The 144,179-nt window shown below is 39.4% G+C and overlaps 1 protein-coding gene across 2 annotated transcripts; it reads right to left on the reverse strand.

Moving 5' to 3' along the window:
* Nucleotides 1–1,506: 1,506 nt before the first annotated feature.
* Nucleotides 1,507–112,352, reverse strand: MBP (myelin basic protein). 2 transcript variants are annotated; one of them, XM_061364731.1, is made up of 9 exons: nt 112,188–112,346; nt 85,005–85,079; nt 55,911–56,001; nt 19,921–20,351; nt 6,850–6,957; nt 6,314–6,349; nt 5,711–5,743; nt 4,613–4,738; nt 1,507–3,283 (listed from the first exon to the last, which is right to left on the reverse strand). In XM_061364731.1, exons 2-9 carry the CDS (start codon nt 85,053–85,055, stop codon nt 3,227–3,229), a joined length of 933 nt encoding a protein of 310 aa, XP_061220715.1. In that variant the 5' UTR covers nt 85,056–85,079; nt 112,188–112,346; the 3' UTR covers nt 1,507–3,226. The 2 variants fall into 2 exon arrangements, with proteins under 2 accessions (XP_061220715.1, XP_061220716.1); XM_061364732.1 differs by lacking the exon at nt 5,711–5,743 and having other exon boundaries at nt 112,188–112,352.
* Between the last annotated feature and the right edge of the window lie 31,827 nt (nt 112,353–144,179).

Below are 144,179 nucleotides of genomic sequence, written 5' to 3' on the forward strand. Positions count from 1 at the left end.
TTCCAACTGGTCATATGCAGATGGAAGTCTGTCCTTTGTAATGGGAATGTGATTCCTGAGTCCTTGAAAGCACTCAGTCTGTTCTAGCAGCAATTGTTTTGCCAGCAGGTAAAAGCTGGCAGTGGCTGACTATGTGCTAAAAGCAGATCTCATGATTAAAAAGATGCTGTTTTCAAATGGTCTCTTCTCAAAGTACTATGTCTTGGTTGGAGGCAACAAGTGTGTGGTTTAGGTCTTGGAAGTAAGGATCATGAGTAATGGAGTCAGCTAACATGTTTCTCTCGTTCAGTTTGATTCTCCAGCACTTGGGCATCCTGTCAGTTACAGTAAATAGACTTACTTAAAAACTTCTTTGTAACATGGTGTTTGATTTGCCTACCCCATGAACATCAGTAATTCACTCTTGAGAATCCTGACATAGAGACTTCAGTCTTGGTAAGATTGAGTCGGAGTTATTCAAAGCAGTTATTAATCTGTCGATGGTTCAGTACAAATACAGACATTGTAACCAATACGTTGATATTTTCAAAAGCAGTGTTGAAGTAAGTGCAGAAAGACCTATTCTAAGGCATGTTTGAAGAGTCATGTGGTATAGTGGGTAAGTGAATCGTGCATAGGAATGCCTCTTCTTTCTGGTTTGATGCAGCAGTAGACTTACTCTAGCCTCAGGCATTTTGGCTTGTGTCTGCTCAAGCATTTCTTTTGGTTTATGTCTGTTCCTTCACAAGAAATGGCATACTCCCAGTAAGGGTTGTGCATTCAGGAAAGATCCTTTGCTTACAAATCCAGTAGCCATTTAAACTGCTGCTTTTCAGCAGCTTTTCAGTGAAACTACTGGTGAGTAATTATAAGTTTTAATCTCTTTTAAGACACACATGTTGGTAAAATCATGCTTTAAAGTACCATACCTTTTCTTCTATAGGAAGTAAATCCTAAAAAGCCAAGTCCAGCCTCTGGAAATGACAACTGAGGGAAAGCAGAATGACAAAGGCATGGAAAAGCCTTGGATAAGTTCTGTACTTCTACAGTGTGGTATTTAGAAAAGATGTATTTCTCAATATTTTCATCTTAAATATTCTTTCCTATTTTTGATGGCTGCTTTTAAAGACAACTTGATTTTCACATACCCTGTTTGAAGAAGATTCTTCATGCTATACTTGTTTATAAAGGGTGGGATTGGTATACCATAGGCATTTTATGCCTTGCTTGGTGTTTAGCTGCTACTTCACAGACACTGGCCTCCCATAAATCTTGTGTCAGTTGTCAGTCTTGTGGGCCGTGCTAAGTCATCAGTAATGTCACTAGAAGCCTGTGTGCAGGCAACTGGGTTGTGGGTCCCAAAGTGTTATTTTCTAGTATCTGAAAATCATTCATAAATTGAGAAAAAAAAAAACACCACAAACAAACAACTACAGAACTTCATCAATTGAGGATAAAAAAAAAACAAACACTGCAGAGTTTCATGTATGTGATCTCCTCAGTTACAAAAGACAGAACTGGTCCAAGTTTCATTTCAAGTTGATTACTTTATTTCAATAATGAACATTTTTAAAAGCTGTGTTCCTATAAGAACAATACGTATTCAAATTTAATCAACTATTACGTTGTAGAGTATACATCTGGATGAAGCTACAATAGAAAAATACACATAGCAACCAATGTAGGTAATAGAAGATGTAATAAGTCTGTGTATGCTTAATAATTTTGGTGGTTTTGTTTTCTTTAGTCTCTATGTATTTTCTATCCTCTTGTCTTCCATTGCTTCATATTAATGGACACTGATTTAAACCTACAATAGATTTAGATGTGAAATGTAATTAATGTACGTATTCATAGGTAACTTTTACTGGGCACTTACTAGGAATGCAGTTTCAACCTGGGAAGCATTAACTGTAGTCTACAATGCATAGGCTAAAACTAAAAAAATAAAATAATTAATCAGACACTTAGATGACAGCTTGAAGAAATGGTAAGTTTAAGTAATAAAACAGTGCAATTCAGAAGAGCCTTTTATTTCCCTAAGTGTGGTTGGAAATACCATTGCCACACATTCATTTTAGTAAGTTGTGAACAAGTAATATCTAAATCTAACTCAGCTATAATTTATTTCTATGAGGCAACTACAGTACCACAGTTAAATGTTCACAGTAGTTTACTATGAGTTTGCTTTGGTGCACTGCCCTTAACAGGCATCCAGATGTTCACAGGCAAAAGGTAAGCTGAGCAAACGTGGCACTGCTGAGAAAGATACGAAATTCTAACGTGAGATGTGCAGGACTATCTGAGATACCAATACTGAAGGGCTCTCTTTCAGAAATTAGACCTACTTGTTTATATGTTTACTTATTTATTGTGCTGCAAAGTTTATGCTGTTACAGCAGCGTTTGTCTGAAGCACCAGCGACTTCCAGTGGTCACTTGCGCAATCTTAGATGTTTCTTTGGGAATATCCCTTGTTTCTTAACATTAGTCTAACTCAAATTTGAAATCCTCTTTCTCTCCCTCATCTGCTCTTAATTCTAATGGTTTGGATGCGATGAGCAATTCATGGTATGGAAAGAATTCCTTATTACTGTTGCTCCGCATCTTATTGATTCTGCAACATCTGCCCCCTCCCACACTTCACATACCTTGAACTCCCTATGTTTAATAAACCTTTCCATGACTGCCTAATCCTGTTATAAAAATAAATTATTCTGTGAGTGAGAGAAGGAAGATTAAAACACAACAAAAACCAAATCAAAAAAAGTGTTTGGATAAACAGTCCTTACAGCTTCTGCACATGGTGGATTTTTGGTTTTAACAGCAGTGTCTCAGAAATTCATTAACAGCAGTGCTCAATATTCAAGACATTAACTCTTTATTTGTAATTCTGATGTTCACTAAAACGAAATCAGAAGACTTGAGCTCAAATTAGGTGCTTGGGAGAAATAATGAAGTCCAACATACAGTTAGGGCATCCTGGAGAAGAATGAGTAGTCAGAGATCTTGTTACTTCACATAAAATAAGGAAAACATCTAGTAAAGCTACTCTTTGTGTTCCTTTCATTCAACTGTTGGTCAGGGATTGCCAATAGAAGTTTGTATAATCATCTACTACATGCAGAACCTAATTGGCATTAAGTAACGGATTGCGTCTATCTAGGTAATTGTTGCAGTTGTTGTTAATTTTAAGGCAGTTACATTATGAAGCAAAGTACATGATCCTTGGATGGCATCTTAGAGCTTCAGCGCCTAGCAACTGGTGAACCAGACCGGGATCCAGGTCGGGACCCAGAGCCTCCCTGTGGAGGGAATAACAGAGTTAATTGAAAAGTATTGTGTATTTGGGACTGCAAGTTAAAAACACCCATGAATCTGTAGTAGGACAAAATACTGAAGATTATCTAATGAAAATGGCTTGCAGTGGCCTCTGGTATGTTGCTAAATATTGTTGGGATTTTCACTTCAAAGAGATAATTGGGTTTGGCATATTTTCACTTAGGATTAATTTCCTAAATGTCTCATACAGGGCTGGACAGTCTCTCACGAGTTATTTGTAGGTGCATGTTCTTATTCAGGCCTTCCTAATGAAAGCAACTTACTTGCTTAGGCAGCTTGGAAGTTTTAGTTTTTTTAAGGGTACCCATAAACTGTGTGTATACTTGATAAAAAAACCCACCAAAACCAAACCCTCCAGACCCTTCATATGAGTTATGAGAGTCTCACATCTGAAAGAATTGAAAGGTAATAATTTTATTCTGTGATATTTATTAGGGTAAATTGTTAAAGTGATTATATCAGCGTGAGTCTTGTATGGAAAGCTTGGATGCAAATACAGGAAAACTAGAAAAGATAGCTGAAACCTGGCCTATTTTTACAAGCACTAAGAAAGCATCAAACTAGAAAAAAAACCTCAAACTTGTGACAATTCATGTATCTGCAACTGAGAAAAGCCCTAGAGCAGTTTTACAGCAAAGATGGTCCAAGCTGAAATGACTGAATTCCCTGGTCTCTTTTGATTTATTAGCTGTGCTGGTGGGGCTGTGCCATGACTCAAAATGATGAACTGAACCAGATTAAAGCTCATCTGGCCAAATGCTTATTTTTTGCATGACAGTTTTCTAACTTGCATATGTGGTGTCAAAGCTCATTGTAACGACGTATTACAGGAGTTCTCCCAACTGGGGTGGGAACAACCAGGGACTGTTCAAGTTGAAACTGCATCTCAACCAAATACGTGTCCAACATACTACCATTCTGCAGCTTATCAGTTTGCTTTCATTTTCACTATTCTAAATAACCTAGCAGCAGCAGCAAGCTGTGTCACTTCATTCATCTGTGTTCCAGGTCATCTGGGAGTTGAGTAACAAAGCAGATCCTTGCACCGGTCTTTGTGGGACTTTGTGGACTTACCTTCTTTCCTGATGGTAACTGATTTTGTACTTTTACCTCTTTTTCCTATCATGTAAGTAGTTACTAGACCCATGAGATAACCTTCTGTTTTATCCAAGCAAATCTAGTTCTCTCAGAAGCTTTAAGGACATGTGGTAGTTTCAAACATGTCAGGTTCTGGAAAGGTTTGGCCTGGACTCAGTTTTTTGTATTTCAGTGTAAGTTCAATTGTACTTTACCAGTTTAAAGATTCTGGAAAGAGTGCCCTGGCCCTCATGATAGGATCCCTTATGTCCCTTGTGAGCAGACTTATGCTCATAGAATTTTCCGCTTCCTCCATATCCTGGCTTGTGTCCTTCACCACCCTGCAAAGAAAGATTTTCATGTATATTGCAAATTACTGCATTCCGGTTACCCTATGCACATGGTAATTTTTTTGATCACTGAAATGTAATAATTAAACAAGAAATCTAATGCTGGATCAAAGTAATCTTCAATATAATGAGCAAGGATGAAGGAAAATGTTAGGAAATTTGAATATACTCAAATCTGAGGGAAGCAGCGATCTGTAAAAGACAATAATCAAAAAAGGATACTCAGAGGGTTACCATGCATGACAAAACTTTAAATGTTTCGGTTTCACAAGTTCTAAGGTAATAAACACTTCAACTAATTTGTGCACTTCTGGTAATGAAAGGAATGCTTAATGGCTTGAAGGCTTTAATGTTTTGTCTGAAAATGCAGGTAATTTATATGTCCATCCCATATAAAATCAAACCTGTGGTAGAGAAGTAGAATGTCATTAGCTGTGAGATAACTGTGGGAAGAACTTGTCTAGTAACTGTTCAGGCAGATCCTTTCTTACTGCAAGGGGTTGCAAGGAAAGGTGGAACAAAATACTTGAATTAGTGACAGTGTTAGTTTTGCAGACATTACTGTCTAAGAGCAGTTCCATCTGTGGAATAAGCGCCCATCTCATCCTAACCTCCCCTCCCATTTTATCCTTCCCAGGAAAATCAAAATGCAGCAGATAAGTCTTCCAGGAGTCTTTAAGGGAGGAGAGCTTTGCCATGCAGTGGATTTTGATCCCTTTGTGCTAAAGCAAAAGAAATTATCGCTGCAAGGCTGTCAAGTTGCTGGGTAAGAGCAAGCAACAAAATTACCATCATAAAAGTGCTGTGGGAGGAGGAAGGAAAGTGGAACAGGAAGAAGCAAAATAGCAAAACTGAGACAAAACAAAATTATCACGTTGCTGCAGCAGCTTGAGGCAATGGAGCAAGGTATGCTTTGGCCTGGTAAATAAAATGGCTGTTATTGAAAGCATGTTTGTCACCTACCCAGCTAAATCTGGTGAGGGATAATCCTCTTCCCTGCACATGCAAGAAATAGAAACAATGACATGATGATCACTATGGAGCATACCATCTGGGTGTACCATACACAGATGATGAAAATGCAGTAAAAATAATGAAGTACTGGCCATACAGAGGCAAGAGCTGAAAACAACAATCTGTACAGTCATTCCATGAAACACAAAAGGTAATACTCCTTGTTGCAGTTACAAGAACTGACTAACCATGGTTTGTCAGTGTTAGGTACTTCAGAGGCCAGCTGAGCTTAGTAAATAGAGGGACAGTTCCTGGTGGGTGAGGCTTGTTTGAAAGCATTACCTATTACTAGTTTATTATAAAGCAACCACAGTATAAACAAAACAAAACTCACTGAGAGTGACTTTAATTTGTCTTGTAGCAAGTCAGGAAGCACATGAGGAAGAGAACCATGGCTTTTCTGTCCTAGTCCCTTGCTTTAAATATTCCCAATAATAACTTCAGATTTTTACTTAGTACCATCAAAGAAAACGAATTAGGCTAGCAGCTGAATTGGTATACATTAGCCCACTAAAGACCTTGGACATTGCATGAGCCCCTTAAAATGCTTACCTTTGCTTGCATTGGGGGAGGTGTACGGGGTGAGACCTAAAAGCCAACACAGAGATGTTGTAAAACCAAGGAAAAATAAATGCAGGGAATCATTGAGCCTTTTGAATTATTACCTGTGAGTTAGCAGGAGTAAGTGCTATCTATCTAAGTAATTGCACTGAGAAGCTCCTCTGCTGTCCTAGGCTTTGCTTAGAATACACTGCATTTTTGCCTATTTTTAAACAGAAAGCATTTCTTAATGCAGCCAGTGTTGAAGGCAAAGGGACAAAAACCTGTTAATGGTGAAGCTGTATAATGGTAATGGTGGTTGAAATTGAATTATGCTGGGGAGTGTTCACGCACTGCCTTGTAGCTTCTCAGTATTGCTTGTGTTTCCAGGTAAAAAATATTTTTTTGTGTTAGAACAGCCTGATGAGCTTAAAGGCACAATTCACAAGGCTAAAAATAATGGTTAATGACTGGGGAGTATTTGGTTAGTGATGGAGCCTAAAGAATATAGTTCATTTTAGTGCATACCAAGAAGAGAGAAGACTTACAATGTTCTTGAAGAAGTGGACTACAGGGTTGTCATCACCAGGCCGGCCATGCTGAGATCTCTGGGGGATGGACCCTACGTGGTGGCTGGCCCTGGCTGCATGTATATCCTGAAAAGCACAATAGGCGTGTTGCCAGGTCAGCTAGGAAGGAGGAATAATCAGTGACTATATAAAAAGAAGAGTCACTTTCACCAGGAATGAAGAGAAAAATGCTTTGGAAAGCTACAGAGATTGCAACTTAGAATTGTCAGTGCTCAGTATTTTAATGCAATGGTAAATGCATATGGACATATGTTGTGCATATATATATACATATGTATATGTATGAGGGTGTACATGTTTTTCATGTTACAGCCCTGTGTGGAATGAAACCTGTTACTGGAAAGTTCTGCTAGCAGAAACCTTGTAGTTTTCCTCCTTTCATAAGTAGGATCGTAGAATGTAATTTTAGAAATGAAACCTGAAATGGAGAAAAAATGACATTGGGTCATTCTCCATGTAAGAGCAGGAATGGATTGTGTATCATTTCTCCGTTCCCAAGGACTACAGAACACTGATGAACTGCAAGAGCAACGTAATTTTTAGAATGAGGGAATCAAATAAGGCTGACAATACTGTTTTCAGTAGGGCTTCCTGAGCACTACAGAAAGAAGTCCATTCAGTGAAGGTAAAATAAATAACAAAAATAACACATTATAAGGATTGAATACCTTGACTGGTACTTAGAGCATGATGTATCTGTTGCAGTGAAAAGAGTGTCAAAAATTCTGGGTAGTTACTGCTCTCTGGATGCTGTATGACAAAGTTCTTTTTAAAACTGTTAGGTGTGACTGACCCAGTTACAGACATCTGCCCATCATTATGAATGCAGAGGCACAAGGCTTCGTGTTCACTGCCCATCATTATGAATGTAGAGGCACAAGGCTTCGTGTTCACTGCCACGTTTTTGAAGTACTCAGTGCAGAAGAGAGAATGTAGAAGAGAATGGCAGTAACAAAAGTGCTGCAGTGGTTCTCCTAGTGTAATGAACTCCCTGAGAGTACAGTGATGTTATCAGCATTATATAGATACTAAATTAATTGGCCTCTAAAGATGAGATGGAAATCCATAGCGAGACAGGAGCTCACATAAGCACTTTCCTTATAGTACAAACTGAATGAACGTTTGACTGTAGAGCAGGATGAATAGTTATCTAAAACGTACTTCACTTTCATCACATACAGAAAAACATTGATCGACTTGCCAGGGAAAAAGCTTGGTCTTATTGCTGGACTCCTGAGTAGTTTGGTGATTTTTGACAAGTTAATGTCTATAGCACAGACTTTCAAAGGTTTGAAGAGTCTTTTTGCACTCCAGTCTCGTGACAGCAATAGCTTTCAAAATGACCTTGATGGCCTCCAGCTATTACTACTGAAAATGGCTGTACAGAGATCTACATGGTTTAAGTCTCTCAAATAAAAGCTCGTATGAAACAATCTAGTGTTAGCTGCTCCAAGCTGCTTCATAGAAGCTTTATTTTCAAGTGCGTGATGTCAGGTCTTGTGATTTTATACGAATTAATTTATATTATATTGAATCCAAAATGAGTCAGAAGTACCCATCTTCATGAGTGGCCTTGTAAGTTACATGATCCTGAATAGAAATGAAGTTCAGAGATATTGTTTACAAGATCTGTTTCCTTAGGAAAAAAAATGAGCCAATTATTTATCAGCATCGGTATTTTGCATTCTGCTGATACATAAAGATTTACCACTTAAAAAGCAGGAGTTTATGAATGTTATTGGGTCTGTGAAATTCCCATAGTGTCAGGCAGCCAGTCCTGCTTATACCTCTGCAGCAGTTTCTGCTTTGTCACTAGTTCCAGTGTTGACAAAGTCATCTCTGCTGCTGTTGTTAAGACAGAGCCAGGAAGGTATTTGCACATGTTCAGAGCAAGTTACTTCAGCCATGCCTTTGTCTTTTAATCTTCGAATGAAGCATTGCTTTGCCTCTGAAAGCAGTGGACTGCCTTGTCTTTAGCATAAATAACATGATAAATACCATGGTGTTGCAGATCTGAATGTCTGTTACTAGCAGCAGGAACTGGGTCACCATGTAATTGTAAAACTGTTAATGGGTGCAAAACAGAAAGCTTCACAATCAGATTTGACTGCAGGTGGGCTGCAGCTCCATGGTGGGCTGTGGATTGCCAGCAGGCACAGGGAAAAGCTGTGGTAACTTGTTTACCCTCTAGGGTTAGGGTTAGGGTTAGGATTTCCTGAATCAAGCATTCTGATCGATTACTAGTGCTACTAATTTTGCTTATCAAAAAGATTAGCATGCAGTGAAGACAAAGTTTCTTCTGTCTCTGGTGCCAAATGTCAGCATAGTCTCTTAGTGGGTCCCCATTGGAAGCATTTGAGGCAGCAGCAAGTCTGAAGCCATTTTTAATGATGATGCTGTGTGAGTTCAATCGTGTGTGTTTCCTGGTGTTACAAATAAAGCGTTTTCCTTTCATATTATCATCAGCAAATTTTATCTGTGATCAGAATCTTCAGTGTTATTCTCAATTTGTGGCATTGACAGGCTTCCCTTCAATTTATCGTCGGAATCACTCTCACCTGTAATGTGTTCTTTCAATTCTTTGATTCCTAGGGGCAAGGAGCAAAATCCCCTGGGGTTTTTCTGAGAGTGCTCATATGCATGATTTCTGAGAATCACTTCCCTCAGAAGGGTAATAACTGATAGCTGTAAGTGTTATAAGTCAAATCATGGAATCACAGAATGGTTTGGGTTGGAAAGGACCTTAAGATCATCTAGTTCCAACCCCCTGCCTTGGGCCAGGGACACCTCACACTGAACCATGCCACCCAAGGCCTCGAGTCAGGCAATTCTTTGTTGAATGAAAGAGAGAACAAATCTCATTTATCCTGCTGGGATGGGCTACTGGGGTGGTGTTTTGTAATAGAACTTTTTTGGTTAAGCTCATCTAGTTATCATTACATGCTTCATTAATACAGTCAGAAGTTCACCATTTATCCTTAAACATGCTTTAAATGCTTGGTCTTCAATAATATCCTTATTAAAACTTAATAGAAATACAGCAGAGCAGGCATGTTTTAGGAACAGGGAGATTTACTTCTTGCGTCTTCGGGTTCCTGGTCCCTGCTGCCCAGCAGCTGCAGCGAGCTTTCCCTACACCTCTTGCAACCTTGTCATGAATTTCAGTTGTGAGAGCATTGCCAATAAAAAGCAGCCTTGCTTTCAATAGCTGTGTATTATGAGATGTACTCGTGGAGTAGAATCCTGAATTTAGAGCTGTTGGGTGCTGTTTGTGAAGTTCAAAACAGCGGTGCCCCTGTTTGTGCCCTTAAAAAAGTAATTTTAGAGTAAGTGAATAAACACCAGAGAGCACTTGCTGTTCCCAGTTAACTGCATGTCTGAGGTTCCCTACTAAGTCATCTCTACTGTACATTCAGAAAAGCCAATAAATGAAAGATCCCTCCAGCTGAATAATGGTTATTATTAGGAAATGTTTGCCAATGCTGGAACTTTAAGCAGTATCTGTGAGATCTGATGACAGAGATGTAGTTTGCAACTTCACTTATAGTTTTAAGGATTAATAATGGAAATAAGAACACTGTTAATAACGGATGTAAAACACCCACAGTTATCCTGTAATGGGGACTGATTCAATACTGGGATCCTGGGAGGTTGCATTATTTACTGTGCCACCTGCCTTATTGATTGAGACAAAAGAAAAAGAAGAGAGTAACTGTCAATGTAGTACAAAACACCGGTATTTTATCATAGATACACATTAACAGTGCATTCCCTGTGTTTGCCACATGCTCTCACATTAAACTAATTCAATTTACTGGCACAACCTGTATTAATAACTTGAAAGAACTGTTCAGAAAAATAAGATGCTGCTTCTCTAACACGGTAACAAGAATGCATGCGTGACTTTGGATATGTGCTCCATTTTAGGGTTTGTGCAAGATTATTATTACATCTCCAGTCGAGGTGAAGATACCTGAATGTGTGCTCCCCAGTGTCCCACCACAGCAGCCCTGACCATGTCTCCTGGTTGGTTCTGTGGCCCTGAACCACAGTAAAGGGTCATTACTGTCTGCACTGCAACTGCCCAGGAGGCTGGAGAAGAGGATCCTGTGGGCTTTCGTAAGTGGAGCAGGCACATCTGGGTTGTACATTTGGATACCAGGTTTGATAATCCAGGTTTGTGATCATCCACGTATGTGACTTGAGATGTGGTTGGATTTGGGGGATTAAATTCATATTCGTGTAAACGCAATTGCAGTTACATATTCTTCATGTCCCACTTGACTTTGTTTTCTGATGAAAAATGTGTGCTTAAGCAGTAATAGACACTTTTAATGACCTTTCTTACATAATGGCAAAATCCAAATACACATGGAATCTGGAAATCACTGATTTAAAATGCAGTCAAACCAAGTAAGGGGTTTTGATATTTGTAAGAACAAAAACCACTGCTGTTTTCTTGGGCTCACTGGGTTTCATGGCCTCCACTGGGTTGTTGTCACAGGATACCTAATGAGGCGCTATGTGTGAATTTAGAAAACCTACAAACCCCACAAATTTCGGATTCATACGGATATGGACAGTATCCATATTTAGATACTGCCTTAGAAAACCCAACTGTTCCCCAACCTACAGGATGTGATGCTTAACCCCCACTAAAAAATTTGCAGGCGTACTGGTAGACTAAAATTAGCCTTAATGCTAATTGAGCATAACGAATAAGTGATGAATGCTGTTCATGCTGGTTTGTAGGAAGAGGGAATGAAAGAGCACCAAGCAATTCTAAGCCACTTACTTAGGTAATTTTGTGTTAGCCCTTGAAATGGACTCTTACCCATAAGAAAATTCCTACTTGGCTTTGAATTTCTGTAGTTAGCACCGTTTCAAAGCAGTATTCCAAACAGGAATGAAGACTTATCCCTTCAGTGAATATATAAGCTTATTTTTTGTTAAACAAGAGGAAATTTACTCTGTACCGTTTGCCTAAAGCACTTGCAGGAAATCTGCCAGGTGCTTATATACAGAAATTGCTTCCTCTTGGGTTTCAAAGGTGCTTTGTACGCAGGGCTTTTTGTTCCCGGGCATAGCTGATGCTGCGTTAAAGCCTCCCAGTGCCATTACCTGATGTCTTATCAGGAGGTGATAGAATATAGAGCACGTGTAACGTGAGGATATATTTTTTCCATGCTTATTCTAGCAGTAAAATACCCACTGTGAACATGCACTGCTAAACTAGGCTGCATTATCCTGGTGTCATTGCTTCCATCCTCATTCACATACAACCGAAGTACCAATTCACTTTTCGTGATGGTGTTTGTTCCAGGCTGTCCACAACTTCCTGATCTGTTACAAAAAGCGATAGGAATGCTGATATCCTGCCCACATGCCAGTCTGATGGTGACATTGCAATTAATTAGCTAATTCAGCAGGCTTTTCTAATCACTTTAGAAAGTGAAGCGAACCACGCATCCTTGTAATGGCATCATTAATTTTTACTAATGTGGAAATTAAGACAGAAATTAAATTACTTGCTCAGTTACAGCGAATTGGTTGGGAGATGAATTGTCCAGGGGATTCTGCCTTTCCATGTTGTGCTGAGATCGTTAATATAATCTTTGTCTAGAAATAGGTGATGAACAGAAAGAGGAAGGAATCTTAGCAGAAAGATGGGAATAAAAAGCATTGGGGAAAGACTACAGATGACTGAGAAGTGAGAAACACAGTGTAGATGAGCAAACAGATGGCTTGATGAAGGAAACAGTGGAGAACACTGGCCATCAAGAGAGGGAGGTGCTAATTGATATCCAGAACCACATTCCTCCATCCTCCTCTGACTCCTTAGTGCCTCAGTGATTATGGTTCACAAATTCCAAGGTGGGAAGAAAGAATTACAGGGGAAAAAAGAAGAATCAGGACAGTGGTTCAGGATAATAGTTCTATGATGGGTCCTGAGTGAGAGACTAGTGGCATCATACCATCTTAGTGTTTTTCTACATGTCCGATTTATTCCACCGTTGTGACCCTCGATAAATGGTTTCAGAAACAAAACCTGATGCTTTCATTTACCTTTACTTTTCTGAAGCTTTTTTTTTTTTTTGCCTAGCATTAGTCATTTTATTCAAATATTCTTCATGATAAGATGTTCTTTATCTGTCTGCTTGGACATAGTCTTTGATGCATATCCAGTATAGTCCTGTGTGCTGGTTTATCAAATCAGTGTCAGTGACATGGATTAAACCTTGTTGAAGTGATCCCACCATAGAAACCCCGTGAAAGGTTTTGGGTTTTGAGGGCTGGTTTTTTAATTTGTTTTGCCAGTGATCACTCCCACAAAAAGATTTTAGCTAGCAAGTATTTCACAGGAGCTTCCAGGGTCGCTTCTGCTACCAAAGGACTTCACAGCCTTTAGGAACTTTACATGGCCAAGATAGGGAAGGCATCAGAGATCAGTATTGACAATGATGAATGTCTACTGGTAAGACTGGATTTGGTGGAGATGCACCTGTTGGTGCTGCTACAGCAAAAGAACATCATATTGTGGGTATGGCTATTGGTAAGGAAGCAGAACCTTGTCGAAATTTTAACAAGGACTGCTGCCTAGTATTTTTTGTATACCGAAGAAGCTCACAGAGTAAGAAAGATGATCATTATTTGGAGAACAGATCTATAAATACCAGGGATACGCTGGCTTTACAGCTGCTGACCAGAAACAGGAGAAGAATGTTACTACATCCTTAATTTCTTGAAATACACTTTTCTTCTCTCTGGTTGCAAAAAACAACTATTTTATGAAGGGACTGGCCTGATTCTGTTCTTTTCTGCCCTTAATAGGTAAAAAAATTACAGGCTAACCTCTTATACAGGTGTTAAAATGACTATTGCCTACATCAGCACAACTTACTTAAGTGGCAAGTGTAATAGAGTTTACTATTATGAAAGTTAGACATGGCATGGTTTAATAGCTTATTTCTTTGAAATGAATACTCAAAGGTGAAATTATTATTTCAAATAATATAGCCAGTGTAAAAGTTGAAGGGAGATGAACCAAGGTGATGGCAAAGGGTGAAACAGAGCTAAGGCTCATCTTGGGTCTGCAGCAGTAATTCACTGTTTTACCAACACTTTTAAAATGGCTTTGTAAGAAATCCAGTAAAAACACCTGAAAATGGCAGCAGATACTGTTTCCATGTAGCTGAGAAATGAAACCAAGTGATTTTAGAGTGAACTGGGTAACTGAACATGTCTGTTCAAGTAGACACCATTTCGGGACCAAAGTGAAAGCTTTTGCACCAGTACACAAACTGAAATACAACGTTTGCTAATGGAACATGATGATGAAGGTACAAAAGCAAGGGGGAGGAGAGCTATTCACAGTTGCCTCAATTTTCTCTTGGGCAGTGTTTGCCATTGTTCTGCAGATGGTTAGAGGTTGCACAAAGTCATTCATTTTGGCATTGTAGGATGGAAAGTGCTAAGGATAACGCATTTCATTTGAAAGATGAATTTACCCCATTGTAACAGATTTTAATATGAAGCAATTTCTGATTTATAAACTTGGTTCATTTGCAGAGAAGTAAACATGATGAAAAAAATTTAATGTTAGGTAAGAAAAACTCCCAAGCTCCATGTTGAGTACCTCCATTTGGCCTTCTGCATGTGAGGTCTGGGATTCCTGCCTGCCCCTCCCACTTGTTTAAACAAACACCCCTGGGTCTATCACAGTAAAATTAGACCCAGACCTTAACCTCAACCAGGCTGTGGGGCTGTGCACTTGAAAGAAACCAGGAATCACTGCAGAACGACCAAGACCCATTCCCCCCAGAAGACCTCAAAGCTGCCACCATGGCTACTTCCACAGCTATGGCTCCCCCCCTGCCCTGCTATGCTGGGGCCCAAGCAAAGTGTAGAAGCAAGCCTGGACTCTCCCTAAGCACTTGGAAGAATCCTTGGAGCAATTCTTCAGAGCAACACACAATCAGCTCCCTCTTATGCAGAGTATTATTATTACTCTATCTTACTGGTAGATAGAAGGATCTAGAAACAGTCTAGCAAAGACTGAACTGGAAGATACTTAGAAGTGTAATGAAAAGGGGAAATATTTTCTTAGACTGGTTACCATGATCTCTGAATTACTTCAGTTGATTAGTCAGTCGATTACTTTCCTAGGTCATTCATCATTCATTATTACCTGCTGCAAAAGAGGGAGGCAAGATTCAGTTCCCATTATCATAAAGCAAGAACACTGGATTTAGCAGCTTCAGTTCTTTAGAACCTAGTCCTGTCGTTATGGAAGGCAAGCTTTAGCTTTCCTCCCTTCTGCCCAACACACTGTTTTAACTGCATCTTTGTAGAAGGACATACAGCCCCTTTCAGTCAACTGCAAAGTTTGTTGCCGCTTCTGTTAATGGATTAAAAAAACAACTTAAAACAAATTAAAACATTAGTACACCAGTTTTGTGATGTAAACAGTTTAATGAATACATGAAGCACACATAAAGCAGAAGATTAAAACAGAATTATTGTTACAACCACCATGAACTCTATAAAAACCTTTTTACAAGCATTTGCTTGCACAGCACGTTTTACAGAACAGTAGATCTTGAGCACTGCCACTCCCTGAAACTAAGACTTGGAAATAAGAATCACAGTTACTTACTTAGATCGCATCACACACTAGTTGGACTAGCGCTGATTTAACTACATTGCGGTCTCCATGGTACTGCAGTAGACATGAGAGCTCCACAATAAATGTTAATAGAGTGGGAGTGCAAAAGATAAAATATGCCTGGATATGCTGATGAATGTGTCTGTCCATGTCATTATTTAAAACCATGGTTCTAAACTCTTTGCCTGTGCATGTTTATCTCAGTCCTTTTTGTGGATCCCTGTTACAACTGCTTAATTCTGGGGCAGGTTTGGAACTGCCATTTCCCAGATGCTGATCCTAAACCTTGGTTCTGCTCAACTCAAGAAGAACATCAGCCCAGTACCCCTTGTACCGCCTATCTGTCTTTACAGAGGGGAAGCCCCATGTCTGCCTTCTGTGTTCCTTGCCCCCGCACACATATAGGGCTAGGGTTGGAAACAACCTTAAGATCATCTAGTTCTAACATCCCTGCCATGGGCAGGGACACCCTCCACTAGACCACGTTGCTCGAAGCCCCATCCAACTTGGCCTTGAACACTGCTATGGATGGGGAATTCACCACTTTGGGCAACCCATTCCAGTGCCTCGCCACCATCACAGTGAAGAACTTCTTCCTTATATTTAATCTCATCTCCCCTGTTTAAGTTTGAACCCATTACCCCTTGTCCTGTCGTTACAGTCCCTGATGAAGGTGTATGTATCAGGAAGGAAACATGGGAGCAAGGCTTCATACAGGCAACAGGAGAACATTACAAGATTGCATACAAAACCAAAGCAAAATGTAAAAGAAAAAAATGATTTATTTTTTCAGCTAAGTCCGTCCTGAGCCTGTGTTTTACTGTCACAATATTTTGGTTTGTTGCAAGGGGGCCACAAATGGAGTTTAAAGTTTAGTATGTTAATGCACAATGTTAAACCAGGACAGAAAAGTTCTTGTTTCACAATCCAAACTTTAGTAGGGAAAAAACCCAAGAAATAAATCATAAACAATTCCAAAAGCATAAATAACTGTGTCAAAGAACCAAACCAGCGCTCTGTACATACTCAAGTTGAATACAGGCTAATATTGAAGAGGCACAAGAAGGATTCAATCATTTTAAACCACTTGCTTATATGCTTTACACACGTTTAGATAAATACTCTGTAAAGATCAGAAAGGTAATAATTTATAGTCACATGACTGTCTCACATGCTTGCCGAGATGTCTGCATCACAGTTTCTTTCTGTCACCTGTTTAAGTTCTTTAATACAAATACATTTAGGCTGTGCACAACAGAAGTTTCGTTTGGAATATTCTACCTTAAAAACTTTCTTACAAGTAACAAAATTCAATCTGTTTTTGATTGAGTTTGCTATCTAACATCTTGCTGGGGTTGGGGGAACAATGGTGAATGTATCTGCTGCCCCTTAAAGGAGAAGGAGTATTTCTGTACATTCCAGTTTTTCTATTTTTATTTGCTCCCATGCACTCAACTTCAGAATTCCAGGGTAAGGGAGAACCTGCTCCACGGGAGAAAAGGAGGCCATGAAACAGTCCCCGCTTTGTTCCTACCCCACCTTTCCATACACAACAGTGAGTATTATTCATTACTGTGCTTTTCAGCTATGGATGCAAGATGAAAATGCCTCCACAAAGAATTTATAATGTGTTTTGCTTGAATGTCAGCCCTAAATCTGTACAAAGAGCAAGTGTTGTCTTTGCATTCCAGTGCTTGCTGGTGTGGGTAGTTGAGCTACACGCTCCCACTGGGGCATGGGCTGGCTGGGAAAGGGGGATTGCAAGAAAGGCAGCTGCAAAACTGCTTTGAAAAGCTTCAAAAATTAATCAGGAGCAAGTGCAAGCAAATAAACAGTGCAGCTCTATCAACTTCTCAATGTCTAGCCTTTGAAATTCATTCTTTAAGGTGCTTTTCGTGGTACCTTATTTACCAAAGACATGTTTACCTAGTGGAGTCTGAAAAGCTGCCAAGAGACTTGATTCTATTTCAGCTCATCCAAGCACACCTTCATCATTTGTTGGTGCTCTGACACTACAAAATTCAGCAAGTGACAACTACTTAAGCTTGAAGCACAAATAAAGACTATAAGCCATCTACATTTCCTCTGTGTACACACACGCATAAATAAATGACACCACGAGCCTTCCTTGATACAAGAAACCAAAAGGCATCGATTCAAAGGCTGAATAAATAAGCATCGAAACAACCATCCATGCCACTTGCTCAATATTTTCTGCACTGAAACCTCCTACAGCTGAGCTTTCTTGGGCATGGTTTTATCAATATTATCACTGTGTGAATAGTGCCAGAGATGCTTTGGCACTGGTCCAAAGGGGACTGACTTTTGCCAAGGTAATAGAATTCTGTGCTTCCAGCTGAGATCTGCAAGTTAGGACTTTAACACTGCATGCAGCTGTCCTTACAAAAAGCCCCCAACATTAGAAATACATCTGCTAGGCACAAAATGTTGGAACTGTCCATAATTCTGTCCTGTTTTGCAGACATTTAACTGCTTCAAAACGGCAGTTTACTGAACAGCAACAGAGATATGAGACATGATATCCTGTGCTCCCATCCGTAACTACACAGAGATCTGCAGAGAATCACAGCAATCGTGTTCATCTCAAAGGATAAAATATAGAATCTGTACAACTTGCAGCCGTTTCCTTGTCCTCACTACTAAAAAGGGAGTTGGTTGGTTTGTTTTATTGCTAAGTAAGAATGTACATACTTCTGTATAGTCTGTATGCAGAATCTAAGATTTTGGTATTGTTCCCCTTTTGTTCTACATTGCAGGTACTATTTCTCATCTAGTAACACAGTGTATGAATAAAAGAGCAAGAGTTGAGCTAGCCAAGCAGGTTTCAGAAAAAAGCAGTGCTGGGAGCAGTCTCTGGTATCTGTAGTATAGTAAGAAAAGTGGTTTTCTTCCTTCTCACAGCAGCTGCTTGCTGCACGTAGGCACATTACATACCTACAGAAACAACTGCCCAACTGCTAACTCTTTGTCATGAGTCTGTAAATGTGAGGAAACAACAAAAAAAAAAAACAAAATACACATCTTGCTTAGTGCTGGCTGCCCACGTGAGAGGCTTCTGGTTTTAAGTTTCTGGGGTACTTTTCATTCAGTGGTCTATACATTACACCAGCTCTTTGGGGAAGGGCTATTATACATGGTGCTTCCAAGTGCAGAGCTGTGAAGTAACACTGACAGCCTGCAGCTGTTGTATGATCACAAGTCAGTTTTAAATCACGGAGTAGTATGTACCATGTCCCTGTGCAACACTCAGCCAGCCAGTGTGGGAAAGCTGCATGGGCTTGCCCATCCCAGCAGGTACTGCATGTTACAACTATTGAGCGGACAGCAAAGGTTGTCAAATTGGGCCCAGCCATCAACTATGAGCATTGCTTTTTTCAACACACAACTTGAGCAACTGCATCAAACAATATATTCATCTAAAATAAAGGTTTTACAGCCCAACAGTAGCTCCATTCAAATAACACACTGTAGTGTGTCAGCACACAAACACAAGACTCCACATACTTATCATTTATATGGCAAAGGGTGCAGTGAAAATATCTTAGAACTTTGCCACTCAAACACCAGTGAACTAACACAACATCTACATAATGGATCAGAGGAGGCATGTAATCCTGGAAATGGGAAGAATTCAGGAATTAGCCTTTCATCAGCTTCTAATGAAGGAATGGTTTGTTGCACAATTTCTAATCTGAAATGCTTGGAATATAAACCTTCCCTTCTCACCAGAACAGAGCTGAACAGCTGCTCAATAGTCCAGCAGCATAGCTGGAGTGTTTTGTACACCCAGGATTCGGGATAGTTACCCGCCAAGACACCTCCTCAGCAGTGCTATCATCTGACCTTAAAACATGATCTTGAGCAAGCAGGCTGAGAATCTGGCCACAGTTCTTGTTGGTTTTCTAACATCTATTTCCAAGTCTGTCCCTCAGTTAGTGCCAAGCTATCTAGAGATTGTCTAGTTGCATTTAGTGCTCTCACCCAGCAAATATATAAGAACACATAAAAGCAGATTGAAGTTTCTCTAAATGGCACAGCATACAAATGTATACAATGCACCACATTAAGTGTTCATTAAAGTGCCCCTCAATAATGTTTCTAGAGCCACCTGGATTTCTAATACTCCTCGTTCTACACAGAATAGCTTCTCTTATTTCCCAGATCTATGCTTTTTTGTTGTTGTTTCCAGTTTAAAGCCAAGCATTACATTACACATCTGCAAGTATCATCTTGCTGGCTAACTCAACTCTTGCATTATAGCAGTTACACCTTCCTGTAGTCCCACCCTTCCTGTTTAACTGTATTTTGCTGTAGCTGTGAGTTCTCTATTCCTCAGAGCTCACCTTGCCCGAGCCCCGCCGGGGAACGTGTCTTTCACCTCCAAAGAATCTGCCCAGCGAGTCAAGTAGACCCGAGTCTCTGTGCCTTGGAGATCCATGTCTAGCATGGTCTGTAAAGCTCGCAGATGCCATTTTTGATCCGTGTCGGAAAGAGGAGCGTTTTTGTGAAGCCATCAAATCCGAATTCTCTGAAGCTGCTGCACTGTCCTCTTGGATGGTCTGTAGCTCGTCTGACTCCGAGGGCCGATCTTTGAAGGTGTTGTCTTCTCTTCCTGGGGCATCTCGGGAAAAGAGGCGGATCAAATGGGGGCGACCAGTCGTGTCAGCTGGGTTGGCCTCAGGCCAGGCATTCTTCGGGTCTGCTGTGCCTTTGGAGTCTGTCACCGCTGGGCTCTTCGTGGAGGTCCCATTGTTCTGGTTCACATCTGCCTCTCCTGCAAACAACAAGGATGAGATATGAATACAGGCCTGTGAAAAACAGCCCTGGAACAATGCTGCTTTCTTTGCCTTGCCTTGAGATGCTCATTTCATACAAAACCCTTAATATGTGTGGTTGTAATGAAACTATGTTCTCTACCAGCCTTTTAGAACATTAAGCTATCTTGGAACTGAAACCAGGATGATGTTCTCACACAAAATTTGCCGTACTTCTAGGTGGTTTTTCTTATAATGCAACACATCCTGTTAAATAGATCCATAGGTTATTCAAAGCACAGCTGAAACTGACTTTATTTATGTGGAAGGCTCACCAAGGAGGAGGCTTTAGTGAATAAGAATTCCCGTACTTTCCCTTGAGGGCTGCAGCTCTAAAAGGTGCTGGTTTCCTCTGAACAGGAAACAGTAACATTTCAAGTGACATGGATGGCCTATGCCTTCTCACGTGCACATTCCTTCTCCATGATGTCTGAGCTTTTGTACCCAAAGGCTTTTTCCCCATTTAGAATCCCTCCCTGTAACTTCAATACTGATGACACAAGCGTAATGAAGGGAGGTTTTTTCCCCCTGTTTAAACTGTCCTTGCTTCAAAAACGCAGAGAACATGAAGCTGCGATTTCTGCTTGGCCTCCCATTCCAGGTTTTCTCCATGTATGACCCTAGCACTCAGCACACAATTTTCTCGTGCTGATGCTGACGGCCTAGAGCAAATCTGTCCAATTTGCATCCCGTGCTCTTGAGAGGTGACAGAAACGTTCAGCAGAAACGGGTGAGCTTTTGGCCAAGGAAGTGCCGGGACAGACCCCATGGCGTATGTGAAAACCCTGCTGCCTTCTCCACAGCTGCGTTCTGATGCACGCAGTAAAGTATCTAAAAAGAATCAGCTGAGGAACATTTAACCCTTAACCTGTGGTAGCTGCTTCTATCAGTGACAGAAAGATTGATGGAGGGTTTTATAGCCTATGCCATTATTCCTACAGGGACCTCTGCCCACTGAGGAGTATGTCTGATCTCCAAGGAACACCAACAGAAAATTAGTAGGTCACTGCTTGAGAAGCAACCTTCACAGCACAGACCTCCCACACACTCACTCTGTCAAAAGGGCTTTTGGGCTTAACGGGGCTCAATATCTGATAAAGAAGTTACAGTTAGTCAGATGTTACCTTTATGGTCTTCTAATTACCTCAGTCCATCCCCATTTGATTTGGTCCTTGTTGCCTTGCCATAGGAGGGTCAGGATCTGTCAGATACTGTTAGGTTTTCAAAGTCCTCTGGGCTCAAGTACTTTGCTGATTCACCAGAGCAATTTTAGACTTGACACAGTCATTCCATAGCATTTCACCCACCCACAGGGCACTAAAGAAACCTTTTCTCAGGCTGAGAATAATTCTGAAATAACTTCATGGATAATGACACAAGCCAGTAATGCTGGAGGTACTGGTACTTACAATTAGGTTACAATTAGTTGTGATCACTCTGCTATAGTTTTTCATACACAAATGTAATGTGCAGTTTTGCTGTGCAACTTTTTGTGTCTTCTGTGAAAACTACATAGAAAATGTTGGGGAACTTCAGGAAAATTTTCTTTGGTTAAAACATCTTATTTATCAGGAATACAATTTTTAAGCAATGCTAATTATCACTGAATACCTCATTGGGGGGGAGGGGGGGGGGAAATATATTTGCTGGCAACTTTGGGATTTGGGTTTTCCTGAAAAGATATTTTTAAACCTATTAGAAAGTACTGAAAGTCCGCAAATGATTTTCTTAACTGAATGAAAGAGAAAGCAGCTAACATGGATACATGACACATCCTAAAACTACAAAACCTTTTAAACAGCTCTAAGCCTAGATTCTATACCATAACACAAATCCATTCAAGGACAGAAAAAGAAAAGCAAACAAAAGAGCTATTGTATTTAATTAAATGCATTAACAAAACACCAGAGCATCTGCATACTAATATTTTTTACAACAGTTGGTCTTTGTGTAACTGAATACAGGGTATTGGTAAGCAACAAAGAAGGGTATTTGTTCCACAAAAGTAGCTTCTCCCAGTGCATAACGCAGTGAGCTATAAAGTATAAATCTTTCTGTATCCCTCATTTCAGTAGTGAAAGCACACATTTAAGTTCTCCTATAGATTTTCTGCCTGCTTAAGTTTTCTCCAATATTTAAAAATGTGTAACAGAAGTATTGTTAATGTTTGAGCTAACTAATCAAAGTCTTCCAAGTGCATGTGGAAAGACAGATCACCTTAAGAACGTCTTAAGGATATCCAGGATTCATGCAGCATGTAAACATATGTTTATTTATTCATTTATAACCAAGTATTATATATATATATGTATATATATATACACATATACATACACACACAGAGATTTCTTTACTGTAAGAGTGGTGAGGCACTGGCACAGGCTGCTCAGAGAAGTTGTGACTACTCCATCCCTGGCAGTGTTCAAGGACAGGTTGGATGGGGCATTGAACAACCTGGCCTTGTGGAAGGTGTCCCTGCCCATGGCAGGGGGTAGAACTAGATGATCTTTAAGGTCCCTGCCAACCCAAACCATTCTGTGGTTCTATGATTCTTCTACTAGAATTCATTATAAATGCTGTGCATATGATACTGATACTCTTTGTTTTGTTACTCCCTGCAAGATGAAGCTCTCATTAAAACAGAGTGCCCTTCCTGTGCCCTATCACTTGTACAAGAGAAAGCTGCCCAGAGAGAAAGATGTCTTCAGGATATAAATCATCGTCAAATGGGTTAAAGACCAAGTATAGCAGAATGCACTGCCACAGGCTTTACCAGAAGGCTATTAAAGTGTTGACTATTTATATTTCATTGAATAAAGTCATTGAGAGCTGTGCAAGTGAGCGCATGAGAAAAGCACATCCTCCCATTAGCCCAAAAGCAGCAGGAGGGAGTCAGATGCCAGGCAGGGATTTGACGCTTCAGGAGCAGCCAAGGTGCACTCTGGAAAGTGTTGCCACCTTTCTACTGCACCTTGCTCTGTGCAGCTCTGGAGCCTGCTGCTAGCATGATTTTCCCTGTTACATGTTGGTCAGAGTGAACAAAGCCATTTGTTCCTTGTACACACAGTGACTCCCAAAATGAAGGGATACAGATGGACCAAAAAATTCGGAACAATCTGTAAATGGAACAAAATTGAAATTCCAAAGGTGCCTTTAATGAAACTATATTAAATTCAACCCCCCTTTGCCTTCTAACATGAGTTAGGCCACATACAAGTATTTTCAAACCCACTGTGCTGTAATGCTTGGTTTGACATTAACAGTTTAGCCCATTTCTTGAGAATTAAACTCACACTTTTGCATAAGCCTTTAATCAGCTGAGGCCTCTCAACCCTGTGGTTCAAACAGCACCTACTGTCAAGAACATGGAAACCTGTTTTATGCAAAGAACAATCTCTGAAGTATTGGGCACAAATACCCTTCTCGAGGGTCACTTGGTAGAGCTGCTGTATGACAGTCCCTTCTTGTGTATATAGAGGTCTGTAGCCTTATTCCATACAGAGAACAACCTGGAAAGAGGTTGTTAAGCAAACAGTTTTAATGTGTTAAGTTTAAAAAAAGAATTACAAGTTTTTCATCTCCTCCCACTCCTTTCCAGTCATGCTTTCTTGCAAATACTTGTAATTCCTCTCACATTCTTACTGCTGCTCCCTCTGCAAATGCTGTAAAATAAATGAATAAAATGAAGCTGATAAAAGCTGAACCATATTCCCCTACTTTGGCTTCCCAAGAGAGACTTAGTTCAACAGCCACAGCATATTGCAAATATTGATTGCAATAACACATGACAGCAGCTGAAGTATTTGTAAGAAATCTTAATGATTAAGTATTATTTACTCGTTACAAACACGAGAAAGTACATTACTCACATTTATAACACCAAATATTTAATATATTTTATCATAACTACACATTTCTGTGACTGATTACTAACTTCCTTTCTCCCAGCCTTCTTTTCTCAGGATATGAAGATGGAAATTATCTCACTTAAGCTAAAATGAGAAGTTGATTCAAAGGTCCCTAAAGCTAAGTCATGTATATTCATAAAGCAGTGCTCTTCAGTATATGAAATAAAATGTGTATTTGTCCGTTGCTACTTTTTTGTCCTACCTCTTCTGTAAGACAACAACCGTGTAGTTAAATATAATGCAGTACAGTTCTTAATTCTGAGTCAATGATATTTCAGTGTATTTACTGCAATGTTGGTAATAAAATATGAAGTAAGACATCTGGAATTTTGTGCTGACTTACCTGGTTTTCGTCACTTGATCAACAAAAAGTTACACCGAAAAATTTCTCAGCTTTGCAACAGCTAAGATTTCAAGATCTTCAGTAAGCCATAGCAGAACGGCAGATGTGTAATGTATTAGTAATAGTCTGGTTGCATTATTTAAGAGGCTGAAAACCACTGTTCTGGCACACATGGCTTTCAGTAACATTTGTGGTAATATCAGGACATTTGAAAGAATGAAAAAGACAGAAAAAGCACGTCCATCATCATTACACATGAGCTGCATTTGAGGATGTCTGTGTTCCAACTGTGTGATAACTGCTTCCCAACATTTTGATTTCCTTTGATTTCCAGTTAAGTTCTCTAGAAAAAGGACCTTAAGGAATTGTCTTGTAGGAAGTATTCACAAACCAACGTGTTAAAAAAACATGCAGATGAGGCCTTTAGTGACATGGCATAGTGGTGGACTTGGCAGTTCTGCGATAACAGTTGGACCTGATGATCTTAGAGGCCTTTTCCAACCAAGTTGATTCTGTAAGTCTATGAAGTATACCATAAGGCACTGCTGGAAGCCCTAATTCAACTGTCTTTGGATGCTGTCATGAAGTCACACTCATAATTTTTCCTGCACTACCACACCTTGCTTCCAACAAATATTCTTCAGTAGATGGGGACAATGGAGCTTTGGATGTGCATGTAGATGGGAAGCCTGAACACGCAGCAGTAATTACACACTGTGACCTCTTATAGGAGCCAGGATCAAATGAAAATCAGGCCAATTTTACACTTTATTTCCTTGGAAAAAGGATCTCACTATTTGGTGCTCAGTTGTATCAAGTATCAAAGGAGAGTGTGGCAAAACCTGTTCATCTGGCAGACCAGTGCAGGTCATCTGTCAGAAGCAGCAAGGCCAGTCCAGCCTGCCAGCCACAGCACTATTGCTGCATGGCTCAACATACAGCAGAAGCACTAACTGATCATAATGAAAGGAGAAGAGGGGGTAAGAATGGGTGCAAACCAGTGAACTGACATGGAGAAACGTTCAGCAAACAAGACTAACGATCTCCTGGTCATTTGCTGAGCGGCTTTAGAAAGTACAGGGGCTACCAACCAAAATGCTTCAGGTGGTTTCCACTCTCCCTTGGGCACCAATGAGAGGGTATGCCCCAGCTCCTGGTTTGGACTTTTACTGCAGCACAGCTTGCAGTAGAAAGGGGTTTTTACAGCCATTAGGCTTTGCTACAGAAATATCTGGGGAGAGAAAGGAAAGAACTGTGTTTGCATTGTTAAACCTGAACTGCAAAGCTTGATTTTATTACCTCATTATGCTAAGACGCTGCAGACAAAAAATGGCTCTCAGCCTAACTTCACTAATCTGCTTAGAAGGCAGTACGCCATCAGACATTTCACTTCACAAATCTAATTACTGGGTTTGTCTGATGCTTGTCAAACTGTTGGAAATCAATTTTGAACAAATATTTCTGTTTGCAATGGATAGCATGCAGCGTAATTGTGAAACAAACAGTTGGTCATAGCTCTGAACACAGCTAGAACTATCTGCCGGTACACTTAGCCTTTACCCAAACATTTTTCCCATTTGCTAGCAGAATGAGTGCAGACAGAAAGGCCACTGTGTCTCGTAACACAGATTCACGTGCATTTTTAACACTCCTGCTGCAGTTATCAGAGATCACTTCCACTACAGCTCACTCTCCTCCCTCCCTCCTTACCAAAGCTCATCATTTTCAAGGAAATAAATCCACCCAAACACAGATCTTTTTTATGCTTTCAAAATAACTGAAGGAAAAATATTTTTCTGCACAAGAAATTCATTTTTTCCTATGGGTTAATGAAGCTGTAGACCAAACCTGCACAAAAATGAGAAGCTATCTGCTAAGCATAACATGAGCTCCTTTGACTCTCCCTCCCTCACTGCATACATTTGACATTATGGAGCATACACGGCTCTTACCAGACAAGAATGAAAGGTTGTGAGAGTGCTTCCATTCCACTGATGAGCTCAGTGCACTTCTACTCTGAGCTGAAGCAGTAAGAATACGATTTTCTTTTAAATAAATCTTAACACTAAATACTGGAAAACCCCACCTGGCCCAGTATAGTCTCATAAATACCTTTTTCTACCAAGTTGTATTTATTTCTATTGAACTAAGTTGAATAAAAGAGCAGTTTTAGTTCTGTACTACTTGGGTTGGTAATGATCACTGGCTAAGCCCGCTGAAATGGCCTGTTGGTAATGGCACAGCAGGTTTTTAGACCTGACACTAAGACTGCATTGCTGTGGCCAGGTGAATGAAAATTCTGCTTAAAATTGTACAAAACCAGCCCAACAAATGCTGCTTTCCCTTGATCCCAGATGCCTTGTGGAACACCACCAGCTCTTAGATGCAGGCAGCATTTTCCCCCTGAGAGCTATTGCTGGACTGAAAACCAATAGGTCAAATAGTATCTATGAATGGCCAGACTTTGGCTAATGCCGAAGTCTTGGCACAATTCCATTCAGACTCATGAAAGATGTCATCTCTCCAAGCCCTCCCTGGCCCTCTCCCACTGAGGAAGCAGAGCCTGGCCTTGCAGCAGAGCTGTCATGAAAACACAAGGTTTTGATGGAGAGAAGGGAAGTGCCAGTTTGCATCCTCCTACAGAAATACCTGTCTTTGCAGGTTTAGCAGGAGTGACACATCTGCATTATTTACACTCGTATTTTCAAGTAAATAAATACTGCATTCACTCAGGTAGAATAGGTATATGTACTTTATAGCATACAACTATGCTGTAGGAAAAAATGAAAATTGCATAGGAGAACGACAATTCATTCAGATACTAATTACTACAGTGCAACTCTTCTCAATTTCTGATACTAAGCTAAAATGTATTCCAGATCTGCTGGACAAAACCCCTCATATCTCACATACTTTGGCATCAATTTACACATAGCTGTTTTACTAGGTAAGAGACACAGTAAAATCTCTCACAATTACTAGCACCCTACTTGCCAAGGTACCAGTCAATGAAAAACTTGCTGCCTGCCAAAGGTGTCTGTAACACTAGTGCTGTTCCTCTGACACTGGGATAAACAAACCTTCCAGGCCAACTTAATAGTTTCTTTGCTGTTCCCCCAGCGTACCAGACTTGATGCTGAAGCTTAAAACCAGAGGTCCAACAGACCTTTTTCTTAAGCCTACTCTGAAAGACACCCCAGACTCAACACGCAAGAAATTTACCGGGAGGCCCAAGTAACACATTGACTGTCACTGCACCAAGTTTAAATTTCCTCCTTTTCCTCTGCTCTAATGGGGTTTTATAGCACAGACTCTATATGTACTTGTGCAGTTTAGTGATGCATCTTTATAAGAAATTAACAGTTCCTCCTAACTTCTGAGCTCTTGCAGAAAAGTTTTCTAGTGAGCCATCTGCTGCCTTTGCGTTGACCAGCTACATGTAAAGAAAGCCACCTATTTGGGAATACACGGCCCAAACCATAGCAAAAAGAAGACAGCTCTGGACTTTGTTATTTGATCCACGGGTGTGTGTGACGGTGCTGTATGCTTACAAGCATGCTGAGATAAAGAAATATGCAAGTAAAAAGAGGCTGCAGAAAAGTTAAAAATATCCCCTTGTGGGAAAACAATTTTCACTCTCAAGATTGTAACTGCAACCATTCCACCTGATTGCACAAACTGCCCTGCATTCTGCATGGTTTTACAGAGCTGGCCACTTGGTTATCGTGCTACTGATTCACAATGAAGAGCTGAAACAAAGCCCACACGGTGGCCTACCATTGCAGAGGAATGCAGCAGTGTAGGCCTGGCTCACAACCTCTCTCTCTTGTTTTCCAGAACTTCTGGCATTGCCTCCATTTGCTGAGGGTTACAAAGAAGAGTACAGAAAACAAAAAAGCCTGTGGTTAAAACCAGTGGGACTTGCTATGGCAGAAATTTGGAATGTATGAGAAGCATGTGGCAACTCTCCATACAGCCCGCAGAGAGTTTTTTAAGAACTCAACCAAAGAATTTTATCCACCCACCAGTTTCAAAGAAAAACGTTCTTTTGTGTGACTAGAACATACAGGTTTGTTTTAATCTGGAGTATCTCACGAGGGATCCACCCACAGCAAAGTGAGCTGGGGCATCGTTTGTAACGAACAATTTCATGTACTTAAAGAGGAAAATTTGTATCACCTGGTTGATCCATCAGCATTTGCCTTTAAAAACAGTGCAACTGACTGTTATTAAACAAACAGTGCCTGATTATTCATCTTTCCTCCCAAATTTAAGCCCAAATTATCATCAGGTTGCAAAACCAGTACATATCCTGCCCCCTCCCAAAGCGACAGCACAACAGAGTGACTAGTGCTTACAGCAGATTTCACCACTTCCACTATCTTGTATTTTCCACATCAGTTAGGTTTTTCTGAAAAATAATCTATTCCTGTCCATGCAACCTAATATGCCATATTACAGTTAAGATTTCTTTCACAACACCATAGAGAAACGGGGCCTTAAAATCAGCAGAAAAAGAACTGATGGTGAAATAACTGCGCTGAAGACAGTGAGTGAACCAAAGGCAGTTGCTAAGAGCATGATAAGGAGCACAAAACCCCCAACTGTAGGGTATTTTCTGTTAAAACCCATCACTTAGCCTCTCCAAAAGGGTTCTTGAGAACACTGCTGTTTTTTCTTGACCAGAGTTTAAGTGTCTGATGGTAGTTTATTATTTACAAAGTATAAGCTGCGGAGTAAAATACAGCTAACCAAATACACTAACCTTAAGAAACATACATTGTGACAGCAAGGAAGCTACATTACAGCAAACACCCATTTATGTGAACCTCATTTTAGTCTTACAAAATACTGTTCATGTGTGTTAAGCTTTTCCCAAAATAACTACTTACACCTAACCCCAACAAAACACTTCAGCGTAATGAATGCAGACTGAAGTATTGTATATGACTCCATATGTTAAAAGAAGAGAGACTATGAATGCCTGTAACTCCCCCAAAATAATGGACTGATTCAACGCTTTGGGGACATCAAAGTTTGATTTCCAAGATAGCTGTGATAGATCAGGGAAAAAGTAAATTCCACAAATGTAGCAGGCCTAGAGAGAACAGCACACAGTGCAGGCTAGGTATTTGGTAGCTGTTAATTACCTGAGGATGCTGTAATCGATACACTTGAAATTCTCATGCGTCCTTAAGCTGTACACCGCTGTATCTCTGGCTTTCCCTGTTAGTATGTCCTGAACTTAAGTTTTAATAGCCCACTTGATCTCAGGGAGTCACTGTCATTACAAAATTTGTGACGAAGGAGTTACTCTGATAGCTTTTCAGCAGAACTTTTCTTCCCAGAAAATTCCAAGATCCACTACAGTCCTAGAAACAACTCATCTGGAGTACAAAGTACGTATGTGCTAACATCTCTGAAAATACCTGGGCACAAATAAACCATTTGTAGACCATTTGCCATTGTGTTGCACTCTTCTACATGTTTTACAAAGCTGAAGATCTGGCTCTACAGAAGTTTACAAAAAATACTCAAAAAAAGCTAAGAAGGGGCTGTAAGGATGCTCAAGGCTGCCTGAACTGCAGATCTCTGCAGTCAGTTCAAGTCCACAACTGTTAGACACTGCATCTGTCTGACATTGTCTTCACTTCAGAATTAATTTTCACCTTACATCTGTGGTGCAAGTCAGAGGAGCAGACAGTTGTTTGATCAGTGTCTGCCAACAGACAGATTCTTACCCTCTTATCCAGCCTTACGTGTCTCCACAGGTTGATCCAGTTTTGGAAGTTTGTTCTTTCTGCAAAAAGTAGTTCATTTCTCATCCTTCCCAGGGGAATTTAAATGGCTGTGCTATCACAAAGATCATAGGTTGCTGTCTCCTCCATGTCCTAATTACAAATAGGTTTCTCCCCATTTCATTTTACAAGTTTACAGGTAGTTCATGACAGGAAAACAAAACATTTCTTTGATATAAGCTAAAGGAGGGGGCAAAATCACAAGATTTCCAAAGTAGCCTTGGCCGCTGGTACCATCTGAACAGCACGAAATCTCACATTTTTAAAAGACTTATTGCATGGTGTTTGCTAGACTGAGAGCAAATGTGTTCTGCCTGTACATCAATTCAAAGTCATCTTGTTTGCCATGCACCTGAGCCCAGCTGAAAGTTGTGCAGCTTCTGTAAGGCACAAGGAATAATCAGTTCAACCAGATGAGACCCTGACAACTAGCTGAAGCTTAGCACAGTGCTAACGTGGCTTCCCTTTGGCAGCAAAATACAGGGCAGTCAAGCTCCAAGTCCCACAGCATGCCTAAACTGGGCAGAAGTGTGGTGCATAGTTATTGCAGGTTCTTTCCATGAATTAATTTCCAGCACACAGCATGGGCAATCACTAGCTCCTCAGTATTCTTCTGCTATCAGATTAAAAGAAAAAGATGACCTTACCACAGAGGTGGTCATCTTTCACTATTCTTACACCTTTAAGCGCAGCTCAGGTACTGTTCTGTGATAGAATTGTTTGTAAATCTAGTGCATGACTGAATTTTACACTAAAGTCTATCAGTAGTACAGCATACTTGTATACAACATACTATTTGCATCCAAATTTTACAACATTTTTTTTCCATACTAACTCAAACCAGAAGAATTATAATTCCCTACTCCTTTTGCCTTCCCATATTCATTTCTGCTTATTTCAAGGTCTGGGTAGTAGATACTTTTTAAGGAAGTCTTCAGTTCTCAACTCTGCTTGCAGAAATGGTACCCACTTTTCACCTTACCACAATACCTTGTCCCAATATCAAACATCCTTCCATATATACAGAGACAAGCTTCAATCTCTTCTCTCTCATGCCAATATACTCCAGACCAGCATGATGAATATAAAGGTCACAGGCTGTCAAAGACTAATCCTTCTACTAAGCATTCAACAGTCTTCAGGACCACAGTTGATTTAATTTACCTCACTTCTTCTGCCTTACCTTATTGTTTTGCCTAAAACTTGTAGAATACAATCTTTAAAACCAGTTTCCTATTGCTGAATACCCACATATAAACACACACAAAATTTCCTTTAGTAAATTAAACCTCTCCAACCTGCAACAAGTGCTAAAGGTTTCAACTGTCAGCTTCAGAGTCTTAGTCCTCTATTTCCCCACCCCACATTATAGCAAAGCACGTTATAGCAATGATTGTACAGAGACCAGTTTATATACACACATTACAACAGACTGATGCAAGCTTAGCATCGAAAAAGTGTTTATTGTGCTTACCACCATGTTTACTGTGGTAAGTGGCAGTGATGGTACTGTTAATCAGCATTCCCATCAATGCAGCCATAAGAATCTGCCAAATGGAAACAAAACTCCTGGTGGGATTACTAAAACACATTCATAGGGAACCAGTTTGTTTAAATCAATGTGGTATTATAAGAAACAAACCTCAAGAAAAAAGATCTGAATCTTGTAGTAGACACAGGACTTTTGGTCAGCAAAAGCACAAGGTAACGGGTCCTAACAACGCATCCAGGGAGCACAACAAACCCTGTGGCACTGTAGAAATACCAGCCTCTATGAAGAACTAAGAAAACTTACGCAATTCATCTCCTTAGTTAAAGACATAAATATCTAGTCGTTCCACTGGATTCTATCTGAGAAACAGTATGCTCTTAGAAAAAAAAAAAATAATCCAGGAAGTAATTAGGAAACCCTAAAGCTGTTAAAGTAAAATTAAACATAAAACAAAGGTCTATTTCTGCCTCTGAGCTAACCATCTGTCAGAACAGCCTTGTAGATTCCTGCTTTTAGTACCTAACCTCAGCTATTCTAGGTCTTGAGAAATTCCATCCCACTCTCCATCATGACAAACCACGTTATATAGTTCTAAATACATAATAAACCTGCTCTCATCTAGACTAGGCCACATTAGACATATTTTCTGTGCACCAACAAATCACTGAGATTAGATTATAAATAATAAGACACTTGTGAGCTGTACCATAGTTCTAAATGTGACTCAATGCTATACGAAGAACAATGGTGACAAACTGTATAAAACCGCGGCAGTGATCGATGGTACTTTACACAATATCTGCTTTTCAGTAGCAGCAATCTAAGAGTGAAAAACTGCTTGCACAGTACCAAGCCTTGTACCAGTTCGTGGGAGTTACTGCTATTAAAAAGAGAAGAAAGAAAAATGAATTCACAAACTTTATTTTGCTGTTCAAGTATGTATAAAGTCACTTCTTATGCGATGAAGAAAAACCACTCAGTAAAAAGAGCTATTAGTTCTGAACACTAAAATGATAGCACGGTCTAACCACACATGACCTGAAATCTTTTAACAGGCAAGAAATGCTATAAGCATGATTTTCCAAGTGCAATTTGGATATGTTTCAATCCACCCAGCAAATAGGAGAATGAGTAAACCCACCACTTCTAGAATAATTTACGAAGAGCCTGAGAGCAATTCAATAGGCGGCACCAGAAGGAATATCACAGGACAGAACTTGTAGAGAAAAGTCATTCCTGGCTATCCCAACTGAAGACACAACCCCAGGAAGGCAGGCAATACCATGCCTGCCTTTTGCTGGCACAGACTGCTCCACTTGCACCCCATGCCAGCAGAAGCCATGTCACAGCCCCCAGCACCATGCTCATCCCAGCCAATAAACCTAGCTGATGCCTGGACTGGGCTTGGTGCTGCACTAACCTGGGATTCGCAACCTCCAGCAGGAAATTCCTCAGGTGCAGCAGACCTGCACCCACCTGCAATGGGCTGAACAATCGGTAGCTCTAAACCATGTGCCATTTGAACTCCCACAAGAAAGATATCAGAGTTCATGCCTATGTGTGCAGCAGCGCTATGAGAATGCCATGTGCCTTGCTGAAATAAACACAGACAACAACTCTGCCTTGACTTGCGTGGAGACCTCATAGCAGCCTTCCAGTATCTGAAGGGGGGCTATAGGGATGCTGGGGATGGACTATTCATTAAGGACTGTAGTGACAGGACAAGGGGTAATGGGTGAAAACTTAAACAGGGGAAGTTTAGATTGGATGTAAGGAAGAAGTTCTTTCCAGTTAGGGTGGTGAGGCACTGGAATGGGTTGCCCAGGGAGGTTGTGAATGCTCCATCCCTGGCAGTGTTCCAGGCCAGGTTGGACAGAGCCTTGGGTGACATGGTTTAGTGTGAGGTGTCCCTGCCCATGGCAGGGGGGTTGGAACTAGGCGATCTTAAGGTTCTTTCCAAGCCTAACTATTCTACGATTCTATGACTTTCTGAGCAGGAAGTTTTGTTTTTCTACCTCCTAGGAAGCTGTGCAGACAACTCACAAAAGGTAAACAATGCTCCGTAGACAGAAACTATCTGTGTTAATCTTATCTCTGAAAATAAAAGGTCATTCATTTCCCAGGTAAATGCTTTAACAACATCTCTGTAGCCACAAATTATGACTGTTTGGCAAAATACGAACTCTTTCCTACTCACAGTCTGCACTATCCCAAAAAGTCATTTAGCATCCTTTTGAAATATATAAAATATGCAATCTATTTATAACTTTAAATCTATTTATAACCTTTGCAATCTCATTCAGTTCTCAGTTTAGGATGTAGTCCATCGTAGGGAACCACAGACTCTGGTTATCCTGAAAAAACCAGGATGACCAGTGCAGCCTGCCAAGGGCTAGACTACAGTGTGTAGAAGCCAAATGTGCTGAAGGATGCAGCAGGATATCTCTAGATTTGTGTTCATGGCTTACTGAGGGTCTCTTCCCCGCTCCCCCCCCCCCAGACCCTGAACTACTGGAATCAACAATGGTATAATAAGAGGCAATTAAAAAAAATAATTTTAAGAAATTAGAAGAAGAACTGCCCCTGGTTCTGCTCTGCTCCCCTTGTTTGGGTACCTGAGGTGCCTGCCCTGCCTGCCTTGCTGTCACCCCGGGCGTTGGGCAGACTTCTCACACTGCTCCCTAACACCCTGAAAGCATCAAAATGCAAAAGGCAGATGCATTCGAGTCCTTAGTTATTCTCCCTGGCCTTCAAAAAACGCTTGAAAGAAAATTAATCCACGCTCAATCTGATGAGTGTAAGAAAACCATGAGGTTTCGCCTTGTTTCCATCTGCAATGTCAATGTGCAAATTGCCTCCAGTATACACTTAATTATCCTACCTACCTCAGTAAAATGAATGCTGAGAGGAGGAGTTAAAACTCAAGGATATCCTTTCCAGCAGCAAAGCCCACTGAGGATAAGTATTGTCTGAGAAACAAAAAGCAACAACCCAAGACACATTTTATAGTAAAAAGAAAAAAAAAAAGAGGAAAATAAGTAATTCATAATTAGGACAAAACCTTGCACTTGTAAAAGCCTCCAGCTCTGCTTCCTTGCCTTTCAGAAAGTGACATAAAGAGGTAATCACTGAAAAAAAACAAATGCCCTCCTCCCTACCTGCATCTCCTCCTGACAGTTCTATGATGTTCAATAAGACAGGTCTATCAAGCAACAAAGAGAACAGGCGAGTAGTAGTATTTGGAACAGAACATCCACCCCATTTCTGAATTCCCTATTTTCTATTCCAAAAAGGGAAATATTTTCTTACACCTGAAAGCAATAAAATTAAGGCCCTTGTTCTTTGCAGTTGGTTGACACAATTTGGTTGAAATCTACTTATAGTACAAGAAGTGTGTTGTAATCCATACAGAAAATGAGAAAAACCAGGATAAACTGATTTGGGGCTGTATAAATGCCATTATAAATTTGGAGCTGGATAAAAGCCATTATCTGGGCATTTATTCTGTTTCATATAAATATTTTATGAGTTGCTGCAGGTTGACTAGAGGATTGCAGGTTGAAGTCATGCTGGTTACATCTTTTTTCATTGCCAGGTCTGCCAGACGTTATGAAAGGCTTCAAGCTTCCTGAATACAGTAAAAGTGAACTGAAAGGGTAGTTCCCATTTACCAAGTGCACACTTTGTGCAGTCCTCGGAATTTTATGGGGTTAGCAAAGTGCCATCTACCATCACCACCACTAACCAGAATAAAAACTGCATCACCTTCAGCTGCTCTGCTGCTTGCACTGCAGTAGAGGTCTGCTAATTTTCCTTTAGTTTATTTTGTCTGGTATTTAAGTCACCAAGAGCCACTTGTGCTCATGTGAGTGGCAGGATCCACAACATCCAGCCTGGTTCACAGGCACTTTAACATCACTGGATAGATGTAAAACCTTGTACATCCAAGATGTATCATGGATACAACCATGAATCTCAACTCTCCTGAGCCATGCTGTGAAAAACACATTTGCACCTGTAGAGCTGTAAGTCAGCATAGAGATGAGACCTATTTTATGTTACAAAAGTATTAAGTTTTGTAAGCAGAAGCCTTTTGCCACCATTATCCTGCATACACACATACACAAATTTGATGTAATTAGCAAGTGCCAGCCTACCTGCTGTCTGAATAAAGGCAATTCCCTTAATAAACATAAACCCCAATCAAACAGATAAATGTCAGCAAAAGGAAAGGGTGAATGTCATCCAGCGCAGACACACCACATCCTTGAGGAACGCATCAGGTTACCTTCTGCAGTGAAGCTTCTCACAGTGGGCATACACAGCAGCATTTACGTAAACATGAGCATTAATAACTGAGGAGTACCAGCAGCATTAAGCCTCCAGAAGGGTTAACTAACTTAGTTCAAATATACCTTGGATGAGGAAAATGAATCAAAATGAGTAAATATATATATATATATATTTTAAAGGGTGATTGCAAGAAGAAATTTATTCAAAGAGACTGTCCTTTTATGATCTGTAACACCAACTGAAATACAGCAAGAGGCTCTGCTTCTGAGAACCATTAACACTCAATGAATAGGACTGCACTTGAATGCTGACTGGACAGATGCCAGTGATGCCAACGATACCCCAGAGGCAGCTACAGTAACATCTTTTCCTCCTTTACAAAAGACTGTTTGCCCTACAGGATCTGTAAAAAGTCTGAGTGAAACTTTTTTACCTGTGACCCCAGCATACATATCACAGACTATGTGCTTCACCTCTCTTACAGTAACTACACGGTATCATGATTCAGAACTAAGCTGATCTGTGCTTGGGAAGCATTCATGTTGTTGTCCAAGCGTTCCAAAGTCTTTCCTACGTCTATTTCATACAAATTAAAAAATGACCAAGGCTAGTAATTACTGCAAATCACTAAAGAATTAGGAGGCCAATGGCCTGGCTGTAGAATAACAGTCCGTCCTTTTGTTTGTTCACACAGAGTGTATTCGGGTTACATGGCTGTACCCGTGCTATGCGGCAGGGAGTGAAATCTGACATTCTATGTCACTCAGCCTGCACATTAAGGTTTCCTTGATGTGGGAACATGGACACAGAGGTGTGGAACAGGGGAATGAAGGGACTGCGTGCAGGCAAATACAAATAAGGAGAAGCAAGACCCAGCCCCAAGAGAGAACTGGAAAATGTTCCTGGGGTTCTGCAGTTTAGAGAGATCCGTTTGTATCTCGTTATTCCTCAACTTCAAAGGGAAGGAGAAACACTTCTTTGTTTTAATGGTGCACGTATAAAATAAATCATTCACTGAGAAAGAATTTCGAAGTACAGAAAGAAATCTTTAGATTCCAGGATCAGTTATGTGCTTGATCAGCCAACTTTTCTATCCTACTTAGGACTGTGAACACACTGGTATTGTATCTGTCCAAAGCAGAGAAATGAGCCAAGTACTCAAAGCTTTCCACCCATGACCGTGGCCAGTATGAGACACATGCCTTGAGTTTCAGACCAAGACCCAGCTGTAGAAGAAGGAAACATCCCATTCTCCTATCAGCTGAAATCTTCTCTCCATATCTGTAAGAATTCTTCTGCTTCCCTTCTCTTCTTGCCCCATGCAGGCATAATAAATCAACCACTGTGTCTCTTCTTTTAGCATACAATAGGATATATTCACCCAGAGCAATTTAAAAATGAGTGGTCTCCAAAAGTGAAATTAAGTATTTGTACTGTGTAGTTACTGCCTTAAAACAACTCCCTCTTTGGAGGAGGGTTTTTCATGTCTCTCATCAAATTGCTTTTACAGGCAAACACTGATAACTGTTAGCAAGCAAACTTTCAGCCTTGTGACTAGTACGGCCAGGTTGTTTTGGCAGTGAAATCTAATGAAAATCAAAACCACTCTACCCTGGAAATAGGCTTTGTTTGAAATGGGTTGTGTACGGAGGAGCTGGCAATAAAGCAGCAGCTGTCAAGTTCTGCTGTTGAATTATTACTGCTAACTTAACCAACCATTCCAAACAGACTGGAAAGTGCTCAAGGAAAAATAAGAAAAAAACCCCACATAGTGGCAAAAGATCAAATGAGCCCTTAGCCAAGTGAAATTGCATGTTACAGACAGCGGCTGTTTAAGGGTCTATGTCCATTTAACCATCTCACTTGGCTGTCTCCAATATCTTTCTTAAGACACACAGAGCTAGGGGCTCTACTACCAGCAAAACTGGAACCGTTTTGTCAGCATTTCACCTGTCAGATTAGAGCTCATAAGCAGTCTGGCACCAGTTATTTTGACCTTCAATTTTTCCAAAGAAAACCCTGTACAAACTCTCAAATGTCAACAGTTATTTCACATCTCCAGCTTTCCAGAACATGGTATTGACATAGTGATCATTACTAACACTTGCATGGTCTGGATTTTTCTAGTCCTTCCCTTCCATTTACAATTTTCTCCTTTGAGACCAACCTGTGAATATGAAAATGCTTTAGGATATACTGAAGAGCTCACCTCTGTGCTCAGTTGTCTTTGTTATTTACAACACCGACAGGTCATGATCTTTCTGATATTTTTCACCCAGAGTATTTAAAAATTCCCTTTGGGTATTTAAGAAAATCCATCCACAACACAGAAAATGCCTGCTTAACAATTTTACATCTGCTTTTTATTTTGTACAAGTTTCATTCTCTAGCACATAGGGTAATGTGCTGTTGATTTATCACACATTTTCATATGCTTTTGGGTTTTTTTCAACGTTTTAAATCTAAAGCAAGATACTAACACACAGGACTCAAAATGATTAAGGAAAAAAAAGGTAGATTCACACAATAAAGCTTCTTGTCTATGTCCTAAAAAATTCTCGCAGCAGGACACCAAGAAAACTGGCTGTGGTACATACCCTCTGCAAGGTAAAATAAAATCAAAACAATTTTCCCCTCTCTTCCTTGGGACCACAGTTATGCAGCATTTTGTTGCTAATTAAACAACCACTTGTCTTTGGATTTACTGTAAGATGTGTTTGCTCCATCAGGAGAAAATAAGATTAAGAAGGGAGAAATGTGTGTGGCTTTTACTCGGCAAGGATCATAAAGCACAGCTTGTAATAGGGTGTTCAGCATGTGATTAGTAAACCCATTAACAGTGGTGCAAAACTTACTTTGTGGTCTCTAACATTTCTGAGTCAAAATCTGAAAATTCAGGTTCCAAGGCACCTACAGGAATAGGCCTGTAAGTTGAATAAATACAACATTGATAGAAAGAAAAGAATATGTGACAATGCATAAAGAATATCAAATCAAGTATCAAATTTACACACTCCCATTGCCAGCCTCTGGCACTCTAACAGTGCAAACTCTAAAAAATGATGTGTTTCCCAAAGCTTGCAGCCAACGATCATCATTTATTCTACTGAGATGAGCTTGAAGAAGGAGAATATTACCAGGCTGTCCTACAGCATCAAAGGTACTGTCTGTATGAATGGTCCCTGTTAAAGACAACTTTGTTAGTGACCTGCTTTAAAGTAAACCAGAGTTTTATGTCAAAACTTTAAAGTTGGGCAGAGTAATTCATCCCAAAGAGAGCACAGTAAAATCTTGAATTCTCTGAAATGGTGCCTCAAACTGAGAGTGCAGAGAGCATAATTATTTGCAAGGAAAAAACAAGCGTAAAAATATCTTAAGCTCAAAGCCACTCCTACCTACTTGACATCATGTACTTCTAACGTAAAAATTGGTTTAGCCTTCATTGTAACCCATAATAAACTACTAAACTTCCACTCCAAGAGACTCCGCTTTGATAAAACCTAGACTTCAGTTTTCTTTTTAAGCAAAGTAACACAGGAAATTCACAGTAATTACTTTTCTATGAAGAAATGTTTAACCTTTATGCAGTTGAGCAAAGCTCTTGTTAAATGAAGTGGCTCTTTAGAGTGTAGGCTACAAATGTCTCCATCTATTTCATACAAATCAAGCTGGAAGCACCTGTCAGCCTGATTTGGCTGGATTTAACAGGACTAAGGGACTCTGAAGTGGAGCAGGACATAATACAGAATAAAGCAGACAGCAGATGATACTGGGGTTTTCTGACCTAGTAAGGGCAAAAGGATAGGTGACAAACAAGATGCTTTACAACTACTATCAGAGCAAAAATGTCTCTCAAAGTAGCAGCATCAGTAGGAAGAGCTAGTGAGGACAGATTCCAGACACAACAACAGGTCATATTTGTAATCTGGCACTAAGACTGAAATTTATTCCCTTTCCTAAAAAAGGTCAGATAAACCTGAAGTATAGATAAAACGCATAAATACAAAAGTAAAAATGTGTTTCTTGGTCTGAAGATGGTAAACTGGCAGCATCAATCTAATTAGCAGGGAGAAAGGGGGAGGCAGCAAAACTCTAACAAAAGGAGTACCAATATGAAGTTGAGGCCCATTTCAGTGGCTGGGAATTAACAGTTTTGTTAAGGTTATACTCTTCTTTTAAAAAAGATTTTAATAGGGTGTGGACAGTGGACAAAAAAAAACCCCAAAACAACATAAGCACCTGATCTAAATTTTAAATGAATGCAATTTACCATCTTCTACTTTTATTATTGAGAAAGAAAAGATTAGGCAACATGAACATTCTACTACAGAATAGTAGTGGAATACTACTACCTAACTGTGCAACACTTGTGCGTCACAGAAATAAATGTTTGTACACACATACACAACATCAGAAAATCTTGGCATCTTTCTTAGTTTTCAGATTTAAAAAAAAAGGAAAGAAATAAAAAAATTCAAAACCAGTGTGAACTGATGCCCTTAACATTTTTAGAAATTCTTAGGTTAGCCAATTCCTTTGCCTTTCAAATACATACATTCAACGAGTGTATATTCGCTAAAAGGTTTATTGCATGCTTAGGAGACTGATAGCAAGGCAGTACAACTTTCTTAAAGCTTCAGCTTTTCACGGATGCCATGTGTTTGCTAAAACCATTTAATAACAGTTCTGTTAATAACCACAAAACCAAAATAACTTTTATTAGCAGTGACCACAGTGGCCCAATCACTGTAAATTAAAATCTGTGCACTGCAATGTACCAGGGGCTTTTTGTTTATGAAATGTACTTCAGGATGCAAACTCTTCAGTGGCATTTTTATAGAAGTATCGTTTTTTCCCACTGGCATAATTTTACTTAAAAATTGCTGCTATTTAAGCAACTACAAATAAAGCCCATCTGTATAGTAAGCAGATTAGAGATTTAGTCCTCTACTATTGGTAAAACAAATGAACCATTCAGTGATGACAGTATTTTAAGGTCTGGAAAGTGTGACCAATGTGTAACAGCATTTACCTGGAGTCATCGTTTATTTTGCTCTTTGGAAAGATAGTATACTTCTGTTGATTCTGACTCAGTGTTGATTCTGACTTAGGCCTCAAATCTGGTTAAAGACTCCCTGACTACAATGATTTTCATCAGAAGAACAGTATAATCTGCTAGAAGAAACTCTTCAGAGGAACTTTCTTTTTCAAGGACATCCTGTTGCAGATGTCTCAAATCTTGACTTGAATTTGTTATTACAGCAGAAGGGCCACAACAGCCTCAATCAGTGCTATTAACCCATGTCATCTCACCAATAGTTACCTGTGCAAGGTTGGAATATTCATTAGCACATGCCTTGCAGTGTCTCACATACTGCATATATCCTGTCAGTTTACTACAAATAAGGAAGGCATTTGTCTTTTTAAAAAAGAAAAAAATCTAAGTAAGTTTTCATTTGACATTTAACATATGAACTTTTTTTTTTTCCTTTTTCTGATGTTAGGGATACAAGAAGAGAGATGGACTAGGTAATACTCTGTAGTATGGCTGTAGTAACAACCAGATTAATAATCAAGAAGCTTGTCAGAAGGAGAACTTGGAGTGTTTGTGGGTAGAATAGCTGCTAGAAAGCAGCTGAGGTAGATTAGACTCCTGTCAGTAAAGGAGGATCATCAGGAGGAGAAAGTAATGAAGGAAGGAACCAACCAGATGGACGGATGCAAATGAAACTAAAGAAGGGAAGAAGAGCACAGGGGAAAGTCTGGTGGTAAGCCAAAAGTAGACAATAGCAGTAAAACAGCATAGTCACACACTGCTAATAAGTCACAGTAAACAGGAAAAGCACTAAGCCGGAGAAATGACCCAGAGCATAAGAGAAACACAGTCAGTGGTAGTACAGGTTCTTTTTACACCAGGAGGATTTTTAAACTGATTAATGCAAAGCAGTCAGGCCAGAAAAGGGATTGAAAAAACCCAAGCACCATGCAGGTAACCTTATTTACAAAAATCTATGTGAGAATACACAAATAATCTTGAACACTTGTATTTATATGCAACAGCCTATTCCACTAATAGCAGAGACCTGGCAAGAGATCACGCTGCATTCCTTGACTGAAGTGTTTTAATTTGGGATGTAACAACAAGGTAACATAGAAACTCTGACTTTCCTCCTCAGAAAGCATGGCAACCAGAGATCCTATTGTGCTTTGTTGCCGCATAATTGTTAAAGAAATGCTTTCCGATGCCCTGTGAGAGGGGGTACTATCTCGAAAGCTCAAAGGGATTGTTCATTTGATCACTAAGCACAGTATTATTCTAACCACTCATGCACGCAGAGAATGCCTCTATTCTTATGTTCCCCTGAGAGTTGAGATCATCTGAGATATGTTGGCTATCACATATAAAGGCTGAGGTAGAACTGCTGGCAGGACATTTCAAGGGAACGATTTTCACAAACGTGTAATTTCTCCTCCACGTTTTTGGACAACAGTTGAATTTGCTGACCCCTGGGCTAATTTAGAACATGCAAGTATAAAAGCAAATCTTTACAAGCTTTACAAATCTTTACAAGCAATTTTAAGAATGGTAAAAGATACAGAAGTATTTCTAATTCCAGACTCATGTCTCTTCCGCAAGGCTGGAAGTGAATTTGATCCAAGGCTCTAAGCACAAGCAAACACTAACACAAAATCAGAAAAAAAAAACCCAAACAAAACCCAATCAAACACCCCCCCCCAAGTAACAAACAAACTCATCAAAGCAGACCCACTCCAACACACAAGGAAAACCCCTACACTCACCCCCCATCAAAGACAATGTAATTAGCAAAGAACAAGGTTACTCGATGGTGTCCTGTCCTACCATCTCCTTCGAGTATATATGAGTTTTTATTTCTGACCTCGTTTTACAGTATTCGAGTCACTCAGATATTCTTGTGATGCACTTCAATGATTCTTCAGTTGCTTTGTTGAGAACATTAATTTGCCTACTAGTGATCTCAAAAATGAAATGCCGAGCCTCTTACCCATACATATATTAATTAAAACCAAAAAATAACCTCTAATTCATGCCACTTTAGCACAAGTAGCATATAGGCAATAATTCAAATCAGTATTACGTTCTAATCTACATACTAGTGCACTTTTCCAATTTATGCTTGAGAGAGACAAGGAAATTGTCTATGCATCTCTACAGTGTGCACATTAGTATTCTCTGAATTAACACAATAATCACACAGACCTTACTATGAATTAAAGATGCATGTACAGCCCACAAAAGGGCATAAATAAGCCATATCAAATTCCTCCCCTTAATCTGAGGTCTACAGTTTTTCTTCCCTTCTGTAGAAAAGACGGCTTATTAGCATGACACCTTATTTCTGTGTGTGAATAATATCCTTAAAATAAATGCACAATTGTAATCACAATTTTTTTAAGGAGGTCTGAAGGATTCTAAAACCCTACATTTCATGCAAATAAAATGCAATTTTCAGAAAGATGTGACCTCATTAAAAGTTCCACCACCAAGAAATGTTAGGATATTTCAGTCAGCTGAAAATGTCATTACTTTGCCCAGATATTTTTAATTCTAACATTGTAAGTAAAAAAAAATAAATAAAAAAAATGACACCTTCACACATTCTGACTGAGAACCTCGAAATCAACCCCCTTTTTAGTCTCTACTTAAAAAAGGAAAACCACCTAAGTGAAATTATTATAAGGGATCAAATATTTCTGTACTTCCCTAGTGAAATCTGTTAAATTAAAAGGGTTATATTTTTATTTAAATCAGACCATTTGAGTTATGAATCTGGCCCTTAAGATACAAGTCTTTATGCTGCAGTGCTGCATCACAACGATGTCAACATAAGCAGACTACTATAGGTGGTGGAGAAAATGCTCTAATTTCTAAATAGGGAGCTATTTCCAGGTAGCTTATATTCAGCCTTTTCCCACATTTTATTCCTGATAAACAACATAATTATTATAATCCAAATAACGCAATGAGTGGACTAGAAAAGTCAGGTATTAGTGTATTGTCAGCAGTGCTTTATTACAAAGAGGTCGGGAGTCATGATGACTAACCAAAGCACTGTGTAATTTTGAGTAACATGCTGATTTTAAGACATTCAATTCCGTCTTCTTGTGAAGGCAGCAATTTTTCTTATTTTCTTTTTATTGGAATCTTGAAAATAACTTGGAAGAACATTAAGACTCAGGAATCCTGTAACAGTTACCGTAACTTCAAGTAGAGCTAAAAAGGGTCCTTTTTTTACATGAGAACTGAGAAAAATGCACTAGAAAAGATCTCATATTTTCACTTCAGGAGACATTTGTATCCAGCACATATGTTAAACAAAAAAAACAACCAAATATGGGTGGGAGGAGTGTAACTCAGAAACCAGGATGACATTTGTCACCCCTCATAATTATTTAGGGGTGAAAGAAAATTTACAGGTCCATATAAAAAGATTGTTGATGAGAAGAGATAGAAAAACTTTAAATGCTTGCCTTCATGGAGCAGTCACTGGCAGAGCTATATTGGTACAGGTATGACATTTCAGCTCTCTGTCCAGAACAGAAATGGTATGCAGAGAGGGTGGCAATGAAGCACCCATCTACATAAAGTAATTGTGGTATTGTGATTCTGAGTTTTCCAAAGCAGAACAGGCTTTAACATAAAAATGCCGTTTATCTGCAAAAACTAGAGCAATTTGGCTCTTGTTAGAGAGCAACAAAATGCCTGGTGCAAAAGTAGTCTGACTGGAAGTACTTACTTTGAGAAACAGGAATGAGATGTAATGGGTGTAGAGCAACTTTGTTACAGTATTCCCGTTCTGTTTATAGGTCAATAGTCCTCAATCAGGTGCTTCTGCAGTATGAGTAGTAACTGAAATAATGCTAGAAATGAGTCTGTATTTGGATTATGGTACTTCAGTAATAGAGGAAAAACTCATATGCTCCATGAAAAATACTTAGAGGAGTTAAAAAGGAAGAATAAAATCCCAAGCACATAAGCATTTAAAAGTCTCACCTCCTGGACTTCTCAATTCCAGAAAATCCTGTTAATTAGATTCAATCCCACTTATCACTTCAACTCACATACTGAAATCAGGCCACATAATATAAGTTACTACAATCAGGTGAGCACTCATTCTGGAACAGAAGACAGATTTATTGTTGCTGGCATATGGAAGCAGAGGTTAACAGTTCTCTGCTGGAGCCCAGAACAGAATTCATTATGGAAAAAGGGAAAACCAGTTATTGTTCCAAATCTTCTGATTCTCACCTTAAACCCAGACCCATCAAAATATCTATGTCAAAATCTGGATAGTGTTTCAAAGTGTAAAAGCACATCACTAATTCTGCTGAAACCCTAAGGAAGTTCCTCTATTAGTTCCATTATCATTGTCACTTTGCAGGCTGTACTGTTCATGCTGATGTTGCCCAGCCACTTATCCCTTACAGCAAGGGCAGAGTAATTTGGTGGACAAAGAAGAATAAAGCTTTACTTTTTCAGGGGTCTTGACATTTTTTGGTTGAGGGTTTTCTTTCAGCATGGATCTTGAAACAAATCTGCCTTCAGGTCTTTGTAACAGAATTATGTATTTTGAAACAGAACAGTAAAATTATTTCAAGAAATTTTGGCAAATAAACTGAAATAAGTAAACTTTCAGAATTTATATTTAATGCCAAGTAAGAGATTCAGACTGAAATTAGGCTTCTTGTATAATAGGCATCCACACAGCTTCAGTTTTCCATTTCATCCTATTTTGTAATAGATTTCCTGTGCTGACAAATGCAGAGGATACTACAGCCATAAAATCTGGAGATCAAACAAGAGCTTCTTGTGGTCATTTTAAAGGATACCCAGTTTATATACAAGACTGAAGGTAACACACAAAACACGGGACAAGAAAGAAAGAAGTTCAGAGAACACCACCACCTATCTGGCAAAGTCCTGTTCATGCCATAACCTTACCTTACAAAAATGAAATATTGCAACATTTTAGACATGATCAATAGGTGGAGCAAAAGGAGGCAAAACCGTATGTCTAGAACTAATCCTGCCTTAAAAGGCTTTGCAAATAGTTCGCTCTGCTCATGACAGTGAATGCCAGAACTGCATTTTGCATTTAAAACTTAGCCCTTCAGCTCAAGGATAAAATTCTCTACCTCTCCATTTGATTCTGCATTTCAAGACATCTACAGACAAGAAAATGGAAATGCTTCAGTTTCTGCCTGAAGCCGCCTCAGTGGCGTGTGGGATGCCTGATGCAAAAGATAGCTTCCTCGAGCCTGTGAGCTGAGCCAAGGACTTCCTGTACCACAGACCTAAGATCAGCATCTTTCTTGATGGGAAACTTGGGCATCACATAGCTCTGTTGAAATCAGTAGAGCTACCGTGCTGAAAAAGTAGGAGGTCCTGTGTAGATAAATTGAGGCAAGTAGAGTCACCACATCCTGATAAACATTCAGGGAAGGCCACTTATTTCAAGGAAGGAATACTTAAGTGTTACGTATATATTTTAGAGGCATTAATATTTTCATCTTGTCTCCACTGAGTTTAGTGAAACCCAGTCTATTTATGGTAATGTTGCGTGGAGGCTTAGTTAAGTGTCTAAAACCCACCACTTTTGTTTCAAGAGTGTAGTCAATCACTTTTCCACAAGAAAAGGTTCAAAAGAAAAACCTATTACAGATCTTTCAGAACAGAAATCAGAACTTGTGAATTTCTTTTACCTGTAGCCCATTTCTATTGAAATCACTTGAGAGAAACAGAGATTTGGAAGTAGTTTTGCAACAGCATCCATAGATATGTTTGTTTAAACACCGAGTTAAGCCTTTAAAATAATTTCTGCTGCAATCCTCCTTGTCAGCACTACCAGGGACACTGATAGCTTCCCATGGTTAATATTGCACAGAGCAGAAATTTTAAGTTGCTACAGCAAGGATCAAAAAAGGAAAAAAGAAAAAAGACATCACAGTGAATGACTGCTAATGGAAATCACTGAGACTAATTTAAAATTCCTGTTTTGATTGAGATATTTTACATCCAGTAGAAAAATGGTTCCTTCTAATTAAGTGGGAATATTAAAAGGCCTAGACAAAGCCAAGCTTTTCATTGGCAACAGGGAAGGGAACCATAGGGAAGGCTCTAAAGAGGGAGCCTGCTCTGAACAGCACTGAAAATAAAGAGCAGCATTATCATGGCTGTTCTCTGCTCGTTGCAAGGCTTGTAAGCGACTGCAGTCTTGTCACCACCAGGATGTTTTTGTACAAGTACCAGTGCGTGCGCACCAGTAAATACTAGTCCTTTTCACTTCTATTTTCCTCATCAAAAATAGATACCTCAGATGTGAATTTCTGCTCTGTGCCTCCTTTATAGCACTTAAAGGGACACTGAGACACCCATAAAACTGAACTATTGCACAAGCTATGTATTTGAAGGAGCTAAGCCAAACCACCGTCGGCCTTCTTGAACAAATGTGTAACAGAAAGCCATAGCTTCAAGAGTGGCTTGGATTTGCTGCATGACATGGTACTGAAGCCCTGGAGTTTCAGAGAGCTCCAGGGTGCGGAAATGGGAGTGCCAAGGGGAAGCTGACGGATGCCAAGTCCTGCAAATTTTTATTCACTCATTCAAAAGCTCTGCATTCCTTCTTGCACCACCATTAGATTAATTTTCAGTCTTCAGGACACAGTTGTAAAAGTAATTTGTGCTGAAGCACAATTCAGATTAACTCAGCATAGAAATAAAAATACTTTGTCAGGGTCACCATCAGAACAGTGTGTGTGGTGTCTGTCATATGCTGACATTCTCTACTTTCATAATCCTTTCACGGTGCAGTTAGTGCTTGGCTCTCTGCTTCCAGAGATACACCCATCACATATCAAGTCTGGTATTTTTGCAGAAGAACTGCTGCTGGACAAGAGAATGCAGTTACAATGACTTTCTTGGCACCTTTTCACACTCTTCAGACAACTGGAACACAGCTCTTTTCATACTCCAGCCCAGCCATTTAATGCTGAAAGACAGGCTGATGGATTTTTGATTTTTAAGCTCTTCATAGTTCTGCCAAAGTAAACAGAACTACTTAGAATACTGCTGATGAATGAGGCTAAAATGGGGGCATAAGTGGGAAATACAAACAAGAAATTCAAGCCAGAATTTCTTAAGCCAATCTGATTCTGACAAGGAATTAAAATTTCACCTGATTGGTAGCATACTGGATGGTAAGCACCAACTTAATACTGACTCACTGTGTTTATGAGGGCAAGGCTTTGACCTCTCTATCCCCTTTTCTTCCTGGTTTCTGTCTTCTGCATTCAGGTAAGTAAACATCTGGGGTAGAATCTCTCTCTTACAATGTGTGCTATAAGCAACCGAATGGAGACCGATCAAACAATCAGAGGTAAATACACGGGTTAAACCATCAGCAAAGGGCTTCTTTTTAACCAGGATACTTGAACAGTGAGGAGAATCCATTGGGTTTATACAGTTCTTTCAATAGGACATTATTGCAGGTGAAATCATGCATTCTGGATTTGGTCCAGGAATTACCCAAATTCCATAATTCTGATTATGCAGAAAGCCAAAGTAGGTGACTTTCACTTTTTTTTTTTATAATGCCACAAAGGGCTTAGCAATCTCAGCTGGCATTTCCGTATTCTTCTAATAGCTTGCACTAAATCTCATTCTGGTTCTTTTCTAGCCAATGCATTAAGGAGTGAGTCACATCCTAATAAAACTTTAATGACAACATCTGTTTCAGCAAACACAACAGAAGAGTCATTGGCCCATGGAGGACTATTCTGCTTCTTCACTCAAACCAGAGTTGAGCATTTATTCAGTCTTGGCAAAACTGGAAACAGGGCAACAGCAACAGATACTTTCCCCAAAATAAAGACCTTTCAGAAGTACTTCTAACTAATTTACAGATAAAATCCTGCCTTAGCCAAACTGGGTGGTACATAAAAATCAGCGACAACAGTACGGACTCTGTTTCTTCTGTGCAAACAGAGTATTTCCTTGGGCTGCAGCCTGCTAACAGCACAAAATAAGCTGGGAAAGGAGTAACTTGTTTTCATGGCTACCTAATTAGCCAAAGGCTAGTATCACCACCCAGCAACATGTGACATTAGACCACCCTTAGCCATCCTCACTTTTAGGATCAGCTACAATGTGTGCTTTGGATAACAATAGGATGGCAAATGCCTATTGTGTTTCCCCCCATCTCCAACACTGACTGACTCTTACTGATTAAACAAGGCGAAAAAAATCATCAGATCCTGTACACTGTATAGCAAGCATTAAAATAATGAATGTCATTTCTTATACTGCCACTGTGCCGATTAACTACAGCAAGCACAGGCCCCCAGCCCTGCCCTGCCCTGCTAAAAATGCAGCAGACAGTACATGGTCAGGTTCACGTCTATGCTAACAAATCTAGTAACAACTGCAGTCCCTATGGAAGAAGGAAAACCCAAACCTCTGTTACGCACACAGCTTGCATGTGGTACAGACAAGGAAAAAAGAAAAATTATACCACATCAGACTTGTTAAAATGCTCTGAAGTGCCTGTGCACTGATTTTGTGGCAAATATTAGTGGCATGATAAAAAAAAAAAAAAAGCTGACATGCTACGGTAGAACAAGACACTAAATATAATGGCATATAAGGAAGATGAAAGGAATATATAAGGAAGATTTAAATTCTTTACTGTAAGGGTGGTGAGGCACTGGAATGGGTTGCCCATGGAAGTTGTGAATGCTCCATCCCTGGCTGTGCTCAAGGCCAGGTTGGACAGGGTTTTGGGTGAGATGGTTTAGTGTGAGTTGTCCCTGCCCATGGCATGGGTGGGTTGGAACTTGATGATCTTAAGGTCCTTTCCAACCCTAACATGATTCTGTATCAACTAGGTAGACCTCCAAGAACTACTGTTACTGTTTAAAGCACCAGAAACCTGCCAGGGAAAAGAAAAAAAAAATTGCTATTGTTAAAGAATTGCTAATATCTCTATGTTAGAAAAAGCTTCAGACCCTAAAATAACAAAAAATCCCACCAGTTGGCCAACTGCTGCCTCTGAAATCCTGTGGGTCTCAGTTCTCCAGACTTCAGCTTATCTTGTCCTATGTAAACTACATATTGTTTGGAAAAAGCACTTTATGATAAAATACATGAAAAAAACAAAAGCTGTGAGCAGTACATCTGAGCTCCAACAACTGCACAAAAAATGCCAAGCATTTTTTAATTAAAATGTAAATCTATTCTTTCCAACTCAAAAAACTAATCCGGTCTTCTTGTTGTCATTTTGATAAACCAGTGGTCTCTGGCTAGAAGCAGACAGGCCAAGTCTTGCAGGAAATTGGGAAAAGGAGGAGATGGTGAAGGAAAGTGGAAATATGTTAACAGTTAGAAAAACAGAATCATTACTTAGCTTATCATGAAAAATTACAGGAGGCTAAATTCCCCCATTTACCTCTCATGCAAGAGGGAATAACTACACTGCGGTAATAACATTCATTTTAGGACAATTTGCTGTCTCACCAGATTCATTATTTTGTGTAAATTTGCCATTCTTTTGCATTAAAGTAATAGCTTGTGTTCCACAGTCGATTGTGTTTACAAGGAGAGAAGCCTCCCAGTAAGGTCACTGAACTGCAGTAACCCTCAGCTTTTAGCAAGATCCTGACTGGACCCCATCACCTCCTGATAAAGGCATTGCGCAGCCAAAAGCTGCTAAATGCCTTCCAGCTCCTTCTTTCGTATTCTGCCTCCACCCTTTTTTAAACACAAATCAAAAAGAAAAAACTGATGAAGAGTGAAATCCATACAGATGTAATACACAGTGACACATATTCCTATGTTAACTCGTGAGAGATCAACACTGCTTATTATTTCAGGAGAATGGGTTCATGTATCATCATTAAATCCCCAACTGAACAAAAAAACCCAAGAACTGGTATCCAATACACAGCATCCAAAAATTCCTAGGTGTGGACAAGGGATTGCAGCAACTGCAGCTACCCTTTCCTTACCATGTCAAGGGAGGCCATCAGTAAGCATGATTACATTTGTCAAACTATTACAGATGGAAACCTCTGGGAGACAGTTCTTCAACCTGTGTGGGTTTATACAACTATCCACAGGACATTCTGCATAGCACACAGCAGCAGGCGTCAGCATAAGCAATGAATCAGGGTGAGGCAGGGCTGCTGTCAAATTGTGCTGAATATACAGTTCCTAGTTACATCTCTGAGCTCTGCACACAAAAAGATATCTCCTGATGTACCAAGTGCTGCAATTAGAAACAGCAGAATGATGGACTGATGGATGGTGCTGCGTTGTGTCACTTTGCCATACATAGCTTACCTCTTGCTCAAGTGAAAGAAAAATCTCCACAATTCTGATATTTTTTTCTTTCCTCTGCAAGAAAGATTCACTTTCCTTTTTATACAAAAAAACCCCAAAACAACAAAAAAAAAACAAACCACCCCAAAAAACCCAAAACACAAACACAAACAAAAAACACCAAACCCAAAAAACAACAAAACTCAATGCCCCACAGTACAGCTACAGCCACACAGCACGTATCACTGGAAAGCATTAAGCCACGAAGAACCGCAGCCACATGCACTGGTACAATTCAGACCTGATCTACTAAATAGCTCTTCCTGCTTGAGAAGATCATAACTTACTGTATCTTGAAAAGTTAGTACACTTTGATTTTGAATGTTTGTTCAACCCTATGGGGGTGGGAAGTATCAATAAAAATCTGCATTTATCCTTTTTCCAAGTTAATGCAATATGGGACCAAACGAAGGTACAATCCTCCCAGCAGTAATAATGACAGTAATTTTGCCGCCTTCCTTGTGCCTCACAGATGTAGAGCAGCGATGGATCTAGTAAGCTTCTGGAAATAATCTCTGGAAGTAACAGCAGCAGCCACCTACTGATCCATTTCTTTAAACACACAGCACTTTACTCAGCAATTGTCTTCTCTCACTTGGACTGAGATGTCATTCATGAGCCTTTTCTGACTACATACTGGTTGCAAGAGACCACGTTGACTACGTGCAAGCTCAACAGAAGTTTGTAGCAAGCAAGACATTCTAGTTCCACATCACAGATGCATATTCAGTATATATCAGACAACAGAACTCTGTTGGGTGTCACAAGAAAATCCTTTCAAAAGACAAACAAAACTAACTCTTGTTAATTCAGAAATTCATACTTATAAATACCATTACTGTGCAGACTAGATTTCTCTCTCATATTGTTACCGTTCTGCTCCATTTATCCACTCTATCCTCTTGTATAGAAAGTTCATGACCTTTGAGAATTAAGTCTCTGAAACCCCAGGCATACCTGATTTGTTTGTTTCATAAAGCCACTGATACAACTTGGCTTCGCTGTTCATAAGGACATTTCAGCTATACTATATTTACTATTCAGTGTGAAAATAAACACAAATGCAAAAAGACCCTCCAGAATAGTAATTCTCAAATCCAAATCATATGAAGAAGAAAAGCAAGACATTAATGTTCACTCACCAGTGGCCCTCCACAGCAGTGGATCAGTCTTTGCTTCTATATACAAAGAATATTGTTGGGTCTATCAGACTTGAAAGAGATATCCATACTTGGCTTCTTAGCACAGTAACGTTTTCTATCAATAAGAACATGCTTGCCTCCAAAACTGTACCCAACTGACAGGGTAGTGTGCAGACACCACACTTACTCTGGGAGCAAGTATGTCTAAAATAAAAAATTATGCTGCATTCAGATAGCACGGCTTCCTCAGATATCTTCTGTATAACACCCTTGGATACCTTCTGTGTAACAATCTCCAACAATTGCACCTATTCCATTCTGTTCACAGTACAGGAAGTTTCCTTGTCCTAAAGGATCATACTGTCACCTGATCCAAGACACCACACTAACCTTAGAGAGGGGGGGGAAACCAGAGCAAAAGAAGAGATTTCTGTCTCCTCTGCTGAAGAGCCTTTGCCCTGGCAGTCCAGGCACTCCAGTGGCTGTAGGGACTGGCAGTTGCTGCCACCGGGTGGCTCAGGAAAGAGGGACAGCCAAGGCTGTCAGGGGGACCGGACCTCCCTAAGCACCCACTGCACACCCATGCACCACGAGAGAAGGGCAGGCAGCAATCAAGGGGTGCTGCCGCCTGCTCTGAAGGGGGCTCAGTGGCTACATCAGGCAGTAATTAACTTCTCTGCTGCCTGTGCTAACCTTTCTGTAGGGGGTGGCATTGTCCAGAGAAAGCTGGGGAGAGTGATCTCTGTGGAAGAGTAGACAAGAGCTCTGTGTGACCAGGGGAGAAGGCTGTGCTGCACCAGCTCAGAGACTGAAGGCTATTTAAAATTCTTCAGAAGAGGGATCTGACTTGAAGCTGAAGCTATAAATTAACCAAGTGCTGGTGCATTCTTGATGCTCGTTATAATTAGCATCAATGTGGAAAAGAAAGCAAAAAGAAATGACGGACAGCTTGACATAGATCAAGCCAGAGGAAGAATAACTGAGCAGGGTCTGCAACCTAGTTATTTAAGTCACAGAAGAAAAAATAACTTGCCTATGGAAAACTGATTTCTCCCCTGAGACGGACTTAAACATCTTAAGAAATTGCCCACAACTGCAGGGAAAGGTAGGTATTTACAACAGTGTAATTCTTAGACCTATAAAAGTTGTGTCTGCCAACATTTTCTCCCTCTCAGGGAGTCTCATGCTGAAGTAGTTTCATTTGCATGTTCAATCCACTTTGATGTCCTCACTTGAGCAGGGTGAAGATCACAGACTCCATCTGAGTTGTATTCCCCCCCCCCATTTTGATATAATCTTAAAAACAAACTTTCATTTGTAACATCGTAAAGGGTTGATATAAGCTTGGTTTTGGAATTGGAAAGACATTTTCCTCCTTGTGGTGCCAAGTTATCAAATGTTGATCATTGGCTTATCTTGGATACAAAGTACAGTTCATAGCTCTGGAACACGGAAATACTTAGCAATCTGTTAGTAAATCATTAGCTTTAAAGAACAGATAGTACACTGTATGTCGACCTTAAATTGTAAAAGAATTCGTAGTGAGGATACGGATCACTGGATGGTGAGTTTAAGCCTGCCAACAGTTAACTTCATGGTGTATGATTTCCATTTTTAAGTTCACAGTCCCCATATGAACCACAGGATTGACTAACCAGTGTTTTAGCTCACTGAGAGATGGGGCTAGTGATCAGAATACAGAAGGTTTAAAAGCCTTCTCTGGCCTCCACTGTGCTGTGAGAGAGGCAGATGAAGATCTCTTTGCTTTGCTGTCTCCATCCTTCCCACAGAAAGGAAACCAGAAATCTGAGTTGAGAAAGATTAGTTTGAGACGCATATTGCACAGTGCCACAGGGCTCTATAACCAGTAACACTGGATCTACTGTGAGTAGCTGGCGGAGCAGATATAGAGGAAATGAGGTAATAGCTTCACCACTGAATTAATAAAGTTGAAAACGAGTTCTTAAGTCCACTTATGATTTCTTCAGACACTGGCATTCTATGATCAGCTTTGGAAGCATTCATACCAGGAACAGAGACTCATATGCCAATCACACTACATTATCTCATCGAGGAAAGCTGACTTTAAACAAAACCATTTTAAATGGTCACAGAATTGTTTCCATGTAGAGTAAGGAAGACTTAAACTAGTCATGCTCCATTCTTTTGGTACCTCTAAAGAAAAAATTCCTTATGATATTAAAAAATATTTGACTCATCCGAAAGTTTTCAAGCTAGTCAGACTTAATAAAATCCACATGACTTCTGCAGATCTTCAGTTTCCACACCAGAACATAATGGAGCTAAATATTACACCCACTGATAATCTTCCAGCCTTGCCTTCACCTCTTCTGCATTAATGCTAGACTAATGCTTTTTTTACTGAAGTCCTATTAGCATAAAATCAACATAAAGTTGGAATAATAAGGTTTCCCTGTCTCTTTTCCAAATCTTAATGCAGAAGAAAAGGCAAACCAGTTTTGAGATCAAGTAATAAATCTACCAGCAAAACCTACAGGGGGAGCAGAGAGGGATTCACTGAGAGCTACCAAGAGGAGCTCATCTAAAAATCTAGGCCTCGAAGTATCCTCAAAGGTCACCTAGTCTATACTTCTGCCACAAGCTGGACTACATTACATCAGTTTAGCCAGTTACTTGTCTAACCTGTTTTTAAAGGCCTACAATAATAAATCTCCACACTTTCCAGACGATCCCATTGTTTGTATATTTCTTTTTGTATTTCCTTTCCCAGCATTTACTCAAATCTTTTCTTTGTACAAGTGAATTGAAAGAACTCACTGCTTGTTCTATCCATCATGGACAAAGAAAAGTTCATTTTCCCTCTTTCTTCATACATCTTTAATTTTGTTGAACACCTTGATTCAGCCTTTCTTCTCTGTGGTAATGAATGGCAAAACTTTCTACAGATATTATCAGTTTCAGATCTTTGGTCCCTCTGTATTTTCTACTTAGTCCTTTCCCCCATCTTTTCAGGTCTCTTTGGAACTGTATAGCCCACCCTCAAATGCTATACACAAACATTAAGTAGATCACAAGGATTCTGTGGGAATTCTCTTTTCTCAGCTTACAGATCAGGTAACATTTTGCAGCTCTCTGAGTTAACTCACCAAACACTTCGTTATCCTCTGAAGACTGCTGCGTTAGTCTGGCTGCTTTCGGACTCTCTTTAGCTGATTCCTCCACCTTGGTTTCAGCATTCTGTAAAGCAAACGTTGCTTCAGATTAGGTCTTTTATAGTTATCAACCAGAAATATTCTTCAAACTTCTTAAATATGCACAAATTGCATTCTTCATGAATGCAAACTCATTAACACATAGGGTCTTGGTATCTTTACTACATATATGTAGTTTTACAAAATATTGAGGGAAAATACTTTCAGAGACACAGTTGTGAGGGTTTGGTTTTTGGTTTTGTGGTTTGTTTTTTTTTAGTTTGTTTAACTAGAGGGCATAAAATTGAGGGTTAGAGAAGACATCTAAGTAAGAGACAGATCTTAAAAACCATGACAGACTTGTAAGTTTCCACCCTTCCTCCTCATATTTCATTTTCTTTCTATTGACATCTTCCATTGTTGACTTAGTGAACCAAGAGATCAGGAGATACTGCACAAATATTTCTCCTTGCAGAGCAAAGGTGAGCTAGAGAGAGCTTAGGAGCAGCCATCTTCAAGTCTTTAACACCAACTCATGCACTTAACTGTTTAAAGCACAATTACTTATCTATTTCTGAAACAAATCTTTCAGTTAGCTACCTGATGTTAGACTGGGCCAAAAGATAATGCAACAGTTTCAGCACTTAAATTGACAAAAGTCAAAGCATTTCCTTCTTTAGCTAGAAAAGACTGAAGAAAATATAAACTGTGAAACACTGAATTTTTAATATTTATATCGCTAATAAAGAAAAAATAACTCATGTTTTACTTTGGTACTCAAGAGAAATGTATATGAAAGCTTTCAGCAATGCAGACAGTAAACTGCATATGCAGTCAACTACTGAGCAATGGATATGAAGTGGCTGATGCATTAAATATTATTGGAAAGAACTGACTACAAGTTGAGGAAGGAAAAAAGACAAACATAGTTAGTATGCCTATGTCTTTTAGAGGACAAATACTGCTCTATTCAAGTACACAGTCCTTCAGACGACTTTGTGTGGAATTTTGGAGAAATCACTTTTGTACAATTTAAAACTTCTGACTTGGTTTAGAAAATGCTGCTATACAGTATGTCCATCAAAACTACTGGTTCTGCTCTCAGAAACATAGCAGTATACTTCCAAACCATAAGCTGTCTCTTATTTCCCCTTACTAATAAGCATATATAAGAAGGTAGGTAGATTAAGTCTGTCAACCTCCCTATAGAACACAGGAGTACAAACTTAGGGCATGTAAACTCAAGAGACTTTTAAGCAAGACAGCAAGCTTTGCCAGGAAAAAATGAAACAAAAACCTAGGAAGCCTACTGGTGTCACACAGCAGCAAACAAGAATTAGAGAAAGCAAACAGAACAGGAAAGAAGGACAAACTGCTTCAGAGGAAGAAACACCTGCATAAGAGAAAGGATTCTGCTGTTCCTCATGCGTTTGAGTAAAAGCTGAAAATCTGTGAACTGCTGCAAGGCATCAAGAGCAGTAGCAACAAAACACTACCCATCAGATACTTGGTGGTGTCTATGAAGCGAGTTGTCACTCCAAGTTCTTACTAGAGAGATGTCTGCATTTCTTACTTTAAAAATACAGTTTTGGCAGTGTCAAGGAAATTAGAAAGACTGAACCATAAGAGATTTCGGTTTGAGTTAAATTGCTGGGAAGAACTACACAGCAGCTATGCTGCCTGCTCCCTGGATAAGACACAATGTTAGTGTTGACAGGTACCAGCTCCAAGACATTGACAGGAAAGTTGTGCGATATATCAACCTAAAACAAGACAGCACATGGCTGGATGTAAATCCACTTGGCATGGCTTCTCACGAAATACAAACTTTAAAAAGATTTCTTTTGCTTTATTATTTGCACTAAAAAATTTACACAACACATTGTAACTGGTATCCCTAATATTCGTGTTACCAAAAACAATACAAGAAAAATCACTGCAAAGGAACAATCGATGGTCCAGATGTTCTAAAAATAATGCTAATAATACAAATCAGCATTTTAAAAGACAAGATTTAGCCTGTTGCTTAATTATTTTTTCCAGTGCCCTAAAATTCCTTATGTGTGCCTATCCTTCCAATAAATTAACAGAAAATGTGAAAACACATTACCCTTTCACTGCCTGAGCTGTGCCAGGAGGGATTCTTCACCTACAGTTATAAAGTGCTTATGGTTGGTTATAAAATAAAAGTGGCTTGTACACAACACAGTAAAAAAAACCACAGTAATTCTGTCTAGCTCTTACTTTCAGGCTGTGCACTCAGAGCAATTTTGGAAGTGATGGGCAAAACAGGTTTATTTTATAGTATCAGTTCCCCAGAACTACAAATTACACCTGATTTTAGCAGGAAATATGTATTACTTAGGCCTAAATTCAAAAACATCTCTCTCTCTCCAGAAAGCATCTCCTCAACCACCACAAAAATAAGCATTAAGCTGGAACTCAAGCAGCTATGTCGACAAGAAAATACAAGACTTGGAAATGGAAAGTTGTACTCTGGGGTATCCAAGCCAGCTTTTTAACTGTCTATCTTGCCATTTTTGCACACTAGTAAGGAAGAGCTTGTTTCTTTTCCTTTAACCACAAAGCTGTTACTCAATGACTTCAGAAAAGTTAAAACTGCTCTTCAGAAAACCATTATTCAGAAGTGTTATATCTAAAAAGAGAATTAAAGAAATCCAGTGTGAAGCAGAGATTTGTATTGTCTGTGCTCTCATTCCTGCCCTTTACAATCTACTCTGTTTTCTTATTATGTAACTAGAATGTTTAGCTCCATCAAAATGGCACAAATGAAAACAGACTGCAATTGCCTTTCACCCCACCCCCATAGCACAGCCATTTCTCCAGCTCCTTCTCATTCACTCCTGTTCATTGCACATTACCTTCCCTGCACTTAAGTCCTCAACATCTAGCAGAAATGGAGGGGACAGAGGTTGACAGACACACACGTGGTAAAATACTTTATTCTTCCCCTATGCTACATCGAGGAAATTAATATAAAAACAACAGACACCACCTCAAAAGACAGACAAGAGTTTCTAGTGGATAAAATCAGATTTGACTGGCAATAAATGTCCATTTTGGAATAACAGGAAAAGGGTAAATTGCTGCAGGCAATAGCAATCTTGATAATCTAAACTGTATCCATAGCAGTAGATCATGCAACACCAGACCTGGCTGAAGAACTCTGCAAAACATTCCTCACCTTCCACTTCTGCACTGATACTCGCCTAAATTCTATCATGCAAGGCTACCTTTTATCTAATATTCACAAAATGTGTGTATGATGTTCAAGTTACAGTATGCCTTCAGCACATTGTATGTTATCTCTTCTCAGATCTGACTGATCTTCCACAAGGTTCCGGGCGTGGGGGGGGAAATAAGAAAAATCTTTAAATCATGGATATGCACTCCTTCAAAAATGTGACAGTAGCATGATTGAGAGCCATCAGTAAGTCTGCCAAATGCATAAACGTTTCTCTAAATACCAAATACTCCTTCAATTGGCAGGACAGGCTGCAAGTTATTCTTAACAATGGCCATTTTCTTTGTCACTTCCATATTCTGCATCCGCAAATTAAGCACCTACAATGTTGTTTTCATGAAAACTGGAGATGTTCCTTGCTATTTTCTTCTCCTAGACCTCCATCAGCTTCAAAGTTTTTATCTCTTGTTCACTGTAAGGAATTTTACACACACAGCTTAACTCAATCAAACAGATGATATGATGTGAATAACCCTTATTAGCAGCAAGAATTCATGGAATGGCAGTCGATCCTCTTCAGACGAGCAGATACCTCTCGTACCTGCATTACTATGTTCAAACATCTTTCTAAACTCACTCGTTAATTAATCTTAACTGGAGATTTTCCAAGCCTATTAATACAGAAACCCATACACATACTAGCAAGCACCAAACTTCTTGCACAGAACACGAATGGCAAATTTTAACAATGTCATACCGGCTAATTCCTACTCCCAGGCAAGACTATTACCATCATTCAGAATAGGGTTATGCCAGACTGAAGCTGGGCTCATGTTACCTCTACAGCTTCAAGCTCTTGAAAATGCTACGTTAGTTCATTCTTTCGTTCCCATCAGTTATGAAAAGGATTCAATTTTTCCCATCAATTTTCAGACAAATAAAATAACTTTCAAATAGCAAGCTAATCGCAATCATTATATCTGTTTTTCAGGTATACTTCACATTCCCAGTTTAATTTTCACTTATACAGATTCAGGTTCTAAAATGCACCATTCAAAATATTCTCCACTCCATAACTTCTATACAGAGTAATTATTCTTATGTTCCTGTGCATGTGTCAAAATTTTACTTAAGGCAAAAGAATGGCTACAAAAAATAAATGATAGAGTGATGGAAAGAGAGAGGCCTGAAGTTTTCCAAGGACAGTTTTCTGCTCCTCTCAGCTTCAATGGTACAGTTGCTGCCAATGTCACTGACAGAATTTCAAAAGAAGCTTCAAACAAAAGGATCTCATCACTAACTCCCAAGGAAGGCAAAGGTCCTTTGAAAAATGGTTGCGATGCCTTAAACATAATATCCAGGTCTTTGAAGAAAAGCATTCAATCTATTTTAAAACCTTAAGATACTGCGGAATTGCAGTAAAAAAACACTGAATTCCAACTAAAAAATTTGCTACATTCCCCATTATCAGTTCCATGCTATTTTGTTACGTGCTTCCCTCCATTTATGAAGGGCATTTTAAAACTGCTTTTGTTTGTGGAGAAGTTCTTACATACTGGGTTAATACACGGGACATCTTCCCTTTATAGCAATTGTGTTTAATTTTGAGAAAAGATTTCTGACCACAGTGGGGTTTACGTGTTTTATAACTGAACTAAAATCTCTTCAGCTCACAACATAACACAAAGGCAAGCAATGGTTCCACCATATGCCACTAATTAGCTTTTACTAGTCTGTAAGGTACTTTCACAGTGCTGAGAAGGGAGGTTCAAGCATACAACAGGTAAGAAAAAAAGTGATTATATTACTGTGTCCATACCACTGGCAGAGGTTAACTGCATTTGGGAGCAAGGTGCCAAAATGACAGAGTTCATCTGGGAAACAAAACAAAATAAAAACCAGGACAGACAACCATGTGTAAGAATCAAGAATCATGAACTGAAAAAACCCCCAAACAAATCAACAAACCCAAACTCATGCACCCTATACGCAGGGGCAGAGGGAGAGGAAGAGCCATGTGAGTCAGCAGTTACTCTGCAGGTACTGTTAGGACACTGCCAGAATCCTGAATTCTCATAAAACAGCAAGGAATTTGCAAAACAAGACAAGACACAAAAATATGTTGCAGGTCACTGTTTTCAACTTGAAGCTATAATCCTGTCACATGTTGTTCACTCTGTTCACGTGACATTCTGAAAGGTTAATCCTGAAACTGTACACAAGAAACCTGAATATGAATCACATAAAATTCAGACAAGTATGGACAGAGTCATGACTTGCTATTTCCTCTACCAATCCCACCCTATAGAGCACAGTAACCACCGTATCAGCTGTACAAAGCAGGGCAGCGGCACACACAGTACAAATCTGTGAAGATCAATGTAAGGATCTAAAAATCACACTTGGGAACACAGTGAGTTTTGACAGCCTCCAGAACACTTGACCTAAAACTAATGTTATTAAAGCACATGTGCTCCCTCCTTTAAACCCAGACAGTTCTTCTATAGTGTCACTGCAAACAGCATCTGGCAGGCACATTGTTGGATGCAACTCTTGTCCTCATGAATCAAACAGGAACCATGACAACACTTGTTGGGCAAAACTAAATATAGGCACTTTGGACATCAACATCAAATCTCTTTTACAAAAGGTGTGGAAGTAGATTTTCAGCATAGGCTGAAGACTGATAGCTATCAATAGTCATGCTTTCACAGTCTGCTCATTGCCTTTATCCTATCTAGACTGTTTGCTAATTTACTTTCCTTTGAGCACTCATTTAGCCACATGCTGAACAAGTATAAACATTTCACTCTTTTTTTTTTTTTTTTAAGAAAAGGATGTGGTTTAAGTCATAAAAACAACACTGATGCTGCAGCCTCAACTCTCAGGGCATTTCCTTAAGGGCTTCATAAATAGACTGAACAACAGCAGTATCCTACCCCAACAGACTAGCAATTTTCAAATGCATCACCTGAGGTCTTTCTGAAGGGTAATGAGCGTATAAAAGCAATACTGCTTCCTTCTGCTAATGAAACCATGCTATATTCTAGCATAGTGATAAAATCTGAAAAGAATTCATATAGATATCTGATACACCAGAAACAGATAAAAAAGGTCATCTAAACATCCAAATACTTGATCTATGCTAAGACACAGCAGAGATGCAAGAACTAGCAACTAGTTACAGAGTAATGGAAAAAAAAGGGGAAAATGGGGAAAAAAAAACCCCAAAACTGTGACCATTTAAAAAAGTGAAAAATAATCCACTGGTCAGGGAGAGAGCATTGCAAGTATCTTGGACTTCTTTTAGGCAAAAATCCCTTTTCAACCTTGTACACTGAGCTTCTAATATCACAGGTTTGAGTTTGTTTTGAATTAATTTAAATGATAAAATGCAAAACACTTGCCACTGCTCAAATAACTAGAGATCCTCAGCCTTGAATCCTCCTGGGGGGCCTATACAGGACTGTCTGTAGCAGTTAACCTGTTGATTTGCCCCTTGTTGATTTTAACCATAAGAAGAGAGATAAATGAGATGGCAGCTCTCTATCGGGAGCACAATGCAATGGTACAGCATGGCACTCAGCAGCACTACAAACATGCCTCAAAGCAACACAGTGAGGATTTCTGCAGAGTGCACAGCCCCATATGTGCACTTCTACAAAGCAGCACTGAACAGCAAAAGAAGCAGAGGCACTGAGAGAGCACTTCAAACACTTCCCTGTGGGCAACATAGAATAGCTGGCCACAAAGGAGCATGTTTTGGTGACTTCACCATTCCAAACCATGACCCAGTGCAGAAGTTACTTGATGTAGTGATACTCAGAGGAGAGACTATAGCCCTTTCCCAGACTCCCACCAACCACTGGCTGTATGACGTTGCATCTGCCTGCTGCTTATGGAAGCTGACAAAGAAAATCACACAGACCCACACTCCCCTAATCCCCCCCACAAAACCCAACCAAAAAAAAAATCCCACCACACAATGTCTAAATCTGCTTCATCACACCAAAGGATGCCTGCAGTGGCCAAGGAACAAAAAGATATTTAGTGTCTTAGAGTAAACCCCCTAAATATTCAGTTAAATATTATTTTCTTCATTCCATTACCTAGAATGTAATGAGTGAAATATGTTATAAAATGAAAGTTACTACAGAGCACCTCAGAAATATTCACTGGAAAAATGTCATGCCTAAGAATGATACAATACCATTAGGAATAAACCAGTCTGCCACCTTATCAGCAACAAGACATCGTTTCTGGGCTCCCTGCTGTGAAAACCTTCTGGCTTTTGCAGTACTCCAAGGGACAGTGGACAGGTATTTTTGACACAAACCCAACACAGCTGACATCCTGCTTCTGCAGCCAGCATTACCTTTGTTAAGAGAAAACAGGTAAGGTTTCCCTTCTCAATACAAATGGTTGAGCCTGCAGGCCTGTAGAAGCAAAGTGGAACTCACGTGACTGTGTGGGCTACAAAGAGCTGAAGCACAAGTGGGACAACAAAACATAGAGAGAAGAGACGCAGGACCTGACGTGACAGCTCTGCCCAGTTCGCCCACAGCAAACCAGACTGCGGGGAAGGCAGAATTTCACTTCTGGTATTTTATTCTTAATTCCATCACATGCAAAAATGAGTCCTGCAGCATGTAAAATAAATACACCAGTATATATATCTGGGTTGTTTCTACAGGTGGCTGAAAACTGACTTCTTTTAACAACAGAAGAATTTTTAGTGCTTGCTCTATTTTAAAAGAGTACCAAAAAAAAAAAAAAAAGAAGGCTAAAAAGGGTAGACAACTTTAAGGGACTTTCTCACCATTCTACTCCCAGTCATGCATTAGGCTAATCCTAATTCCCTTTTTGTTTAATGAGTAGGAAACACACCCTGAACAGACTGCCACTGCGCACCAAGAATGGACTTTCAACTTCCTGCATTTAATTTTCACTTCCAAACTTCTAGCTCATGAAGAAACAAAGCTCAAAAGCTGCAATGTAAAAGCACTTTATTTCCAAAATTACATCCCTGCAACTCCCTAAAATCTACCAAAATACTTAAAGCACTTAAAAAGTAAAATTCACACTTACTTGCCAAGAATTAAAAGATTAAATTTAACACAGAGCAGTTAATTTTGGAAGAGAATTTTTCCAACATACTGATTCAAAAGGAAGACCATCTTCACTTGGCAGTCTCTAGCCTTGTGAAGTGTATTTTCAGGCCAAAGCTAAGAAAAATTTTACACACAAGATGCCCAACATTAAAACATATTACATTTACCTGCAAGACCTGGAGGTTCAAAGGAAATTTTGACCACAGTGCTGACCAATGCATTTGTTCTTGTACCATGATATGAAAAAATTATCAAACTATTCAGAAATCTTGTACAAAATCAGCTTGTTTTTTTTTGGGGGGGGTGGTGGATTTTTGAGAAAAAGATCTCTTTGTCTTTGAAAAGCAGCATGGTATTTTAACCCAGACATTTGAGCTCCTCATTAACATGCACTCCCCATGGCCCCAGCCTTGCCTCATACCCTAAGCATCTGTCCTCCCCCTTCATCATCCCCTCAAGCTGGGCTGCTCCCAACACTTGGGCCCTCAAGGAGCTGAACGATGGGTGTGAGAAGGGCTACAAATAATCTTTCTTAACAATGGAAGGGGAGAGAGAGGGAGAGAACTGAACCAGATCGGCTCTCCGATCCAATCCACCACACACTTTCCCCCCAGTTTTAATGGGACAAACAAGGTTTGCTATGTAACATTTGCTTGAAGAGGAAGATGCCACAAACTCACCACCAGTCATGAAGTGTAAAAATTTCATATAAATACTCCCATTTATCCACCCAAGACAGAAATTTGCTGTCTATGTAACTGAATGACTGTGTTTGTTTTAAATAGACCAGTATTAAATTGACTTGGCCAGGTAGATTCAGTCTCTTCTGCATAGTTCTGATACCCAAAGAGGGTTTACAACAAACATGGTTGCAAATGCCAAATGCCTCTTGTCAACATCAGTTGCGCAACCAGTTGTTGACTGCCATGATCTATCCACTTCTCAAGCCCTACATCCCTACTGCGAGGATCAATAAGAAAACCCTTGGCCTCTATCCCCTTGTTCCTCAACCCCTGAGCCATATAACCACACTTGATAGGCATGTTATGTTAGTTTTTAGAGCAGTATTAAGTGACCTCAACACACTTAAAAAACAGAAGTTCTCTCCCTGCACATACCTCACCAGACATTAAAAGAAGGTTCTTAGAAATGTTAGTCCCCTTAGCAAATCTTGAACAAAACCAGATTAAAAAAAATAAACTATCGAGCTCTCCCACTTTTCTAACAACAAAATATGTTGAGTTTTAAGAACTTGGATTTAAACCCATTCATCATTAACTATTTCTTAAGAGGAGATATACAGGCAGACTGCACTCCAAAATAACAGCCAGTATAAATAGATTTTTAGAATAATTATGTCAGCAAATACGTATCTTCATTGTGGTTTTTTTTGACATAGAAGCAAAGTCAGAGATTTATGGCAGCAGTTACATGAAAACAGTACTGCAGAAAATTACAAAGGAAAGCCATAACCTAAAGTACCATCTTTCCCTGCCCCAGTAAATCAGAAAGCTGCAACTCAGTAAAATGAAATGAAGTGTTTCACCAATAACGGCTCCTGCAAAACATGTCCATGCTTTTGTAGCATAAAAGATTTCCCCCTCCTTCAAAGAAATCCAGTAAATACAGACTCAACCATATTTCTCTGGAACTACTAAGCCACATTTTAAAATACATAATTTTATTATGACTTTGCCCATTTACTCTCAGCATCTTCAATTCTCACACAAGACAATTAGGAGAAAGCAACAGAAAACTCCAAGCTAAATTTTAACATGAAAAATCACAGCAGGAACAACACCTTTTCAGAAAGCCACTACCATCCCAGGGATTTGCTCACCTCATGACCAACAATGGGCTGAAATTGGCTGACTTTCCTTTCAGCAGGCTACTGTAAGTCTTTCAAGTATAATGCAAATGCTGGTAATAGTCAGATACATAAAAAAAATTACTTACTAGAGCACAAATACCTCAAACATACAGAAGTACCTTCATGCTTAGAATAAAAGGCCATCCTAGACTTTTTTTTTAAGAAAGCAGTTTCAGAACACTTCTTATAATCAACTTGCGATTTTGCTCAAGGCATTTGAAGAGAAGTACAAGGACCCCTTTTTCACCATAGTTACCTTACCAACCACAAAATGCAGAATTTAAAGAGAAGATTTAACTGATTTCTGCAATACTCTAGCTGTCAGTCATTCTTCAAGAAACTCTAAACTGAACCACAAAGACTGTTATAAAGTATATAATAAATAACACAAACCAATATACCTAATTAACACTACAGCAATACAACACAAGTCAGGAGAATCTCAAAAAGCTATTCAAAAATAATGCACTCAAATAAGGAAAAAATTCCACAGCAATGTCTGTAACACAGATAGAAACTGCTCCCATTCACCGCTTGCTTTGACTTCTGCATCTGTTACCAAGAACGAACGAGCAGACCCTTACTGGGATGATCGTTTCCCTTTCATAATGGTCATATGCACTAAACAAGATTATGGTTCTTTATTAGCATTTTCAGAGAGAAGGCAATTTAAAAATCATTAGGAAGCCAATTCCTCTTCAGACATCATATACACTCTCTCCAGCCTTCAGCAAGTACCCATTCAGGATGCACACAGATCACTCACTATGCAAGAATGCTAAGGAGACAGGAAATCTGACATTACATAAAAATTGGTATTTTCTTCCTTGATGGCTTCTCCAGAAGCAATTTTGTGGTACTGCTAATACTGAGAACTGCAGTTCCAAAGACTCCAAGCAAGAGGCTCTCACCATTAAAGCCTGCCTGTTTTTTCACAAAGGTGAATGCCTTTGAAGCAAAATTTGTCAGCCACCTTTGTGTAACAGGCATTATGTTGACGATCTGTGTAAAAACAGACACTTCTTCCCATTATTTTGCTCCTTATTCTGTTATTTTGTTTTCTAAAAGCAAAACAAGAGAACAATGCTTTCCTCCATGCTTTAGGCCAACACAGAGGCACTCTCACAAAAACTGCTGTGCAGAGCTACAATTGCACCAATATGATCAGAAGAAAAATGGACCATTGTAACACATGTACAAAGCTAACAAGCTGAAATACTAACCTGCGTGATCAGTGGCTGAACTTTCCCATCTCAGAAGGGAATAACAAAATCTCAGAGGCAAAACATCTTGGAGTAAATTATATAAACCCAGTTGTTTACCCAAACATGTACAGAAAGATGACATTTTAATTGTTTATTTTCAGGCAACTGTTCAGTCTGTGTTTAAAATGTCTAAATTGGCATTCAAAGTGTACTGACCACTGTGAAGGGGAAAACAACATCCAACAGAAAAAACCCAAATCCTGAAGAGCTACTGTTGTTAATGAATGGCAGAGGCTGATTTCATTAGTTGTCCTTATAACTGGTATATGAATGTCCTCTAAAGCAAGAAGGAAGCTACAAGAAAACAGAGGATGCATTATTTCATTCAGCAGCCAGTAGTATCAGAATGTTCATGCAATTGGGAGATAAATACACTTCAATAATCATATATTTTAAACCCAGTGAGAGCACCTGATATCACTGGGGCTTCTAATCCTTGTAAGGGCCACCATTCAGAGCCTGACCTCCCAAATTCTGGCTACCAACCAGGCCACAAAGTGGTTTGTTATACCAGTTCCACTGCCACCTTGAGATTTTGGTGCCCTCCTCTGGAAGCACACTTACACTCCATAATGCAGCCCAGGCTGTAATATGCAGATATGGATACTTACACTTGATTAACTGCAATGTGATTAATGTTTACACAAACGCTGGTAGAGTGATGTGGCTAGTTTCTAACATATCTTGGTGATTTCACAGGCAACAAGCATAGGTAAAATGCTGCATTTTTTTTCCTCATGTAGCAAGAACGTAAAAGAGTCCTAACTTTCAGAAATAGTCACCTATTCCTGAAACTATTAACTATTGTTCTTTAACGATTGTTCTTTACCACAACAAGCCAGTGGTAAGACAAACCTTGAAATAATGAGGAAATGACTCACTTGGATCTCACACTTAGTGCTTCTTCAGTCCCAGGTGACACCTAATTCATCAGCAAATGCAAACACTATTATTCACCTGGAAATAGGGGAGGTTTTTCTGTAGAACTAATTGCTTCCATTTACATACACCATGGTAAAAAAAAAAAATAAAGTAAAAGACTGCGATCACAAAGCATTTAGCAAAAGTGTCTTCAGTCATCCAATATGATACCTGTTCTGTAATATAAATGTTTCACGGCTGTTCTCATACCTTTTGAAAAGCATGAACAGATAATCTATCACTGATGTCATCTGCACCATACACAATCCTGTTCTCCAAGAGCACTTTTTGTTTTGTTGTATTTAAAACGGAACAGTTCAGAGTTTTAAACAATTGTAGTAGCATTTTCCAAGTATATAAAGTCAAACAAAGAAACCAAACCTGAGAAAGACCATCTTCTCTGCTACCAACATAAAGAAGTATCGGAAGTGATGACAATGAATGACTCATGTGCATGTACAGACAGGAGGAACGGTAATACCGGAAATACAAACTGTGAGCAGCCACCTTATCACACAGTGAACCAAAAGCAAATAGAAACTGACATTTAAAAAGATTATTTAGTTTACCAGAGTTTGATTCATTACTGTGGGTCTAGTAAAAACCATGCACACCTTCAGGAAAAGAAATGTATCATGGCAGAGACAAAGACTTCCCTGTCATGTTGAAATTTGAGCGTCGTAGGTTTAAAATAAATAAATAAATGAAGTGATTTAAATAAGTGCTACTTTTCCACCGTCTAGTCATCATCTGTGTAAGCCGCAAGCTCTGTAAGGAAGAATGAAGCATTACCAGCAAGCTTTTCTATTCATTGCCTGGGTCTGTCGCAAACTTCAGGCCGGAAAAAATGTTCTTGTCTTCTGCAGCTTCCACATTTTCCTTCAGTGCCTATTTTTAGAACTTTCATCTTTTTATCCATTTAAAAACAAACAACCCCCCACAAAACACATACCCCTAAAAGAGCCAACCAGCCAACTAACTACCTTAGCATAGTCAGCGAGAACTGCTTTTCTTCTGTGACCCCTCCACACTACCTCTGTACTGCTGTTGAGTTATTGTATATAGGCTGGCATTAATTTGCCAGGTCTTTGTGAATCTGTGACCAGTGTCTATCTTTCTAGCTAGATTTCAGGCAAGCAAGGATCATTATCCAACTAGAAAGTGCACTTCACGCCTCTTTCCTCTTCCTCTTTTATTTTTATCTTGAAAGAAAAAGGCTTCATCTCCAGTTAATTATCCCAAAGTGCAATACTTTATTGAAGTATAAAAGACTATTGAAGGTAAGGTACATTCCGTGCTCAAAAGAAACCTCTGTGTCTACAGTGTAGAAGTGATAATCCATTGGCAAAGTGAGAGATATACTTAATATAGAGCATGTCAAATGTTTACCCATTTTTATCTTTTTATTAAAGGCAGATGACCTAACAGTTTTAACAGAAATGGTTCACCATGGAGAGAAAGTGCATGGGAACAGCCTACATAAATTTACCAAGTACAAATGGTATCTGACCAACTTGATAGCCTCCAGTGATGAAATGACTGGTTCTGTGTAGGAGGGGAGAAGCATAATGTCATATCCCCTGTCTTTAGCATGGTCTGTGACACAGCCTGCCTCACTCTGCCGCTCTACCCCTACAGTCAAACTGGGAAGAGAAAGTTTGGGTAGATGGAATAAAAGGGAGTGGGTGACTGCTTGGACCACACGGCTCCAAGGATTGTGATAAACAGCACAAAGTCCAACTGGCAGTCAGGCAGTAGCTGTATCCCTTAGGAATCAACACTAAGGCAAATATGATTTCATGTCTTATTAAAGACCCAAGTAATAAGAGACTGCGGGACTGGTCAGTAAGTACACTGAAAAGTAGATCTGCTATTCAGAGAGAACTTGACAGGCTACAGAAATAAACCGACAAGAATCTCACGAAGTTCAATAAAAGGAAAGCCATGCATCTGAAATGGGATAACTCCATTCACTAGGTTTCGCTGGGACCCAAGTGGCCAGAAAGTGGCTTTGCAGAAAAGGGTTCACTTTTTGCATCCATGTTAGTTAATATAAATGGTTGTTTACAGGTGTTTGGAAATGATAAGCAGCCCCTGAAATATGTGGGAAAGGCAGGCACTATTACCAAAAGGCTTAACCCCATTTCTCCTGAACTTGGAGATTTGAGAGAAAAAAAAGACACACGAGTCCCTGTGGAGCACCAAGAAAAAGGCTTGGAAGAACAGATATGCACCTATTTTTTGTGCTGACACTTTTTCTCTCCTTGTTCTGCTTTGCTTCTTCTATAGACAGAGATACTTTGCTTGGAGTCAGTACTTGTCACCAGAGATGACAGCTTCCTAAGGGAAAAGATGTGGCTAATACACCAGTTTAAAGCCATTTGAACAGTCACAGATGGTCACAGAGAGTTACAGAAAAACAGCGGCCTGAGTAATGAAGAACTTAGGACCAGTTTCTCCCCAGAGGAAAAGGTTTCTGTTTTCAAAATCAAAATGGGTGGACTATACGAGAGACTATAAAAAACCCTCAGATACTATGCTGTCTCAAACAGAGACAAAAATGCAGTCAGACAGTACTTCAGATTTATAACCCATCCAAAATGTCAAGAGACTCTACAATGCAAGGAACAAAAAACAAACAAAACAAAAAAATCAACATACACAGCTTTTCCAGGTTTGGCTTTGGTTTGAGGTTTTTTCGTAAACCATCCATAACAAGAAAAAAGAAAAAAAATAAAAATCAATTGCCATAAGTGAACAGATGAAGTGAATTTTGCAAAGTTTACAAGTTACAATACTATTTACATGACAGTGGCAATGCTGGCTACTGAAGAGCACAGGTAGATAACATGAAGTCAACTCCCACCTATGATGCATTTGTCAGTGATTAGGAAATAATATTCTTGGATTCAGCTAAAGCAATGTTACAAAATTCCAAGAAATTAACAACTAAATATGCCTGATAAATATTTATGCCACTTTTATAAAATGACTGTGGTTACTTATCAAAATTTATTTTGAACATCTTTTACATACACTGACATGATATAATTAATAAAAGAACCTCACTAAGTTCTACATAGTTCAGGATAAGCAAATCATACAGCCTAATAAGCTCATGTTACTTTCCACTGCAATAATTATTCATATACACACATCTTCCAAGTATTTACAGACAAAAAGCAGCTTTGTAACAGAGAAATGAGTTAAAACCTGCACAACTTGTGGCAGCTCATTTTCATCACATACAAAGGTCTCCAGCTCAAAGCATGTACGTTATACTAGGTGTAATTTAAAGGACACTCCACCTCAAGGCTAGGCACATGACCCTTCCAAAGTAACATTTCTTGAAAAGGAATCATTAGGAAAAGAACAAAAACCAAATCAAACAATAAAAAAAAAATTTTATAACCTCTGCGCAAAATTAGAAGTAAGCACAGTTACTAGGGAAGACACAGCTCAAGGCAAACTTCTCCTTGTATTATCAACACCCAAATTTATCCCCTGTCACAACAGTCTTTGTTTGCCAGTCAGCCTTCCTCCCCCAGAAGGAAGATACACACCTTTTTATCTACTGTTAGATACAGATACAAATACTAATACACATGCAAATACATCAAGTTCCATAATTATGGTGTGGTATGGAGAGCATGAGGTAGAAGGGAAAAACTGGGTTTCATCTGCTGTCCACAAGACCAGGCTGCACAGAGACTCCAGCTCTTCAAACTACACTCCTCATATTTTTCCCAAGGTTTTGCTCACACATAGCCCACAGCAAATCCCATTACATTCATGTGCAAAATCTATGTTAATGCACTACACGGCTGGCAATGTTAAGTGCACAGGCATCATGCAATTAAAGGCTGCATTTCCCTCAGCAACTGTTACTTAGTAACCCCTCTGCACATAAATAGAATTTTACATTACTACATATGTATTGTGAAGGCTAAAATCCATGCCTCAATTCTGTAGGCAAGCAGGAACTAAAGGAGTCATTCAGGAAACCGTGTATCAAACTTGCACCAGCTAACATTCAACTGCTTCTCTGGGCAGAGAATTTAACTGGAGAGGGAAAAAACTGTGCATGAACAAGGAGGCGTTTCCTCTACTTTTCTCTTGCTAGCATTTTATCATAAAAACAGGAGCACATACAACTTCAAAGAAGCCTATCTCAGCCAGACTTTCTGGTATTATCCATATACTGTGGAGACTTCAGACATAAGCACAACAGACTTTGCAAAGCTCTTCACCTTCTGCTCTAGAGGTAGTATAATCCACTAGCTATGTAACTTCTACCTAGAATTAGCACTGCCAGAGGCACTGTCAAAACATTACTTAAAAAGACATGCAAAACAGATCCAGGACTCTGGATGAAGAGAACAGGTGGAGTATGATGGATGCACACCACCACCACATCACACCACCACCGCCGCCACTACCACCACCACCACAACAACAACAAATAATAAATAAAATTCATCAAGTCTAAATACAAAAACTTAAATAGCTGTTTTATATTAATTCATATATTTGATGATTCCCATATATAGGCTACTTAAATTAACTGACAGACTATGCAAGCTGCTTGAGTAACTATCAACATGGAACTTCAGAATCACTTTAGATCAAGAGACAGACTTTTTAGGATTGAACAAAGTAAGTGGCCTGCTGGAAACACCTAGGCATCTTTAAAATTCAATTCCATACCATTGCAAAGGAAATACTATCATTACCCTGGTTCGTCCCATTCTTTGCCTCTAGCATTCCAAGGTTTTAACTCCTAAAATGACTTATTGTAACAGAAGTGGACTGTCTTGACACAAAAGCAACTGAGTTACGTTATACTGCATTTCATTAATAAATACATTCATATGAAGGGGTTACACATAAACTACAGTTGCAGTTATTACACTGAGTGATTAAGTATGAACTTGTAGATAAGCAAACGCACTTCACTGGCAATTCTATTAGCCAGTTTACAACCTCTTGCAGCCTAGCACATCTCCTTAAATACAGCATTCAAGTAATAATTTCTCATCTCCTCCTAACAATGAAAAATAATTACCCTAAAAAAGGATTCCAGAGACTCTAGCTAACCAAATTACTCTTTACCTCAAAACTCCTCACCCACAAGTCTTGTCCTGTAATGGGCAACTCAACAGATACAGAAGTTCTCCCTGCAAAATCCCAGAGAACCGATCCTTCAAACTACGGGTTCCTACTTTAAGTTTTTTCTTCATCATAACCACACCTCAATACTAATGATGTTGCAACAAGCAAGACATCCTAACTCAGACCAAGAAGCCTTTACTCTTCTTAAGCGACAGGCAATTTTTTCTTTTCAGGGAACAACAATCAGCTAGGAACCATTTAAAGGTTTGAAACTAACCACACTATATATCATGACTAAAAGAAGGCCAGATGCTCAGAGATGTTCCTGAGCCCTGATTTTCTTAAAGCCATAAGACCCAAGTTGTCAGCACAGCAGCATAATGGAGAACTGAGCAAGAGACCTGGCCAAATCTAACTCGAGGACTAGGGCAATTAACTGGCCATCTGGCTCTCTGCAGGAAGAAAGCAGCTCTGCACCTGCTCTGCCAGCCCACACTTCCTAGCCTAATTGGTTAAAGCAAGCTGATCAGGGCAAAAGCCAGAATAACTTGTCAACTGCTGAGACCAGAGCTCAGAAACTGGGATCAAAGCCAAGGCCCCCTGCTCCTGGTGGAGCCATCTCCCTTGTGGGCCACATCTAAACACACTCAGGGGGTCTCCTGTCCTTACACACAAGCAGCAGGAGGCTGAATTGGAATTGATCAATGATAGGTAATTTAGTTGACGCAAAGTCTGTTTGTCAAGCCCCATAAGCTTCCAAAACGCCACAAACCTTTTATTCTCTCATAATCAGGTGACTCAACAGCTGCAACATGCTGTTATTATAGCATTAACTGCATTATAAACTCTTTCTGCAAAATCCCAGAGTAGCATCTGATGCCTGAAGGATCTCAGCATTCCTTTTCAAAGGCAGACATAGCACACACATACTCCTAGCTGTTCATGTAGTTGGAGCTAAAGGTCACTGGCCAGAACACTGAGACAATCTGCTATTAGACCCCAGGGCTTCCCATCCCACCTGAATGCATCCAGTGACAGGAACCTTCTGACTTCCTTTCCCCAAATCTCCATAATTTTTTCTATTTTTAGATGGTTTTACTGATCCTTTATAGGACCCATATAGCATAGCATAACAGAATAATGATAAAATAATAAACAATAGACAAAGTGCCAGAGGAAAGGAAAAGGCTGCAACAGGCAGAAGAGGTATATTGAAGAAATTCCAGAACGAAGTTATATTTCCTCTCCTCCTGAGAGGACTGAAGGGAAGTAAAACACAAGCACTGAGGTCAAAACAAGAGGAAAAAGAATTTAATAGGTATTCCATCTATTTTTTCTGCTTACAAATACCTTTACTTATAAAGCAAGAAATTAGCTGAAGGAAATGTAAAATAAAATTTTAAGAATTATATTAAAAAAAAAAAACTAAGTTGCAGGAAAAAAGCAATTTGTCAAGTAAATGAACCTGCAAGAACCCTAAAGCTAAATGTTCAGGTCCACATTGTTAGTGAAAAAGGAGAAAAGGGAAATCAAAGCCTCTGCTCATGTAGTGCTGGTCCTCCTGGTCCATGTGATATGCAAGGCCCTCTAGGTACTCAAGGAAAGAAAGGACATATGGGATACCCTGGAAGAGATGGAGAAAAGGGTGACCCACGCTTATCTGGTGAAATGGGGTCACCCAGGCTCCCTGGGCCACCTGGCTCTGCTGGGTTTCCTGGACAACCTGCCTACTCAGGCATACAGGCGGATCCAGGAGAAAAAGGCCCTCCAGGTCCTCTGGGAGCTGTTGAAACTCCACTGCTTCCTACAAAAGGTCCACAAGTTGATCCTGGATTTCTGGGTCCTGCTGGTGAGACAGGGTTAGCTGGAACTCTTGGAGCTCGGCTCTTCAAAGATAAAGGGGCAGCGAGAAGGGGGCCTGACGCCATTGTCAACATTGTCAACAGCTACAAATAAACATCCTTCGTCACTTAAGCCAATCTGAATCTCCAAACACAGATCTGATTCAGAAATAAAGTGAGGATTAGCACCATGCTATAGGAAAGAATCTCTTTGCATCAGCAAGTATCCTGCAGCATAAAGCAAGTTATTTCTTTCAGCAGAGAAAACTAAGTTTTATTCTTATTATGTACAGCTTGTGATCTCAAATCTTATCTCATGTAACCAAGCTCCAGAAGGAACATCAATCATCCCAAACACACTGAGTTTTCTGTGTAGCAGTGCATCAAAGACAAAACTGTTGTTACTTTATGCAGTGGGTTTTACCTACTGTGGGCTTTCAAGCCTTTCCTAGAACATTATGATATATTTATCTATATTAGTACTTGGATTTGTTAAGTATATTAAGAACATATTTAGCTTTTTTAATCAACATATAGTATAAGTATTGAAATATCTTTAATATACTTCATGAGATACAAACATTCCTCAACTGTTACAGGCACCGACGTAAGATTCTCAGAGTCTCACATTCACCAACCTTTCATCTGCCAAGTCTCAGAAAAACAGGATTGTCTGGAATTTCAGACACTGGGTTTAAAAAAAATACAATAAAAAGAAAGACGGTGATTATTCAGGCTTTATCACAGTGCACCATAAGGCCAGTTTCATCTGCAGTAGAAAGCTCTGCCTCAACATTAAGAAAACATTTAGCCTGTAGCTTAGAGGGAAGATAGCCAGGCTCCCCAGGGTGGAAGGCTACTGGTCTTGCCTTTTGAAACTCATACAGTAAGCACATTTGTAGCCCTATAGGGACATAAACAGAGTATCTACACTTGAAGATACAGTTGCATTTATATATACTTTTAAATATACACCTGTAATTTTTAATATATGGACACATGCACAGATATATAGACAGGCACAGAAGGAACTGAGGTGGGATTTAGAGTTTTTGAACACAATTTCACTTCACACTGAAAAATTTCAGCCATGTTTCCCCAAAAGAACTCAACAGCAATTCTCTGTTTCCTGCATAAAACAGATCTTTACAGGTACAAGGTAGAAAAGCAAGAAAGCAACACAACTTTATGACAAAACAATATAAAAATATTTATGATAGTTGGTCATAAAAGTAACAGGAGACAGTCCTGATCTTCAGCTTTCAAGTATTTGCAATGGCAGTACTGGACTGCTTTGTAAAGCAATGTAGTGTCGTAGGCTGGGATAGCTGCTGAAAGTCATATGTCTAAATGGAGAGAGAGAGCTGGCTGGAGAGAAAATTTTTCAAGTGGAGGTGTGCTGTCAGAAAAGTGCAAACTTTCTCTTTTCTTCTACAGTGTTCCCATCTTCCTGACCAGACTGCCTGTTAGCTGCCTATCTCTTCACTGCTTCTGAGCAAGCAACTGAACTGTCAGCTCTTAAGTATTGTTTCCAATGCCTCAGAAAAATCAAACCATGGCACTGAATTTAGATGGCATCAGAGATGGAAATGCTGACAGAAAGCAGCGTGCAGGAAGAAACCGGGTGTAAGAAGCAGTAGAAAGAAGATAAAGGAAGCAGCTAGACGTGCAAGTCAGTTATGACCACAAAATGAAACAAAAACAACAACAACAAAAAAAAAAAAAATCACTCAGATCTCATCATAACAGTCTCGCATATATGTAACCAAGATGCTTCTAGCATACTGCAATTTGCATAACTCATCTAAAAACCTGGAAACTACCAGACAGTGCATCCAATCCCAAAGCTCTTACACAGAACGGGAATAACCAAGGACTCCAAAATTAGGCCTTTTCTGTGGCTTTCGAGCTGCACAGGGTTCATGAGTAAGCGTAGAGCCCTTATGCCTCCCGTAAGTTCATCTTTCAGTTCCAGCTACGTCCAGCCACACCAACATAAATGTCACTCTGTGCCACTGTGACAAACCCACAAGATTTCCATTACTGCCTCTTCTTGATTATAACTAACACTGAGAAGTCCCCTTAATTACCCAGGGAAAATGGCATTTATTTTGTGGCCTCCAGCTCTAGGCAAATCTTGATATTTTCACGGCCACGTCCACGGGATGCTACACTGAAAGATCAAATTGTTTTTAAGAGTGAATCTTATCTCAGCAATCAAAAATAAAGTCTTATTTCTCTGCTTAAAAGTTTTTCAATTTCCTTTTTCAAAAAACTTTTTTTTCCCCCCTCTTCTGTAAACGCTACCTAAGTAGCATTCCAACTTAAAGCAGAGGGCATGAGAAAGTTAAGCAAAAAGGAAGAAAAAATCCATGACATTTTAGTTCAAAGTGGAAAAATCAGTTTACGAACTGCAGCCGCAGATGAGTTAAACTCACTCAGTGTTTAAATAACTGCAATTAAGTAAGAAATTCAGCTTCTGAAGTGCAAAAGGAAGCCACTGCTAAAGTGATACTTGGTCTGCAGAAGCCTTGTGTCTTTTTCCTTCAGATGTCTATTTCACAATTGCTGAATTCAGAAATGAGAACAAAATTCAACTCGCCTTACTGATATGGAGCTCTTTCCTCATGGCAGAACATTTTGCACCAGGTCGGAACAGAGCTGGGGTATTGGTTTGTACCAATGCCAAGTGTAAAACCATATCTTACAACTAGTTACACTGATGTAGCTGCACAGTCAGTTACACTACCAGAAATGCAAATGTGTGAAACAGAAGAAAAATAAAACATTGCTCCAGCACTACTCTTCCCAGCTGCTGCCCAGGAGCATCAAAGACAACAGAACTAGCATTAGTGGAAAAGGATGAGGACAAACTTCAAAATGCACTTTTTTGGAGGTTTAATACTTTAAGTGCTAGAGGAGAGAATTACCCGTCACCATCTTAGATACTGGAGATTCCGTTGTGGTTTGGCCCAGCTACCTATAGGTAAAGCTTGTCAATCTCTCTAATAAAGAGAATGCACTTACCACAACCCATTTTACAGCTATACCTGCATTCTAGGGTAATACATGACTGCAAAAGGTTTTTTTAGGCTCTTCTCAAACATAACGGAAATTCGAGTTTGTTACTTTGACCTATCTCACCCAATTTCAGAGCAGGTGGTAGAATATCGTCACATACTGATCTATGACCACTACAACAGGAGATGTACAAAAAGGTTACGTGACAAAGGAAGATACTGCTCCTTTTCATGCTCTCCACATCACTTACTGCTTCCTCAAGATTAAAAAGATAAACAACTTTGTTTTTCTGGTCTGAAGATGCTGAAGCACTGACCAACATGTTCCCAGGCTGAAGCATGGTCTGACTTATTAAAGTCATTTCAGCAACTGTAACAGATCACAGAGAGTTCACAAAGAATGGGTGGTGTATTACACCTCTTCCAACTCCTATCTAATTTAAGTGGTACTGTCATTAAACTTATTTCACAGTACATTTATCTAGTTCTATATCAAAGCTAACAAGAAGGGAACTATAGGAAACTATACCACAATAGCATGGCATCTGAAGCACAAGACCTTAAAAAGTACAGAGTGTACTTCCCTCTTTTTCTAGCCAGTTCTGCAGAATAAGGGTGGGAGAACAAAGCCTAAGACCCTATCTCCTCCGCAGCCAAAACCACAGTGACTTCACCTCTTCCTTTTGCACTTATGCAAGCTCAACCAGCTTGAGACCTAAATCAAGAAACACTGTTACTTGTGTGCACAACAGAAAAACATGCTCGCTACTTATGAAGGTAATGGTTATGCGAAATATTTATTTGCATTTCCATTGAAACATGGATCTAGTTACATACTGGCAAGATCATACAATTTAGGCAACTCTTTAAACACTAGTAGCAGGCATTATGGCAGGGATCAGAACTTGCTCCTCACCTGCATCTGCCTTGTGTCTGACCTTTAGGTCTTCCACCAACAGCTCTGCACAGCAGAGCACCGCATCATCAGTGGCCTTCACATACACACAGCAAAGGGAAATGTGGAAGTGTAGAAGTATCAGTTCTGATCCAGTGACAGTTTCTGTTCCACACAGACTTACTTACAATGAGGTTACTGTATTTTAGACATTAGAAACATAAAAGATTATAACTAGAACTGACCCTTCAGTGCCTGAAGAATTTAAGGAACAGTCAAGTATTCAAACACATGACTTCAATTTAGACACATAAACTGTTCCCTTTAACTTCACAGTAGAGCTGCTTGCCTACTTAGACTTGCAATACCATACTGAATGATGGTTTTCAGGTTAATTTTTGAGGACAGATGTCAAAACTACTGCATACTTTGCATTCTCAGACATTTCAACAGAAAAGTCATTTCCGTTTTGCTATGGTATCATCTTTCTACCTGAAGCACATTAGTGCCAGAAGGCTCCACCTGAAGTCTCCAAGCACTAGTACTAATACAGAATGATACTGCATCTATTCCAACAAGCAATCCAGTTAGACAGTACTAAGGTTAAGAAATTAAACAGAAGGAGAGAGCAAGCACAAAATGATATGCTCAAGGCCAACTGTAGGTCAATAGCAGAATTTAACTAAAGAGACACATGTCAAATTCAACTAGTCTTGCTTAACCTGACGGCCCAGAACTTCCCTTCACACCCTGGAAGAGGGATTTGCCTCTTTCAAGAGCAGTACTTCCTTGTACCACATACTGGCTTAACCAGGAACTAACTGGTCACGAGAATTTCTACAGGGTGCAACCTGTAAAACTGACTGGTGAAAATGTCCATCAAATCTCACAGCAAACATTGGCAGTTTCAACATCTTGAAAGTATTTCTCTCTTTCTGCTTTGCCTTCAAAAGGGTATTGGTTTGAGAGGGATTGTTATAATCAATATATCAAATCACAAAGAATACACCCTTATAGCCCCTGTGCTCTTTATTGTTTTACAGCAACTCTGAGAACACACAGCAGTACTAGAAAATAAAAACGGTTATACAGCTTTAATAGGGGGAAAAAGTGGAAAGGCTGCACTCTGATTAATTTATGCACGGTAGTAAGACTATTTATTTAAAAATAATAAAAAATATCAAATGCCATGTTTCTTTTTAGGGTTTTTATTTTTTACAGAAAAGCATATCCCAGATTTCAAAATCCACATAATCTGTATGTTACTTATCTTTCCACTTGTAAGTATTGAAAAATAAACTTCAGTGTCACAAAAGTAACACTTCAGAACAATTAACAAAGCAAATAAGATCACTTCACCTGTTGTTTTTTTCCCTTTCTTGGTACTTTATGATACATACCAAAAGGAAGCACCTGTAAAAACCACACATATGGCTCAGGCCTGTAAGAAACCTCAACCATGAGAGGTAGGGCACCAGATGAGATTAGTGTGAAAACTCTTGGCTTGCAGATCATTGAGCACCTATGAAGTGAACAACACAACAACTGGGCCGGCCATCTTCAGAATTTCAACCCTCTCTCAATCAGAGAGAGCCAGAAAACTTTTTGCCAACGTTACCAGGAGTAATTCTGTCCATGGTGCAAATTCCTTGACATTAGCAAAATGATTGGGGAAAAAAAGAGGAGAGAAAACAGCATCTCCTCAGAAGCAGCACAGAAACCTTCTGATTTATTCATAAGTGCTCACTCTAGCAATTTACCTTGAACTAATTATGCCCAGTTCTCCTTAAAACAGAGAACCTGTCATTTTGTTATCAGATCAACAACTGCACAACACATTATAAAATGGGCAATTAAAGGCAAATTTTTTCGTAAGTTTACAACAGAGCAACATGTGGTCACTGTTGACAGCTTTTAGTTCAAACAAAACATTAAATTGTAGACTGAGTGTCTTATGATCACTACATCTGTTTTCAGTTTTGGCCTGTGAGAAAGCAATATACTGTGGCAATTACATTTCCCAAAGTTTTCAATTAGGTACCAGAGGTAGAAACTAGATTTTATTCCTTGGTTCCTTGGTGTTTATTTTCAGCACACCCCACATACGTCAAGGTCGTGAAATAGGTAGTTGATTCAGTATTTAAAATAATCTAACATGTTCCAGGCATGTATAAGTTTCTTGAGCAATCCCCTGGCATGGCAGAACCACGAATTTTGATCTCTTACTATCAGTCACAAGCTTGGGTTCCAGCTCCCACGGTACTATCTAACCCAAGACACATGAAAACCAGGCTCCAAGGACTCAGCGCATTTGGTAGTTGCTGTGGAATACAGATGGGACAATGCCAGAAACCTTCTTTCCAACCCCATCATCCCAAACAATCAATGAAGTTAAGGGCCAGTTTTGACAGGTACCAAGAAGGCTCAAAGATTCTGGGACAGCAATATATGTGCTGTACAGAATTCTCAAAGACAATAAAAATGGAGAGCAGCAGACAACTGTGCTGTTGTAATACTTAAAATCGGCATTAGTCATTACAAAAGAGCACATGGCACCTCATAACTTAATGATGCCAAATTCACACAGAACAACTACAACTTTAAAAAAAAAAAAAAAAGGCCAATAAAACTTTAGTCTACCTACTCTGTCTACTCCTCTACATTTAGCTCTCGGAGAACTGTTAAGTTCTCAGAGAACTTTACAAAACACAAGATATGAAGGACAGCCCATTCTTTTCATTGTTGTTGCTCTTAGATACATTCATTTCAGTTTAAACCCAGGTATTAACACTAACAAACTTAAACAAAATAAATACCTGCACATTTACTAATGCATTAAGTAGACTGCAAAGTCTATTATAATCCAAAGTAAAAAGAAAGAATATGAGTTGCTAGGTTCACTGAATAGTTTTTATGCACCTTACAAAACCATAAAACTATTAAAAAATGCAGATCCATTAAATACAAGAGAAAAATCTGACTAAAATGAGATGGAGTATGCTATTGTTCTGCATAAAACATGAGAGTTTTTAAATAGTTTTACATTATTTAGGTCAAATAGACCAACTGCTTTTCAAAGCATTCAATTAATTTCACAGTACCTCATTATTTATTAAATAATCGCTGTATCTTGGCACACTTACAAATCAAGAAAAGGACAATATTTTGAAAGAAGCATCACAGCATAGGGAACCATTTTTTTGTCTTCTGTAAATTTCTCAGTTTGAAAGCATTTTGGTGTCATGCTAGACATTTGATGAAATAATTACTTTCCAGATCATTATTTCTAAGTTTGTAATTCAAGTACTCACATTTGCTCAAAGAAAAGCAAAGCCAGATGCCAATTAAAAAAAAAAAACACCACAAAACCAAACAAAACCCAACAAACTGAAACCAACCCTAATGGTTGTATCACAGGACACTTACTGAACAACCAAGAATTATGATTGCTACAGTTTGGCAACAGTCTCTCTAATGTCACATGAAACAGCTGCCTGGAGAACCTGCCTGTCAGTTCAGGAACCAGGACAGCATTTGAGACTCAAATTTGACATCACATGTTCAAAGAAGCAGCATAAAACAATGTTGTTCTTTGGTACTATTTTTGTGGGAAAGGAAATACAGTTAAGAGCCTGAAGTTAAAAGTAACGAATTTCAGAACAAGCCATAATGAGATGGTAGCCTCTTTCACTGAAGTTCTATTGCTAAGAGCAAGGAGAAGCATTTCCACTGTAGTCTCTGCAAGCCTTCAGCAATTGTTTCCCACACCACTCTAGAAGCCTGGTGGGAAAATACTTCTAATTTAGAGCTATATTGAACAGCAACAAGAAAAAAAAAACAGAAGCTATTTTAACCAAAAAAGAAATAAGATCAAAAAAAAAAAAGAAAAAGGAAAAAAGTATGACATGGTTACTACTTTCACTAAGAACTTCAGCGATGCTTGCGAGAACTAAATCAAGACTGACGTTATGTGGAATGCATAGCAGCACCTTAACCATGCATTTCCTGATTTTAAATCTGTGCCCTTATTTCTTGTGACATGATTACTGTCTTACATGCATAAAGGGAAATTTTGTAAAACATTGCCTATTTTAAAGTTTAGGGGTTTGGTGGTTTAGGGTTTTGTTACTCTAGAAGGATGGGTGAGGGCCAGAAGATATTAATATAGAAATAAGTTCCCCCTTCAAAAATATTTTAGGTAAATGAACATTATTTTGATTGGAGAATCAAGTATTCGCCATTAACTAATTAGGAAAAGAAGGAACTGAAAAATACTGCAGCAATCCATTTCCTTGTAGACATGTCTCACACACAAAGCACAACACTCACAGCAACCTGACTCTTGCTCACAACTGCTTGCACTTATGGTATAGGCCTGTTCAGTTGGAAGAATCTTTTCCTTTTTGAGGGCCCATGTGCCCCACATCTCACTCACCTGCCACCCAGATGCAACAGACACAGGTAATCTCAGAGCAAGAGTAAAGTTACAATTTTCTAGCCAAATGTCTTCAAAAACCAAAGAAGGGGATATATGGCACAAACAGTCCATCGAGTTCCATAACCTGCAGTATCTCACGCTCTTGGTCAGAACGGATCAAAATAGTTGGCTAAATACATATGTTTGGTGCATTTGACTTTGCTGGATCTGCACAACAGTTTTCTAGAGGGGAAGCGTACAAAACTGGTCATTACAAGACCACAGCTTGGGACTCCTAGTTTTCTTTGTTCTGGAACTGAAACTTTGGGCCACAAAACTATTTCGCAAAATACTGCATAAACACAAACCAAAAAACATACGTACCAGCTGTCCTCACTTCCTCCTGCTTTTGCCCTGTTCCTTCCAGCTTGCTTATGTATATTGCTGAAGGAGATGGAAGTACTAACAACTGTATGCATTCTAGTTTGTATACCTTTTGGGGATAGCTGCTTGTCTGCCACAGCAATGCAAACTACCCACATTCCTCCAGACAAAGCACAGAACTACCTGTTTACAACATTTGTCCAATGCAAAAGGCAAAGCTTTATACAGTGTAGGCTCTGACTGTAAACTTATTTTTGGGTGGGGATGGGTGGAGGAAAGTTAGCAATAGCTAGCAACAAGAAGCATAATTTTTTATACACATAGATATACACACACAAAGATGTCTTTTTTTAAAGATATGTGTGAATTCTTTTCCGGTACAATGTAGAAAACAAATAAACAAGATATTATCACACGGCAAACAGAGTATCACACTAGGTGCAAAATACACAACAGTGTCAGCAGAGGCTAAGAAAACAAGTACTAACTTTTAATTAACATTTTAACATTTTGTCCCTTTTTTCTGGGTATGAAATTTTTAAAGCCATATCTCCACAGACTGAGAATCTTTTCCTTTGGAATTCTCTTATGTGCTTCTCTCATTTTACATGTTTCTATATAGCTTGTTTCCTATGGATAAAGCCAATGACTGCCCAAACAGAGAGCTGTCAACACGTAGAATATAATTAGATCACTGGCTCTTTAAAAAATGTCGACAGTATCATGCTGCTAAGGCTCATTTAATTCATTTCTACCATAACTGAGAAACATTCCTTCCGATGCAGGAATCACATCCCTCATTAATCCAGCACAGAAAAATCCTCGTCTGGCCACACCTCATAGGAACTTTTTTTTTTTTATAAAAAAAAGGTGGTCATTTTGTAGTGACAACTCCAAAACAGTAATGGTGAAAGTGATCTGGTAAATCCACTGCTGTACTAAAAAACTATGTATTTCATAACACACACTTCTGAAGTGGCCTTGCCTCCCCAAGTTTGCTGCACTTACCTTGGTTGACTTGTCAGCACTATGTTCTCGTTTTCCTACATGGTTCCCCATGATGGATCACCAGAACTTCAAATTCTGAAAAGATAAAACCAATACAGCAGTTTTGAAGCCAATGCATTTGTACTGAAATACAAATTAATTTTTCATCTGACACAGAACAAAGAGATTGTTCCCATAAAATAAGCATTTTTACAGTCCAAGGTAAGAGCTATGAAAGATCCTAAGGGAAAAAAAAAGGCAAAAAAAAGCTTATCTGGTCTATTTGTAAATCTAAACAATACCAGAAAGCTTTCCTTCTTAGAAAACAAAACAAAAAAAGCCCACATATACAGAGCAGGAAAAATAAAGCATTTATTGTGAAATCTGCACATAAACCAAGATCAGATGAGACATTAGGTAGAGGCCATGTCTTTTGATATTATGTTCGTAATAACAAAACAGTGTAATTTGTATCAAATGATCTGTAACTATGAATTCCCATAAAAGATCAAATTCTTTCACATTTGCTATTATAAAAACATAACTTACTGCAAGAAAGCACCACACTAAACTGCTAACAATTTGCTGTGGAGGTGAGAATGGATCTGTTCCTTCCAGCCCACACTTTTCCTGACAAGTAAGAAAAGAATGCCAGCTCTTTCTTTGAATTTTCTGGCTCATCCTGTTGTAGCTCAGCCTTAGCAGAGTTTATGTAGGTTAAACCACAACACTTGAATTTCAGCTTTTTAGAGTATACGCATGGTTCCTCTACATATTTCTTCTCATAGAAGCATGTGTTTGTAGAGGTTCTTATATACCACTGCTGCTTTCAGCCAACCTGAATGCAGTGCAAGGTCACATCTGAAGTCCTGAAACTTAAAACTCTATGCAAAAGATGAAACTCAAGTGGACTTTTTCCTCTCAGAATTTTGAACTGAACTTTCAGTAATAAAGTTCAGTTTATTCTGCTAACAGTAACACTTCACTATTCTGCAGTAAGCAGAGCTATATAGCATAAAACCTTATCATCAGAAATCCTGGCACAAGGCTCTCATTATCAGAGAGTTGTTATTTCCAGTGTGATCTTATGAAAAGGCTTGGGAGAAAAGGACGAGGCCTTTGCTATGATACAAAATACATGAAGTAAAACAATAGGCTATTAACCAGATACACTCTGTAGAACATACAAGTACAGTTATAACCCCCGCTACAAACACTGATTTGTGTACCAGAGCACTCTAAAGAAACTGATTACTTCCAACTTCCCATCACAGAGCATGTATTTTATCAATAGCAATCTTGTCCTGTATCCTGCCATTTTCAAAGAGCTCAATATATTTATTTCCCCCTCCTTAGTTAGGTTCTGCAGTGCTCATTTGACTATTTGCTGAATTCCATTTGCTCTAAAATCAAAATGACACATATTGCTGTATCTGATTAAATAATTCCTCACAAATACCCACTTCAAAGGTCTCACAAAGGAGAAATTACAGAACATCCAAACTCAGTAAATGCAGTCAAGGTAGAGTTTATTAGCAAATTGGAAACAGATTTTTAAATAGCACTATGTATTCCATAAAACATTAAAAGAAAAAGCCCTAGCCTTTCAGATTGTGAAACCATTTTCAAGGAAAAATACAAAAATTCATATACACTGGGTTTCAGAGCTGAACTATCTCAAACTGGCCTTTACCCTAGAAGTTAAGAGCAGGAGTTCACTCTCATTTCACAACATAAGGAAAATACAGTGAAATACGAAACTGTAAGAAATATCTGCAGTGGAATATAAAGGCATAATGTTCCATGTGTTAATCTTAAAGTCCTTTATCAAAAGATTAACCGAACTTGATATGTAACACACACATGTTTAAGCAGATTATGGAGTTGAGATAGCACTTGCAAACCAGAACTCTGATCAGCATCCTCCTGCCTCCCCTTAGTCTCCCTGGTGTCTTTGGAGTAATGCTCCAGCAGTGACCCCCCTGTCCCATGAAACACTGAGCACTGCAGAGTCCTAGTCCTGCAATGCCAAGTTATAAAAAGATGGCAGATGCAGATGAGCTGTACTCTGAAACTAAGCCAGATAGATATTTAAAAGTCATTTGTTGGCCAGCAAAAAGAAAAGCAATAAAAACTTCCATGCTGCCACACCACAGATACCTGAAAATGATAAGGTCAGCTTTCTGCTCAAGAGTCTGCACAAAGCAAGCAAACAGAACAAAAACCAAACAAATGGAGAAGTGTAGGAAACAGCTGATCAATGCATTCCCTGATTCCCATGTGTATAATTCCTTCCGCAAGATGATAAAAATTACACAAAGAAAGAAATGAAAGAGGAAAAAAAAAAGGCTTGGAGAAATGAAAATGCATAGTGCAATTAGAAGTTTGGGAGTGTGTTTTGAGACTACACCTACATCTGGGTTGAGTGTTACATTTCTCTAGAGAAAATCTGAAAACTAACAACATTAGTTTGTAAATTTGCATTTCTGCTTCCTTTATTGTTTTGAATGCGTCAGAGGGACAGCATGTGTTCTAAACTCACGTATCAACCCCTTCTTATTCTCACCCAGCATCCAGAAACTAACACTAATACAATTAAATTTTACTTCATCCTTTTTACGCATAAACGAATGCAAATGTTTAAACTCAAGATAAGTTAGCTTAACGAATTTATAGCAATACCTAATGTACAGAAAAGGCTACTTTTTAGCCAAAAGGCTAAAGCAACCAGATGGGTAGCAAGAGTATCCTAGAAGTTACAGAATTATTCATGCTACCTATTAAATGGAGAAAATTCTTAAGTAATCCTTTGGGAGAAAAAAGGCTTACAAAAAATCTGACATGAATTAGGAAAGGAAATATATAGTTCCAACTGTTCTGTAGTTATCTGATCAGGAAGCAAAACCATACATACATACATACACATCTTGTAAACATGAAAATCATTTACAGCAACAAAAAGACCTAATTTTTCAATTTAGCCTCAAGGAGAAGTCTGCTTTACTTGGTTAAAAACTGAGTACACCAGTAATTTTCACTTCAGGGTACAAGTACACCCTGAAGCATTAAGACTTGAACACTGATTTTGGTTCTTACTGTTGGGAGGAGACCACACTGCACAGTTTCTACCTGTGCCAATCTTTATGCAGCGAGTTGAGTCACTGATTGCAATAGGATTACTCATTCTACGATCTTCGCAGGAACTTGCAGCTAATTATTCAAAAAATCAGAGCTGGAACTAGATCTGTGTTTTCTTTTTAGTCACCTTCATAACGCACAGGTTGCCAGACTAAGCAGCTCTGTAGAAAGGAAAGAAGCAGCTTCCTGCACTTACTAACAAATGCCTGTCAAATGATCAACATTCTTGTTTGCAGAGGAATCTGTACATGCTTTAGCACTGATAAACAGCCACAGGACAGTCATGAAGCTCCAGAACAATGCAGAACCAGAAGTCCTGTAGAAATGCAGTAACCTTCTTTGAATCTATCATGAATCACATCTAACAATAAGCTGCCAAAATAGGCCTGAGCACGAGACTGAGTTTACGAGAGCAATAACATTTTCCCAAAACCTTCCTGGTGAAACCCTGCAAGTTTCATAATTCCTGTGAAATGAAAGATTTTGCATGAGTTTGAGTCACAGAATGAGAGGGGACACTGCAGGTCTGCAGCAATCAGAGTACATCACCAGCTCCCCTGTAACACTCTCCATCATGCCTGTATGTTTCAGCATACTAAAACTGAGAGGCTCAGGAAAAATGGGCAAACTGATTTAATATGACTAGAAGTTCAAAACATTTCAGCTACCCAACAAGTCTTTTGGGTGCAGTGAGTGAATTACAGCAGGAAGCTATGAACTGTTGGTGCAGACATTGCCAGCAGTCACCCAGCCACCTCAGCATTACGCCACAACCACGTACTGAGCTGAATCAGCTCTGCTGCCAAGACCCAGGCACTTCCCTATCCATGACTGACACAAAAATAACTCCAGCTATCCAGCCTGCCTCCAGTAATTCCAAAACCAGCCCTGGGATTTTGCCTGGGGTAATAAAATACAAGTGTCTCCTCCCATCAATTTACCTTCTTACGAAGTCAGTCTAACAGGTAGCCTGGTGGAAGCCTACACCAAGCCGCTTTCCTGCTCTCCTCATGATAGGAAGCCATATTCCACCTAGCAACAACTACAGAAATGCAACTGCCTTACCCAAGAAGAGAAAGTTCTCCTCCATCTCTGCCAAATACAAAATAAAAAGAAAATTGAAAAAAATACAAAAAATGATAGGAAAACTCACATATGACATACCTATAAAAATACACGTTGGAATTACGTAACTTATTTCTCTTCATCTGAACAGTTGATTAAAAACAGGGGCTTATGTGTCACGTATCATCATATCACATTTTTTTAGCCCATTCTAGTCTGCCTATTAAAATTAAATGGGTATCTGTAGTTAAGAAGAGATTCTAATGATCCTCCCATACACATACACTGTCTGACAAAGAACTTTAAGTTATGGTTTAGAATTTTCACTGAAAGGCAGAAAAATGCTTCTCTAAACTTTCTGAATGTACCAAGAAAAGCAATGGTATCACTTTCTGCAGGCTATGCTGTTTAAAGTGCAAAACAGCATTTTCTTACTCATGGGAACCTGAGAAAAGTTCACTCCTTGTGATCATCAGACTCCCTTTAGAACATTCTTCCCCTGTAATAGCTCATAGAACATTGTCTGTTTTGTATATACTAAATACAAATTATAAACTTCAGTTCAGGAGCTGGTTTACAGTGACAGGTCACCAACTGTAATTCAAAAGTTACAAGAGGCTATAAGCCAATGCATCTGGGGCACCTTTATTGAACATTAATGGTTACTTCATATTCAACTAGATAAACTACTAAATGTAAATCACAGGATGCTGCAAATGGTCTGTTAAATATGATTCTTGAAGAGTAATTTAGTTACATAAAATAAGGGTTCAATCTTACGTCTTCCCACACACTTAACTGTGACTCAACAGAACTACACATAATAAAGGTATGCAAGTACTTACATATTTACAAGTATCAGAACATAATTATTACCTTGTCTAGGAATACGTATTCACCACAGACTGATGTTGTCGGATAATAGTGAAGAGCTACAACCCTAGATACATTTAGCAAGTGCACCTTGCCTTACTTACGCATGTGAAGGGTAACCATAGAACATAAAAGTATCTGAGGCATTTACTTAAAAATTCCTGCTAAATAAGTGACTTCTCATCCAAGTAAATATTACACTTTATTTACTACATCCAGATCTTATTAGACAAAATAAAAAAGTGTAATTACTTCTAGGAAATGTGTAAAATCTCTCTGATTTCAGTAGCCCTCTAATGTATATTCTTAATTACAAACCCAGCAAAACAACATGCAAAAGATTTTTTCTTCTACTGTCAGGTCCAGGTTATGTACTTTCTTGCGAAGCAACCACCATATTTCCAGCACTGGCTGCCAGCTAGATGGAAAACTTTTGAGTGGGAATTTTCGAGTGCTCCTTCATCCCTCTTTCGAAACAAATTGAGACACTCAGTATGCCTCATCTGTACCTTGGGAATTCCCTCATCATGGTAACCTAGTACTCCAGTGCACCAAGAAAACCTCCAGCAGACACAGGTGAGTGTGACCTGCAGCTAATTCCATCAGCAGCCAGAGTCAGCTGCTTCAGAATCAGATGTGAGCAACTACATAACAGAAATAACCTGCTCCACAGGCAAACTTCTTCCTAGGAATCCTACCCTCTTAATTCAAGCATTAAATTGTTTCATAAAATATAGTGCCTTATATCCCTTACAAGTTTCACTGTTATTTAATGCAGATTTAGTTTTTCATTATCTGTGAAGGTGTGCAATCTTTGCTAGATCAAACCTTATTTCACCTTTGACTTCGACAATGATATTTCTCCGAGGACCCCTTCCTGAAAGAAAAATACATTATTCCAGGCACATTTCTGTCATGAATTATCAAAACCAGTATTTCAGTGCTGACCATAATGTTTAAATGAAAGAAGTCACCAGGAGCTTAATACCAAAAGGTATATTTAATCTTGCTTGTACAGTGCCTTGCATATGAGAGTCCTGCTCTTCCTGGCCTATTTAGACATTAACATTAATTTCCATGCTTATATACAATTGTACATGCCTTAGCACCACCCCTCGGGGTGACAGGCCAAGTTCTGCAATGCTGTTTATCTGAGAAAGTACTCCCCAGTATATTGAGCACAGTTGCTCAATAACTGACACACTCCTTCCATATTATTGCAAAGGACACCAAAATTACTTATTTTTCACTACAATTTTGTGCAAACAGTAGAACACAGAAGGGCTACACCACTGAGATAAAATATACTCTGGGAAAGAATGCTTTGCAAGGCAAGCTATTTCCTAAAATTGCCATAGGGTAAGCATAACAGACAGGACCCAATGTTTAACATCTTTTCTTACTGCTTTGATCACAATTGTCTTCTGTTGATTGCCAAGAAGGATACTGCATACTATTTTTTGAAAAGCATATGATTTTCAGGAATCTCACCTCAGTATAGCTAAGAGTATTTCGAACTTGATTACAGACAACAGTCTGTAAAAAAATATATTGAAATTGCTACACCACATATACTATTTTCTGTAGTTTACGTTTCTCTTGCTTTTCTCTTCTTTCTTCCTTCAAACCACTCCACTCTTTGCTGTAACACCATCAATCTCATCCACCCATTAAGATACAATTTTAAACCAAATTGTCTTAATAGGGCTTTTCACCTTCCCTTCATTAAGGGAAAAACACTCACGTAACATCACTTAGCACACTGATACTCTGTCAGTGATCATAAACAAATTTATATAGCATTAGCTACATGTTTACTCTCTGTCTTCAAAACACTGTTAGTGGAGCCCTGGGAAATGTATGTCAATCCATTTGCAGGGTCATAAGGAAATTCCCTTAATCACCTCCACTTTGAAAGAGAGGACAGTGCATTTGACAGGGGAGGTAGGCACCAGCCCAAAGAACTGGGGAAAGCTGCAGGACCCCAGCATATCCACATTATTCCTTCTGGCTGCTACACTTTTACCACAGCATCTGCACCTCAGCGGCTTGACAAATCATGGATCTCACTGCCCTCCATGCCTGTGCCAAGATACATATGTCTCACAGCTATTCCCAGTCCAGAGAACAGAGTACAGCACACATACCTAACGCACGCATCCATTCAACATATACCAAAAAGTAAATGTTGCCCTCCTATGAAATTAAGATTAATTTGGCTATTTTTATCTCAGTCATTAATATCAATGGGTTCATTTAATTTGCTACATAGTGTCTTTTATACACACCAGCACAACAACACAGGCTGATTTCCCCTCCACCCACACACACACACACACTGGAGGACTGCTTAGGTTAGCATGGCATACAAAACCTAGGACCAAGGACCAATTTTTCCCAACCCTCTAAAAAGGATCAGACACATAATCATGGGTGATTTTTTTCCAGCACTTGTGTGCTTCAGAGACAAAGTAATTTGACATTGACATTGCATAAATTCTCTAAGGAAAAAAAAGAAGGGGGGGGGGGGGAAGAGAAAGCTATAGAGAGAATGGCTAAGAACAGAAACACAACACAACCTCATTCTATAAATTGTAAAGATATGCATTAGACTCTTATGACCACCACTTTCCACTATCATTACTTCTAAAGTACCGTATTTCCTTTAGCAGTACACCTTTGCAGATGTGGACTTCACCTCTTGGCCTCAATGAGTCAACAACTAAAAGGTATACGCTTGTCCTGAATGATAAAATATTTGTTAAAAAATAAACCAGCATACAAGAATATACGAGTGTACTATCAACCAATAAAATGAAAAAAAAGAATTAAATCCAAATTCAAATCACAGAAGAGTTCAGGCCAAAGTAATAATCTTACCAGTACCAGCAAGGAAAAAGCACAACACAATCAAGACGTTGTACAGACAGGTATCATTATTTGTTACTTGGAGATGTTCAGCTTTTGAGATTAAGGTATTTTGAAGTCAGACAAGACCTAACACCTGTTTTCCCATAAAAATAAAAATATACCATGAGAACAAAAACAGCATATATTTAAAGACTCACGTTTTTTCCTGTTCTCAGCTTAGAAAAACAAGTTCTCTCCAAATGGTGAACAGTATGGTCTCCCTTTTAAAGTGAGGTAGGCCACCTAGGCTTCCCAGTGAAGAGAGCCACTTTGATGATCACTGTTTCATTAACACACTGTAGAGACTGATGACAAAATGCACACCTGCAGTTCTAAAGGCATATGAATCAAAGGCACTGTATGCTGGCTCTTATCTTCTCATATTCAACTGACTGACAGATGGGACAAGAAGATGATTCACCCTCTCCACACACCGTTAACTTCACTGTGAGAAAACACTGAACCACTAAATCCTTCTCAATTAAATACCTCAATGAAAATTTAAAAGTAAATAAATAAAAAGGAAAAAGACTCTCTTTTTGCCCTTTCCCCCTTTCTGTTCTGACTTCACATATAATCTACCTATACTGTAAATGTATCAACCAAGAGATGGATTTCCTGTACATGCTCCTTTGTTACATTGACATAAATACCGATATCACAAAAAAGATGCAACTTTCACTGTACTCCAAGTTGACGCCCTCTTGGCTCGAACTAGTATTGTGAAGTCATGTCCCTTCCCACAAACACACTACCAAGGAAACACAAACTCCAACCATCCTTTTCTGACATGAAAAAAATGCACCCTTAACTATATACTTACATTTCTCATTTTTTGTGCAATATGTTTCTTATTTCTTGCTTCCTTTTCTTTTACTACTTTGATTTCCTGAGGGTTCATGCATGAGAATATGTTCTAAAAGCAGTTTCCAAAGTAATTTGATGGAGACTTAGTCCTTGGTATTTTCATTTGTGAGTCTGCTTCAGACACATAACAAGGTTCAAGGTTCATGTGACAGCTTCCCAACAGGTTACTATTATCTGCAGCCCACTAGCACAAACACAAACAATACAGTTCTATGGCTTGAAATGGTTTCCTATGCAAGTTGCAAGTGACACCTCATCAAACTTTAGGATTTGTAACTTTCTCTACTTCTAAATCAATAAATAAATTTAAGACCAAAGTGACTTACAAAGAAGTAGAGAAGTATTTTTTCTGTGCTTGTGAATGCTTACATGGAAACACAGATATTATCACATCCATTTGGGATTTTCTCTGGAAATGATTCAATGGTTTGCTTTCCCTTCCGAACAGAGAATGCAAAATTACTTTTTGCTAAGGATAATGGCGTGCCTGAGAAACAAATAAATATATCTCCTTTTCAAATTGAATTTTAATCCAGGCATTTGGGGCTTTAGTTGTTTATGTCAGAGGCTCAGCACATTACAGTCACTAAACTGTGAGTTGCTGCACTTGGAATTTTAAATAGTTAATGAGTAACAGCAGCAACTCTGGCACTGAAATCCGCATGAGAAACCACTTAAGTCTTTACATCATCCTGATATAATTATTGCACTTTTATGCTTCTTCAAATATGCTTTCAAGTACTCATGCCTCATACCTACTAGCATTGTTTTATCTAAATCTTAAATTTCATGTCCTAATGTTGCTTTCCAACCCTTTAACCAGGCGACGCACAAAGACAGTACAGAAATAGTCACTACCGAATTACTATTGAAGAGAAGAATGACAGACACAGGGTAAAATTTCTACTTGAACATGAGAATGTATGAAGTGTACACAATTATTCCCCCTTCTTCATTAAAAAGAAAACAGACTGCTTATTTCATGTTAAAAGGAAGACAAAAAAGACCATGACATGCCAAACACTTATTTCTTCAGCACAGTTTTCCAATACAGATCACTATTTACATCACACTCAGCGCACAAAAAAATAAAAAGATAACAAAATCTGGCACCCATCAAAACAATGGCATAATAAAACTTGTTTTAGTAAGAAAATTGCAATGTATTCGCTTTCAAAGATGCTTACAAAAATATACCTCAAATCCACTATATGATTCAAAGTTAAGAAGCTTATATATAATATTTGCAGCGCCCATTACAAGAATGTCTTGCTCTTGAACAAGCTGCATTTGTAAACTATTCTACTTTGTTAACTGAATGTTTTCAAAAGAAGAAAACATTTCAAATACCACTGTTAAATCTTGACAGGCTCCACAGCCTTCAAGCAAGAGAAGCGAGCGGGGGGGTCTCATTCCAGACAGTATGCAAAGACAACGAAGAAGTTACTTCCCTAAAGGTCTTGCAACGTAAGTATACAAAACACATGAGTAGGAGGTAAACCTTTATCCCATATTAGAGATATAAAGACAGAGATAAGGGCATTGCATGACAAATTACTTACCACCCGCTTGAGCAGCTTAGGGAGACATTAGAAACTTAAATCCAGATATGTAATTCCAAAACCTCATTCTCAGCTACTACATAATACTGGGGGTTGCAATCAAAACAGATACGTCCTTTCTTATTTTAAAAGTGCTTCATAGACTTCAAGTTCTTCAATCAGTCATAAGAAAACAACACTCCAGCCACGATGACGTGGCCAAGCAGTTTCACATGATTTTACACCAGAATCCCATCAATGTACAATGAGGTTATTTCTCTGCCATCCTAGGTCTTAATTCAGCAGACTTTGTCTCAGACCCTGAAAATGCTAACTGTCAGGCTCACGCTTATCACAAGACAGAGTGGAAACCACCATAATACCACCCTCTCTTTGCAACAGCTATAGCAGGAGGTCACCCACACCATTAGATAATAAGCTTGTGATTAACGTACACAGGATGTGGGAAACCAGGGATCATTTTAGAAGATACTGAGGGGAAAGATCAGTCTGTCTGACTTGATCACAGGGTAACTGAATCACCAATGTGATCTGGCAGGGGAAAATTTAAAACACCAGACAGACAGACAGACAGACCTACCTTGTATCATGAGGGGATAATTCCAGTCAAGATAGGGAAGAAGTAATGCCATCATACAAGCCACTAGCATAACCTCAGCTGAATACAAGGTACAATTCTGGTCAGCCATATTTAACAACATCAATTTTTTACTAGAACAGATGTGAAGACTAGGAAAGCAGTCAGAGCCTGTTACACAGGGAAAAGACTAAAAGCCTATGACATGTCAAGCCTAAGTAAAGCAAAGGCAAATGTTAGAAGAGGACAAAATACATGCTGCCCACATATAAATCTAAGCTGGGAGTCAGGGTGTTTCTAAATATCAGAAGAGCAGGGCTCTGGAAGAATCAGAGGAGAGTAGAAAACCTAGCCATGTTCAAAACAGAAAGCAAGAGTCTGATCACTGTATTTCAGAGACTGTGTGAATGGGGAGCGGTTCTAGCAGAACAGCCCAAAATGACACAGGTGACTCCTTTTGTCTGAGAATATTCTAGTCCACAGTTCTAGATAGTGTACCTGGGGCACTGTACAGTAGAGGAAGGAGCAGAAAGGGACTACCTTTTGCTGAACCTGTTCACATACTGACAACTGGCTTTAAAAAAACCATAAAATAATCAAAACTCCAGACAAAATAAAAATCACAAACCCAGCAGCATCCTGGAAAGGGAGAGCAAAAATGGAAAGTGCCAGCTTTTAGCCAGCTGGGTTTCACTGGGGTATAGGATACTGGACAAATAGACTTCATCCCCCACTCTGAGTTTACTGATGAATTCCTGCTCACCCATTTTATCCTGTAAGTGATCAGTATAAATACAGGAAAATTGTAACTCTCTCTGCACAGACACACCTACTAAAGAAAGGGACCATCACTCCTGCCTACAGCCCCTACCTCTTCCTTTGCAGCCTGCTCCTTAAAGTGGGAAACGCAGATCTGAACCCCTTGGGGAAGAAACAGAGCTGATCTCCATGCCAAACACAGCATAGCAGTCTTGGCTAACCAGCTCTTCAGCAAGTCTGTGTGTGGGTATCTCCCCTCAGGAAAGGGTTGTGAGACACATACAATGCTTATCTCTGGCCCTCACAGCTCTGGGAACAGGATCATCTGTGTAACATGCTTTGTTTGGACAGATATTGCCTTTAAGGAGCCTTCCACTCAGCTTGTTGGCTATATTGGATAATAATCTCAGACTTTTAATTCTCAGCACGAAATATACTGGGTGCTTTATACAAGGCTCTTCAAAACTCTCTAACCCTCATTTCCCAAATCATTTACAAACTGACTAGTCTTTTCATTAACACTCCTCCAAGATTATATTCCAAAATAGTCCTTAAAATCCCTTGCTCAAGCACACTGTGGTAAACACTCCACCATGAGAAGTAACAAATAATATTTCTATGGTCAATGACTGAAATTTTGTATCACATATATATAACAAACTCTTATCAACAGACATCTCAAACCTGTCTACCATATAATTGATTCAATTGTTTAAGGTGCCTCTAATCCCAATCCTTAAAGGAGTTTAAAGCTTTGAGAAAATAAGATACCTTGTTGCTGGTTTAGCTGAATTTTTTACTTCCCCACCTCAAACAACACCTCTACCCAACCTGTTTACTATCAACTCTTAATTCACCTTCAGCATTCTCAAGCAACAACAGTTCACAGCAATAAAAGTGCAGTCATGAATGCAGTTTACTTTCTGAAGTACAAATTACACCACAACTGAATAAAAAAACCCCGTCATTTAACACTTACATGAGTTATCTACAAGTGAAAACAACAGGTCTTTTATTTAACGTAGCATCTTGCTCAAACCAGCTCTTATTGAGATTATATGGGATCAATCAGTTTGCAAGCAACTACAGTTATACTGAGAGCTTTTAACTGTTCTGTAACTCTTTTTTTTTTTTTTTTAGTGAAAATCCAGCTGTTCTAAGTTAGTGGTTTTGATCGGTTTGAGATACTGTAACTAGAGCCTTTCACTCCCAAATAAAGTGACAATGACCCATTTAAAGCGCCAGGCCTTTATGCCAACATTGCCAAGCTGTGGTCCCTAATCTAATCAGTAAATCCACTTCCAGTTTGGCATTAATTAATTAATATTAATTAATGTGAATGTACAAAACAAAAACAAAGCAATGCTGGGGGGGGGGGGGGATGACCCATAAAATATTCCCCCATTTATTATCCTGAAGCACGCAATATTCACTGAGAAAAAAACCCACCCTGATCAAAACCACAGCCACACCCCCAAACCACAGGCTTCATCGTCCGTGGCAAGGATGTTTAAAAACATAAGATAAAAGCAGTTTGTATGTATGTACTAGAAGCAGACTTTGTATGTTAAGTGAAAAGCAGTTAACAGCAGACCATTTTTTTTCTTTGGCTTGTTTGTGTTTTGGTTTTTGTTTTAACACAACTACGTGTAATCATTTCATCAGTTTGGATATGTCAGAGTTGGCTTGTATTGACTCTTAAATTCAATTAGTAATGCTCATAAATTTCCCTTATTGTGCCAGCCTTATCATATTCTGAAGCACTTAAAATTACACTATACATTGACTGTCTGCTAAAATGGAGATTTTAGCTCATTCAAAGGCCACATGTGGAAAAGGTATAAGCAGAGAATAACAGAATCAGATGCAAAGTGATGCCCAAGTTGGTAAAAGAATGGTATCACAACATAGCAGAAACAAGGGTGCCTAATGATTTTGGCACCAATTACTATTTTTCTCATTTTGCATCATAACACTCCTGCAATACCAGTTTCTTGCTCATCACTTGTTTACCTTCTTGCACACTGCAGCCTGCCCTTACCCAAACACAATCCTGAATATATGATTTTTCACAAAGGAGACAGTTTTTTCATACCTTATATTATAAATAGGGTATTGCAAGCAGAAGGAAATCTCTCTTCACCAGAAACATGCTATGGATGTCCCATAGCAATGCCGCTCAGCATCCTGTTCGTCTGAACTAATTTCATACCTCCATGTCCCCTGAACATTTTTATTTTCCCTTTCATGTGAACTGGCACTTTTGTCACTTGCCTATTTCAGTTCCTTTGTTATGAATTTCTGCTAAGACAGCAATCACGAGAAACTCTTTGATGAGGAGCTGGACTTGTTCTCTCTGACAGGGTTTGAAGTGAAATAATTTAAGTGTATCTTTTAGTTTCATCTAATAATAGCTAAATTTTCAGGAACTTTAGTGACACTGGACCTCAAAAATTGGTATTCTATGTAAAGCTGGACCATTAAATCGTGAACATTATAAAAAATGGTCTCATAAGACCAGTAAATTTTAGTTACAAAAAGATGAAAATCTGTTCAGTAATTTCAAAGTTCTTGACCAAATACAAGAAAGAACCATTTCAAACATTTCTGAATTGCAGCAACCTTTAAATACTCTAAATGCTTAAAACAGTAAATGCCAGGCAACTTGTTCAACTGACAATACAGGCAGAATTTTTATACAAACAATGTAATTACAAACTGGAATTGAATTAACTAAGTCACTGTCTCCCTCAAAATCATCAGATGATTATTCAATCCTATAAAAAGATATATGCAGAATAACCATTTTATCTATTTATTATCTATTTAAAGTAAGTGTGATAACAAACACTAAAGTCTTAAAATCATCTTGCATTCATTTGGTCTTACTTATTTGGGTGGCCTTTTCTTACACAATCAAGCTCACTGAAAACAATCACATCGTTTTCCACCAGGAAGACACTGCAAAAGCAGCTTTCATGCTTGCGTGTGCCATTATCATTAATGCAAGCCTCATCATGAAATTACTTAATTGCTCGCTTTCCAAACCTGTGGATTTTGCTCCCAGGTTAAAGTACAGAGCTGGCTGATTGTGAAATACCTTTAATAATTTGGTCATCTTCAAATGTAATATTCTACCAATGTTATATCTGGATGTTACTCTTTCATTTGTAGGCATTAATTTACTGAACTGGACAGAAGGGAAATGTGATTTTACATTTCACAAATAATTAAAGCATAAAAATAGATTCCCAAAATGTAAGACACGTACGTATCTGAAACTTACTATGCAGGTACTATTTACCTTTTAGCATCTGACTTTTCCCCTGAATGTATTTTTCAGTCCCAGATAAAAAAAAAATTGTCAGTATCATTTTGGGGTACACGTAAGATTGAGTTAAAATACTGAAAATTATTTGGAATCTACTGTATTAAAGTCTTACTGCAATTAAACACTATGGGAAGCATTAAAACCGTGAGTTAATTACACATGCCATTCAAAACATTATGAAAGCTGTATTTCTGATTCATTCACTGCAGAGAGGATTGTTACTAGAACATTTCTAAACTGGAAAATGTAACTCTTACAATTAGTTCTGCTACTGGTCCTGGATAAATGTTTCATTAAACGTATTTACAACCTTACTCCCAAGAGTTTTTTCAGATTCTAAATAATTATGCAATGAATAAAAATTAATACCTAAACCATAATGCATTAGTTCTGTACAGGAAACTAAGGACATCTATCATCACGACAAAATTATTTTGCTACATGATGGACTACACAGAGTACTCATTGCTCGTCAGTAACAGAGAAAGTCGGAAACTTAAACATCTGAACTAGTAAGGCATATAGTGCAAATTAGAAGACCCAAGAAACACTAAATTCTCTACTAACTCATTGTGAACTTGGTGCTCAGCACCATATACTCAGGTTAAATTTATCTGCTTCTTATCACATGCAAATCAAGCAAGCCTCAGTTTTCCTGTGGGTCTTACTGCATTTGTGGGTTGCTGATGTCTTCCAAAAATTATGAGTAATAAGGGAATATCAGTGGTGGTTAGAAGAAAAAAAGACACCACATGACTGGAAAAGTTTTAACAACAACAAACCCCCTTCTCTCCCCAAACACACAAGAAACACCACCCACATCATAACCAGCCACGAAAATAAAGAAGCTTTAAATGCATATAAGGATGCAAATAAAGTTTTTTGACATGCCCTTTCATTGGCACCTGCAGATACATTTCTTATTATTATCAAGCTAATATCAAAATTATGGACCGAAATCAACACAAAAGAGAAACAAAGCCCAGTGGCTACAAGCAGATCACCAATACAATTATCAAACCAATATAATTACTAAAGATACTGTCACTTTTGCTGCCACCTTCCTTTCTTGCAAACTGCTCAGGAAGCCAGAATCACTCTAAGAGCAGCATCATGTTCCTAAGAAGCCTGTTCCTCAAGGTCACATGAAGTCCCAACTCATTTATGACCACATTCCCTAAATGCAGGTGCTCCATTCTGTGACCAGCATGTACTTAATCACCTACAGATGGACAACAACTGGGCATCTAGAGAAGGGCAGGAAACAGATTATGCACAGGTTGCCACATCTGAGGGATCACTGGGGAAGAAAGCCTCACAGTCTTACCTACTTTCATTGTTTGTTAGTCTATCTACTCCCACAGTATGTTCAGATGTATGCCCACCTGGGTATCATTTCAGGGAACACGCAGGAGAAGCTGGTGGTTTGGAATCCCCAGCATGGATTTATCAAGGTTAAATAATGCATGATCAATGAGATTGTTTCCTCTCATAAAATGATGGGATTGGTGGATGAAAGGAGATCAGTGGTATCACCTACCTGAATTTTAGCAAGTCTCAACAATGTCTCTCACAGATCTTTGCACCTAATGTAAGTTACAGTCTAGATAACAAAAACCTTGCCTCTATCTAGGCTTGAACAGTAGCCGTTAATGGTTCATAAGCTGCCCATAACCTGGTTACAAGTCAATAGGTTAGGGACTGCACCCCATTTAGTATCTTTAACAGCAACCTGGCAGAGTGTACAGTACATTCAGTAAGCCTGCAAACAACATCAGGCTTTGGGGTGCAGCTGATAGACCGGAAGATAAGGTTGCCATTCAGAATGACTTAAATATGCCTGACAGAAACATCAGGAGAGCACAGCCTGAACCCCAACTGGTGAATAGCTCTGCTGAAAACAACCTGGGAGCCCTGAAAGACGGTAGGAAAGACATTAATCAGCAGCCCACCCAGCTGCAATGCGAGCTAGCAGCATCCTGGGCAACAGAAGCACAGCCAGTGGACTGAGGGAAGCATCTGTTCTGCTTCATGTATGATCTACTGGTCTGGTGTCTGGGCTATGGAGTCTAGTTTTGGATCCCCACTATGAAGCACCAGCCACCTGGAGCAAGTTCAGTGAAAAGCCACAAAGACATCTGATGGCTGGAGCACCTGCCCTGAGAGGAGAGGCTGAAGACACTGGGGTTGTTCAGCCTGGAAAAGCTTTGAAGCACCCAACAGCAAATTTCCAATATTAGTAAATTACTAAAAAAGTGCAGCCAGGCTTTTTACCAAGGTGCATGGGGGCAGAACAAGTCAACAGAAACCACGGAAGCTACACATTTGGAAATATGGGGAAAAAAGTCATTATGAGGGTAGTCAAGCATAGGCACAGGTGCCCTGAAACATAGCGGAATCTCTGTCCTTGGAGCTTTTAAAGACACAACTAAACAAAGCCCTATGCTGCTTGGTCTGATCTAATGAGTCATGACGCTGCTTTGGGCAGAAGGATGGACTGGAGACCTCAAAGTCTCTTCCAACATCAGTGAGCCTACAAATACATATTCAAATTGTGTACATACACACATTTAGGCTGAATGTCCAGGAAGACAAGAGAAACTTCAGGCATACTCAAAAAACGCTGTAAAAATTACCTATGTACGTGCAGTACACTAACTGCCTAAACAATTCTCTGAATTGCATGCACTTATGCAAATCAAAAGAACAGCATATGCATGTATTTATTTCATCATGCTACTGAGAATGGTCCAACAGAACATGTGCTTCAAAAGCCTCTACAACATTATTTGACTTACTGAGCCAGGAAAACTGAACAACCTTAACCACAATTAATCCTAATTCAGTTCTTAGCACTGCAGCTGTAAGGGCGGAAGCCACCAAAACCAAAAGCTAATTATAATTAGGAAAAGACTACAGGTACAGCATACACTTCATGGCTAATACAGCAGTCACTAATGCAGTTAAAGAATTCTGAATACAATGCTACTCAATGCTGTACCAGATAATTCCATTAAGTCAAGGAGCATACTTCTGTTGTTGCTACATGCTGTTTGCAGCTTCACTAAGGCCTAATAGTCAGACAAAATATTACTCAGAAATGAAACCTGTAAACCATTTACAATGAAAGTACCATCACATTGCAAAACAGTTTTCATTACTTCTTTCTCCTTCTTTCCAGGGGCACAAAGAATTATTACTTGTGGCTACAATCCAGCCTTTAGTTGGAATCAAATTTCTTCCTACAGGGCCTTCATTAACAAAAAAGCTTGTAGCATTCAGGAATTGGAATTAAGGGTGAAAAAAAACAAACAACCCAAAAGAAAAATCCAGGCCAAATAACCACATACAAACACCACACACAAACTTTTTTACCACAGGAGGAGGAGAAGAACAGAGTATTTCACAACTATACAAGTCAGCCAGAATTTAAGATGAACTTTTCAATTCCAACAGTCCTGCTTTCAGTTGAAGAGCAGCTACTAAAATTCAACACTTTTTCCCTGTGAGGCTGTTATAGGTTCTTTCCCACTTGACAAAAGTATCTTTCTGAAAAGCAACAACAAAAAAGCCAAACTACTGCCTACCCTCCAGGTGAACTGTGCTGAGTCAGACAACGCTGATGAAAGCTGTGCAGAAGTCTATAGTTACCTCTTTTCCACAAACAAGTCAGGGCAAAGTTATAGTACAGACAAAAGATCACAAAAAAACAACCTACGGAGTTTCTATTTGTAGAAGCCACACACTTTTTCTAGTAAGACATCCCCCAGTACAGTAATTCCACAATTTGCGGAGTCTAAGAGTAAAAGGCCCAACAAGAGACAAAGTAAAAAATAACTGGAATCATTTTCAAGTCAGTCCCAATTATTTAGCACATATATTAAGTTAAAAAACAACTATGAATAAAACATCACTGTTTTGTTTTCTTTGCACTCTCACAAGAGGAGAGTCACACGAGGAGAGTTAACACCAAGGCTGACCTAAGAAATGTGAAAAGGTTCTGCTTACCTTTGCTACCACCAATTTTGCTAATATATGAAGCACACCAGCCAACCATTTCCATGAGAGTTCACCACTGTCTTTTGGTTAACCTTTCAGGCATTGTGTTTTCTTCCTTTGAACTTAAGCAATGTAGAGATGAAAATGTCTGGAATCAAATTGCTGAACATTTCACTAAAGAGCCAAACTAAGATGGGATCACTGACCACCACCCTAAGATGGGTAACCTGATAGTGAATCTTAGTACCTTAGGGGATTATGGGCTTTGCTCCTATTTTAGCTCTCTAGAATGGTGTGAGCTGTCAAAACACTACAAATGCAACACAACGGTCGGAAAGCTTCCTATTATAATGATTCTTTATGGATAAAGCTTCGAGAGATGTCAATCTCCATAGTTACTGCTTTGCTCTGTTTTACCAGTATTTTATTACATAAAGGGTATCTACTGAAAACATTGGTCAGTTATTTCCTTTGGTTTGGCTTCAGCTTTGCTGCCATTGTTTTCACTGTAACAGGTTGTTACTGGACACAAAGATGTACAGCTGTCCTTCACACAAAAAAAAAACACCAATGCACAAATGCATCCTAATTCCTTCTGTACCTTTTTAACACTCAAAGGAACAAGTGTATGATTTTACTGTAATCACTGCAAAAGCTCTGCCTATGTTAGCTTTTCAGATTATATTCCACACTACTTTTCATCCAGATAACTAACAAGGTTTGATAAGAGAGTTTAACTGAAGGGCTGATTCTGGTTTAGAATCAGAAGAGGGATGCTGACATCTGGGAAATAACGACAGAGAAAGGTAAGCGAAAAGCATTACCAACACATTACACAACATCATAAACCAATGTTTTGATATTAACCATGAGATGTTGTGGATTTAACTGCAATCCCAGAAGCTGACAAATCTCTTCCGAGACAAGCCGAGAGTCTAGGTTAGTCAAGGAATTTGTCATGAAATCCAGGAACCCTTACTGGGAGTGGGTACGCTGGAAAGCCAACAGAAGTTCTAAATGTATCTATTATTAAATATATTAGTCAGAAGAAAACAGGTGTGAGCTAACACTCAGGTTTAAGTTTTTAAGGCACAGAGGACAACAGCAGTTGTCACTGGGATCTGCAGAATTGCTGCATTAAAAAAAAACAAACCCAAACCAAAAACAAAAACACAAAAGTCTAGGCTGTGTCTTCACCAAGACACTAACCCAGCCTATACAAAGCCTGAGGAATGAGCAAGATTTGGTCAGTTGTAGTGGACAAGGTGAAAAAGATACTGTTAGTTTGGTGAGAAAGAAGATTTGAGGAGGCAGCAAAAGACTATCTCTACCACTTAATGCACCCAACCAGTATCACCAACCTGAAGCCACTCTACCTCACTTCAGTTTGTCTATCTGAAATCTATCAAGGAAAGCTAGGAATGTGAATACATGGAAAATACAATCTTACTGTGACAGTTTTATTACTGAAATACCTTATGTCCAAAGATGAACCTACCTCATGGCTGGCTTCTTACCAACATACCACACTTTGGTAATACCATGCCCAGAAAGAGCTGCCAGGAGATCCCTAGAGACAACATAAGAAACAGCTTCTACACTGCAGATACATGTAAATATACTGCTTACACACTATGCTCTGAAACACCTTTGGATACCCAGAATATGCAGTTGCCTTCTAAACTGGAAAATATCATGGCCTAATTTATAACAAAAAACTCCTCCAAAAAACTGGAAGGGCACTGACAACTACAGAACAACCAACTTTCAGGGTTTTTTGAATCTCTGGAGGACAAATATATTCCCCTTGAGATGACACGGTGATATTGCACTACACAAGTCCTCGATCAAACCTAATCCATTGCACATAACCATTATTTGTCGTGGGCTTGGAATGCATTCACAAGACCACAATCAAGAAAACACTCAAAAATGTAGCCAGGTATGGTGAACGTATCAATGTATTTACTAACAACATTCCCTGTCCTGTATTCTTGAAAAATCCCTTTCAGAAAGTCAAGATTAAAAGCAAACATTAAGACCAGGTACAAAGGTTGTAAAAGATACATAATTTTTCTCCAGAACAGCTTTATTTGTGTCTATTACTACACACTGCTAAGCTTCTTTTTTCAAGTGTCTGAATTCCAAAGATAGCTATAACCTGTCCAACTGCATTGTTTTACCTGAACGTTGTGACTCGTAAGAAGTAGGGTAAGAACCAACATATTTTCACTTGTAATCCACAGATTTCAACTGTTTAGCAAAAGCCAAAGATAATGCACCAGATAAACACCTAAAAAAAAAACATTACATGCCTGAATTAATTTCAGGAATATATTTTGGTATGTATTTGCTTTGATTTTCCTTTCCCTCTCACTTCCAAACCATAACATATGCTAGATTAACTCAGTTCTTAACTTCATTAATCTTGAAAGGCTTAAATTTAAACATCCCCAAATGTTCAAGCTTTCCCAAAAGCTTAAGAAATTAAGTATTAAGAATTGCAATTATACACTAAGAAACTTTCCAAGCGCTGGAACAAAAAAAAGCAAAAAAAAAAAGTAAGATACAAAAACCATCTTCATTTCCAATGTGCAAAACCAAACTTAGCACAGCTGATACATTGCGCAAAAACTGTTGAAATTTATAAATTATTAATGTAGAAATCATTATTGTACCCTCAGTCACAGTCCACTAAAAAAGATAAAGTCTGATTTAATCAATTTTTTCAGATCTATTACTCTGCTTGTTTCTCCCCTTTGAAAGGCCTTACAAAAGCTTGGGGAGGAAAAAAAAAAAAAGCAATAGTGAAGTAAAGATCTAGAAAACTAAATTCCCTACTGAGTTATTTCGAAATCACTTCAGGACAGAAGAAAAAAACATGGCTGGAAATTTCCATGTTATTTCTTGGGTTTCTCTCACGTGCCCTTTGCGTGGGCTTTCCTGGGACATGTCCAACATTTACAGCTATTCCAAGTAACAGAGCTGGGATTTCACAGTTACTGCAACTGATGCAATAAGCCTCATAGGAATTATCTCACTTTATATTAACCAATTCTTTTTAACTGAGCATTTAAGATGCATAAAGCTTTTTTTCCGAATATGAGAAACCCAGAATGTTAAAATCTAAACAGTGTTGTCAGGAACTGTTTAAGTATCTACTACTTAGAATTTCTTTAGCCACAAGAAACTATTCATAATTGTTTCTGAATCCTTTAAAGGAAATATCAGGAAGTTGTATGTCAAGCACTACAGAAAAGTTAACTCGGGATGACCAAGCTTTCACAGAAGGGTCAGTCTATGCAAACCTCTCAACTGAGAAGATGAGGTGTAGAAAACTGAGGTGACAACGAGTGGTATCTCCTGAACATCAAAGAAAATTTCTTCAAAGGAAAGGCAACCCCTCCACCCTCTCCAGAAAAACAAACAAATAAATATACAAACAAATGAAAAAAAAACAAAATAAAAAACAAAGAAGCAAAAACAAACCACACAACAAAAACCAACCAAAAGCCAAATGCTGAAAACAGCTGGCAAAAACATGAGTACAATCTGTACTTCAGAAAAGTATATAACTTAACATCAAAGTTATTACTGCTATACCTAAAAGCCTATATGACGAAAGGATTAAACCAGGATTATATTTGATATTTGTAGTGATTAGATGGTAAGAGAGAGTAATTTCTTCATGTGCTACTAATACATGAAAATAACCAGAGAAACAAATACAGAAAATCCACAGCGATTTGAACAAAATTAAGAAAATCTAAACCTGTGTGTAACATAGGCTTTATTTAACCTCACTGAATATGCAAGATTAGACACTATAATTGTCTTCCTAGGGGAGAGCCACCAATGAAGTTTCATGCAACTCTTTCCAACCACAGCTAATTCGATGGTGCTTAACATAACTAAGAACATGTATGAAACCCCTAGAGAACCAGATTTCAACTGTGTCATTTTAATTAATGACCTACTAGGCATCACTATACCATACTCCTTCAGCTCAAATGCAGCACTCGCAAGTTGCCTCATCAGGGTGAGAACAACCTGCCTGCAGAATGATTAGCACAGCCAGACTCAGGACTACAACTGAAGGCTACAGTAATACAGCTCTAATCTCCACAGAAGTCAGACACTGCCGTTGGCAACTGGATCGGTCTCTTGGAGACCAACTTGTTTACTTTATATTGATTATCTAATTAAGTCCAAATTAAGCAGTTTGTGCTTAATTTCTGCATGCCCCAGAAAACAGGTGTTAACACAAACAACATGCAAATAAAGTACTGGAGCCTAGTCTTACCTCTCTGAAACTCCAGCTGTACAAGTTATTTGAGCATCCAAGCTCTAAAGCATGTATCCTTTTTTCTGATTTTTCCTCCACTGGTTGCTAATTTATTTACTTTCATATAAAGGCTTCTTCAGAAATTATAGCATCCTGCTGATTTTTTCTTGAAAGCACCTAACAATTCTGGACAACTGTAATGACTTTTCCCTTTCCATCTTCAACACAGTGTTTGAAAAAAAAAAAACAACCCACAACAAATGAACAAAAAAGAGAAGACCTGTTTTATAAAAGACTATGAGCCAGCTCTGTTCAAAACTGCAGCTAAAAGTTCCTGACCTACTGCTGTTCATCACGGGTACCCTTCATTTAAATAAGAGCCTCACCACAGAAAACACGGCCCACAGCTTCAACGTGACATCTTGCCTGAGAAGAAAAATTATTCAGGTAATTAAACACCACAGGACTGGGCACTTCACCAGTGATACAGAAGACTCTGCTATCCTTTAATCCATGACAGAGCTTACACTTTAAACTTGCATGCAAGACCAGAGATTTAGACGGCAAACTTTCCAGCCTTCTCCCGCATTAAATACTGGTTATGCTCTCAGTACTTCAGCCAAAGAATGCTAGATTTCATTCACATTAGCCACTACACTGTCTGAGCTATCAAGAATTGTTATATTTTCCTGTAAATTAAAACAATTTAGCTCTGGTAAGTAAAAAATGGAACCGAACTGCCCAGGTTCTAATATATGAGCACCCATCTATTTCCACAGCACTTCCTTTTGGCAGGTAAAAGGTTAACATAAAACGGGTAGCACAGATCATTTTGAACACTTCTGCTACTTACAGGACAAGTTAATATGAGATGTAGGTTTCAGTTTAATCTGCCTTCTCCAACAGTTTACAGTCCAAGTGTTTCTTTAGTCATAACAATCCTGTAGCAAAGTAATTAGAGCCTAAACTATAATGATGTGCTCTATTTGATGGAATAAATAGCTGAAGTGGCTATTTAAACCATATGGGTAATTTACATCAAGTACTGAGTAAAAACATCACCAAAAAAAACCCAGGAAGTTTGTGCATATGCAGCAGTACTAAGACTTAAGCATCAGTTTTCAAAATTCTGTGTTTCACCAGCACTCCCATAGGACAGGGCGCTCTCTTGCCCCATCCTGCCACTACCATTCCACATACCTTTATTTGTAATCCATCACACTCATCTCCAGCTCTCAGAACTGGAAAGAACTGGAAGTATGTCCCAGTTATGCTATGGATTCATAGGGTGACCAATGTCAAGTCTTGGCTGCTGCCATGCCTTGAAAACAGCTATAATCCTTCTCTGTGCCTGCAGCATCTTTTGAGCCCATGATATACAGAATTCTGACAAGCTTTTCTTTAAAAAGGATTTAAGGCCTTAGCGGACTGGTATCATATGGGAGCTCACTATAAGGAATAAAGCCCAACACAAGAAAGATTTTGTCGTGAAAATTTCCATGAACGCACAAAATTAACCAAATAAAAACACGAAACTATTTTTAAAGTAACATGCTGCAATTTCTATCATAGAATAAAGGGTCTGTGGTGGGACAAACTTTATCACTACAACAATTGCTAAGTGACTGTCTTTATTTTAGATGGATTATCTCAGAGCCTAATGCATGAACACGGCTTGGAAAATTAATATCCATTAATGCAACTTCTACGCACAGGCCTTTGCAAACTTTGAAACTGCCTTTTAACCATGTTATTAGTGATTGATAATGTCTGTAAAACGCTCCATCGGGTTACCTGTTTGCTCGGAGACTTGTTACCTTACTAGAAGTCTACATGGCTTCAAAAAGTACTGTATAGAATCAAGTAAATAAAAAAATAAACCCCAAAGATGGTATCTGTCAAGCACAAAGGCAACACTTCTACCCAAGGGAATCCTTAAGCCCCAGCTGCCTGGAGAGAGTATTCTGGAGAAGCACCACTGCAAGCTTTCCCCATCATGTCCATCTCCTGGCACCTTCTCCTTGCTGCTGCCAGTAGAAGTTTCGGTGTACCATGGTACAGCACTTTTAATGTTATTGTAGGTGCTCTTTACAGTAATTCAGAATACATATAGGCAGAGACTATGTAAAAAACTAAAGTATATAATCTGAGATGGTTGAGCATTTTGACAGACTCATACCAGTTACCACTAACTGCTCTAAGACCATTTAAAGACCTTAGAGAACCGTTTCCTACTCCACCACCAACAGTAACCAAATCATTAACACAAAACAAGACTGTTCTCTTACTCTGTTATTATTTACCTTGACTGACAGGGAGCAAGCACATCATCATCCTTCCAGCCAGGTTATTTCAAGCCTTTATAGGCAATCATCCCACAATCTACATCTTAACTTGTCTGGATCTGTGAACCAGCCGTACTCCATAGACACAAAATTATGCTTATTATTTATCTCAGCATGTTAATCAGTAGGTATTACAGAAATAAAACAGTACAACACACATGCTGTCTCTCCTGATTACCTGGGACTCGATTCTGGTCCCTCTGAAAAAATGGAAAACTTCAGTTTCTCTACAAAAAAGCCTTTATTTTTACAGTTTCTTCATATTTATTTAAAATCAACATCACTCCAAATGTAGCATCTGATACACTGCAGGACAAATGTGATGCCCACAGGAAACACCGCCATGACTGACCTACTTAAAACTATGAAAATACATATTTACTTTCTTCCCAAGACAAATTGTGCAGTGATTCTCAGAGAGTCCCCAGAAGCACAGGAAGAAACTGGACCTGCAGCCTTCCCCTTCACTGCAGCCCACCGCACACCGAGTTACTTTAAATATTGCCAAACCCTCCACGGAAAGCGCACAGCCGGTGGGTGACAAGCACCAAAGGTACGGCAGCTTCAAACCAAACCAAGCCAAGCCAGTGACAAAGTGGTGGTTCCACCCGGGGACACGGGGCTGCTGAGAGGAGCCGGGGGGGGACCTCAGCCAGCTCCTGCCGCACCTCACACTTCCCTTACAGGAACTTGAAGGAAAACCCCTGGTAAGAGCCAGCGAGTTCCCCGGCAAGGGAAGGGCGACCAGCCCGTGGGCTGGCGGCGGGGGCAGCACCTGTCGCGCTCCCCAGCTGCCCGCCAGCGCCCTAAGGTTAAAACGGAAGAAGAAAACGATAAAAAAGGAGAAGTCGGCCGTTTCTGTTTGAAGCCCCGGGCACAGCCATGTGAAACCGGAAGCCCACGGTACCGACTTCGGGCCTCCCGCTGCCGGCCGGGGCGCGGCGAGCTGTGCCACACGCGCACCAACACCCCCCCCCGCCCGCCCAGTTATGTAACGAGCGGCACTGGCGCCCCTCAGCCCCCCGCAGAGGCGGCGAGGAGACCCGTGCCTGTCTTCCCCTCCCCTGCTCTCCCCGCCGATGGCCTGCCCGCAGGTACCTGTCCCGCAAGCGGAATCGCGGGAAAGAGGGAGCCCAAGGGCTACCTCCCGCCACCCTCCCGCCCGTGCCACCTGCTCCAGGTGTCATGCAGCACCGCCCGCCCTCCGCCGAGCTCCCCGCAGCAGCCCCGCCAAGGAGGGGAGACGCGGGGCACCCACGGCGAAGAGGAAGAAGTCGAAGCGCTCCCCCCCACACCCTCCCGCCCCGGGTGAACCCTCGCTCTACCGCCTCCTCCCCCGGAGCACAACAACAAACGCGGCGGAGCCCGGCGTGAGGAGCGGGAACGTCCCCGCAGGCGGAGGGGGCACCCGCCGGCCCCTAGCCTACCCCTCTCCTCTCCCCGCCCAGAAACCGCATGTAAAGAAAATAATAAACAAGTAAATCACAACGCACCCGTCGTGTCCTCCTGGGCTGCAGCGCTCCGGGGGCCGCATGCAGCGGGGACAACCGAGGTGCGGGAGGGCAACAAACACACACACCCCCCCCCCCTCGTCCCGGCCACCCACCGGGAGGGGCAGAGATGGAGCCGGGAGGGCGGGAGAAACCACACCGCGCTCAGTAGCCACACAACCGAGTTTCCTCCGCCCGCCGGCGAGCGAGGCACTTCCCCCGCTCGCTGCCGGCGCTCTGCGGTTGTTCCCTTTCTTCTGCCTGCCCCCGACCTCCCCTTCAAAGTACGGCGGCTACCGTCACGGCGCTGGCCCCCGGTACCTGTGCGGGAGGTGCTCCCCGGCGGCCCCGGCCCCGCCCGCCCGCTCCCCCGCAACCAGGAAGAAGCGGCGAGCAGGACGGGACCCCTCCGGGCGAGGGGGGGAACGGGAGTCCATTATCATATGCGGGGCGGGCACCGCTGTTCCGCTAGGTGAAGAGGTGGGGGGGATTGTCCCACTAGGAGCTGAGTTCGCTACAGCGAGGCGGGCGCTGATAACGTGCTTGCCGTGCCCGCCAAGCTGCTCGTCGCTCTCCCCAGGCCTGCCCGCTGCGGGCCGGTAACTTGTGCCCATGGTTCGGCCTAGTGGAGTTTTAATAAACCTGATTCCGGGAGGGGAGGAACCAAAGCTACCTGCAAGTTTAGATTCAAAATCATGAGCCTGCAACAGAGAAGGGGGAACTTCGTGCTCTGCCCGGTCCGAGTCACCGGGAACAACTCATCGGTTCAACGGGAATGGCACCCCAATTAGATGGGGCTTCCCGAAGCTGAGTGACTCGGTGAGGCTGGAGCGTGAGGGCAGGCAAGCTTCGGCCACCTCTGTGGGATGAAGCTTCACAGCATGAGCCGTGAGGGTGGGCTGTTTGGGGCTCAGAGGGAAGAGTTAGGGTTGAAAGGGACCCTAAAGTTCATACAGTTCTAACGCCCTGCCATGGGCAGGGACATGTGCCACTAGACCAGGTTGCTCAAAGCACCATCAAACCTGGCCTTGAACACTTGCAGGGATGGGAGATCCACGACTTCTCTGGGCAAACTGTGCAGTGTCTCATAGCCTCCCTCATTTGCAGGGCAGTTCACTTTTAGGAATGTTTCGGTAGAATAATATTTGTTTCCATTTTGTGTGAACAAAAATGTAGGAAGTGAATTTATTTACAGTTGCTTTTTTTTAAGAAGTCACTTTATTTGGGAGGTTCATTGGCAATTAGTGTATTTACTTGTTGCACTTTCTCAAGTGCATCGGGTTTAAAATTCAACAGATGGAGAGTTACTAAGTCAGTTACCCACTTATTCCTCAATATGTAAATCTTTTTGGGGTTGCTGTTCATCGTTGAAGATGGAGGAGGTTGTTTTTTTTTTAGAAAAAATATTTTGGGTCAGATTATAAACTCTGGTGTTTTATGGATAAAGAGTTCTTAGGATAAATATATCCACTGTATGAAAGGAACATCCTTCCAGTAATTCCTTACAGAGTGCAAAGTGAGAAGTTTGCAATGTTGGTCTCTATGACAAGTCTGAAGACTACCATACAGTATGCTAAAGCCTGCAGATAAACCCCTGGAGTGGGAGTTACAAAAGGTCACAGAAGGAAGGAAGGATTCCACAGGAAAAGAATAGATGAAATACCACCATTATGAACAATCCAAAGTTTAGGAATTTTATATTAAGAATACAGGAAATACTGCTTAGAATCACTCTCTTTCCTCACCCTCCTTCATTCGCAAAAGTTACTGCTTTCTTTCCTTGGAAATTTGAGGAGAACTTTAAATGAGTGTGATAGTTAACCTTTATGGATAGCTTTACTTTTAAATGGTAACTTTGTTAAAAAGCATAGTAAAAATCCAACATTTATCAACTTCAAAAGACAATGCTCAGTTTCAGCCTGCAGGTGGTCATCTCTGTCTTTTTTGCATAAAATCTCAGGGAAAATTAGATCCAAATTCTCTCACTGACTGCACTCTCAGAAAGCAGATGCATAAATCAGGGTGGAGTCTAGAACCTCAATCTTGCATACTTTCGTATTACATGTACCTTTGAGCTAGAAAAATTATCCTGCATGTACTGGGTTCTGTATTTACACGTGAACATACCTTTGCACACAGATGTGCATACAGAAATTATGCATTTTAATATATATACACGTAAATACCTGTGTGTATTTGTGTCTGCATGCAATTCGGCACTGTTGAGGCATAAAGGTGTGAGGAAAAGACATAACTGCAGGATGTGGATTGTCATACAGTCCGTGGAAAAAAGATAAAAAAAATACTGCGCTTGTACAGCGGTGTTAAATGGCACAGCTGCATCAGTTTGTAGCTTCCCTTATTGCTCCAGGATTTTTATATACAGGCAGATGTCAGTATGCTTATTTACACATACTTATTAAAATTAAACTAAACTTCTGTAAAAATGCTAGAATCACTGGACAGCACTGGTAGCTAGAAACATTGACATTCTGGTTTGTTCGTTATAATTCTGATACTAATGAATGCCAGCCCCTGGAAACCCTGCACAAAGAAGGCAAGAGTGTATGTTCAGCAGCAGTGTGTCCGAATCTTGCAACCCAATATCGTTTCTTCTTCTGCTTGCTTCCTGTTGCATGGAGAAAGGAAAAATGTCATCTTCTTTTTAAAATACTCCACACACACAATTTGACCCCAGCTCTTTTGGGCCACTGTAAAGAGCTCTACCTGAATAAATGACACTATGAAAACAAGTGACACAGGGAAATTAATCTTGGTATTTTTTTACACTTAACTGTCCAGCAAAACACTGTTTGAATGCAAGTCAGAGAAAGGATAACAGAAAAGAGAATTTGCATGCTATTTCATATGTACTTTTGTACTAGAATTAGCCATTTATTATAATTGAGAAACAATTGACTTCCTTGGCCAATAGGTTAGACTTATTAGGGAAACTATAGTTTGGGTACGAAAGATGCATAATGGATAACCAGACCGATGTCATATAAACTCAAAGAGGGATTTCATTAAAATTCACAGGATGCTATTGAATTAAGAGGAAAGAACAGCTAGCCACTTTTGAGAACTCAAAATGCTAAATGGCAAAATGCGGTAATAAGGAACCATCGTTGAGAGAGAGTGGTGATTGCTGGTGCAAAATTAATGATACCAAGCCCTACATGCAGAGGAAACAGTCTAGTCCCAATTAAGAGCTCATTTGATTTTTTTCACGAATGGACCTTCAGTGAACTCCAGATGATAACACTTTCATTTAAATCTTAGAATCAAGTCTTAATTATAAAGGTTTATGAGGTTGCTGTATTTCATGAAACCTTTTATGATGTGTGTTTCATAAACCCTTTGAATATATGTGAGTAGTTGAAAATAACATGACAATGCTTACCGTACTTTTATAAGCAGAATCAGAACAAGTTCTTGATACCCTTTTTTTCAAGAGAAGACTTTGATACAAGAGCATCATCTCAGCACGTGCTTGTTTGAGTAATCTCAGACTGTTCATGCAGGCAAACAGAACACCATTATCGACAGATGCTGAGACCTAGAAACAAACTGGGAGCTATGTGTTAATAACTGATTAACCCCAAAGTTAGAGTTGGTTGCTGAAAATTTTCTGTATGGTCATGGTGGCTAAACTTTAGAAGATCTTAGGAAAATGGTTCAAAATATGTCCTTCTTCAGCAAATACCCGTGAAAGGAGCAATGAAAAAGCCACTGTTTCTGAAGCCTTTGGGTCTTCAAAAAATTGCATTTTTGTTTTCTAAATGAACCATGAGACCTGAGGAGGTGTTCTGCAGACAAGAGACAGACCCTCTTCAGAAATCTTGCCATATCTCATAGTTTCTTACCAGGTATGAGTATTTAGGCAGATGACCTCACTGTAAATACACATTTGAAAGAAAATCTCATGGTCAATGAGCATTCCCTACTGAATGAAGACAGCAGTTGAGTGAATGACAGTGTAACAGATCTTGACAGCCCTTGTTATGTCCTTGTCTGAATGAGAAAGTAGCCATTTACAGAAATACCACCACTTAAAGATTTGGGTGATATTACTTTTTAGAGCAGAAAAAAACAAACAATGATAAAGCAGGAATTTTTGTTCTGAATTGTTTCCCTAAATATTTTATCTTCAAATTCTAAATGATTTTTTGTGAAATTAATGTTATTTTTGAAGATGCTATTTTATCATAAATAATTTAATTAATATTAAGATAATTATTATGAAAAAAGTCTTCCCTGTGAGAGTGGTGAGACACTGGCACAGGTTGCCCAGAGAAGCTGTTGCTGCTCCATCCCTGGCAGTGTTCAAGTTGGATGGGGCTTTGAGCAACCTGGTCTAGTGGAAGGTGTTCCTGCCCATGGCAGGGGGGGGGTTGGAAACAGATGATCTTTAAGGTACCTTCCAACCCAAACCATTCTATGATTCCATGATTTTATGACACCACCAATATCCTGTTTGCTGAAAAAGCTCAAAAAATGGTTATAGTAGCACAGGACTGTGAAGATGAACATAGCAAAATTTCAAACTTGTTTTCTCCATTTTGTAGTTTTTTGTCTCTAATTGTTGCCTCTGACTACCCTTTTTTCTGTGAAATGGATCATCTCACAATATTTCAAATAGATCTCATTTACTGCTGCAGTATTGGTTAGAGAAGTCCTATAATAAAAGGAGGTTTTACTCTTGGGTTTCTTTTAACATGAACATTCCAGCTGATGGAAAAGTTAGTAAAAAATATTTGGTGTGCTTAAATGCTGTTAAGCACATTACCATGTTTCTGGTTTTCACTAGCACTTAACCAGTAGAGAAAGATGGGCGATCTGTGTGGTTAATTTTCAAGTGAATGAATAGAAAACAAGCCTGTATATAAATGCCTCTCCACTTACATATACAACTCAAAGTGCCTGACCAGTTTGGTGGCCTTCTATGATGGGGCTACGGAACTGATGGACAGCGGTAGAGCAGTTGATGTTATCTACTTGGACTTGTGCAAAGCATTCAACACTGGCCCACACAACATCCTTGTCTCTAAATTGGAGAGACACCAATTTGGTGGATGGACCACTTGGTGGATAAAGAACTGGCTGGATGGCCACACACAAAGAGTTGTGGTCAATGGCTCAATATCAAGCTGGAGACCAGTAACGAGTGGTGTCCCTCAGGGATCGGTGTTGGGACTGGTGCTGTTCAACATCTTTGTTGTTGACACAGACAGTGGGATTGAGTGCGCCCTCAGCAAGTTTGCCGATGACACCAAGCTGTGTGGTTCGGTTGATACGCTGGAGGGAAGGAATGCCATCCAGAGGGACCTTGACACGCTTGTGAGGTGGGCTGATGCCAACCTCATGAAGTTTAACCATGCCAAGTGCAAGGTCCTACACCTGGGTCGGAGCAATCCCAGGCACAGCTACAGGCTGGGCGGAGAAGAGATTCAGAGCAGCCCTGCAGAGAAGGACTTGGGGGTGCTGCTCGATGAGAAAATGAACATGAGCCGGCTTCAGTGTGCACTCACAGCCCAGAAAGCCAACTGTATCCTGGGCTGCATCAAAAGGAGTGTGACCAGTAGGTGAAAGGAGGTGATCCTGCCCCTCTACTCTGCTCTTGTGAGACCTCACCTGGAGTATTGTATACAGTTCTGGTGTCCTCAGCATAAAAAGGACATGGAACTACTGGAACAAGTCCAGAGGAGGCCCACGAGGATGATCAGGGGACTGCAGCACCTCCCATATGAAGACAGGCTGAGAAAGTTGGGTCTGTTCAGCCTGGAGGAGAGAAGGCTGCATGGAGACCTCACAGCAGCCTTCCAGTATCTGAAGGGGGCTTATAAGGATGCTGGGGAGGGACTCTTCATTAGGGACTGTAATGATAGGAGAAGGGGTAACGGGTGAAAACTTAAACAGGGGAAGTTTAGATTGGATATAAGGAAGAGTTCTCAACCGTAAGGGTGGTGAGGCACTGGAATAGGTTGCCCAAGGAAGTTGTGAATGCTCCATCCCTGGCTGTGTTCAAGGTTAGGTTGGACAGAGCCTTGGGTGACATGGTTTAGTGTGAGGTGTCCCTGCCCAAGGCAGGGGGGTTGGAACTAGATGATCTTAAGGTCCTTTACAACTCTAAGTATTCTATGATTCTATGTTTCTGTTCTCGCTAATTAAAGATGCATGAAAACACACATATATGCATATGATACATGTATATCCCTTGTTTCTTAGGCCATTCTATGAATGTGGTAAAAGCTTCTGTGGGCATATGGGAAGCTAACATGAAGAGGGACAGAAATGGCTATATCCAGTGCTATCTGCTTTGAACATCTGTTCTACTCATTTTCACCTTTCCACTTACTACAGCTTGGCTTTTACATTGCCTGTTGTTCAGAACTGGGACTTCTCTTTAGGGTGACTGACAGCACTTCTTCTGTTTCAGTATAAACATTTTTAAAATAGCAGTCCTCGCTCAGCTCAGTGTCAGAGGAAGTTCTGCTTGTCTGTGTCTCCATTTGCAATATCCATTTTCTCCATCCAACACCTGCAGTGCATGGAAGCCCTGGTTTATTTCTGATGCCAGTTTATTGGAGCCGTTTGGAGAAATCATCTTTATTCCAGAGATGCAACAGCCCTAACTGCTTGTCAGACCGAACTTGGAAACAAATGTTACATGTGGGGCTGTCCAGGTGGAAGTCCTTTTACTTCTTCTCATGAAAAAAAGGAAGAAAAATGCTTTTTCTCAGTTAAAAAAAAAAAAAAAGAAGATTAAATTTACAAGTCCCCAAGTGAAAATAACTGGGAAAAAACAGAATATAAAGATGGAATTAGTGTACTTACCAAAGAGAACGATTGCCTGGCACCCACAATGAAATAACTCATTTATTATTCTTTACATAATCATGCTGACATTTGAACTTACAAAATCATTTTATAGATGTATTTAAATGTGTGATATAAAATAATGGCAATAGAGTTTTGTTTCTTATGGTGTAATTCTTGAGATGAATATCTGAAAAGGCGAAGATTTGTATTACATGCAATTTGTGATCACCTAGCTCTTGAATTCATTTGAAACTAAATCACAAAATGCAGATCAAATACAATATGTCTTTACAAGAGAATCAAATATGTGCTCAGATCAGTTTTATGCTAAGTAAAGCATATTCTTTAAATCTGAAACATGATAGCCATCATTATGTTTTCCCCTGTTGTTAAAGAGGGAAGAAGCTATAGTCACTGTGTGGGCAGACATCTACAAAGCTCTGCTTTATTGCTATTCAACGGGTTTCCAATGAGAGGAAGTCAACCAGTCTCACACATAAAACATGCTCAGAATGCCTGAATACAGCTGTGACAATATCAGCACAGAAAAAACAGAAAACATTTCTAATAACTGAACTGGGGCCTTCCCCTTCTCACTGTTTCCTTTTCTATTGCACAATCACATTTTACAGCTGGGTTTCAGCTTTGTAGGATAGGAAATCATGCCATTTTCTGTTTTCTCTAGACTATTTCATAGTCTAGAGGGATTTGAAAACAACAAGCAGTTTTCTATATATGTGAAGTGCACAAATATAGGGCATGTACTTGCTTGCACTGACTTATCTTTTCCCCACTGGGAAATACTTTTCTCGTTCATACATGGCAGTGTGCTAACCATTCTTATCTTTTCTTTCAGTCTGAGCAGATTAAATAGCTGTTGCAATGTAAATAAGAAGGAATTCTATCAACTATGCTTACAATGCTTGTTAATAAAACGCACATAACTTTGGTCTGACTTTAGCTAGAACCATTGATGTGTAACATTCCCTCCCCCAAATTCTACATTTGCAAAAAGATTAAGTTAACAAATTGAAGGTGAACAACAAAAGGTTATTGTTTGCACCTGTAAAGTTTGGTTTTAGAAAGGAGGCTACAGTGCCCTTGCAGGATATAGCATCACTACAATGTAACAGGCCTACAAAGCTCAGATATCAGAATAATTTCTAAAGATGAGCATGATAGGATCTCAGTTTGTGCCAGAGAATGTCTATTCTTGGTGATTACATCTGACTAACAGGTATGTGTTGACTTATGCTGTGGACTGAGCAAATAGGTAGAAAGAGAGAGGCTCTCAGTAGCAGCTCATCATTACAGTGTGTGGCATTGACTACTACTAGACTTTACCCCAAATTCAGAGGTGGTGTACAGGAGGCAAAGTCAAACCTCAGTCAGAAAGTGCTTCAGGTTTATATGCCTAACGAGTTTAACCATAACAGAAGATTGATATTTGGACTGACTATGAAAAAGGCTGTGAAAATAAAAATGATGGAGAAGTCTAAATCTATTAAAACAGATACAATAGTAATCACTGTAAATACAGTACTGATATTGTTTTCATGAGCAATGATCGATTGAATAGCATTGTCTTCGATTCCCTTGTTATTATTTTTGTGATGTTTTTCCACACACTAATCTTCAGGAGACCTTCTTTATAGGCACAGTACATCAAGACTCAACTTTGCAAAGCTACAACCTCCAAAGTTCATATGATACAGGACTACCCTGGAAGTTTTAGAGGGGCCTTGAGCAGGTTAATTGCTATCTTAGTTCCACAGCCAATCCTGAAAACTTTACATCAACTCTGGAGTTGATTATGCTAAACTTTCTGGTTTCTGGCCAAAACAAATGCAGGGTATGATAGGACAATGCTATTAGATATTCATTGTAACCTGGTAGATCTAAATTCTAACTAACAACCCTGTGGATTTTTAGGCATACACTGCAAAACCTGAGTTTGCCTGTTTGTTTTTACATGGAGAAAGCAACTTCCTGTACAATGATAGTATAAGAAATAGCTCAAACAGTGTTTTGGAGGAACAACAGCTCAAGCAGTGTTTTAGAGAAGAGGATAACCCAGATAAAATGTTTTCTCAAATAACTGAAATTTGGCAAAATTGTAAGTGGCCACAGCTGAGTCTTCCAATGGGTGGTGTCAGTCACCTAGCAACACTTCCAGGTGAATCTATGATCTTTTTTGTTGGTAGGTATTTCACAATGTATTTGATACAAATTTCTTGTAAAAAAGTATATGCAGTCTAGAAACAGGACTAAATATGTCTATTTCCCAAAATATACTAATGCATGGATTTTAGGAGATTCTCTCATTATTGCCATAATGCAAACCATACAGCTTCTTTGTGTTTATTTGTTTAAATATTAAAACTGCCTCTTGAAGGAAAAAGAATAGGCAGCTCAGAGATAGCACATTCCACATTTCTGGTAAGTTATGTGGTAGCATGCCACATTCCTGTTAAGTTTTTCCATTCAAGATAAGCTCTAGTTACTAGTATGAAACTTCATTCTCATTAACAGTTACACTGAAAAAAAAATAATAAACCAGAAATTAAAAAGGAAGGTGAAAGTAAAAAGAAGATCACTTAAAAAAGAGAAAATAACATCACACACATAAAAGAAAAAAAAAAGAGAAGGAAAACATGACCTTCTTTTGAGGGGAAAAAAAACCCAACCAAACCTACCAAAAAAACTCCCAGCAAAACATTATTCAGAGAGAACTCAGGCTTGAGTAGGTAACAGAATATAAAGGACCTAGTATCTATTCCACTGAATGAAAATATGCTGAAGTATAATTTCAAATGAAAGTAATTCACAGCTCAGACTTCACTGATTCTGTGGGAGAAATAATTAATTGTCAATTATTAATTGGATTTGTCTGTCAGATGAGTTGTATCTGATTTTCAGCTACTGTTGACAAATAAACTAATTTAAAATCTCACTTATGACTGGCTAGCTTTACTGTTTATATAAGAATACTTCAGCATTATAAGACTAATGAACAGTTATGACTTGATCAATCAAATAGTGACTGTATTTGTTGGCACAAGTTTGTTTCAAGGAAGAAACCCTGAAGTTTTCTGTACTGCAAACTGAGTAAGAAGAAGAGCTATGCTTGTGAAGGTTTTTAATCAACCAGTTATAGGAGATGTTTTTTTCTACATACAAGCTACTACCATTCACACGTCTGCTGCTTCATGTGATGGTCATTGGCACGAGTATATAAATAGGGATTTTTGAGAGTATGACTTTAAAATGAGCTCTTCAGTCCATATTAAAATACCTGAATAAATGACCTGATTTGCAGTAGTGGTGCACTTCAGCATCAGCCAGTGTGATATTGGTGGGGATTATTGAATGCTTAGAGGCTAAAGGAGGATTTGGGACTCAGATGCATTTTAACAGGGACACACCCCACAGTTGTTTGGATTCGTTCCTGTTTAATATGAGCTAGATAAAAAGGATGCCCATAAAATGGGTTGAAAATGCTAATTGAGAAAGGACAGCAGTAACTGATGAAAAGATGAAAATTTAAATCTTGGAGAAATTAAACTTTAAACCTTTCTTGGGTAATGCCTTTAGTAAAGGGAAAACAGAGGTGTTAATGTCAATGGGGAATAGGCAGCAGTACTGTAAGAAATGACTGGGGTTTACAAGTATACCATTAACTTCATTACACAAAGTTAGGGGGTGAATCTGTAAATCTTCCAGTGTATAAACGATTGTTATAAGCAGAAAAATAAGGGCAGAAAGAAGGTAGTTTCATTTGTAACAAATGAGTTTACAGATGGGGAGCACTAAGTAAAAGCACAAGGTTAACTACCAGAATGAGCTCCTATGGCCTTTGACATGTTCTGTCTGCAGCAGCATGGAGGTACAATCAGGGGTCTCTCTTTGGGTTGCTTCTTCTTGCCCTTGTGGTTCTCAGACTCTGGCATCTGCTCTGGTGATGGCATACATTTCATTTAAGTCACACATGTCATCTTTTTGGTAGTCCAAAATATCCTAATGAGGACTGATCAAAAGGCACGATGGTGCTCAGTAAGTTAAGGAATGCAACAGCTGTGGCAGATTTATGGAGGCAACAACAAGTGGCCCAAATAGCTGGCAGAGTTTTCCTAAAATGTGGCCCAAATAGCTGGCAGAGTTTTCCTAAAATCAAGTATTGGGAAGAATTCTTTTTCTTAAATTTCTCATGTGAGTCTAGGGTAGGGGTTTAGCGATGCTAGCTGAAAGTGCTATTTGTCAGACCAAGTATCTTCTTTCTGCCATTTTTTCATCCATAGAACTGATTTTGAAGATTTTCTTTTATTTCCTTAAAACTGGTAATCAAAATGAGATGATGGCTAATTATTGGAAGAAAAATGTTGTGCACAGTCATGTTATCTCTGTCTCAGTACTGCTTGTAGCTAAAACAAGAATGTTTGTGTATGTTAATGACTGCCATTAAGCAGGAGGGTGACAGCAATGCTGAAGAAGCAAAACTATCTACTTAAATATTTCATAAGTGATGGTGTACTGTCTTTGATTAGTGGTACAAAATATCCACTGCTCAGTGTTTGAGAAGGATGCCCTTTTTCTAAAATTAAGAAAATCCTAAGTATATGCCATTGTTGTACAGCTTACACAGCTGTGGAAAAACTGAAATCTGATGCATTACCAAGAGAGATGATGTAAATTGGAAACTTGACATTTCAAAAGGAAAAAATACTTACAATGGAAAACAGAAAAAAAACCCAAAAGCTAGTTAGTTGTCTGTACAAAACTGGATTTCCAAGAATAAACAAAGCAAATGGAGACCAAACAGATCAGGATGGTTTTGTGAATGCTTTTTAAACTTACTATAGGTACCCCAAGTGGGAAACAGCCAAATTCAGTGAATCAATGAGCTTAGAATTAAAATGAGTATATTCATAAATTGTAGTATATTTTAATAATTTCATTAAAATAGTGAAAACTTAAAGTTTCAGCCCAGAGCATTCAGTTCTGTGTACATGTTCAGAAGTCTTTATAAATTAATAAGCCTATGAAAGCCAACTTGTAATTACATAGTGATGGATGTAAATTACTGGAAAAATTAATCAGAGCTGAACAGCTGCCAGTAGCTGAAACTATCTCAGTAAAAATGCAAGCATGAGAAGATTTTTGTGGACCAGGCTTGTCTGTGGTTCAGCCTTAACCCAAGCAAGTCTTTGTTAGAAAATAGCCCTGTTGCAGTGATCCTTATTATGTTAACACTACATATGTTGTCTTCAAATTACCTTGTCTAATGTTTCCTTCACATGTCATATCTTTGGGTTTGGTACAAGAGTGATTGAAGGCATGACTACACTTCTCTTCCACAATTTTCCATTAAGTTCCTTGAAAACCTGAAAGAAATCAGTAAATCCTTACAGGTTAACAACATAAAAATAATTTTTCCACACATATTTAATAAAATACTCAAATTAACGAATGCAGTAAGAAACTGCTAAAATAATTTTTAAATAACCACTTAAATGTGATAGGCAAAAAAATATAATAAAATTTATTCACTACACGTGGAAATGAACAGCATTTACCTTCTATTTTGAACTTTGTTCAAAGGGAAGTTTTGTGAAAGTACTCCTGTAAATTAGCATGTACTGAAGTCACCAGCCTATCCAGAATAGCAGAAGATAGTTGCAATTTTTTATTAGTAATATAGCTGATGCATAATTTTTACATCAGGTGTCAGCATCTCACAGCACGGAAAATGATGTGTTCAGAAAGGACGTATTACAGAATGAGGAATATTAAAGTGTTCTACTGTAGAAAGACTATTAAGGGAGAATGTGATTTTGGTGACAATCACCCATCAATCCAAGTTAAATTAGGTAGATATTTAATACCACAAGTCCCTTAGACTGAACAACTTTTCACTTTACAGGATTTAATTTTACAGGTAACATATATTTCACCCCCCATTAGCAAAATCTCATGCAGCTAACAATCTTGGAGAGCTGAACTTTAGCAAAATGAAGGTAGGCATGTAGTTTGAAGTGGAAAGCTATGAAGCCAGTTATTTTCTTAGTGAGTATATAACCCACTACAACTGACACAAACCCTTAGAGGGGAAGGTAGAGATGAGAGTGTGATATTATCTGCGCCTTCAGATCTCCCCATAAACATCTGCAGAGCTCTCTCTTCGTCTTCCTTCCAGTTGCTTTAATACCTTCAATTGCAATAATGCATATATTAAAAAAATAAAAACGAAAAAAAACACCTACCCTATCCACAAATAAAACACCCACCCACAGCATGACTGTGGTTAAGCTCTTGCTGTACTGAAACAACTGCCAGGCAAGCTGACCGATAGTATTTGCCTCTTTATACTCCTTCCCATCTGCCTGTGTCCATCTGCTGTCTTGTCTATGATTTAAAGTCTTTGTAATAGTCACCATATTTTACTTTCATGTTGGAAAAAGCATTTAGCACAAAAAGGCCTTGGGTTCACCAGACATTAATAAACGTTATTACAGCCAGTACACTTTTATTATAGATTATAGCCTGTTTTGGTTTGGGTTTTCTTGCTTTTAACTACATCAGTTTCTCATGCTGTGGGATTGTAGTTCATGAAGATCTGTGAAGAATTCTATGCTACCTACATTTTTAATGGAAGTACCTACCTCCTGTTGGCTTGGCACAAACTAAGGGATCCAATGCAATCTTATTTGCAGCTAGATCAGGAAAAAAAAGTGCCTGTTTAATAATGAGCATATGTTTAATTCACGGCTACTGGTTAGCTCCAGGTTTTCCCATCAAATGGAATAAAAATTGCTTAAGTTACCATTTGCAAATCTTATTCATGTCTTTAAAATGTAATAATGTATTGCCAGTAAACATAAGAAGTAATGTATTTCTAGAATAAGTTTCAACACTTGCTTTATTTAAATTAAACTGCAAAAATTAAAGGATCTCTTTTAGGATTAGGCCTTTCTTGCTGATCCTGAAGGCTGAACAAGCCAGGCAGAATCTGTTAAGCCTCACTGGAAAGCTTGTGTTTGGCTCTGTCCATGCTGAGTGCTGGGAGTTTCATTGAAAAGCATCTCACTTTTCCACTAGAAAGCATCTTTGAGTGGGGGAAAAAAGTGCTTTTGATGGGTTTCCACTTGCAAAGAACAGCTTGCCGAATGTCATCTTGCACTTAGATTCACTGAAGCTGCCTATTCAAAGCAGTATGGAACTGTGATCCTTAATTCTTGAATCTGGGCCAATGCAGTGAGTCCCTTTCCCTTAAGTTAATGAGCAGATCTACAGCAATTTTAATGTTAGCTTAATCAGACTGTAAGCTCTTCAGGGAGAGGAATTGAGTTTTCTGTGATGTGTGCCATCCAGCCTGCTGTCAGAGATTTAATTCAGGATGATAACAGTTACAAAAAAATTGGGAAACCATTTTATTAAGTAGAAAAAATGTTTTAATGATAACTTCTGTCATAAGTTCCCTGTTGAAAGTGAAATATTAAGTGAAAATAAAACATGTCAAGCATCAACTAGTATTTATGTATACTTTGCATGTCTCACTAAGCACTCCATTAATGAAGTCTTTTGTTTCTTCAAGAATAGAATAATACTTACCAATTTCACATTCTCCATTATTCCCCATGCAAACTACTAAATTTGGAAGAAAATTATGATTGTCAGTTTCTCTTTCTTATTAGATCAAAAAGTAAATAAGTAAATAATTCTGATTTATCCAGTAATACTGAGAATTAGTGACACAGTGCATTGTTACTACATGCCTGTACTTGGAAAAAGAATCTCACTATAGGAATAGATCCTGTAACTTCTTAATGCTGTGTGGAGTACTTTTTTCTTTTTACAAGCACTCCTATTAAAAACCACTGACATTAGCTGCAAGGTTAGTTGCTATATGAGGTGTCAGGATAGGTGAATTTGCCTTTTGTACAATGATCTGTTATGTCAAGAGCTTTTCATACATCAATATACTGCTCAAGAGAGGTGCTGGACTAATGCATCTATAAAAGTGACGTTGTCTGTCTGCATGATTAGAAAAGTATCTAATATAGATGCACTGCCACCTGCCTTTTTCCACAGGAACTCTCACAGTCTTTTCATTTCAAGGCTATATGTGAGTTAGGTCTTCAGCTTGTATGGCCCAATTCAGTGTCTAGCTTCTTCTGAGACTGATAATAAGCTTTTCAGCTGTCATAACAGGATGCAGATTGAACTAGCAGATGTTACATTTCTCCAGGACAAGAGATAGAAGGTTTTATTTTAATAAATTCTGGATTTTTTTATTTGAGAAAACCTGTAATTTTCCTTTTGCTCTTGAAAAATTAGTCTTATTGAGAAAAAACTCCAGATATTATCCTTCTTTCTTTACCTACCATTAAATTAAGAGAAAAAAACTGTCATTGGGAAACAAATGCAGATGATTTGGGAAAGGATAATGTGATAATCATGATGCTTCGCACAAAGTTCATGCACAACCATTAACACCTGACATGCCCATTAGCTATATTGATGCAGAAAATCAATTTTCTGTATTATGAAATTGTTTTCTCTCTTCCAGATCCAGGAAATTACTAAATTTGATCTCTGTACAAAATAAGATTAAAAGATAGCAATAGAATGGTGTAAATATTGCCAGTGCTTTATGAGTGCATTCAATCAAGTTAAACACCAACACATGAATTTTTCCATATTTCTCTCTGAGTTTATATTGAGTCCCCATGAAGAGAAAGATGTTGTTGGTCAAGGCTTCCTGTCATAAGTGTTTGGGGCAAGTATCTCAAGGAGTCAAGAAGAATAAAGTGCAAGTAATTTGTACAGTTACCCACTTTTAAGGCAGCATATATACTACAGGAGAGATCTTTCAGGATAGTGAATTAGTGAGGAGGGCTCTTTAAGCTTTGTCCAAGCCCTTGCACAGAGGCAGTTAACAAACCAAGCCACTGATCAAACCTCTTTCTTCATTACTGGGAAAGCTCATGCATATAGAGTGGATTGTCCAGCAGTGACAGGAGAAAATTAGAATTTGCATTCAGCCACTCACACTGTCAGGAGTTTAATTCTTGCAGGAGTTGTGCTTCAGGTGGAGAACTTCAGTTCCCAAAAAATCAAAGATTGCCCAGAAGACAGCATCTTCTGGAGCTCAGGATGAGGGATTTTAACTTCTGGAGGATGGAATGAAGGTGCAAGGTCTGAAAGGCAGATCTACAAGATTTCTAGCCATCTTTACTTCTTACCCATCTTTACTGCTTACAGCAGCTCCACTGGGATTCAGTCGCTTATTCTGAGCTAGATTTCAAAAGGAACATGGCCAGCAGGTCAACAGAGGTAATTCTTCCCCTCTGCTCTCATGAGACCTCACCTGCAGTATTACATTCAGCTCTGGGGCCCTCAGCACAAGACGGACATGGACCTGCTTGAGTGAGCCCAGAGGAGGGCCACAAAGATTATTAGAGGGCTGGAGCACCTCTCCTGTGAAGACAGGCTGAGAGAATTGGGCTTGTTCAGCGTGGGGAAGAGAAGGCTCTGGGGTGACTTTAGAGCAGCCTTCCAATACCTAGAGGGGACCTACAAGAAATCTGGAGAGAGACTTTCAAAAGGCAATGTAGGGATGAGAAAAGGAGGAACAGACTTAAACTGAGGGAGGGTAAATTTAGATTAGACATTAGAAGTTCTTTACTTTGAGGGTGGTGAGGCACTGGCACAGGTTCCCCAGAGATGTTGTAGATGCCCCATCCCTGGCAGTGTTCAAGAGCAGGCTGTATGGGCTTTAAGCAACCTGGTCTACTGGAAAGTGTCCCTGCCCATAGCTGGGGGGTTGGAACTGGACGATCCTTAAGGTACTGTCCAATCTAAACCATTAGGAAGAGGAGCAAACGGACATGTAAAATTATGTAAAGATGTACCGTGAAGGTGTTTCACTGTTGGAAGCTAAAATAAGCTGTAATGGTCAAGATTTCAGGTGGAGGCTACTGAGCAGAGGCAATCTGAGACAGTAAAGGAAGACCCAAGCCCTAAATGGTATCTTCTCAAACCAGACATATTATTATATAAATGAGGGAGAAAGACCTCTCTTACACAACCTTGGTTTAAGTACACAAGACAAGGTTTCCCTTCTCTTTTTGCATAAATATCTGGATTAGCTTGTGGTCTTTTTTTTTTTTTTAATGATCTGTAACTGTGCTGGTTTGGGATATTGTGAATAAACGCTTGTATTTGCATTCTACTATAACTGAGTATGCATGGGGTTTAATGTAACTGGAAGAGCATGGCATTGCTCACCTTAAACAAACCTAATACTGGCTTATCTCAATAAAACTCTGCCTTCTTAATACATAGTCTTATAGTCAGAGGGGAACAGAACAGGCTGGATTTCAGTCACACTAGTCAGATGGAGGGTTCACAACACAGACATTTGGAAAGAATCATGGTTAAATGTGAGGCTTGCAGGGAAAATGTCAGTATCATTATTGGTTTCCACTGCATTAAAGGCTGAAAGAATCCTTTAATAAAATAGAACAAAGCCACATGCTCCACAAGCTGCTCAGTAACTTTGGAGTGAAAACTATATAGGAGATACAAACAAACGTTTCATCAACTAGTAAGCCTAAAATATCTTCTTCAAATGCAGCAGGCTGTTTCCAAAAGCTTTACAATGCATTACTCTTGCTTCCCCCAGGGGTTTTCTATTCTTTGAACAGTGGAATGATTTGAATTCCAAAGGCAGGAGATTTTGTGAAGGGAAAAGATTTTTCATTCAAAACCAAAATGTGAAAATCGTTGTGTTTAGCTGAGATTTAGACCTCTCATTTATCTGTATTATGAGAGTCCGGAATCTGGAATTGCTCTTCCATCTTCTTACTTTGTCTTTACCTCTGTTCCTCTCTAAAAGCATAGGCTTTTGTATAGACCTCTGATGCACATAAACAAAAAGAAAAGATCTTTTCTTTAACGCTTCTATGTTCTGCAGTCATTTATAAAAACAAAATAATCATTATTTAAGTTAATTTGTTGTCTCCAGCTATATATTTGCTATTGTAATTTTAATTATTGGCATTACAACATTGCTTGCAAGACCCTGCCAAGATTATATTTGCCTGTCACATCAGCAAAGTCGAAAACCACAGTAAGAGTCATTCTACTGAAGAAAAACTTGCATAGGTAGACAAAACAAATGAAGAGATAAATGGATGCAGAGACAGGTGAAATTGCTTGCATAAATCCACAAAGCTTATCTGTGACAGTGCCTGCAGAAAACCTGGATCTTACTGAAACAAAACTGTCAGATCTAGCAGTCCTTCAAACGTGGAAAAAAATTGGTCATGCATCTGATATCCACAGTTAATGATCAGAAATCAAAGTCCTACACAGAAGCTGTCAGTGGAAAAATTAAAACCATGAAACAACCCATGTTTGTCAGTCTTATTTGTTGTATTAAACTGCTTCTCCATTCTTTACTAGTTCCCTTCAGCCTAGTGATATCTGTCCCCATATCTTGAAAAACTAACATTCTGTACAACAATGAGCTTACAGACAGAATCATCTGTGAAACAGATGACTCACTATAAGCAGATTGTTCCTGGGGGACATGGTCACTGGTGAAGGGAAAGCATCATGGATTATGTAATCCTCAAGTGATGCCCCAGATAAGGAGGAAAGCACTGTGGCACACTCTGGCTGAAGGGTAACAAGAAACATGAGTGAATCTGTGTGGGTAGAGAACATGAGTCACTCTTCATAAATATAGAAAAATCAACCAAGGGAGTTGCTGGATTTCCCATATATTATGTGAAGCTACATCACCTGAAACATCCATTTCTGAGGCAGAAATCCCTACATGTTTAGCATACAGTGCATATGACTGATACTTTGTATGAACAAAGCAAATAATGAAATCAAATTATCAAAAAAAATGTTTCTTCACTTATTTTAAGTGCAATGCAATAAGGATAGAGCAAAGATGTTTTGCATCAAAAAGCAGTAAAAACCTAGCATCTTTCTTAGTATGTGTGCTGGCACATCTATGAAGATGGAGGAATAAAAGGCATGGAGCTTCCATCAATAATAGAGTAATAGCTTGCTCCGTTTTTTACACCTTATGAAATACAATATACTGAATTCCTGCATGTTTATTATGTGAAGAACTTGAGCCTGCTCTTGGAGAGCAGTTATTGAGAAATGTGATGGAATTGCTTTCTTAAAACTCAAGACCTACTGCTAGAAGAGTAGGGGGAATGGTAAAGAAATAAATGATAAACAAGATCCATTGCAGGTTTGGGTTTGTAAATAAATTTACCTCACATGAATCGTACATTCTCTACTGTTTGGGATGCAACATCTGGTTTTAGTCTTCAAGCAGATCAATAGGAAAAATATCCTGTTAGGTGGATATGCATAATTTTTTATTTTGTCTTTTCTTTCTATAGGCAACACACTACTGTTACTGAATTCAAGGGCATCCAACTGTGGCAGGTTACCAAAGCTGTAGCCAAACCTCCTGGACACGATTTGGGAACAAATTGTCACCCTAACACTTTAAGAAGCTTGTCCAATAGTTTGTTTTGAAGCATGTTATGACCACACTGAGAGTCACAATCAGCTCTGGTAACTTCAGAATTCCTCTTAGACATGTGATAACAAGTTCAGCCTTCACCACAAGCTAACAGAGAAATACTGGACATCTAAAAAGTCACCTCATTAATCAAACTAAAATCAATATGATATCATGGTGCACAGAAGAGGCAGAGCTGAAGAATGCTCTCCTTGTCTCAGTTATTTACACTTCTGTGCTGTTACTTGTAACATACTGCACTGGTACACAAGGAAGCATGGAAAACCTTAAAGAAGACTACCTTTGGCAACAGAAATGTCACATACTCACCAAATCTATTCTTCTTCTGGAAGCTCACCCTTGATTTAACATATCCCTTTTGCTCCAGTATAGAGTTATTCTAAAAGCAGGTTCTTCTGCAATATTAAAAGACATAATATTATCCTGCCACAGGCCCCACCTTTCTGTCTCTGGTCTGCAATTGTTGCTTGGCAATGTGTTCCCATCTCTTCAATGGGGTTATCTGTAACTGAACATCTGCTACAATGCAAATACTTTCTTGGTCTTGTTTATACCCATAGTGTTTTCCTCGTGGTGGGGAAGAAGCTGAAACAATACATTTGTTTTTAACAGCAATGTCATGGGCCAATGCCATGAGGCATCACCAGCCAGTAAGTGTCAGTATCCGGCCCTGGAAAAATAGCATGAGAACTCAGGCTGCTCTTGCTGAACAGAGGGAAGGGTATGTATTTTCTGAGGCTTTTGGTACAACTGACAGAGAAAATGAGACAGTATGAAACTCATTTCTCTCCATCTAAAATCCTTTCTTGCTTGCAATACTGTGAAACATTGAAGGGGAAGGATGGAGAGAAAACACTAACTGTAACGGACAGCAGGTAGAGAAAGGACCTTGAATAATATACTGCAGCATAAAATGTTCTGCACTTCCTGCCTCAAACAAGAAGAGCAAAATCCCTTCCAAATGAAAGAAATTAAATGATGTTAAGGTGAACACTATCCAGGCTGATCAGCTGTCCTGTCCTTGGATAAAAGAGTATTACTCAGCAGAGGACATTTCATTCTTCCTCTTATGTTTTTTTCATTAACCAAGCATACTCCTGATTCTCATTAATTATATATGTCTCCAAATACTTGCTGGTAGTCACAGTCACTCAGAAATGAGCAATATGAGAACAGAATATTAATAACTGTGTCATAAGCCGCTCTCGCCAAACTACATTTAAATTAATGGATCTAAGAAATGATTTATTTTCTAATGAGACTCATTAAACATGAGATTAAATTTTAGCAACATCTGATAAGGCGTAACAGACTGTCAGTGGTTTCAAAGCCTAAGCAGCAGTTTGAGCAGTTATTCTCTAAGGTGAAAAAAAAAGTCGTTAAACTAAGTATTTTACAAACAAGTTAAAAGTACAGGTTAAACTGACAGAGATTCTTGTATTGGGGTTACCAATTACAATATAGCTAAAGTGAACTTAGAGAAAATGAATGAAGCGAATGTATGGAAAAATTATAGCACCTTTGTCTCAAAGAATTTGTAATCTAAATAGCTGATAGAAAGGCACAAAATGGGTGGTACAAGCAAGCAAACAAAAGCAAGTGAAAGGCAACTGATTTACCGTATCCTTTGGACTCCAGTCATACATTATGCTGCTGAAAAGTGAAACTCTGTGCATTAAAATAGTATTTAACAAAAATGGAAACACAGAAATAGAAAGCTTGGGTGAGGGAGCAGTCAGTGGCAGTCAACATAAGCTGAATGAAAGGATGGCTGAACAGAGCAAAGTCTCTAGGTAGCTGCTAATACCTCTTTTGCCTTTATCTTGCAGCTGTAATTTGCCCCCACCCCCCCAGCAATTGCAGAATGTACAGTAAATACCAGAAAATAATTTTATCACTTAGGAATTGCTGGATCAGCTGCTATCACTTTTATTTTACTGTATCTTCTGTTACCCACCTTCAAATATTTCAGTGGAAGATGCAAACATTTTTAAGACATAATGGGAATCTTCAAAGGCATGTGGGATAGCCCATCATGATGTTCTTGCTGCAACACTGATAATTACCTGATGTGGTTTAAGCCCAGACAGTAACTCAGAACTCAGGAGAACCAAAAGAATATAACTCCCGTGGGTTGAGATAAGAACAGTCCAGTAACTGAGGTATAACAGAAATCACTGCTGCTACCACCAATAATAATAACAAGGGAAATAACAAGGGAAGAGAATACAACCGCTCACCACCCGCCAACCAATACCCAGCCCAACCCTAACAGTGATCTAACCCTTCCAGGTAGCTGCCCCCAGTTTATAGTTGGCATGATGTGCTATGGTATGGAATACCTCTTTGGTCAGTTTGGGTTAGGTGTCCTGTCTCTGCTTCCTCCCAGCTTCCCCCCCTCCCTGGCAGAGCATGAGACTCACAAAGTCCTTGGTCAGAGTAAACATGACTTAGCAACAACTAAAAACACTGGTGTCATCAGCGCTGTTCCCAGGCTGAAAGTCAAAACCACAGCACTGCACTGGCTACTAAGAAGGAGAAAAATGACTGCTACTGCTGAACCCAGGACAGTATCCACCCCTTATTCCATACCATTCATGTTATGCTCAGATCCCACATTTTTCAATATACCATCACTCTTGTCTCACATATATATATATATATACACACACACACACAAAGAGGGAGATGTCATTCCTTAGTGCATGGAACAATCCCCATAAGGCTGCTGAGTTCACCCGGTCCATGATGTCGGGCTCCGTCTCTTGTAACAGTCTTTCAGATCAGGAGAGATGATGCGCACTGTTGGATTGTTGCCTGCTGATGACACCGCAGAACACTTCTGATCACTGCTGAGCTCGTCTGGCTTCGTTCAAGTTCATTCATTGTCGGGATGATGGCTGGAGGGAAGGCAGGGCCAATCACTGGTCACCTGAAGACATCTAGTTGGTGGGCTATAAAAGTGCTACATAGCAGGCAACAGCATACAATTGAGTTCAGTGGCTGTTTTGCCCTAAAATCAAATCCTGTTGAGGTATACCTCAGACTTCCCCATCTTCCGGCATTACCCACCAAGTATATCCATGTCCCTGAGCAAAAGCAATGCCACGAGTGGGTTTGCCTTTACCTGAAGCAGGAATAACACAGACTGTCTTCCCCAGCAGATTCTCTGTGTGCACCACAGGAACTTTGTCCCCCTCTACAGTATGTAGAAGTTCTGACTGGGCTGGGCCAGCCCTGTTGGCAGATCCTCTGGTGTTGACCAACCAGGTGGCCTTTGGTAAGTGTGTATCCCAATGTTTGAAAGTCCCACCACCCATTGCTCTCAGTGTACCCATTGTACCATTCGATTTCACCAGATGCTGGTGCACGGTAGGGGATGTGATATACCCACTCAATGCCATGCTCTTTGGCCCAAGTGTCTATAACGTTATTCCAGAAATGAGTCCCATTGTCTGACTCAATTCTCTCTGGGGTGCCATGTTGCCACAAAATGTGTTTCTCAAGGCCCAGGATAGTGTTACAGGCAGTGGCATGGGGCACAGTGTATGTTTCCAGCCATCGGTGATTGCTTCCACCATGGTAAGCACATGGCGCTTGCCTTGGTGGGTTGGTGGCAATGTGATATAGTCAATCTGCTAGGCCTCCCCATATTTGTACTTCAGCCATCGTCCTCCATACCAAAGAGGCGTTAAACATTTGGCTTGCTTATTTGAAGCACATGTTTCACACTCATGAATAACCTGGGCAATAGTGTCCATTGTTAAGTCCACCCCTCAATCACAAGCCCATCTATATGTTGGCCCACCGGGCCAAAAATAATTCACTTTTATGTTGCCAATCTAAGTCCATCTGAGCCACTTCAATCTTAGCAGCTTTATCCTTTTGTTGGTTGGTCTGGTGTTTCTCAATGGCCCGACTCTTGGGTACATGAGCATCTACATGACGTACCTTCACCAACAGGTTCTGCACCTGGGCAGCAATATCATGCAACAGTGCAGCAGCCCAGATGGGTTTACTTCTGTGTTGCCAGTTGCTCTGCTTCCATTGCTGCAACCACCCCCACAAGGCATTTGTCACCATCCATTATATACCTCCCCAAGTATAGATGCGATGATCACACTGGGAGCTTTCTGTGCACCGGCCTCTAAACATAGCAGTTTTAACAGCCACATAACTTTTTGTGTTCTTGCCACCTGTGTAAACATTCCATTTCTGAATTCAAAATCCAACCCCAATCTTCAATACACACATCTTTAAGACAGTTTCACGGTTCAGAAAATAACATCATGGTGCATATAAGATTTTAATGTTTTGAAAACCAGTAATAAAAAACTCCTTGGCTTTACTTCAGCTACAGAGGCAAGAGTCTATTTACTTACCAAGATTTAGAGGGCCACAAAAGATGATAATGAGCCTTTTCTGAACAAAGACAGTCATTATAAATTGAATGCTTCAATTTTTCACTATTTTGGCTACACCACTACAAGCATATGAGGAACAGTTCCATCCGGATATCACCTTTGATTCTGCACTGAGGTAACTACAGCCATGACAATGGTACGCTGCAATGAACAGACACAAGTTGTTTTTCTTAGGAGAAATATAAGCTATTAATGTTGATACTTAACAATCCTACCAAATTTAACAATCCTTAACAAACTTAATCCTATGCAAATTTGTGAGTATGAACAGTCTTCTAATGGAACAATTATGACAATCTAGAAGAACTGCCATATGAGGCATTGCAGCTAGAACACAGCTTGAAATCAGATCCAGAGATCTTGGCTGTCATTTTGTAGTACATTAAATAGCACATTGATCCTTCCTTCTGAACCATTAATGAGGCCCAGCTTCCTCTGCCCACACCAAGGCAGAATCTTTAATCTGACTTAATTGTTAACAGAAGTGGGAGTCAGTACATTCATTATCCTTAAGGTCAGTCATTTTCCCAGAGCAGGAAACTAAGAAAACCACAGCAAAAAAGAGGACCCTCTGGACAGAAGGGCCCAGAGACATGTTGGTCTTTCCTGCAACAGCTGATTTAGGCATGAACTGTAAAGACAATACCATTTTGCTACAATAATCTTCAGCAATTGTTTTGTGTCAGAGTTACACCTTAGGGAGACTGTAGTGTTCCTTTTAGGCATCTGTGTTCCATTAGCACATGTAACTCCAAAAGGTTTGGATAATTCCTGTGAAAGGTTGAGGAAGCTAAAAAATGAAGAGAACACAAGTGGAAACCTCACAAGTCCCTACGGTCTGTTGAGCAAGTAAATTTGTTTCATGAATCCTCTGTTTCATGATTAAAAGTGATGGGCAATATTATTCTGCTACATCTCTACTGTAATTTTAAATGTCTGCAATGGCAAATGACATAACAAGGGTTAGCTTGTAATGCTATTAAGTACTGCTGTCATAGTAGGTCTCTGAATTCTCCTACCACTGTCTGTGCTGCCCTCAGTAACCATCTCTGTGCCATCTAGTACCAGCATGCCTTTCCTGGACCTGGTTTTCCATCTAACCCCCACTGAACCCCTTCTCCAAACGTTTAAACTGTTCTATGATATTTGGTGGCATATGAAGAGAAAAGAAGCATCAATTCCACAAAACATTAAAATGCTATTACACATGTACTATCCTGAAAGGTGCACCTGAACTTAACACTGATGATGGTGCTGACCTTCCTGAGTAAAAGAAAGAAAACTAGCAGCCAATACAGGTATTATTAAACTCTCTTCCTCATAAATTTTCCATCCTGTGCTGATGCTCATGCACTATCCTTGGCATGGCATTGCAGGACCAGGAAAACTGACATTGCTGTGGCAATTCATCAGTGTCATGCAGATGGCATGGATTCAAACAAAAAAGTAAATTGCATAAAGCATGGAAACATACTGTGCATTGCTAATACACTAGACTTACAGGACAGTTTATTTACATGTTACATGAAGATCCTCAGCATAAATTTCTTCAAAGCTAGGCAATTCCTTCTTAGATTTTAACAATTTCAAGTAATTGAATATATATGGAACTCTACACTTTTTTTCCTTTGTCTTTGCATTGCATAGGTCTACTTCATTTATAGCAAATACAACAACATAGAAATAAGAGGAATTTTGCCTACAAACTGATGACAAATATTTGTGATTTTGTCAGGTTGCCAGTGGTTTTCATTTTGATCTATGCAAAGCTTACAATGGTCATTGCTGTCACATCTGAATGGCAAAGTATAGTGTTAAAATTCACAAAAGGAAATGGTTTAAAACCAAGAATGAGTAAAGGAGACACTACTGATGTTTTAGGATCTGAGCAATTTTACAAAATTGCTTTACATAAGTTTGTTTCAGAAGTCAGCTGACATTTAAATCCTAAGAGCAATACTCGCAGTAATTTCTGAATTTGAGCAGAAAAATATCATGATCTTGTTATTTCAGATAACAGTTTATTTTATGTACATTTTTACATGTCTGTTAGTAACTTAGCAATTCACACTGCATTTGATTTACAGTTTCTTCCATTTTATCTCGGATATGCAATTAATGGGCCAGGAATTAATGCAGTGTTTTAGTACAAAATTTGACTAAAAAAAAACCAACCAACCCAGAGATCTGATGTTTCAGATAACTTATTTTAGGTTCATTACATTTTTATTATTATATAAAAATATAAAAAATATTTGGAAGCCGTTACTCTTGTCCATATTCTGAGCAGGAACTATGCTGAGACGCAGGTGACAGCATGAGATAGAGAAGCAGAAAAGACCAAGTTTGAAGAAATGTTAGCAGAAAGAAGGAAAAGAGAAAAAAAAAGTGGAAAATCTAAAATACTGCAAAGTTATTAAACTTTCCTGTAACATTTATGAACCTTCCTCTACCTTTTACATGTTCTTGTAGGGGCAGTATCACAAGATGTGAAAGAAGTTATTATTTTACGACTGCTGAGTAAGAAAATGTGAACTTTTCCGTTTTTACCATGTTAAAAGAAGTTCAGTACCTCTTACCCTGTAACGTGTGTTAAATTTAGTTTCAACTTTTTAACCCCAAGGCAGGATGAAATTGTAGCTCCCACTCTAAGTACATAACCTGTACACTGATTTTCTAAATCTGAAGTGCAGTTCATCTTAACATTTATTTACAAACAAAGCTCTCCTTATTCCACAAGACTGTTTACACTGCTGAAATATGTGACAAGATTGCTACAACTGCAGTCATGCACATAAAGGATAGCAGTCACAAACTGGCTTTATGACAGTTACAGTTTGAATATATTAATGATTAAATCAGTCTATGGCACAAAACTTACAAGATTTTGGGACCTTAAATAAAGCACAGTACAAAGCCAGACAAATACTTGATCAGACAAGTGAAGTAGCAGAGGCCTTTTTGTTCACAAGATGAACTTTTACTTTTGTCAAAAGTCAGAGAACAGCTATCTAACAAATGCAGGTCAAATGATGTTACCTCAAAGCAGCACATTCACATTTTGTAATGAGTATTGTACTGTTTCATGTTTATTATCTGTATCTGACAGCCTCTGAATTTAGAAGACTTGTCTTGTCTACACTTGAATTATGGGTGTGAATGTACAGAATAGGATTTGTAAATTGAATCTAATCAAACATCCAGGTCTGGTATATTTTATAATTGCATCTCAAGTAAACCAACATTTTCTTCCACCAATGTTCTCTTGCTACTAGCATAGAAGAAAAATGTCATTTAAATCATCAGAACTGAAGCATGTTTGGAATTCTTCACTGGTGTATCTCACCTACTTTTCATGTTTTCAAGTTTTAGCCATTAAATCCGATTAGAAAAGCATATCCTCAGTGATAAATAGGTTTAAAAAAACTAATCAAAGAAACTAAGAAAATAGTTTGGCTTCCCATATTTATTACTCATCTTCCCATTGAATGTAGAAAGAGTTCTTTTACCTCTAAAATGTAAGACAAAAACATCTGAAATTTTTGCCTTTTAGCTGAGGGAAATGCTCCTTTTCCTAAACTGTGCTAATCAGTGGCCTGACCAGCATCCATTTTGCTCATAAAGGAATGATTAGAGAATTGACTAATAACTCTTTTACAGGCTCTGAAAGTACCAGAAAGTGCATTTCTTTATACTATTGCCTGCAAGGAATCACTTATTGAGAAACCACTTTTTAGTATGCACCTTTACTCAGCAGTTTCTTCAAAAACCTGGAAATAGCAAATTATCTGATTATTTACTTACATGCTTTAATCTTTTACTTCCATATCCTTTTATTTTAGCTATTACAGTAATAGGCTTATGGATCTATTAGCCAGAAAGTACAAAAGACCTCCCCTTCTAAAAGAAATACTAAGTTCAGCAGCACATCAATGTGATTCCTTTTCTTAAGCTGGTGCATGGATACATTTTCCATTTGGAAGCAAAGACTCTGGTTTAACTGTTGCACTAACAGTGGCTCCAGATTATGCATGACACTACATAAAAGGAGCCTGAATAATGAATCCAGGCTAACTTTGAACTTGAAAGCACAGCTCCAATTTACAGCAAAATTAAATTTACACTCTTCCCAACCTTATTCTAATTCACAGCTTACCTCACAAGCCCAACTGTAGTACTGACCACACTTCACCCAGACTCCTACATACCCAGCCCTGTTGCTCCCAATTTCAAGACCTCACCCTCCCCCAGGTGAATATAATTTAGGTTTGCTACTACTCCCCCACAACCCTCCACACCTCTTTGTTAAATCTGTTCTTGTTAGGTGGTTTGTTTGTTGGGAACACTCCAGTACTGATCTCCTTAGGTTGCTTTGGCAAAAGACAAGAAACAGAGGTAGCCAGGAAAGTCTAGAGGCTCCTTGCTTTCTCAAGCCCATCCCATCATCAGCTTTCCACAACAATCCCATTGTACTGCTCAGGCATGCTCAACTTTTCCCTCTATGTGGCCTTCAATTATCCCCTCACATAAACATCCACTTGTTGCTGGACTAGCGCCCTTCTTTCCTGCCATACTGCACCTCAAAGACCAGCCATCACAAAATGAATCACCCCTCCTACAATAATGTTCCATAGCAACAAATTTCTGCATGAAAACTTCCACATTTTCCTTAAGAGGCCAATTAAACCCTATAGGGAAACAAAACCATGCTAGGTTCACAACAGCCAAAACACTCCAATGGTTGGTGCAAAGTTAACATGAATGTGTGGTGCAAGTTTATTGGTCTGTTTTAAAGCAGAATTGGGTATCAAAGTTTTCAAGTGCATACCCTGGAGATTGACATGGTGTATTACTGAGTAATCAGTGCTCTATTCCTGATAACATAACAATTCCTGATAACATAGCAAATACTTTGTGATGGGGAAAGCTAGAATTCTTGTCTTCCTACTCATTTAATAAAATGAGAATGTAAATGAATCACTTGATATGCAGAAGCAGGATGAAAACCAGCATCTTGGCAAGGGCACCACGAGAGAAATTTTGTACTCATCAGTCCCTACTTTTCTTTCATGACAAAAATCTCATGTTTTTTACAACAGGAGAAGGAAAATCGAGTCCTGGCTTCAAAGCTCCACCAGATATGAGAGTGGAGAAGAAGGGGTGAGGCTAAGCATTGACTGAGACAGTGGTGACACACTAATGAAACACTGGTGGGAGTGGAAAAAAACCAACCATGAATCTGAGCATCTCTGCTTACAAGGTTCCAAATTTTGAAGAGCTGTATTGAGAATCATAAAAGAAAAGAAGAGACCTGCATAGTAGTATAACGATGACAGTCGCCATATACACAAGGTAGAAGAGGAAACTAGCAGCTGACTGTCCCTGCTGAGGCACCTTGGTGTGTCCTCCTGAGGGGCCACCATGTTTTCCACCCAAATCACATTGCAGTTCTTGCCAGCAGCTTGCTGATACACCTGCTTTACCCCAGCGTTTCTTACATAAATCTTGTTGCTGCCCCTTCAGTGGCATCTTGGTGCTTCAGCCCAAGTGTTTCCCACTCTAGCCCCAGGATCACCTCAGGGCTGGCCCTCAGCCCCTGTGGGCAGCCCAGGGCATACATCTGCCCCTCCATAGCCATGGTGTGTTTCCTACCTGTCATGGTTTAACCCCAACCAAACAGCTTGTCCACTCCCCCCCCCCTCCCTTCTTGCCCTCCCCTATTCTCGGAGGGACAGAGAGGAGAATCAAAAAGAATGCAACTCCCACGTGTTGAGATAAGAACAGTTTAGTAACTAAGGTATAACACAAATCACTACTGCTACCACCAGTAATAGTGATGATAAAGGAAATAACAAGGGGAGAGAATACAACACCTCATCACCATGCGACCGATAACTCGCCCCCCCAGCCCGACCAAGCACCGACCGATTCCTCCTCCAGCCCTGCAGTCCCCCTAGCCCTTCCGGGTAACTCCCAGTTCCATCCTGGGCACGACGTGCTGTGGTATGGAATACCTCTTTGGTCAGTTTGGGTCAGGTGTCCTGTCTCTGCTTCCTCCTGGCTTCCCTCCTCCCTGGCAGAGCATGGGGCTCACAAAGTACTTGGCCAAACCAAAACATCAGTTTTGTCAGCTCTGTTCCCAGCCCGAAAGTCAAAACACAGCACTGCACCAGCTACCAAGAAGGAGAAAAATGACTGCTACTGCTAAACCCAGGACACTACCTCAGGCCCAATCCAGCTGTGCCAGCGTGGGACCCTGAGGGAGGAGGCAGTCCCCATAATGGGCCTGAAGCGCCTTTCCTCAGAGTTTCTACCATTTTCATTGTTCCTTGTAGCTGCACAGTAGGTGCATTGGCTGATCTGCACCACTGTGGTGTTGAAACTGGACCATTTCTCTGATATTTGGCTTGGTTTCTTCATAATATCATTGGCAACAGTACGCTTCCTACTCTTGCACTGATGTACTGTGAATTATGAGGATGAAAAGATGTGTGCACTTACTAAGCACGCTACAGGAGGGAATTGGATGTAGTCACCATCCCTTAACTTACCTCTCTTGATTTCTTACCCTCTTAGGTATAACTGGTATACACAGAAAATTAAAACAGTTTTTCAGTGAGGCTATGAAAAAATATTCCCATGAACCACTCTAACAGAAGAAAAGAATGATATTTCACCAGAGGCTAGTTAGAGCATCATCCCTGGCAGCTCTAACACAGTTTGACTGGTGAAGGTCTCAGCAGAAAACAATAGTAGATTTGTGCACAAGTGCAAATCTGTGCATGTGTAAAACAACTGATATTTCAGTGAGCAGCATAGCACGGAAGAACAGTGCATGTTATTCCTAATAGTAACACAATAATACTAAGAGGACAAGATAACTTAGATGTTACACTTTGGAAAACAGAAAATGTAGACATTACCTTGTAATTTTCTGCTACATTGTCCCTGTTTGCACTAAGGCTGAATTGCCACATGCTTATCTTTGAAAGCTTGGGGGTAGCCAAAAAATTCCCTACTGATGAATACTGTGCAGGTGGACAAGTGCATGAAAGATCATGATGCATTTAAACAGTGGTTAAATATATATACATACATACATATATAAAAATAAATGGAAACTACAGGTTGGTAGTTTCTTCTCTTTAAATTATAAAGGCACTGGGGACTTTTGCAGATTAGAAAGCACTAGAGTATCAGAAACTTTTATACTGCCAGATACTAATAACATTCTTCCCATATTCATGAGCCATTAGATTTCAGGCAGAAGAAATACTGCAGTTGTAGTGCACATGAGATTTATTAGAGAAGCAGTTCAAGGACGGTGGCAGCCGCAGGAGCAATAATGGGAAGTTCATATTGTACCAATTATTTTATTATCCATTATTGAAGAAGACTTAGTAACACGGTAAGAGACGCTCTGTTTATATCACCTTGTGAGTGAGGTATATCACCTGCAGCTGGCAGGAAGAATTTGCCCTTTCATTAGGAACAGGTTAAAGTTCTCAGGTAGAAAAGTGCTGCTTAAGAAAATACTGTTCTACCCTGTGGGCTATATCTGAGTTGTTAGCTATGGCTGCAAGGTACCCAGGAGCATTCAGTGCAGAAGCCTTCAACGTAACCAGGGGAGATGTGCTTTCATTAAATAACACTGTCTTTCCTGGTAGTAAAACACATATACAAAGCAAATACTAATAAACTGTGTTGCAAATGTTCTGGGAAAATCACTGGAAAATGAGTATTTATTGGAAGAGAAATTAATCATCACTATTTGTCTTTATGTCTGGCACATGCACGTGACTTCTGCAGAATAAACTGCATGCGTCATGTCAGATGCTGAATATTTCCCCTGCCTGTTTGATATTTCCAATCTCATGTGATACAGACCTACAGCTTGATCCATGTCCTGTGACATCCGTGGAGCTAGGTAAGATCCTCATGAGCCTCACTTGCAACTGGTACAGGTTATTTTAAACAGCTTAAATTATTTTTGGAAGGCACCAAATACTTGTTAACTTGAATAAAATTATGTGGGCTGTCATCATGGTACTTTAGAGCTTCCCCTCTAAAGAAATACTCTGGGTTTATGCTTTAATACAAGCAGTAGAGTCACATTAAACAGAGAACATGTTGTTCTTTTCTTTGATGATATACTCTGAAAATGGATGTTAG

The sequence above is a fragment of the Neopsephotus bourkii genome, unplaced genomic scaffold (genome assembly GCF_033783945.1).
Source record: "Neopsephotus bourkii isolate Nb327-2 ecotype Australia unplaced genomic scaffold, CSIRO-AGI_Nbou_v1 NB_1248, whole genome shotgun sequence".
Taxonomy (NCBI): Eukaryota; Metazoa; Chordata; class Aves; order Psittaciformes; family Psittacidae; genus Neopsephotus; species Neopsephotus bourkii.

Excerpts from the sequence above, each read along its gene's own strand:
- MBP (XM_061364731.1), bottom strand. The coding sequence starts at position 85,055 with ATGGGGAACCATGTAGGAAAACGAGAACATAGTGCTGACAAGTCAACC. Across the intron at positions 56,002-85,004 it reads GTGCTGACAAGTCAACCAAG|AATGCTGAAACCAAGGTGGA; the intron begins GTAAGTGCAGCA and ends TTTGCTTTACAG. Across the intron at positions 20,352-55,910 it reads AGAGGATAACGAAGTGTTTG|GAGAGGCAGATGTGAACCAG; the intron begins GTGAGTTAACTC and ends TGTTGTTTGCAG.